This window comes from Lithobates pipiens, unplaced genomic scaffold, assembly GCF_037356315.1.
Source record: "Lithobates pipiens isolate NorthernLeopardFrog02 unplaced genomic scaffold, aLitPip1_a1.2 Scaffold_3, whole genome shotgun sequence".
NCBI lineage: Eukaryota > Metazoa > Chordata > Amphibia > Anura > Ranidae > Lithobates > Lithobates pipiens.
The window spans coordinates 231688039-231832217 of NW_027507790.1; the positions used below are offsets into that span (position 1 = coordinate 231688039).

The window sequence follows — 144179 nt, forward strand, 5'->3', positions numbered from 1 at the left end:
CTGCTGCGGCCGTGATCGTGGGACATCGAGTCCATTGGGATACCCGCGATCGTCTCTCAGAGAGGAAGAACATGAAATGCTGAAACAAGTCCCCGTTCTGCCCAGTGAAACTGACACTGATCACAGCTCCCTGTAATTGGGAGCATTGATCAGTGTCATGTCACACACAGCCCCTCCCCCCCACAGTTAGAATCACTCCATAGGACACACTTAACCCCTACAACGCCGACTAGTGGTTAATCCCATTCACTGCCAGTGACATTTACACAGTAATCAATGAAATTTTATAGCATTGATCACTGTATTAATGCCAGTGGTCCCAAAAACATGTCAAAATTGTCCGATGTGTCCGCCATATTGTTGCAGTCTTGATAAAAATCGCTGATCGCCGCCATTACTAGTAGACGCTATAACGTTTGTGCAAACCAATCAATAAACGCTTATCTTATTTTTATTTTTTTTTACCAAAAATATGTAGAAGAATACGTATCGGCCTAAACTGAAAAAAAAATGTTTTTATATATTTTTTGGGGGATATTTATTATAGCAAAAAGTAACAACTAATGCGTTTTTTTTCAAAATTTACGCTTATTTTTTGTTTATAGCGGAAAAAAATAAAAACCACAGAGGTGATCAAATACCACCAAAAGAAAGCTCTAATTGTGGGGGAAAAAATTACAGAAATTTTGTTTGGGAGCCACGTCGCATGACCGCGAAATTGTTAGTTAAAGCGACGCAGTGCCGAATCGCAAAAAGTGCTCTGGTCTTTGGGCAGCCAAATGGTCCGGGGCTTAAGCGGTTAACAAACAAAAAAGGAACAAAGAAGAGACGTTCATCATTAGGGTTAATATACACTTTAAACCCAATTCAGTAAGAACAGCTCTTAGATTCCTATCTTCACAGGCTGTCTTCTGATAAGTCCTGAGCCTTCTAGGACCAAATAACTGGCATAGCCGGGAGTTTTACTCATGCAGACTTTTATCTATTTTTCCAAATGTTGATAATAACCTTCGATTCAGCTACAGCAAAATATGTCTTCTAAAAGGTACTGCAATAAATCAGCGCTGTGCGGAAGCTTGGAGTGATTTCTCCACATTAGCGAATTATTACAAGCATTCTGTCATTTTGCGATCTTTGCAACTTTCAGCATATTGCATCCTCATCGCTCTCACTTACTTGGCAGTAATGGCTCTTCTTGATTTCTGTCGGTGAAGATATTGATGGCTCATGATGTGATGTCCCTGCTGGCACTGATGTGATCTCCCTGCTGGCACTGATACAAAGTTGTGAACTAGTAACAGAAATCAGAGCCAAGGCTGGCTGCCATCCAGCAGACGGACTCCCTGCTCTTACCCATTTACCAATGTTGAATGAATACATCAAGATATCATTTATGACACATTTGACTACAGATAAATAAAATTTTAAAGCTGAACTCTCGGCACAGAAACCCAGGAGAAGAGCTTCAGCCAGGAGAGCACTTTGAGGGGTGTATGGGGTGAACAGTCACTGGGGAGTTTTTTTTATGTTAGGGCAGGAAATACTTTAAGATAAAAAGCTGTAATGCCTCGTACACACGATCGGACTTCGCGACAACAAAACCGTGGAATTTTGTCCGAAGGGTGTCGGCTCAAACTTGTCTTGCATACACACAGTCACACAAATGTTGGCCAACAATTACCAACGTAGACTGGACGTGCTACATGTTTTTTCAGCTCTTTATCCTTTGGGCTCCTTCTGCTAATTTCGTGTTTGGTGAGTGTTGATTCGCACTTTTCTTTTCGCATTTTTCATTTAGCACTTTTCAGTTTGCGCTTTTCATTTTGTGCTTTTCAGTTCGTTTCTGAACGGCCGTTCATCAACCAGACATGTTGCAGAATCGGAGGAGATAACGTGTTATTTATTATTGGCGTTGGAGTTATTGCTTTGATATTATGTTTTCGGTTGAATAATGATTTGATTTTGGTATATTTTCTTTATTTTTGGATGCATAGAATGCACTTTTTGGTTAAAGCGGGGTTCCACCCTAAAGTGAAACTTCCGCTCATCGGAACCCTATGCAATCAATGCTATACAAATGCATTGATTCCTGTGTAAATGACACTGGCAGTGAAGGGGTTAACCAGGGGTTGGCAGTGTAGGGGTTAAGTGTTCCTAGGGGCGTGTTACTAACTGTTGGGGGCTGGGCTTTGTGTTAGTAAACACTGATCTCTGCTCCAATCACATGGAGCAGAGATCAGCATCACTTGTTGCTAGGCAGAACGGGGAGATGCTGTTTACAACGGCATTTCCCAGTTCAGCCGGCCGTGAGACGATTGCGAGTATCCCCGCTGCGATTGGGTCCATGGGATCCGCGACCAGACTCATGGGGGTTCCAACCGGCACGCGAGCGCGCCGCCTGCGGTGCGCTCGTGATGGCAGGGCGGCATTTAAAAATGGACGTGCCTGTACACCAATATGCCTGCCCGTGCCATTCTGCCGACATACATCGGCGTGCGCCGGTCGGGAACTGGTTAAGTTCTATTGGCAGATAGCATGTCTAATTTTTTGTTGTTGTTGTTGTTGTTGTTTTTAATGCACAATAAAAAAATTATGCAGAATAATACTTGGCTGTGTATTTTACTTCAAATGACAGTTTGGGAGTAGGCAGTTACATTTTAAAAAATACATTGTAAAATTGATAAGGGACACCAACATAGTTGTATCTTTTATCTTAAAAACTACGGGATAATGGTGTTGTGGTAACTTGCACACATAAAAAAACAAAAACATAATAATATTATTCTTAAAATCACTGGAAAAAAAAAAGCCTTTGAATTTTTTTTTGCCATAACATCATCAGTATCACAAGCAAAGCAGCTTCATTATTATCCCATTAAAGAAGAAGAGAATTGTGCGCTGCATTTCGAGAATTCATAATTTGCCTCGTCACAAATGTTATTTCTCCATTACAAATGATAGTTTAGAAGACCGACGCTTCTGCTTCCGAGCATGCGTGTTTGTACTTTGCAAAAAAAAGGAGATAATCGGAACTCATACCATCACTAAAACGATCAAAGTTGTCATGGTTTATATCCCCTATTATGTCTCTCCTCCGTTTACAGGAAGCTACTGCAGTAGCCAAAAATAGCATACAACAAAAAAAAAGGGGGGGGGGGTTACCTTTCAAGTACAGTCAAAGATTAACCATACCCGAAAAGAAAAAAAGACAGCTACTATGGCTGTAGTGGACAAATATAGGGTAATACTAGTTAATTCACTTTTTATTAGTTAGCAAAAACAGCCCACATAAGTATAAAATCACATTGCCCTATGACTAAAATACGACCCTGCTGGACTTCAGATAGTGACACACAAAGGAGTCCAACACATGCACCCCTAGTGCGTCCTACAACCAATGATCAAGATGCATTTAAACGAAAAGACTCACATATAAGACAAACAAAACGGACAAGGCGCCACTCAGATCACTCACACATTGAGCTCCTTTATGGAAGCGATCTTCCTTTTTACCAAAATTAATCTATACTATAACAGAGAGCTCACTGTGTGATTGGTTCCCCAGAATATCTAAAGAAAACCACTTATTTTCTATAGCGTGGTTGATGGAGCAACCAATTAAAGTGGTTGTAAACCCTTACAACACACTTTGACCTACAGGTAAGCCTAGATTAAGGCTTTCCTGTAGGTCCAAGAAATATCTCCTAAACCTACACGGTTTAGGAGATATTTGCCGAAAGACAGGCACCGCTGTCTACAGCGCATGTGCCGTAGACAGCGGTGCGCAGGCACACTGAGCGCAGCACCCGTCAACTGTGATATGCCGCGCGTGTCGGCTCCCATGCGCATGCGCAGGAGTGACATCATCGCGGCTTCGCCGAATGACAGCGGCGGAGCAGCGAGACCCACCGAGAAGATGGACGCTCCGGACTACAGGGGACAGCGGTGACTTCGCTGGCTCCTGTGTCAGGTAAGTGACACATAATGGACTACTATGTGATGCATAGTAGTCCATTATGCTTTACCTTTGCAGGGAATGAAAGAGGAAGTAAACCCATCAGAGTTTACTTCCTCTTTAATCAATGTTAGGTGTTATCAATGGACTATCACCACTTAAACAAGTCACTTTTCTCTCCATCAAATCTAATTTAAATCTTCTGAAGTTCTAATATTCCAAGAGATATGTTATTTCATCAAGTATTTTGTAAACAATATGGGACAAAAAAATGTCAAGTTCAAATACTGATGGGGAAGAGATCTTTTTCCATTGAAAAAAGGATTTTGTGGATGATTTTAAATCACAGATAGCTTCCGCGGATGTCTCATGTATTTAGATACAGGTCCTCAGTCCCATACAAAGTAGCAATCTGTAGAACCAGTGATTTTAAATAGTCTACCTTGTAGCCATCTCATCTCCCCCTTTTTTGGTGTTTGTACTTTGGACTTTTGTCCAACGGCCTTGTGTACACCTGATCGGAAAATCCAACAACAGACATTTGTCCGCGGAAAATTTTAAGACATGCTAGCCAACATTTCTTGGCAGAAAGTCTGACAACAAATGTCCGATGGAGCGTACACATGGTCGGAATTTCCCCCAACAGCCTGACATCCAACATTTCCCGTCGTAAAATCCGATCATGTGCACGGGGCTTAAGACCTTGGAAACATTTTAAAGCAGAACTCTTTTTGCATAGTTACGTTGGTCCAGTGCATAAAATATTGTAAAGGTGCAGACACTTCCAAACCGACACCCAATAAAACTTCATACAAACAAATTTCAAATACACAGATTGTGTGAAAAGAAGGTAATGGGTACTCTTACCCGAAGGTGTTGACCCACACACCATGGTGGTGAGTCACTCAGGCATGAAGTTATAATTGGCAGCAATCAAAAATATAAATAAAGGGTACTAGTGCGCTTCACCTTGCTAATAAATGTGTAAGGATGTTATAAGGGAAATTAATATAGGTGTGTGAAAGCAGCCTACAAAAAAATAGTGATCTCAGCACTAATAGTGGTACAATAAAAATGAATAGATTGCGGCGCTAACAGCAAAAACAACTAAATAAAAAATGATTCTTATCTAAAAAAATATATATAAAGTGCAAAAAGTGTAAATCACCTCACAAAGTGCAAAATGTGCAATATAGAGCAATACAATAAACTATCTACTATAATCATATTAAATGTGCTTGCATAACACAATCATGCAAAGATATATAATCCAAGAAAATGCTGAGAAAAATGTGCAAAAAATGTAAAAATCAAAAAATAATAATAAATAATGCTCATTAATTCCAGTTCATGCAATTGCTTCGTGAGCACAAATCAAAGTCCATGCACAAAAGTGACTTCCAAAATTTGTGCTAATCCAGTGACTGAATTCAGTGCCAAGCCAGTGCAACACCAGTTTCCCCCAGCCTCTCACCTCAATTGCTTGGTATAAAGACACAATATAAAAGCCAAAGCTAATCCATCCACATTCGTCCAGCAGCTAGTATCCACCTGTATATTTCTTTGCCAGGTTCTTCACATCTCACTCGTTAAGGTGTGCGGTACATAAAGTGTGGAACAAAAGGACAGGGGGGCTCTCATGTGTAGTATGAAAATATAACGTTTTAATAACGTAAATAGCAACTTACATTGAAGCAGAAAACACTTTGAAAAAGTCATGTGATCGTGACGCAACGCGTCAGGGAAGGAGCTGTGGTGTTGCACTCGTCACTTCCGGTCGCGGCCGAGACCGGAAGTTCGGATTGTACTACATTTACTCGCTGTTTTCTGCTTCAATGTAAGTTGCTATTTACGTTATTAAAACATTATATTTTCATACTACACATGAGAGCCCCCCTGTCCTTTTGTTCCACACTTTATGTACCGCACACCTTAACGAGTGAGATGTGAAGAACCTGGCAAAGAAATATACAGGTGGATACTAGCTGCTGGACGAATGTGGATGGATTAGCTTTGGCTTTTATATTGTGTCTTTATACCAAGCAATTGAGGTTAGAGGCTGGGGGAAACTAGTGGTGCACTGGCTTGGCACTGAATTCAGTCACTGGATTAGCACACATTTTGGAAGTCACTTTTGTGCATGGACTTTCATAGTTTCATAGTTTCATAGTTAGTAAGGTTGAATAAAGACACCAGTCCATCTAGTTCAACCTGAGTGTCTACAATTGTCCCTATCCCTGTACTTTACACACTCACATTGGTCCCTACCCACAATCCAAGGTCCCCATTCATATACTAGGGCCAATTTTGGACAGACGCCAATCAACCTACCTGCATGTCTTTGGTTTGTGGGAGGAAACCGGAGTACCCGGAGGAAACCCACGCAGGCACAGGGAGAACATGCAAACTCCAGGCAGGCAGTGTCGTGGTTGGGATTCGAACCAGCGACCCTTCTTACTGCTAGGTGAGAGTGCTAACCACTACACCACTGTGCCGCCCAACTTTGATTTGTGCTCACGAAGCAATTGCATGAACTGGAATTAATGAGCATTATTTATTATTATTTTTTGATTTTTACATTTTTTGCACATTTTTCTCAGCATTTTCTTGGATTATATATCTTTGCATGATTGTGTTATGCAAGCACATTTAATATGATTATAGTAGATAGTTTATTGTATTGCTCTATATTGCACATTTTGCACTTTGTGAGGTGATTTACACTTTTTGCACTTTATATATATTTTTTTAGATAAGAATCATTTTTTATTTAGTTGTTTTTGCTGTTAGCGCCGCAATCTATTAATTTTTATTTTAATTGGCAGCAATCGATCCTCCAGTAAGGGTGATGAAACGCCAAATGCACCAGACAGTAGTGATGGACAAACTTCCGACGGGACGTTTCGCGAACGCGGACCGCGAACGCGGCCGATAGTTCGCGAACCGTAACGTTCACGGCGGGCCCCATTGACTTAAATGGGAGGCGAACTTTGCAAACCTACAGGTCAAATTTGCAGCCACAAAATAATTAATAGCTGTGCAAACATAGTCCCACCACATGGCCAATGACATAACACATGTATGAGGTGAATCTGGGATCGACAACTACAAGCATTCTTTTTTTATATGTGAAATTGTTGTGACAATTCAGGACTGTGGAGGAGAGGGAAGGTCAGGGTAGGCAAAGAAGAGGGTGCAGGAGATGATCACCAGCAGCATGACATACAGCAATAACACCTGCACCGTGATAGAGTGATCTGACACCAGCACCGTGATAGAGAGCACTGACACCTGCACCGTAAGCAGCCCCAGGAGGAAGTCAGCATAGCACAGGGATGGTGGGAGCCCCTCATAATGAGCATAGCACAGGGATGGTGGGAGCCCCTCATAATGAGCAAAGCACAGGGATGGTGGGAGCCCCTCATAATATGCACAGCAGAGGTACAGCCCCAGGAGGAAGTCAGCACAGCACAGGGATGGTGGGAGCCCCTCATAATAAGCAGCCCCAGGAGGAAGTCAGCACAGCACAGGGATGGTGGGAGCCCCTCATAATAAGCAGCCCCAGGAGGATGTCAGCATAGCACAGGGATGGTGGGAGCCCCTCATAATAATCAGCCCCAGGAGGATGCCAGCATAGCACAGGGATGGTGGGAGCCCCTCAAAATATATGCACAGCAGAGGTACACCCCCAGGAGGAAGTCAGCACAGCACAGGGATGGTGGGAGCCCCTCATAATAAGCAGCCCCAGTAGAAATATGACACCGCTCAACCTCTTCAAACAGGAGGGTACGGGCATATAGTACGGTGTGCTTTTTTTGGACAAGGAAGTGAGCCAAATGAAGAAAGGAGGTCTGTGTGCTCGATTAAAAAAATTGTTTATAGACATATACATGGTCTACTGGTCACATGTGTTGAATTCCTCCGAGATCCATGCCTCATTCATTTTTAGAAATGTGAGGTAGTTAACACTGTCGTGAGCTAGGTGAGTACGCTTATCGGTCACGATCCCCCCTGCTGCGCTGAACGTCCTTTCGGACAGGACACTGGATGAGGGGCAAGCCAACAGTTCGATTGCAAATTGGGCAAGCTCTGGCCAGAGGTCAAGCCTGCCCACCCAGTAGTCCAGGGGTTCATCACTCCTCAGAGCATCCACATCGGCCGTTAACCCGATGTAGTCGGACACCTGACGGTCTAGGCGTTCCCTGATGCTGGATCCGGATGACACCTGTCGATGGGTCGGGTGAAAGAATGACCTCATATCTGAAGTCACCAACACATCTTCAAACCGGCCTCTTCTTGCAGGCGCTGTTGGATTGGTACCCGCAACTCCTTCTCTGGGAGTGGGAATTGCTCCTCTGCCAGCGCACACAAAAGCAGAATGCAGCATTTCTCGAAGCAAGGCCTGGAAGTGCTCCATTCTGACAGCCCTCTGTGACGGCGGTAACATTTCCACCATTTTGTGTTTGTACCTGGGGTCTAAGTATGTTGCCACCCAGTACTGGTCCTTGACCCTTATGCTTTTTATACGGGGGTCCCTATTAAAACACTGGAGCATGAAGGCCCCCATTTGCACTAAAGTGGAAGCGGTGTGGTGGCCTGGCTCCTGCTCATCATCCAGGATAATGTCGTCTTCTTCATTCTCCTCTCCCCATCCACGCACAACAGGGATCCCAGAAATGTTTAAAGCATGCTCTTCTTGCTCCTCCTCATCTGCCCCGGCACCATCCTCCTCTGACTCCTCTTCAGACTCCTATTGTTCACTTGTCTCAGATAGAGTAGCCCCCCCTGGGAATTCATCCAGCATTGCGACTTCCTCATCTTCCCGCTCCTGCTCCTCCACAGCTTGATCAATGACACGATGCAATGCACGCTCCATAAAGAAGGCATAAGGTACCATGTCACTGATGGCGCCATGGCTGTGACTGACCAGTTTGGTGATCTCCTCAAATGGCCGCAGAAGTCTGCATGCGTTGCGCATGAGCAGCCACTGGCGCGGTGAAAAAAACCCTAGCTCCCCAGAACCTGTTCTGCCGCAAAGTTCATACAGGTAGACGTCAACTGCACGTTTCTGCTGGAGCAGCCTATCAAGCATATAGAAGGTTGAGTTCCATTGCGTCGGGCAATCGCAAATAAGACGTCTGACCAGCAGATTGTGTCGCCGCTGAATGTCCGCAAGGCGAGCCATGGCCGTGTAAGATCTTCTGAAATGGGCCGAGAATTTCCTTGCCTGCCGCAAGATGTCCTGGACCCCAGGGTATTTGACAACAAATCGCTGCACGACCAAGTTTAAGACGTGTGCCATGCATGGCACGTGCGTGATTTTGCCCTGTTTCAATGCACCAAGCAGATTGGCACCGTTGTCACACACCACTTTACCAACTGTCAAATTGAGCGGTGTTAGCCACTGATCTGCCTGTGAACGCAAAGCTGAAAGGAGTGCCGGGCCGGTGTGGCTCTTGGCTTCCAGGCACAACAGACGCAGCACGGCATGGCAATGTCTCACCTGGCATGTCGAATAGGTTCTGGGGAGCTTGGGCGGCGCATCGGAAGGGACGCTAGCAGCGGAAAAGGAGGAGTCAGCCGAGGAGGAGAGGGAGGAGGATGGAGTAGGAGGAGGAGGAGAAGAAGAGCCAGGCCTGCATGCAATCCATGGCGGTAAAACCAAATCTACACGGGTGCCACGGGTTACATGCTTGATGACCGTCAGAAGGTTCACCCAGTGGGCAGTAAAAGTGATATACCTTCCCTGCCCGTGTTTGCTAGACCACGTGTCTGTGGTCAGATGCATCTTGGCACCGACACTGTGTGCCAGAGATACATTCACTTGCCGCTGAACATGGCCATATAGCTCTGGGATGCCCTTCTCTGAGAAATACTTCCTTCCTGGGACCTTCCATTGTGGTGTTCCAATGGCCACAAATTTTCGAAAGGCCTCAGAGTCCACCAGTTTATATAGCAGTAGTTGGCGGGCTATGAGTTCTGACAAGCCAGCCGTCAACTGTTGGGCAAGAGGGTTATCCGGCGTCATTATTTTTTTACGCTCGAACATTAGGCCCATGGAAGCCTGCCTTTTTTGCAGAAAAACGTGAGCTTGGCGTGATGGAAGGTGGAGTGGAGGACAATTGTGAGGAGAGAGGAGAAGGAGAAGTAGAAGACGAGGCTGGAAGGTGAGAGCCTGGAGTGTGGCTTTGTGTGTTCCGTTGCTCCCACTGGGCTCGGTGATGGCTACTCATGTGTCTTCTTAAGGCGGTCGTCCCTAGGTGAGTGTTGGGCTTACCGCGACTAATGCGTTGACTGCAAAGATTGCAGATGGCAACGCTATTGTCAGCAGCGTTAAAAAAAGCCCACAATGCGGAGCCATGTGCCGATGTCCTGGGAGCGCCAGATGTGACCGTACATGGTCGATAAATCGCTTCTGATACATTAGCAGTCTGCTTTGTCCCTCCTGTGCAATGTAAGTTATTCCTGCTTCTCCTCCCTATCTGCTGGTCCATATCTCCCTCTGAACTCCCCTCCTCTTCCTCTCTTGTGGGCACCCACGTGACATCACTAGACACGTCATCATCGATGTCACCTTCCCCACCGCTATAAGTAGAGATCTCGGAGTAGGCAGCAACCCCGGGGACCAACCTCCTCCTTGGGCTGATCTGGGTACTGTCGTCAGACTGCTGAGTAGCGGTTGTTGCTACCTCCTCTTCCTGATCCAATACCAAGAGTGGCTGCGCATCAGAAATGTCTTGATATGGATCGGAAAATAATTCCTGTGACTCAAGCGGAAGGTATGTGGTTGTGGTGGTGTTGTTGTTGGTGGTAGTGTCTTTGGGGGTGCACAAAGCAGAGAGTGCAGATCGAGAGGATGAGGAGGGTGCAGAAGAGTAAGGCTGAGTGAGCCACTCAACCAAGTCTGGTGCGTCCTTTAAAGTAATTGAACGCACCTTCTGCAACTTCCCACTTTGGCTCACGCCTGTTGCTCCTGCCCTACCCCTACCACCCCTGCGGAAGGGCCTGCCTCTTCCTCTGCCTGTCATTTTTTAAATGATCCTGTGACAAAACTCTCAGTCCCTATACTGATAAAGGACTGCTGCAGTATAGGGCAACAGTCAGACTCAGCAGTAGTAGTGCACCTCAACCCTATGTATTGAGGACCTATACCAGTCCTTAACGAATAGCAGACTGTACCTCACTCAACCCTATGTACTGTAGCACCCTAGACCTTACCAGTCCTTATAAGGACCTTTGTGGAACAAGTAGGTTGTGAATGATTAGCAGACTGTACGTCAGTCCCTATACTGATGAAGGACTGCTGCAGTATAGGGCAGCAGTCAGCAATAGTGCACCTCAACCCTATGTATTTGAATGATTAGCAGACTGTACGTCAGTCCCTATACTGATGAAGGACTGCTGCAGTATAGTGCAGCAGTCAGCAGTAGTGCACCTCAACCCTATGTATTGTGGACCTATACCAGTCCTTAAGGAATAGCAGACTGTACCTCACTCAACCCTATGTACTGTAGCACCCTAGACCTTACCAGTCCTTATAAGGACCTTTGTGGAACAAGTAGGTTGTGAATGATTAGCAGACTGCAGCAGAAGGGCAGCAGTCAAGTATAATATTCTTTCTATATTTGGAAGAAAGAATATTATACGTGTACAAGCCTATTACCATACCAGTCCTGAAAAGAACCTTTGTGGACCTAATAGTAACAGCTACTGATTAAACTGACTGTCCCTCACTGCCTCACACACAGCTTCCTGTCTGTCCCTATTTAAACTGACAAAACAGAGGCTGCTGGAACAATAACTTGAATAGCACTTTTGTGAACCTAATAGTAACAGCTAATGATTATTAAACTGACTGTCCCTGCAGCACACAGCGTCATGTCCCTTTCTCTACACTGACAAAAGACACTCAGGCTTCTGCAACAATCACTAGCACAGCACTGCCTCAAACCTATATCCTAAACTACACCTAACACCTATACCAGTCCTGAAAATAACTTCTGTCGACCAAATAGCTAGCGATTTGGGTCACTGCAATCTCTCCCTGCTCCACACAGCAACCTCTCCCTATAGTGACAGAAGAAAGAATGTAAAATGGCCGCCGGATCGGGTCTATTTATAAGTTAGGGGGAATGTCCAAGTGTCCATGTGCTGTAATGTCTCAATTGGCTGTCCTGTACCCCATGATGGATGTGTCATCATAGGTCAAAGTTCTTTTACACAGTAAACACAGAAGTCCGCCGGGCGAACAGCGGCAATAGTCCACCGATCGGGCGGACGGCGAACAGCCGAAATTTGCCGTGAAACGACCGCCGGGCGAACCGTTCGGCCATCCCTACCTACCATGATGATGTTCTATGTGACCAGGATGTCCAATGCAAGATGTCACCTGTGACTTGAACTCCAAGGGTCATACATACACCCACACCGAAGTTGGTGTATGGGGAAAAATAAAAGGAAAAAAAGCCTCCACATAGAGCAGGTCACTCTGGTAAACGTTTATTCAAAATAAAAAATATAAATAAAAGTGTTTGTAAAAGTACAAACCATCAATTAAGATGAGTACAAAAAACAAGACAGTTTAAAAAAAGCATGGTAGATCCGGCCAGCAGGCTATGTACCCGAAATGTGTCGCACAATCGTGCTTCAACTGGGGCTTCAACCAGAGTGACCTGCTCTATGTGGAGGCTTTTTTTCCTGTTTTATTTTTCCCCATATACCAACTTGGGGAAAAACTTGGGGAAATCCATCGGGAAAAATCTGATGGATTTTGTGGTCAGAATGTCCGACCGTGTGTACAAGGCATTGCGTTTGAGTTAGGACCTGTTAAAGCACGGGTCTCAAACTGGCGGCCCTCCAGCTGTTGTGGAACTACAAGTCCCATCATGCCTCTGCCTATAGGAATCATGCTTTTAACCATTAGCCTTGCAATGCCTCATGGGAATTGTTCTGCAACAGCTGGAGGGCCACCAGTTTGAGACCCCTGTGTTAAAGACTTACCATAGGAGACAGCAATTCTGCAAGTGCAGATGTGGCTTCTTGCTGGTACCTTTCCCTGCACAGCTGTTCCCTTATTGAAGTCTCAGTCTGCCAATTGAATTTGCAACTACCTAAGGGTATCCTGGGCCTCTTTTCCACAAAAATACAAAAAGGACTGTTAGGAGAAATTAAACCTCTTTTACATCCAAGAAGTGTCTGTTGCTCAATGACTTTCACCATCTTTGCACCCAATATGCCTCACAACTCACTACATATTAAATGTCAGCTATCTTTGGCCTTGGAGGTCCTCATTAGACGACAAGGCCAGAGACCTTGCTACAGTAAATACGTTCAATTTTCATTTAATTAGTACAGTTTTTGTCAAAAAAATAAATAAATAAATAAAAAAGACTACACATTACATAACTTCCTAAGTTGTATTCTGAAGAATTTTCATTTTTAATATGAGACTAGCATGTCAATTTTTTTTATTTTGATAGGTAAATTTAGTTGCCACACTGTAGTCAGTGTGTGGCCGTAATGTTGGTTAAAAGCATAGTTTGGCTCACTGTACTCAGTGAGCTGCAATGGTTTAGTCAGGCCTGATCTGTGTACTCTGCTGCTACCAGTCTGCCTAATAGCTCCCTATGTATCCAGGCAACTTGAGATTGCAAATGGCATCCTAAATATTGATTCTGCCCCGGCCTAATCCAGAGAGGTAGGCTCTGAAGGTGGGTTGCGTAACCTTATCCATTCTTGGAGCACACAGAGTTCTGTGTTTTGTCCCAGAGTGGAGTCCAGCCTGGGGGGGGGGTGGGACAATAAGGAGGCCTCAGGTGGGTGACCTGGGGGAGAAATGCTGAGACCCGGGTGCTTGGAAGAAGCTGACTTAGGGGAGCTGTCGTCCACAGATCTGTCTGGTGTCACTGGAGGGCATCACTTGGAAGACTGGAAGGAGCATTCCAACTGTATTTGTGCCTTGTGAGTACAGACAGATTTTGGGGACCTTGTGCTCTACTGTCTTTCCCCGAAAGTAAGACATCCCCTGAAAATAAGACCTACTTCTAGTTTTGCCTCTCGCTGTAATATAAGGCACCCCCCCTGATAATAAGGCACCCCCCTGATAATAAGGCATCCCCCCGATAATAAGGCCACCCCTGAATATAAGGCCCCTAAAGCTACCATAAGGTGTCTGACTCCTCTGGACCATAGCGGTGGGCGCTGCCACGCAGCTCACTGATTGGCCGCAGCACAGCCAGAGCTGTTCAGGCAGGTAGGTGCGAGGTCTCTTTAAATCAGTGTGATGCGGCCGGCTCTCTGGATGACGAGTGATGTCACCTGTCATCAGAAAGCCCGCCCTACCGCCAGCACAAGCTGCCACCTTCTGCCGCCTGCTGCTCGCTCTGCTCTGACGGAGTCTGGCTGACTCACAATTAGACAGTGAGTCGTGCTGGGCAGGAGTCGGGCACATTGTGTGGAATCTGGCCTCCCCAGACACACAGGGGTGACTGAGGTGGGGGGGGGGGGGGGTATCTGGTAAATGGTGGGGGATGTCTGGTAAAAGGGGGGATGTCTGGTGAAGATGGGGGGGGGAGAGACTAAATAATCCACTGGCACAGAGGTGGGTGGAGGGGGACTCACTTAAAATGGCACAGGGTGGATTTGAGGGAGGGGGGAATCAAAATGGCACAGGAGGATCAGAAGGGGGCGGAATCAAATGTGTACCCTATTCATCTTCATGGAAAAATAAGACATCCCCTGAAAATAAGACCTAGCACATCTTTGGGAGCAAAAATGAATATAAGACACTGTCTTATTTTCGGGGAAACGGGGTAGCTATCCCTCTGGTGCCTTATAGTCAGCTGTGGGTCTATTAAAGGGGCCACCGACTGGTGTCCTGAAGAGCTCTGTCAAGAAACTTTCTTACTTAAAGGGACTTTGCTCTACTACTACTACTACTAATTAAAGTGATACTAATGTCTTTTTGTTTTCTTCAAAAATAACAAACATGTTATACTTACCTGCTCTGTGTAGTAGTTTTGCACAGGGCAGGCCAGATCCTCCTCTTCTTGGGTCCCTCGCTCACACTCCTGGCCCCTCCTTCCTGTCAAGTGCCCCCACAGAAAGCAGCTTGCTATGGGGGCACCAGAGCCAACCCGCATCTCTGTGTTTCTATTCAGACATGGCACCGGGGTTCGGCCCGTCCCCGCTCTATCCTGATTGGCTAATTGATTTTGATTGACAGCAGCAGGACCCAATGGTGATTCTGCTGTTTCTCAGCCTATCAGGGAGGAGAGCCCTGGACAGCTGAGGCACTCGTGCAACATTGCTGGATTGAGATGGGGCTCAGGTGAGTATTAGGGGGACTGCTACACACTGAAGTTTTTTTTTTTTTTTTTGGTGCATAGAATGCATTAAGATGAAAAAACCTTCTGCCTCTACAACCACTTTAAGCTTAAAGTAAGAGTAATGCCCCGTACACATGGCCGAACCTTTCGACGCAAAATGTGTGATCGGATTGTGTTGTCGGAAATTCCGATCATGCGTGGGCTGCATCTGACTTTTTCCATCGGTATTTCTGACACACAAAGTTTGAGCCCAGGATCTAAAATTTTCCGACAACAAACTCCGATCGTTTAAATTCCAATCGTGTGTAGACAAATCCGACGCACAAAGTGCCACACATGCTCAGAATAAACTACGAGACTAAAGCTATTGGCTACTGGCCCATTTAAAGTCCCGTCGTACGCGTTCTACGTCACCTCGTTCTGAACGATCGGATTTTCTGACAACTTTGTGCGACCGTGTGTATGCAAGACAAATTTGGGCCAAAATCCGTCTGAAAAATAAGACAGATTTTGTCATCGGCATGTCCGACCGTGTGTACAGGGCATAAGTCCAACTGTCCATAATTCTTACTCTTGGAGTATACCACCCTCATCCCTATCCAAGTTCTCCAAAAATAAAAGTAAAAACAACATGCCCTAGACTGGTCTTTGGAGAAAGAATGAATGAGCCTGTTGACAAGTAATTCCTGCATCTCCTATGGGAGCAGAGCTACACTTGTATTTTGTTATGCAGCCCTTTTATAATAAGCTGGCAGGGAACATCCCAGAAAACAGAAATGCACCTTTTGTAGCAATGCACCACAATGCACGTCCATCCATCGGGAACGCGCACTGGGTGTCATTCAGAATGCAGTGACGCAGTGTTGCCACATGTGGTAATGCAACCGTTTATGTGCCTGTACCTGCTATGCAAACGTATGAACCCATCCTGGAATGTATGTCACACCAAAGAAGCACCCCTTTTAGGCCCCACCCATAATGGTAAACATTTATTCCTATACAAGGTAGCAGGTATTCGCAGCCTCATTCATTACAGCCTCCTTTCAGCCTCTCACACATAAAAATGGAGGTTACAAAACGAAATCATGGCACGGGATGCTGCAGTCCCACCCAGAGGCAGCTTCTGAATATATAACTCCTGCTCTCCAATATTTTGAATTGAGCGGGTACCCATTTTTCACAGGCTCCCGCTCCCCCCCTGCAGGCTCTTGGGACACATCACAGGTCCCAGGAGACTGGGGGACCATTCACGAGGCTAAGCGCAGGTTGCACAGTGCAGCTAGCAACTGTCTGTGAAGCCGTAAGGTTCACAGTCGGCTTCCCACAGTTAAGACTTTTACTTTACTTTTTATTTTTTCAATCTCTATAAAAGAGAATTTGTAGAGGTGGTTGGTAAACATTCAGCTCCCTCCAGATATTTTCTATGGGATTAAGGTCTGGAGACTGGCTAAGCCACTCCAGGACCTCAATGTGCTTCTTCTTGTGCCACTCCTTTGTTGCCTTGGCCATGTGTTTTGGGTCATTGTCATGATAGAATACCAATTAACGACCCATTTTCAATGCCCTGGCTGAGGGAAAGGAGTTTCTCACCCAAGATTTCACTGTACATGGCCCCATCCATCGTCCTTTTGATGCAGTGAAATTGTCCAGTCTCCTTAGCAAAAAAACACCCCCCCCCAAAGCATAATGTTCCCACTTCCATGTTTAACGGTAGGGATGGTGTTATTGGGGTCATAGGCAGCATTCCTCCTCCTCCAAACACGGAGAGTTGAGTTGATGCCAAAGACCTTGATTTTGGTCTCATTTGACCAAAACACTTTCACCCAGTTCTCCTCTGAATCATTCAGATGTTCATTAGCAAATGTCAGACGGGCCTGTACATGGGCTTTCTTTAGCAGGGGGACCTTGCTGACACTGGATGATTTCAGCCCTTCATGGAATAGTGTGTTACCAATTGTTTTATTGGTGACTATGGTCCCAGCTGCCTTGAGATCATTGACAATATTCTCCCATGTACAGTAGTTCTAGGCTGATTCCTCACCGTTCTCATGATCGTTGAAACTTTACGAGGTGAGATCTTGCATGGAGCCCCAGACCGAGGGAGATTGACAGGTTTTTGTGTTTCTTCCATTTGTGAATAATCGCACCAGCTGTTGTCACCCTCTCACCAAGGTGCTTCGTGATGGTCTTGTAGCTCAGTGGTCATCAACCCTGTCCTCAGGGCTCACTAACAGGCCAGGTTTGCAAGATAACTTAAATACATCACAGGTGATATCATCTGCTGCTCAGTGATTGCAGTATTCTAGTCTTCATCCCCCTAAGGTAATACATAAAACCTGGCCTGTTAGTGGGCCCTGAGGACAGGGTTGATGACCACTGTTGTAGCCATTCCAGCCTTGTGTAGGTCTACAATCTTGTCCCTGACATTCTTGGCCAGCTATTTGGTCTTGGCTAGGGATGAGCTCAGGCGTGTTCGCATGGAACACGTGCTGAGCCCACCAGGAAGCTGGCGCAGCACTGAGCTAATCACAGGCAGTTAGACATTGCCCCAATGTGCAGCTGCAGTGATCGGGCAATGTCTCACTGCCTCTGATTTAGCGCAGCGCTGTGCCACAATGTCGCAATCCAATAAAAATCGCAGATCTCCACTATTACAAGTAAAAAAAAAAATGCAATAAATCTTTCCCATAGTTTGCAGACGCTATAACTTTTGTGCAAACCAATCAATATATTATTGCGATTTTACCAAGAATATGTAGAAGAATGTATCTTGACCTAAACTGATGAGGAAATTTTGTTTTGTTTAAAACATTTTTGGGGATATTTATTATAGCAAAAAGTAAAAAATATCATTTCTTTTTCCAAAACTCTCACTTTTTTTTGTTTATAGCGCAAAAAATAAAAACCACAGAGGTGATCAAACACCACCAAATGAAAACTCTATTTGTGGGGAAAAAAGAGCGCACATTTTATTTGGGTACAATTAGCAGTGCCAAATTGTAAAAAGTCCTCTGGTCAGGAAGGGGGTAAAACCTTCTGGGGCTGAAGTGGTTAAAAAGCAAATCAATTTATAACTTTTTTGAAATGCATTTTTCTGGATATTTTTGTTGTCCTGTCTCTCACTGTTAAAATAAACCTACCATTAAAATGATATACTGATCATTTCGTTGTCAGTGGGCAAACGTACAAAATCAGCAGGGGGTCAAATACTTTTTCCCTTCGGGGTATCTGGCCCCAGGAAAAATGTTTGCTTTTACGTACACTTTAACTATTTGTTATACGGCACAATTTCAACATTTTAGCATTTTTGACACTATAACCTTTCACACATGCTGTCCAACCAGATCCGCCTGTCCGATTTTCAGGTTGGACCCGATCGGACGCTCCATTCACCTCTATGGAACGGCGAAGAATATCCCCCACTTTTTTTTTCTATTTTTTTTACATGAATATACCTACCCTAGGACATTGTGAGCTGCCATGATCCAGTCCTGAGAGGACGAGGAAAAGATAATTGTGTCTTAGTTACTAACAAGTTACAAAGTAGTTCCAAAGTAGCAGTCATAGAGTAACACAAAGTTCAGCTACAGATGATAAACCTACACACAGTGCACAGCACAGCATTCTACAGTCCAAGGACAGGACTTTTATTCATAGTCTACAGGCAGGAGATTTCTCAGCCAATCACAGGGAGCATGAGGGAAATCACCGTGCGCTGCATCCAATGAGCATTCAGCTTCCTCTGACAGCGGAGAGGAAGAAGGAAGTGCTGTGTACACAACACAGCTGAGCAAGAAGAATAACTGATCATCACAGTGCAGGTAATACTGAGAGATCACTGAGCTCTATAGAGGGGATGTGTCATGTATAGAGATCACTGAGATCTATAGAGAGGACGTGTCATGTATAGAGATCACTGAGATCTATAGAGAGGAATGTGTCATGTATAGAGATCACTGAGCTCTATAGAGGGAATGTGTCATGTATAGAGATCACTGAGATCTATAGAGAGGGATGTGTCATGTATAGAGATCACTGAGCTCTATAGAGGGAATGTGTCATGTATAGAGATCACTGAGCTCTATAGAGAGGGATGTGTCATGTATAGAGATCACTGAGATCTATAGAGAGGATGTGTCATGTATAGAGATCACTGAGATCTATAGAGAGGACGTGTCATGTATAGAGATCACTGAGATCTATAGAGAGGAATGTGTCATGTATAGAGATCACTGAGCTCTATAGAGGGAATGTGTCATGTATAGAGATCACTGAGCTCTATAGAGAGGGATGTGTCATGTATAGAGATCACTGAGATCTATAGAGAGGACGTGTCATGTATAGAGATCACTGAGATCTATAGAGAGGAATGTGTCATGTATAGAGATCACTGAGCTCTATAGAGGGAATGTGTCATGTATAGAGATCACTGAGCTCTATAGAGAGGGATGTGTCATGTATAGAGATCACTGAGATCTATAGAGAGGACGTGTCATGTATAGAGATCACTGAGATCTATAGAGAGGACGTGTCATGTATAGAGATCACTGAGATCTATAGAGAGGAATGTGTCATGTATAGAGATCACTGAGCTCTATAGAGGGAATGTGTCATGTATAGAGATCACTGAGATCTATAGAGAGGGATGTGTCATGTATAGAGATCACTGAGCTCTATAGAGGGGGATGTGTCATGTATAGAGATCACTGAGCTCTATAGAGAGGGATGTGTCATGTATAGAGATCACTGAGCTCTATAGAGGGGATGTGTCATGTATAGAGATCACTGAGCTCTATAGAGAGGGATGTGTCATGTATAGAGATCACTGAGCTCTATAGAGGGAATGTGTCATGTATAGAGATCACTGAGCTCTATAGAGAGGGATGTGTCATGTATACAGATCACTGAGATCTATAGAGAGGATGTGTCATGTATAGAGATCACTGAGATCTATAGAGAAGGATTTGTCATGTATAAAGATCACTGAGCTCTATAGAGAGGATGTGTCATATATAGAGATCACTGAGATCTATAGAGGAGGATGTGTCATGTATAGAGATCACTGAGCTCTATAGAGGAGGATGTGTCATGTATAGAGATCACTGAGCTCTATAGAGGAGGATGTGTCATGTATAGTGCCTTGAAAAAGTATTCATACCCCTTGAAATGTTCCAAATTTTGTCATATTACAACTAGGGATGCACCAAATTTCGGCCGCCAAAACATATTGGCCAAAAATGGTGTTTTCGGGGCGCATTGCGGAAAGAAAAATCTTGTTGATAATGTGGCCGAAAATGGGGGCAGGGCCTGGGTGGGCTCCCGCCCTCCCGCCCGCTGGTGCCACCCATTGCAATTCAGTTCACAGCCCCAGGACACACGGAGATGCCGCTCTGATCCGGGCACGGGTGAGGCTGCATTCAGTCACATATGATGAGCAATGGCAGGCTGTATGAGGGGAACGGGCAGGCTGCATCTGACGGACACTGGTGAGGCTGGATTGATCTCTTGTATCATGTCTGGGGCGGCACAGTGGTGTAGTGGTTAGCACTCTCGCCTAGCAGCAAAAAGGGTTGCTGGTTTGAATCCCAACCACAACACTATATGCCTGGAGTTTGCATGTTCTCCCTGTGCCTGCATGGGTTTCCTCCTGGTACTCCGGTTTCCTCCCACACTCCAAAGACATGCTGGTAGGCTTCTGTCCAAAAATTGGTCCTAGTATATGAATGGGGACCTTGGCTTGTGGGCTCCTTGAGGGTAGGGACCAATGTGAGTGTGCAGGGACCAATGTGAATGTACAGGGATTGGGACAATTGTAGACACTCACTCAGGTGTACCATGTCTGAAGTCTCTGACCATCTCCTATACTATGTCCGCAGTCTCTGACCTTCTCCTGTACTATGTCCGCAGTCTCTGACCATCTCCTGTACTATGTCCGCAGTCTCTGACCATCTCCTGTACTATGTCCGCAGTCTCTGACCTTCTCCTGTACTATGTCCGCAGTCTCTGACCGTCTCCTGTACTATGTCCGCAGTCTCTGACCGTCTCCTGTACTATGTCTGCAGTCTCTGACCATCTCCTGTACCATGTCTGCAGTCTCTGACTGTCTCCTGTACTATGTCTGCAGTCTCTGACTGTCTCCTGTACTATGTCTGCAGTCTCTGACCATCTCCTGTACCATGTCTGCAGTCTCTGACTGTCTCCTGTACTATGTCCGCAGTCTCTGACCATCTCCTTTGACCATCTCCTGTACTTTGTCTGCAGTCTCTGACCATCTCCTGTACTGTGTCTGCAGTCTCTGACCATCTCCTGTACTATGTCCGCAGTCTCTGACCGTCTCCTGTACTTTGTCTGCAGTCTCTGACCGTCTCCTGTACTATGTCCGCAGTCTCTGACCGTCTCCTGTACTTTGTCTGCAGTCTCTGACCATCTCCTGTACCATGTCTGCAGTCTCTGACTGTCTCCTGTACTATGTCCGCAGTCTCTGACCATCTCCTCTGACCATCTCCTGTACTTTGTCTGCAGTCTCTGACTGTCTCCTGTACTATGTCTGCAGTCTCTGACTGTCTCCTGTACTTTGTCTGCAGTCTCTGACCATCTCCTGTACTGTGTCTGCAGTCTCTGACCGTCTCCTGTACTTTGTCTGCAGTCTCTGACCATTTCCTGTATCAGATGGTTACAGACTGGGGACATGATATAAGAAATGGTTGGAGACTGAATTTCCTTGAGCTTTTCTCGCACCAACGGTGCCAATAATGGCCGACAATAAATTTATATTAATTTAAATTGATGATATTAATTAAAAAGTCAAATATAATACAATTGAATATAAAAATATAAAGATTTCTTAAAAACTGTTTATTTTCGGTTCTGTTTTCGGCATAGGGTATTTTTCATTTTCGGTATCGGTTTCGGCGCTAAAAAAATCCATTGGGTGCACCCCTATTTACAACTAAACATGTAAATGTATTTTATTGGGATTTTATGTGATAGACCAACACAAAGTGGGTTATTTACTAAAACTGGAGTGTGCAAAATCTGGTGCAGCTCTGCATAGAAACCAATCGGCTTCCAGGTTTTATTGTCAAAGTTTAACTGAACAAGCTTAAGTTAGAAGCTGATTGGCTATCATGCACAGCTGCACCAGATTCTGAGTGCACAAGTTTTAGTAAATCTAACCCAAAGTGTCACACCATTGTGAAGTGGACAGAAAAGAAATGATAAATGATTTTCAACATTTTTTACAAATAAATATGTGAAAAGTGTGGTGTGCATTTGTATTCAGCCCCCTTTACTCTAATACCCTTAACTAAAATCTAGTAGAAGCAATTTTGTCTTCAGAAGTCACATAATTAGTAAATGGAGCCCACCTTTGTGTAATTTAATCTCAGTATAAATATAGCTGTTCTGTGAAGCCCGCAAAGGTTTGTTAGAGAACCTTGGTGAATAAACAGCACCAGACAGGTCAGGGATAAAGTGGAGAAGTTTAAAGTAGGGTTATGTTTATAAAAAAATACCCCAAGCTTTGAACATCTCACAGAGCAATGTTCAATCCATCATCCAAAAATGGAAAGAGTATGGCACAACTACAACCTACCAAGACATGACCGTCCACCTAAACTGACAGGCCGGGCAAGGAGAGCATTAATCAGAGAAGCAGCCAAGAGGCCCATGGTGACTCTGGAGGAACTGCCGAGATGCACAGCTCAGGTGGGAGAATCTGTCCACAGGACAATTTATAGTTGTGTACTCCACAAATCTGGCCTTTATGGAAGAGTGGCAAGAAGAAAGCCATTGTTGAAGGAAAGGCATTAGAAGTCCCATTTGCAGTTTGCGAGAAGACATGTGGGGGACACAGAAAACATGTGGAAGAAGGTGCTCTGGTCAGATGAGACCAAATGGAACTTTTTGCTCTAAAAGCAAAATGCTATGTGTGGCGGAAAACTAACACTGCACATCACCCTGAACACACCATGAAACATGGTGGTGGCAGTATCATGTTATGGGGATGCTTATCTTCAGCAGGGACCGAGAAGCTGGTCAGAGTTGATGGGAAGATGGATGGAGCCAAATACAGGCAATCTTATGCCGCGTACACACGTAGCAGACTATCCAGCGGACTTAGTCTGGCGGACTTTCCGCCGGACTGTCTGCCAGACTTTCCAAACGAGCTACTTGCCTACACACGGCACTTTTTCAGCGGACTAATACGGCGTACTAAGTCTGTCTGATTATCCACCGTACTTTTGAAATGAACGGACTCGCCCACACACGCGGAGGAAAGTCAGTTAATTTTGAGCGCGTCTCCAGGTAGCCGAGGCCAGCGAAGGAGGCGTCGCTGGCCCGTCACCTGGTATGGACTTAAAGGGGAACCCCTACGCCGATAAATCGGCGTGGGGTCCCCCCCAGGTCCATATCAGACCCTTATCTGAGCACGCTACCCGGCCGGCCAGGAAAGGGGGTGGGGGCGAGCGAGCGTGCCCTGAACAGGGGGTGGTGCCTTGGGGAAGGGGGGGCCACCCCACCCCAAAGCACCTTGTCCCCATGTTGATGAGGACAAGGGCCTCTTCCCGACAACCCTGGCCGTTGGTTGTCAGGGGTCTGCGGGCGGGGGGCTTTAATAAGGGGGCCACCGGATACCGGCCCCCCACCCTATGTGAATGAGTATGGGGTACAATGTACCCCTACCCATTCACCTATGAAAAAAAGTAAAAAAAGCAGAACACACAAGGGTTAAAATAGTTTATTGGACAGCTCCGAGGGTCTTCTTCCGTCTTCGGGGGTCTTCTCGCCGGACTCCTCCGCTATCTTCTGCTCTTTTGCTAGCTCTTTCACTAGCGGAGGAGCCCAGCTTTCTTCTTCGCTGCCGCCCTCTTCTTCCGACTTCGGGGGGTCTTGTCCTCCTCTTCGGTTCTTCTTGCCGGGCCACCGCGCCTTCTTCTAGCTCTTTTACAAGCGGTCTTCTGTCACCGCTGCCGCTGTCACCGTCTCCTGTTCTTCTCTTCTTCTGTTCTTCTCTTCTGGAGATGTTGCCTCGTCGCTGCCTCTGGTCACAATGGCAGGGATGCGGCGTGCGGCGACTTATTTAGGGACATCACAGGATGATGTCCCCGCCCATTATGATGTCACAGTCCCAGCATCCTCTTTTCCACCGGATTGTTTGATCGTGTGTACGAGGCATTAGAAGAAAACCTGTTAGTGTCTGCAAAAAACTTGGGACTGGGGTGGAGGTCCACCTTCCAGCAGGACAACAATCCGAAAAATACAGCCAGGGCTACAATGGAATGGTTTAGATCAAAGCATATTCATGTGTTAGAATGGCCCAGTCAATGTCCAGACCTCAATCCAATTGAGAATCTGTGGCAAGACTTGAAAATTGCTGTTCAGAAGCTCTCCATCCAATCTGACAGAACTTGAGCTATTTTGCAAAGAAGAATAGGCAAAAATGTCACTCTCTAGATGTGCAAAGCTGGTAGAGACATCCCCAAAAAGACTTACAGCTGTAATTGCAGTGAAAGGGTGTTCTACAAAGTATTGACTCAGGGGGGCTGAATACAAATCCACGCCACACTTTTCACATATTTATTTGCAAAAAAATGTGGAGAACCATTTATCATTTCCTTTCCATGTCACAATTATGTGACACTTTGTGTTGGTCTATCACATAAAATCCCAATAAAATACATTTACGTTTTTGGGTTGTAACATGACAAAATGTGGAAAATTTCAAGGGTATGAATACTTTTTCAAGGCACTGTATACTGAGTATTGAGCTCTCTATATGTGTCCATATAAACTGCTGCCCATTGAAACTAACCAGGTCTAATTTTTCCAATAAGATAACAATCTGGTTACTATTGCCAGCAGTACAATTTCTGCTCTGGTCTCCGGTGTCTAGAGCAACCTGTGATTAGGCTTTACCGTAGAAAGGCAATTAAAAAAAAAAATACTTTGAATAGGGTGAATCTCCCTACTGGGGTCACAGGCAGCATTACAGACCTGACAGAGGTTCTAAACCTTCTCTAATCTATCTAAAGTAAATAAAAAGTTTTGCTTTTAGTTACTTTTTAACTCTTCTCAATGAAGCTTAGATTCCCAGGCCAATTTTAGCAAGGTTCGGTTAAGTGCATATTTTATTGATTATAACTATGATTATTTGCTTACAATTTTTTTCATCTGGTATATTACGATACAACAAAATACTGTGCACTGCCATTAGTGATAAAAAAAATTTATATATTTTATCGAAAAGCATCCAAAGCAGCCTAAGGCCCGGTTCACGGTGGTCCGACGTACGTTCTGACCTCAAGAGCACAAGTCACATGACGTAAAAATGAATGGTTCCCTATGAGAACCATCCTAACTGATCTGAGTTGTGTCGGTCTGACTTTGAAAAAGGTTCTTGCACTACTTTTGTCTGACTTGGGCACCATTTCAGCCCATTGATTTGAATGGGCTGATGGGCTGATTTGAATGTAAGCCAAGTGGGTTCATAGTCTTAACTGACCCGACTTGTGGCATGCAACTTATACTGAGAATCTTGAAAGGGAACCCCATGGCAAAATAAAAAAAACAAAAACAGTGTGGGGTCCCCTCCTCCCAAGCCCATACCAGACTTGTAGGTCTGGTAGGGATTTTGAGGGGAAACCCCATGCCAAAAAGAAAATAACCCGGTGTGGGGATCCCCCCCCCCAATCCATACCAGACCCTTATTCGAGCACGCAGCCCGGCAGGTCAGGAAAGGGGGGAACAAACGCCCCCCCTCTGGACCATACCAGGCCACATGCCCTCAACATGGGGGGGTGGGTGCTTTGGGGCAGTGGGGGGCTCTATCCCCCCAACCCAAAGCACCTTTTCCTCATGTTGATGGGGACAAGGGTCTCTTCCTGACAACCCTGGTTAGTGGTTGTGGGAGTCTGCGGGCAGGGGGCTTATCAGAATCTAGAAGTCCCCCTTTAAACTGGGGACCCCCAGATCCCGCCCACCCATGGGAATGAGTACCCCTACCCATTCACCCCTAAAAAAAAAAAAAAAAAAAAGCATTTTAAATAAAAACAAGAGACACAGTTTTTGACAGGTCCTTTATTAAAAGTGAAGAATGTCCCTATCATAGCTCCAATGTGTCTTCTCCCTCCAGGAGTGTTCTTCCTGCGGTCCTCTCCACCGCCTGGTGTCTTCTCCGCAGGTTCTTCACCGCCGACTGCTGTCCTCTCCGCAACCTACTGTCTTCTCTGCCGTGCTGTCACAAGGGGCGGGGGCTCACGGTGACGTCACCAGATGGCCACGCCCCATGGCTATATAAGAACTAGCAGACGTTTGAGAAGACACAACTGCAGGAGCCAGCATTGGAAAAGGATGGGGTCGGGGACAAGGAAGATAACAAGTGGAGGGGAAGACAGGAGGAATAAGACGTTGGAGCTACGATGGGGACATTCTTCACTTTTGATAAAGGATTTCTTAAAAACCGTCTCTTGTTTTTTATTTACACTTTTTTTTTTTTTTGGGTGAATGGGTAGGGGTACAATCACTCGTCCTTCACCTTTAAAGGACTGTTATGGATTCCGAGGGGGTCCCACACTAGTTTTTTTTTTTTTCTTTTTTTTAGATGTGGGGTTCCCCCCTAAAGATTCATACCAGACTCAAAGGGCCTGGTATGATCGGATCAAAGTCCGATTCCCATTCAATGAAGTCGTAGAGCCAAGTTGGAGCAGTGTGAACCCGGCCTACAGGGGGAAAGAAAACCCCTCTGCTGCTATTGGTGATACATACCGGTAATATAATAATCCTAATCAGCTGTCCTCCAATGTGACACTCAGCAACTGCCGGCACCCTACATGTGTTCCCACATCAGCAGCTATAAAATAAGAAATGGCGCGGCGCTGCTTGATAATCTATACATAAGCACACTACATGATTTGCAGTAAACAAAAAAACAAACAATACAAATCATAAAACAGTACAAGTAAAACTAAATATGTGACAATACAAATTAATGGTGCTAATATCCCTTCCTGCTTCACAGTTGGTTTCCAACTGTGCATGCACGAGTGGTGCTGCGCTTTGTGGACCTGTGTGTCTTCCAGAAGATTACGGGGAGAAGGAGGAGGAGGGGATGAATTACGTCATAGATCGCTGTGATCTAACTCAGAAGTGGGAGCTGGCACCTGTTTAAAACCAGGTCCCCTTTCCCCTCCCAAAAAAAAGTGCAAAATGTGGCAGATGCAAACAAGTGGAGCTTCTTCTTTTGGGTGAAGCTCCGCTTTAGGGGGGATTTGCTAAAGCTGAAGTGCAAAATCTGGTGAAGTTTCCAGGTTTTATTGCCAAAGCCTAACTGAACAAGCTGAAGTTCGAAGCTGATTAGGTACTAGTCACAGCTGCACCACATGCAGTGTGCACCAGTCTTAGCCCTTGTACACACGGTCGGAGAATCCGTCGGAATGTGTCCTATCGGACCGTGTTGTCGGATAATCTGACTGTGTGTGGTATGCATCGGACTGATTCCGTCGGAATATCCGTCGGACCCAATTTTCCAACATGTTCGAAATATTTTCCGACCAACTGGTTCGATCGGACATACTCCGATCATGTGTAGAGAATTTTGATCGGACCAAGTGCCACGCATGCTCAGATCAAATTCCTACATCAAAGCTGTTGGCTACTAGCCTGAACGTAGTCCCATCGTAACGAAATTATGTCATCACGTTCTGAATGATCGGATTTTTCGACAACTTAGTCCGACCGTGTGTATGCAACAGTTTCGGACAAGATCCGACAAACAAAATCCGACGGATTTGTTTGGCAGAATGTCCGACCGTGTGTACAGGGGCTTAGGGCTCTTACACAGAGGCGGTCCACCCGGCAGACTCTGCTTTGCTCAGTGGGGGAAGGGATCGATTCGTTGATCCCCCGCTGAGCCAGTGGATGTCAGGTCTGTGTCCACTCACTGTGCAGGGATGGATCTGTCAGAGCCCCGCTGTCCTCTATGGGGAGATCTGATGAAAACGGATCCACCTGTCCATTCTCATCTGATTCCATCCGATCGTTCAAACGGAGGTGAATGGAGTGTCTGGTCAGGTCCATCTGGAAAATCTGACAGGTGGATCTGATCGAAAAGCCTGTGTGAAAGGGGCTTTAGTAAATCACCCCCGCCCCCCCGTGCAGTGCTCTTAATTGAGACACGTACACACTATAGAGGGATATGCTTTGTTTAAATTTCATGTCTGAGATTTACAACCACTTTAAAGAGGGATTCCATCCAATTTTGCAAGTTGTTCTTAACCACCACTCATTTTTGGATAATTATTTATTTATTTTTATTTATGTTATGTGAAGTACTGAGTGTACTTCCTTCCTACCTCGGCCTCAGCCCACGGCGTCATTTCCTCCTTCCCCCTCACTGCCTTCTGGGACCTGTGTGTGTCCCAGAAGATGACAGGGCCATTCAGAATGCACTGCGCAAATCGCACATGCGCAGTAGGCTCCACTGCCAGTTTCCCTTAGTTACAATGGCTGCACCTGCACCCGAACCAATGGATGGATCGGCCGGGGGAGGGGGGGGGGCGACATTGTGGGCTCCCTGGACAGGTAAGTGTCCTTATTAAAAGTCAGCAGCTACAGTGTTTGTAGCGGCTGACTTTTAACCACTTCAATACCGGGCACTTAAACACCTTCCTGCCCAGACCAATTTTGAGCTTTCAGCGCTGTCGCACTTTGAATGACAATTGCGCGGTCATGCTACGCTGTACCCAAATGAAATTTTTATAATTTTTTTCCCCACAAATAGAGTTCTCTTTTGGTGGTATTTGATCACCTCTACAGTTTTCATTTTTTGCTAAACAAATACAAAAAATACCGAAAATTTTGAAAAAAAATGTTTTTTTTGTTTCAGTTTCAAAACTTTGTAAATAAGTACGTTTTCTCCTTCACTGATGGGCACTGATGGGGCTACACTGATGGGCACTGATAAGGCGGCACTGATGGACACGACTGAGGTGGCACCAATGAAGTGGCACTGATGAGGTGGCATTGATGGACACTGATATGTGGCACTGATATGTGGCACTGATAGGCGGCACTGATAGGTGGCACTGATGGGTGGCACTGATGGGCGACATGGGTTGGCACTGATAGATGGCACGGATTGGCATGGATGGGCGGCATGGATGGGTATGGATAGGTGGTTCATATGGGCATGGATAGGCGGCATAGATGGGCATGGATAGGTGGCACAGATGGGCACTGATAGGTGGCACGGGTGGGCACTGATAGGCGGCACAGGTGGGCACTGATAGGCAGCATTGTATTATATTATACTATACTAATGGATGCCAATCAGTGCCAAACAATAATGCATGCCAATCAGTGATGCCCATTGTGAGCACTGATTGGCATCCATTATGGGCACTGATTGGCATCCATTGTGTGCACTGACTGGCATCCCTGGGAGTCTAGGGAGGATTACCTTGTGCTGGGCATCCCTGGTGGTCTGGTGGCGTCCCTGGTGGTCCAGTGTGGGCATCCTCGGGGGGGGGGGGGGCTGGGCTGATAATTGATCAGCACAGACCCCCCCCCCCCCCCGTCAGAGGAGCAGCCGATCGCCTCTCCTCTACTTGCGTCTGAGAGACGCGAGTGAGGAAAAGCCGATCACTGGCTTTTCCTATTTACATTGTGATCAGCCGTGATTGGACACGGCTGATCACGTGGTAAATGTGGCACTGGAAGGGGGGAGTGATTCTGTACTTGCCTCCCTTCCTGGCAAACTCTCACCAGAGTGAGAGAGAGAGCTGTGCATGATGTCATAAGCCTAGGCTTTTTCCAGACAAGACACAGGAAGTGGGCTTTATAAGGGATTTACTGGCAGAAAAAAAATGTTTTACTATCCAAAGTTAAAACAACAACAAAGGCAGATTTAATAGATGGAAAGTTGAAAAAATGACTGAAGGTCCGCTTTAAGGTTCATGGGCATCATAAAATACATGCAGGATCCTACTGCTAGAAACCTCCGTCAGAAAATGAACACCTGTAATGGTCCATAAAGTGCTTCCGTTTATGCGGGATTACCCATGGAAATGCCAATAAAACATTCACATCCGTAAAATTCTTCTTCCCTATTCAAGTGAATGAGGACGATATGTAAGAGCCCCGTAATCGAATGCAATGCACGCAATTGCAGTGCATTAGTGTGGGGTTCAAGTGGTTAAAGCAGGCAAGTGAGGAGGTTATACAACGCCTCCGCACCACCTGGCAAATGCTTTTTCTTTATTTTTTTTATTATTCTATACTGTCCTGAGAGCTGCATTTGGTCTCCAGGCTCTCAGGTGCAGAATTCTGACTTAGACTGTAGTATTTAGTATAAAGAGTTGCTTTAGAATAGTTATAAGGTATTATTATGCAAAGTGCTCTTATCGCTGTACTAAAAAAAAAAAAAAAACTTGCCATGAAGCATTTAAATAGCATCCTGTTAAGTGAAAGTGCTTTTTCATTCCTTATGTCTTATGACAATTTGGCATGCTTTTTTTTTTTCCCAAGCAAAAAAATACCCCAAAAATACTGTATATATATATATATATATATATATATATATATATATATATATATATATGTATGTGTGTGTGTGTGTGTGTATATGTATATATAAAATAAAAAGATATAGTATTTGGGGGGGGGGGTTTCTTTGCTTGGAAATATTATAATTATATATATATATATATATATATATATATATATATATTTATATATTTAAATGCTAAAGTTCTCTGTTTTACAAACCTGAAAAAGTAGAAGATTATAAAGTAAATGGTCTGCTAAGAGAGAGAAGTGAAAAAACCAAAAGAATTACAAAATTAAAAAAGATATTGTGCACTTAAGAAGATTATGCATGGTTAGGCGGAACTTCGGCCAGTTATCGAAAAAAAAACAACAAAAAAAAACAAGTTGAAATTTGCATGTGAACTATCTTGCGTCCAAAACGTTTTGTGATCCTGATTAGCTTATCTTGTGATCCTGACACCCCTGACAGACAGAAGAGTTATGCCGCGTACACACAATCGGAATTTCGGCCAGCAAAAGACTGATGAGAGCTTTTCATCGGAAAATGCGATCGTGTGTATGCTCCATCGGAATTTAGCTGGCCAAATTCACGGCAGAACATTAAGGCCGCGTACACACGCGCGGACTGTTGGCCCAACTTTGTCCGTCCAACAGTTTGAGCGAACAGTCCGCTCAAACTTAGCATGGACGGACATGGCCACACACGACGGACGAACAGTTTGCTGAAACCGTGCGCGATGACGTGAACGGCACGTACGACGGGACGAAAAATACGACGTCCTATACACTGCAATGCAACCTTCCGACGTGGAAATCCTTTCTGAGCATGCGCGAGACTTAGTTGGCCGAACAAGCCTACACACGAGCGAACAGTCCGCTGAAACAAGGTTTCAGCGGACAGTTTTTCGGAATTTCCGTAAGACCTTGTTCGGCCAACTGTCCGCTGAAACTGTCCGCTGAAGCCCCACACACGAGCGGACTGTCCGCCCAAACACTGTTCAGCGGACAAGGTTGGGCGAACAGTCCGCGCGTGTGTACGCGGCCTAAGACATTTGAGAGCATGTTCTCAATTTTCCCAATGGAAAAGCTTTCTATCGGAAATTCCGATCGTGCGTATGCAATTCCGATGCGAGAAAACTCACGCATGCTAAGGTTCAACTACGAGATGGAAGCTATTGGCTACTGGCTATTGAACTTCCTTTTTCTAGTCCCGTTGTACGTCACCGGGTTCTTGGCGGTCGGAATTTGGTGTGACCGTGTGTAGGCAAGACAGTTTAAGTGGAATTCCGACAGGAAAACCATCAGAGCTTTTTCCGACGAGAATTCTGAACGCGTGTACGGGGCATTAGATCCCAGACCTCCCAGCAGTCCAAGACCTTCAGTTGGTCCAGGATACACCTCAACCTACTGATTTGACTGTGAAACACACTAATTGGGGCTCGTTATGTTCCTTGTTAGGCTGCATGTTAATGCACACAAAATCAAATTTCATGACCACGGTGCCATTCATTGTTAATGGCAACTCAAACACAGCAGACACCTGTTTTGCGCCAAAAAAAAGAAAAAAAAGGGTGTAAAGCTCAACGCTCAAAAAAGGTACTTTGCTGCGTCTGTGGTGCGTAGAGCAACCTATTGAAATGAGCGAGCCAGCTCATGTATGTAGCACAAGGCATTTTTGATTTATTTTTACACTATTTTAAATTTTTGAATTTTTTTGCACTGTTTATCACCGGCACTTTCACTGCATGTTTGGTTTATTTTTAATTTTTTTTTTCTCGCAAAGATGGAGAGTGCAGGAAATTGGGGACGACCCCGATCTCAGGGATAGGATCTCTGGTCTCTTGGTCTCTTTCCTCTCCCTAACCAGAGAGGTCTCTTTTTTTCGGGAGAGCTCCCCACCAAGTACTTGTAGGAATTGCTTCAACAGGTGCCTAAAGGCCCATACACACTATTTCCCTGTACACACAGTCGGACATTCCGACAACAAAATCCATCGGATTTTTTCAGATGGATTTTGTGCCAAACTTGTCTTGCATACACACGGTGCGTCAAAGTTGTCAGGAAATCCGATTGTTCTTAACGAGGTGACATACAACACATACGTCAGGACTATACAGGCCAGTAGCCAATAGCTGTGATCTCTTAATTTATTCTGAGCATGCGTGGCACTTTGTCCGTCGGAATTGTCTACACACGATCGGAATTTAAACGACCACATTTTGTTGTCGGAAAATTTTATACCCTGCTCTCAAACATTGTGTGTCGGAAATTCGGCAAAAGTCCGATGGAGCCCACACGCGATCCGATCGCACATTTTCCGTCGGAAATTCCGACCGTGTGTATAGGGCACATACGTTTTTCTGCTGAGTTTTTCCTTCAGATTTACCAAAACCATATAATAGGAGGTCAAACCTTAGGAGTTTCAATGTGTATGCAATCAGGCAGGTCCTTCACTACATGGTTTTGGTAAACCTGAAGGAAAAAATCAGCAGAAAATCTGATAGTGTGTGTGGAGCTTAAGGAGTGAGGTCCACCTGGCTAGGTTCACCATAGAGTGATTTTCCCCCAGAAAGAGCCTTTTGCCCTGGGGGGGGGTTCTGACACTGATGCCCTTTCTTATCAGAGTGTAACCTTGTGTGCTTTGATTTCACGGTTAATTTTTTATTTATTTTTTGCTCAGAAGTTTTTGACAAATACAGCAGAGCTCTGAAAAAAAAAAATTACACATATCCTCCAAACCTTGCATCCAATGGGGAAATTAGAGAATCCCAGTGTTAAAAGTATAGTACTAAAGTATAGCTAAAGACCGATACATTTTTTTATTTTTGTTTTTTTGTTTTGGGGTGGGCTAAAACCCCCATCCATATAATTATTATTTTTTTTTTCTGCTTGTGTCCCTTTTGGGAGATTTTCACTTCCTTTCTTAACCACTTCAGCCCGGAAGATTTGTCTGCTGAATGACCGGGCCATTTTTTGCAATTCGGCACTGCGTCGCTTTAACTGACAATTGTGCGGTCGTGCGATGCTGTATACAAACAAAATTTACGTCCTCCCCCCCCCCCCCCCCCCCACCACAAATAGATCTTTCTTTTGGTGGTATTTGATCATCTCTGTGGTTTTTATTTTTTGCGCTATAAAAAAAAAATGAGCGAAAAAAAAACACCAATATTTTGTACTTTTTGCTATAATAAATATCCCCATTTTGTTAAAAAAAAAAATAAAGCTATTTTTGTTTCTAATTTTAGGCCGATATGTATTCTTCTACATATTAATAAAAATCGCAATAAGCGTATATTGATTGGTTTGTGCAAATGTTATAGTGTCTACAAAATAGGCCAGTGATGGCGATGACATTTCCCATGATGCTCAACTACACTGCAGAGTGCATGAGCATCATGGGAAATGTAGTTCCAAAACATCTGGGGTGCCAAGGTTCACCATCACTGAAATAGGGGATAGATTTATGGCATTTTTCTTCTTATTATTATTATTTTTACTAGTAATGGTGGAGAAAAAAAAATAAAAAATAATATATATATATATATATATATATATATATATATATATATATATATATATATATATATATATATCTCTTGTGACTGCGACATTATGGCGGACACATCAGACACTTTTGACACATTTTTGGGACGATTGACAATTTTACAGCGATCAGTGCTGTAAAAATGCACTGATTACTGTATAAATGTCACTGGCAGGGAAGGGGTTAACACTAGGGGGCGATCAATGAGTTAACTGTGTTCCCTGACTGTGTGTTCTAACTGTAGGGGGAGGGGACTGACTATAGGAGATGACAGATTGTGGTTCCTAGTTATTAGGAACTCACGATCTGCTCCTCCTCTCATACATTTACACACACATGTCCCTGTTCTGCTGCTTGTGCCCGCGATCGCTCGTGGCCGGGGGTCAGATTGGGAGCTGATTAGCAGATCTTTTTCGGTCATGCCCCTTACACAGAACGGACCGGTTTCAGTACACACGAGGCGAATGTCGGGTGGTTTCTATTGCACCAGCAGATGCCACCCGACATTCGGCCCGTGTGTACTAGGCTTAAGTGTTTGTCCAACAAAGCGATCCTGCCATTAGGAAATCCTTGCACGCTAATCTATAACAAGTGTGACATTAGCTGACTAGTTTGTGAATTTATTCTTAAGAATGCAGATAATTTTTAACTATAATTAAAATTTACTTTTTTAAATGTATGGTGGTGGTTAATTTAGCATTCAGAAAAGCACACAGCCTCTCCTCCCATCCCTCATACCTGTGTCTGCATGCTGCTGAATGTTGCTTGTGGTGTGGGGCAGGTGACAAAGCTAAAGAAACAGAGCGGCCATGTTAGGGTGTTGTCACCTGTCTACAATAATGTCTGCCATGGCAGTGATTTAGAAAAGCTCCCCAGGTATTTTTTACACCAATGCAAAGTTCCCAAAAAAATAAAAAATGAATGTTGACCATTGCTTCAAAACATCCAATGCACCTCAAGAGATGCAAAATGAAAAGATATGGAACACCTCTAAATGAAAAAGCCTTCTGACATTATTTTTCTCCTTCTTTAATAGTGACGCAATGGCCCTAGCTGGTATTCAGGTGTTGGAGTTGGCAGGACTGGCCCCTGCACCCTTCTGTGGAATGATCCTCGCTGACTTTGGGGCCAAAGTGATCCGGGTGGATAAGGCCAAAAGCTCTGTTGCAAGCGACACTCTGGCACGTGGTAAAAGGTCTATAGCATTGGATCTCAAGAGCCCAGGAGGAGTCAGTGTGTTGAAGAAGTTGTGCAAACGTTCAGATGTCCTTATTGAACCATTCCGCCATGGTAAGTGATGATAAAATAAAGTATAACTGAATCTCAGTCAAGGGTCTCCACATCTGGCCAGCTACAAGATTTTACTTAGCCCTCTGCCAACTTACACAGTTACATAGTAGGTGAGGTTGAAAAAAGACACAAGTCCATCAAGTCCAACCTATGTGTGTGATTATTTGTCAGTATTACTTTGTATAGAGTAAAACCTAAAAAATACAGCGCTGTTCCTGTGTAAACTTAATGTGAAGTAATAAAACAATAATTACAAAAAATTATGAATTATAAACGCAGCAGCAGCTTTAACCGTGAGATACCCACAATTCAAATAATTATTCCCAAATAAGCTGCGCTATACTGATCCAATAAGTGCTATGTGAAGCAAATAAGTGAATAAATAAAGCATGAAATCAAAAATATTAACAAAGTGCAGACAGGAAAATGCATATACTAATGTTCAAATGTTAGTCCATCATCCCATCAACAAAAAATGTTTTGCTTGTAATCTCCAACGTGTTTTAAACACACCACACCGATATAGGAAAAGTGTCATCAGAGTTTGCAGGAAAAGAGAGGACTTCCACCACCAACACTACTGCCGCTTACCAGCTACACTGATCCCATCTCAGAGACCAGATATCGCCAAATCAAAAACGCTTCCTCCGAGTCAGGACTGCATGGAGGGTGTTTCCTCTTTAAGCGCTTGGTTCAAGTGGTTAGAAGAATCCTACGGCCACTCCGCTTATTCCAATGGTTAGCAAAATCCTACGGCCACACCGCTCATTGCCCAGCACATATAATAACGAAAGGAATCGCCATAGTATGCTATAGTCACGAAATTTAATATAATAAAAAAGATTGCACTTACATCAAGTAGAAAAAACTTTGCTTTGTAAAACAAACAAATTCGCCGGCCGGCTTAGTAACGCTGCCCGTCGCTTCCGGGTCCAGCGTAGATCGCGGTGACGTCAGTACGTCGCTCCTCCCTACGCCGTTTCGTTATAGGTAACGTCTTCCAGGGGCACAGGCGGCGTACTGACTCACCGCATTAAATAGCACTGTGTACAATTAACTCCGCCCCGCTCTGAGCTTCCATTGACCATGTCAGTTGAGGGCAAAATTCCCTATAATGTGGGCGGAAATGAGATCACTTCCGCCACATGGGATCAGCAGTAATGAGATCACTTCCGCCGCATGTGATCAGCTATATTGTAAACAACATCGGCCATATTAAATCTAAAAGTAACCATATTAGATCTGGGCAAAAATTACTTTATATTAAACCGAACGCCAGGCTATGCATTGACCTTGCGGTCAGCACATTCAAATCAATAGGCATATCGGAGCAAGGGAAAAGAATTAATTAATTTGAGACAAAAAAGATAATATATAAATTATCTAAAAAAATAAAAAGTAGAATTAAAATTATTTTAAAAGACAAAAATATATATCTAAAAAATATTATAAAAAAGGAAAAAAAGGGTTTAATTCCCTCACATTATTATTTCTACCTATAGGATTACCAGCCACTATTTTACACGTTTCTGAGGGGAACCTATAAAAAATATAGAAAATATATAAGGACCCCATTTAATTCAAATGGATCATATATGGTATGTCAGAAACCTTTCTTTTAAGATTGTTTATTGGTGGGCTATTTATGTAAATTGCCACCCCACAAATAATAATAACAAACATTAATCTGCCATCATAATAGTGGGGCTCTCTAAAGACACCTCAAGAGAAAATTCATTTTATTAGAAAAAATAGTAAAAATAGTAAAAAAATAAAAAAAATGGAAAAAAATAAATGGAGAGCAAAATTCACGTTACTTGGTCATAGAGAAACTCACAGTGGGTTCACAGCTTATCTCATCACCTGCCATCTAACTATTATCAATAAAAGCGTTAACATCCACTTCCACATTAAGGCCATAAGGAGTATAACAACGTACCCTATGTATCCAAGTCATTTCTAACTTGGATAATTCTCTTACCAGAGAGCTTCCCCTCCAATGAGCACTGTATTTATCTATTCCCAAGAACAACGTGTTAGCTGGGTTGCGATTATGATGAATAGCATAATGTTTTGACACTGAGTGAAATCTGAACCCTATTTTACTATTTTACTATTTACTATTTTTACTATTTTTTCTAATAAAATGAATTTTCTCTTGAGGTGTCTTTAGAGAGCCCCACTATTATGATGGCAGATTAATGTTTGTTATTATTATTTGTGGGGTGGCAATTTACATAAATAGCCCACCAATAAACAATCTTAAAAGAAAGGTTTCTGACATACCATATATGATCCATTTGAATTAAATGGGGTCCTTATATATTTTCTATATTTTTTATAGGTTCCCCTCAGAAACGTGTAAAATAGTGGCTGGTAATCCTATAGGTAGAAATAATAATGTAAGGGAATTAAACCCTTTTTTTCCTTTTTTATAATATTTTTTATATTTTTTAGATATATATTTTTGTCTTTTAAAATAATTTTAATTCTACTTTTTATTTTTTAGATAATTTATATATTATCTTTTTTGTCTCAAATTAATTAATTCTTTTCCCTTGCTCCGATATGCCTGTTGATTTGAATGTGCTGACCGCAAGGTCAATGCATATCCTGGCGTTCGGTTTGATATAAAGTAATTTTTGCCCAGATCTAATATGGTTACTTTTAGATTTAATATGGCCGATGTTGTTTACAATATAGCTGATCACATGCGGCGGAAGTGATCTCATTACTGCTGATCACATGTGGCGGAAGTGATCTCATTTCTGCCCACATTATAGGGAATTTTGCCCTCAACTGACATGGTCAATGGAAGCTCAGAGCGGGGCGGAGTTAATTGTACACAGTGCTATTTAATGCGGTGAGTCAGTACGCCGCCTGTGCCCCTGGAAGACGTTACCTATAACGAAACGGCGTAGGGAGGAGCGACGTACTGACGTCACCGCGATCTACGCTGGACCCGGAAGTGACGGGCAGCGTTACTAAGCCGGCCGGCGAATTTGTTTGTTTTACAAAGCAAAGTTTTTTCTACTTGATGTAAGTGCAATCTTTTTTATTATATTAAATTTTGTGACTATATCACACTATGGCGATTCCTTTCGTTATTATATGTGCTGGGCAATGAGCGGTGTGGCCGTAGGATTTTGCTAACCATTGGAATAAGCGGTGTGGCCGTAGGATTCTTCTAACCACTTGAACCAAGCGCTTAAAGAGGATACACCCTCCATGCAGTCCTGACTCGGAGGAAGCATTTTTGATTTGGCGATATCTGGTCTCTGAGATGGGATCAGTGTAGCTGGTAAGCGGCAGTAGTGTTGGTGGTGGAAGTCCTCTCTTTTCCTGCAAACTCTGATGACACTTTTCCTATATCGGTGTGGTGTGTTTAAAACACGTTGGAGATTACAAGCAAAACATTTTTTGTTGATGGGATGATGGACTAACATTTGAACATTAGTATATGCATTTTCCTGTCTTCACTTTGTTAATATTTTTGATTTCATGCTTTATTTATTCACTTATTTGCTTCACATAGCACTTATTGGATCAGTATAGCGCAGCTTATTTGGGAATAATTACTTTGTATATCCCTGTATGTTGCGGCCGTTCAGGTGCTTATCTAATAGTTGCTATCGATGCTCCCCACTGAGACCACTGCCTGTGGAAGGGAATTCCACATCCTTACCGCTCTTGTGCCCTGTACACATGATCGGACATTCCGACAACAAAATCCATGGATTTTTTTCCAACAGATGTTGGCTCAAATGTGTCTTGCATACACACGGTCACACAAAGTTGGTCGGCAATTGCAAACGTCAAGAACGCGGTGATGTACAACATGTATGACGAGCCGAGACAAATGAAGTTCAATAGCCAGTGCGGCTCTTCTGCTTGATTCCGAGCATGCGTGGAACTTTGTGCATCGGAATTATGTACACGGATTTTGATTTTGATCCAGATCTCAAATATTGTGTGATGGAAATTCCGATGGAAAATGTTGGATGGAGCCTATACACAGTCGGAATTTCCAACAAAAAGCTGGTCATACTAAACAAAGGGCTGGTCATACTAAACAAAATAGATTATGAAGAAGAGATGGCTAGGCTCCTCAATATACCAGACACATATAAAGTACGAAAGAAAAATCCAAAAGAAGAATACAGTAGGAAGCTGAACAACTATGTCAATAAGGGACTTACTAAAGGTATACTGAATAAAAAGGAAGCAAGGTATTTAGTACCTAACGCACCAAAAACCCCAGTAATATATTATGTCCCAAAGATTCACAAAAGTCAAACACATCCTCCGGGGAGACCCATTGTTAGTGGCATAGATTCTTTATTTTCAAGACTAGGCGCCTATATTGATGGATTCCTACAACCATTAGTAGTTGAAGGCAAGTCATATCTGAAAGACAGTAGGCAATTGTTGAAGGACATTCAGAACATCAACATTGAAGAGAAGGATATACTGGTAACAATTGATGTGAATTCCCTATACACGAATATCAAACAGAAGGATGGACTAAATGGAGTTGAGTGGGCCCTGCATAATAAGTCTAGACTCAAACAAGAACAGATTGAGTATATATTAGAAGGCCTGGATTTGGCAATGAGCCATAACCATTTCTGGTATAGAGGTAAACACTATGTGCAAACAAAAGGTGTAGCCATGGGGGCAAAATATGCACCCAGCGTGGCAAACCTGTTCTTGGATCATTGGGAAGCAGAACAGATTTACGGCATACCGAGGAGAAACCTTAAAATGTACAAAAGGTACATAGATGATATTATTATCATCTGGGGAGGCACACATTCAGAACTACAGTCTTTTTTAGAGGAAATTAACCACAATATATATGACATCACCTTTAGTGAGAGGAGAAGACAAAACTATAAAAGTCTCACAGAATGAAACTAGATGGATTTTTAATATGGAAACTCTACATCCCGCAGGAATGAATATCGATTTAGATCTTAACTGTTTTTTAACTAATTTTTAATGCCAAACTAACTTGATACCTTATACAGATCGAATGTAATACATTCAACAACAAGGCTTAGAATATATCCATATATTTTAATATTTTGATATTTTAATATTTTAATATTGTTATATTACATTCCCATTAAATCCATCTCTATTTTTACCCCTACTCTTGATCTTACCCACATAACCTGCAAAAAGGGTCGAATGTTATTCATCCAAGGTTCCCAAATAACATATAGTCCATCTTCTTTTTCCAATTCTCTCTAATTATAATTATTTCCTTGGCAAAACAGATAAGGATAAAGAACACAAAATCACTGAGATTTTGGACATTTTAACAACTTCACTATTATTATATAATTTTTCTCCCCCTTTACATTTTACATTTTACATGTGTCTTACTTAATTCCATATCCTCTTTTACCCATTATTTTCACAATAGTTTTATGTTTATCCCTATTCGGAATTTTTAATTACTCCCAGAAATTTTAGTATTTTAAACATAAGTAAAATAAACACTCCTTGTCTATAATTTCAATACTCATATCATTTCCTTTAGGAACTTCCAAAAATTCCCCATGTAGGGACAAATGTACACACATAACTTTAAGAAAAATGCCTTTTTAAAAATTCCTTTCTAAAAATCTCCTTTTTAAAAAAATGTTTGGAACAAATTTAAAAGATGTTTCACATTATTCTGTTATATTCACATTATATTTCTCATTTTTATTTATGAATGTTTTTATTCCATGTTCCGTTCTCAGTTCCTTACATCATGTTGTATTCAATATAGGGAATGTCAGTACTTTTTGAGTCAGATTCCCTCTATATATACAGGAGTAATGTCTTCAGGCATTATATATCTTTATATTTATATTTATATTAACATAGGTGCATTGAGTAATCACCTGCCTAGCCTAATACATTCAGTATTATACTAATAGAGGGCATTCCCTCAATCAAAATGGCCGCGGGATTCTCCGCGCATGCGCGGTGACACATTACACCCTATATATAGAAAAAGGTGTATGCAGATGGCCGCTCCAGAGGACGTCTTTGATGACGAAACGCGTAGGGCGTGGCCAGACAGCATACACCGCTAACTCATACGGCGAGACAGCCGAACGGGATCTTTCCTTCCTTTCCTTTTAAAGCATATACGAACGGATGTTTGTGAGTAATTTTTTGTCTATATAATAAATACAAATTTTTATAAAACATACTACACCATGGATATGCCTCTTACTCATTACATATAATCGAGCACGGCATACGAACGGAGGAACGAGGGTCTCCCAGAATCACAATAGAGGCAAGCCAGAGAGCAACACAGTGGCTGATACTGTGAAGGCTGATCCACCCCGGACGGGGTCATAACTCTGGTGAGAGCAATTGCATAAGTGGTCACAGAGCACCGGGAGCAACAGTTGAATCACCTTCCCTCTTTCCTTCACCTTCACTTATAGAGGATACCCCACTATTTTACCACTAATCCCCATAAGTGGATGTAATAGTAAGCAGTTTGGGTAATAATTAGTCCGTTGAGCTTGGATCACACTTTTGAAATAAACAAATGCAACAGATAATGCAAACGTAATTGTTCATCTGCTTCACATCTCTAAAGGTTATATATTATATAAGCAAGAGTACAAGAGATAAGGAGATGAGATGACAATCTGTTAAGAGTTCAATGACCTTCCATGTGCTACAGTACTTGTTGGCTGTTGTATAATCACTGTTTTATAAAAATTAGTTTCTCTAAAGGCTAGTGTTTTTTTTTTTTTTTGTTTTTTTTTGATTAGCTAATTAATCCTTTGGATAACCTCACAAAAAATAAGTACATAAAAAAAAAAAGGTAAGATAAAAGAATATAACTAGTACATGCATATATATATTATATATAAATATGTACTTATATTCTTTTATCTTACCTTTTTTTATGTACTTATTTTCTGTTAAGATATATATATATATATATATATATATACAGGGGTTGACAAATTGGCTTGGAATCTAGGAGCCAGCTAAAAAAGTTAGGAGCCAGGTCCGTGACGGCGATCTGGACCTGTCCCTGGCCTGACATGAAGATGAGTGAGGGGAAGATAGCCCCCAGCCCCCCACCTGTCTCCAAGTCATTGCCCATAGCTCTTAGAGGGACATTTTATTTTTATTTTTTCAAATTACGAATTTTTTTTAAATTGCATTTTAGTGTAAATATGAGATGTGAGGTCTCTCTGACCCCCCAGATCTCATATATAAGAGGACCTGTCATGCTTTTTTCTATTACAAGGGATTTTTACATTCCTTGTAATAGGAATGAAAGTGACACACTTTTTTTTTTAAAAAAGAACAGTGAAATAAATAAAAAAAGTTAAAATAAGAAAAACATTTTTTTTTTAAATGCGCCCTGTCTCGCCAAGCTTGCGTGCAGAAGCGAACGCATATATGAAAGCGGTGTTCAAACCACACATGTGAGGTATCGCTGCAATCGGTAGAGTAAGAGCAATAATTCTAGCCCCAGACCTCCTCTGTAACTCAAAACGTGCAACCTGTAGAATTTTTTAAATGTCGCCTATGGAGATTTTAAAGGGTAAAAGTTTGTCGCCATTCCATGAGCGGGCACAATTTTGAAGCGTGACATGTTGGGTATCGATTTACTCGGCGTAACATTATCTTTCACAATATAAAAAAAAAAAATTGGGCTAACTTTACTGTTGTCTTATTTTTTTTTTTATTTAATAAATTATTTTCCCCCCAAAAAAGTGCGCTTGTAAGTCCGCTGTGCAAATACGGTGTGACAGACAGTATTGCAACGACCACCATTTTACTCTCTAGGGTATTAGAATAAATAATAAAAAAAAAATTATATATAGACTGTAATGGAAATTTGTAGGTTCTGTATATAATTGTATTCTATTTTATATGTATTGCACAATGCCCTCACTGTGCACACAGCACTAATAATGTTTTCAGTACATGTTTTGCATTCTTTCGAGTTCTGATTAGAATAAGCCTGCCTATGTAACGCCCCTTGTTACCATAAACGTACAATTGTAATATTAATGTGATACCTACGTAATCATGTGTATAAAAGCCTTCAAATGCGTCATAATAAAGGAGAACGGTTATTTGGAAAGATGCTGAGCGTATCTTTTGTGTCTGTTCCCTACTGCAGTAGTTATTAATTTGGAACCACTAATCAATATGAGGATAGGAGTTGCCTATCATCAAAATATCCATTTCAGGTGGCGAGCCAGCCAGGAGGGGTTATCAGGTGACCCTGAGTATCCGAAACGAGGAGCTTGAGACGATCCGGGAATTTCTGATAATCAGCCGGCTGAGGTAAGCCTTTTGCTTACATTTGAGTTATCAGACTTCCTTGATCGGTAAGGCATTTTCGGGACAAAGGGTACCTATTTTACTCCCCTTAATCGAACTGTATTGATTAGTGGTTATATGTTATGTTGTCACTGTCTACTGTCCATCAGAGTGTTATAGAGAAAGAGAAGAATAGTGCTGTTCACAGAGTATAATGTAGTACATCTGCTACATAAAGTAGTTTAGAGGCAAGAGGGTATAGGCACATGTAGAGAAGACTGGCCAGTCATTATGGGCATTAAATTAAGTAAGGGAATGACGGGTAAGAGACCCTCAAAAATGCCCAGCGCAAGAGGAGCGCTATATATGAACCGAAGGTGCGGTTCCGCCTATACTGAGCCCCTAGATTAATGGTTAAAGTGGACAGGGATCCACAAAGGGTAACTGGGTTACCACCAAAGTCCACAGGGACTAAGAATCATGCAGAGTATACAGCTAGAGAAACAGCTATTTATGTGAGCAGGATGGATTAAGAGTGACATTAACACTAGACAGAAAGGGACTTTTTGATGTTAAGTTGTGGGATGAATTTGGGGTCAGGCACTACAACTAGTAAAGTCAAGAAACAGTAATGAGAGTTAAAACAGAATGCTTTGTATGTTGTCAGAGAGGGAGGATGGGATGAGCACTATGGCTGCCCGTCTGATCATAGAAGGTAGAGTAAGTGAAGTATGGAATTACAATACATTGGATGCAAAGGATATCAGAACAAAATAAAGAAAGCAGAAATGTAAGCAAGGAAGTATTAAAAAGCGTTAAAGGAAAGTGAGAGAATGATATGCATGTGTTGTGTGCAAATGGGAATAATGTAAGCGATTTTAGAGCGATACTTGTGTATGTTTGTGAATGCTGGAACCTTTAGTTCGCTCGCTTGTGTCATGTACGCAGATGTGACCCCCACCTTTGTGCTCTCCTCAAAGAATGTGGCTGACATGAGAGATTGGTGATAAGCTGGGAGGACACCATGCCAATTTCAGTTTTTTAGACAAAACATTTATAACAAAATGTGCCGGGTTAACGAGTCTAATGATAAACAATGTGATCACAATTATTTTTGAATCTGTTTTCCAAACATGGTAAAATCAAGGTTACATTTAACCATGTCTTACACTAATTGAATATCTTTTGATAGTGGAAACAGTGCATTTAAAAAAAAAAGAGAGAAATTGAGTAAAATTAAGTAATATGTCCCCCTTTAAGGACATTTATCTGTGCATATATATTAGTGTGTGATATTGAAATTATCATATGAGTATTAATTTCTAATATGAGTTTAACAATTTTATTAATAAATATAGATATATTGAAACTGGTTTAGACAACCTTTGGTTGGAAATGAAATCAAGGTTAATGGGGAAATTGGTAAAAATGGAATTAGTTTAGATTAAGATTAAGATTTTATATTTATTGAGTGGAAAGAGAAAAAATTAAGATGAGGTTGTTAATTTGAATACAGCTGCAATAATGTTTAACAAAGCCAAGATGGATGGGATACATAAGGAAGTTTTTCTACAGAAATGAAATCTTAAAGTCTGATAATAACTTGATGTGCCGTCCATGATGTGAGAGTAATAATAACATTTAAATATAACAGACCCATCACATCAAGTCCACACACCCTGTTAGGATAGCTGCTGCCTGCAGCCAGTTGGTTTATAGTTTTTGATGGCCGAGTGCTTTCTGGTCCGTCATACATATTGTTGGTCCTTTTGTTTTTATGTATTTTTATTTTTGAAATCCAACGCAGAATGTGTGGATTGTGAAATGATGTGCCCCTTTTCCTTGTAAGTGCAGTGGGTATAAGTAGAAAAATACTTAGGGTTTATGGACATCTCTGTATGACTGCAGGGTATTCTTATCATTTATTATAATATTGCTAGGAAAAAGTTGTCTTTTTGAAACATGAAACAGGAGTTTTTACACAAACAGCATGATAGGAAAAAGCTATTGTTATATTTATGCAAGCTGGACCCAGTAATGAAGGGTTCACCACGATATATCAGAGCTGTAACTTTATGGAAAGTTGCTATTAGACAAAGTTACAGATATTATTTTGGTTGAATATTTAATTTTTAATAGTCCGACATTCTCCACAGCAAATATATAGCTAAGTGTTTGTCTAATGAAAGGTTCAAAATATGAATTTGTTTTGTGTGTTTATGTAAAAATCTAACAATGAAAAATGAGTACATTTGGATCCAGCCACCTTATTGCCTCTATTGGAGGAGGCTGGAGACAAAGAAAAAGCACATGTGTTAAATTGATGACATAGGAATCAGCTGCTGTGAGCCCAGTGCAGGACACACTCCCTGGAGACCCGAGTATTTACTTTTTTGTATTGTTATTCCTGGTTTTATACTGAGGATGAAGTTTATCACCCAGAAGGATTCCCTGTATTCAGAGTCCTGGGATTCTTTTCCCCCATCTCAAGAAGCAGAGCTCCATGTTTTAGAAAAGCCTGTGAGCTATAAAACGAGCATATATTTATATAGATAGTCAAGATATAGAGAGCTTTTGGTTCCATTTGAAGGGCCAGAAGTTTGTTTTTACTTCGGCAGGTAAACCAACCAAGCATGCCAAGTTAATTTAATCGGCTGTTTTCAGCCTTCCAGGTTCTTGCTGAGGTAGCCATACTAACAGTAAAACTCACATATGGAAGCAGACCAGGCGACTCTAAGGATGCTGCATTTACAGCCCCGGACACTTGCTGGGTCTGTGCAACTCACAGATTCCACCATAGTTCTGGCCCAGTATAGCTGGGATTAATAATTCAACTTTAAGGACCCCAGAACGAGAAGCACAAGTGGTCCACAGAGGGCAACTTCTTACAAAACAAGACTTTGGAAAAGGTGATCATTTATGTTTGCCAGACACTCTTTTCCCTTCAGCTTGACACGTGGACCGTGTCATCAGTCACAAGTAGTTATGGCTGCCTTAGTAAATGAGCGTGGGATAGAGCCAGGGTTCTCCACAGTTGTTTTTATAACATACCACTTCTTGTTTTACCTGTTACCAAAGGTGTTACCAAAAGCTGAACATCCCTTCCAGAGATAGCAAAAAGATATATCCAGATGCCCAAGTCAGGATGTTACGAGTATGCATTTTGTTTGTATGGACATGTTTTATGGATGTCCAGTGGCAAATGCTACTGCAAAGGCCACAGTAAAAAAGTGTTATCAGAAGTAGTTTGTAAGTACAGAGTGCAGAATCTACAGAGAGTAACAGAGGAAATCATTTTTATAGGAGAGTCCTTACTAGAAGTTTTGAGGTTTTATTTTTACACCCCCTACTGTCTACAATGTAGTGGACAAAGTAGAGTAAGACACTAGAAAACTTTTGCCTGAATGTTTTATTATATTTTATCAAGCCCGTGAGGGGATATTGGACTCTCTCCCTTTGGGATTTGGGTTGGGAGTGTGTTGCTCACTTGCTTATATTTTGTCTCAGCAGCTGAAGTCCTCCATTCGGATCTCCCAGAGAATGTTGCTGATTTTTTAAGGTTTTTGACAAACTCATTTATGTGTTTTCTCCCCAATTCCAGATCCTAAAAGTTTGGAAGGATCTAAAACTAAAGCCAGGTGACATGTGGATTGTTAAGAGACATTTATATATAAGGAAATGTTTGGAGACTCAATACAGCATCTATTTCATGTACAGTTTTGCAAAACTTGAAGGGAAAGTCACCTGGATCCACACCAGACACTGCAAAAATGTCTAAATGAAAGAAATCTCTGTGTTTGATTTGTTTCCCTCTTGCGATAACAGTCTAGGGTATTTTTTGATTCAATTACTTTAATTGTAAGGGATATATATATTTGAAAAGTAGTTTAGCCATGTTGAAGTCATATTTGTCTTTTGTACCTCTTCCATTTTATGTAGAATTGTCTGTGTTTACATGTGCTGATAAGTCAGCATACCAGCAATTAAGCTAGAAGGCCATTCTGGCCACAGGAGTGTACAGCCAGTACTCTGTAAATATGTCTTATCAATCATTTGTTTTTCACAGTGAAATGTCATTTTGTAATGAAAAAAGCTGCTCAGCTATTATTTTCTCCACAATGGAGTTTTTGCCTCTTTGGCCAGGATTACCTCCACCTAAGCGTGTGGAGGTTCCAGGTTAAAGGTGATAGCAGGTATGGTTAGTGATCAAAATATTGATCAAAAGAGAGGAGACTGTAATGGAAATTTGTAGGTTCTGTATATAATTGTATTCTATTTTATATGTATTGCACAATGCCCTCACTGTGCACACAGCACTAATAATGTTTTCAGTACATGTTTTGCATTCTTTCGAGTTCTGATTAGAATAAGCCTGCCTATGTAACGCCCCTTGTTACCATAAACGTACAATTGTAATATTAATGTGATACCTACGTAATCATGTGTATAAAAGCCTTCAAATGCGTCATAATAAAGGAGAACGGTTATTTGGAAAGATGCTGAGCGTATCTTTTGTGTCTGTTCCCTACTGCAGTAGTTATTAATTTGGAACCACTAATCAATATGAGGATAGGAGTTGCCTATCATCAAAATATCCATTTCAATATATATATATATATATATATAATATATATATATATATATATATATATATATATATATATATATATATATATATATATATATATATATATATAATATATATATATATATATATATTATTTATTTATTTATTTATTTTGTTTAGGGGTTCTAAGTAAAGAGGTAAAGGGAAGGAGAAAGACTGGCAGGCAGGGCAGGCAATCCCATAAGCATTGTTGGTTGTAATTCCAACGGCCACCACAAGAGGGCGACAGATTCCAGAAGGAACCATAGGCTCACAGAAGGCCTCAAAGCCGGCGGCTCAATTACCGCGGCCGCCTGCGGCGCGGCCCGACACGATTGCGCCGGGGGGGGGTCCATGGAAACAGGATACCCCCAGCTATGCTACCCCAAGCGCCAGGTCGCTGATTCTAGTCGCAAATGCGACCTGGCGCCCGGGTTTTGTCGAGCACTGTATATATATATATATATATATATATATATATATATATATATATATATATACAATATATATTATATTTTTTTCTTTTATCTTAGCTTTTTATTTTCTGTTCAGAAGTTCATGAATGTTTATAATTTATTTTTTACATTTTTTTTAAGGGGTGTGGGGGGTGTGGGGACAGTGTCAGTGTGTTTATTTATTTAATTTTTTTGTATTATTTTTTATAATTATTTATTTAATTTTTTTAATTTATTGCAATTTTTTTATCAGCCCTGTTGGGGGGGGGGGGGGCTATGGTGAGATATCAGGGGTCTTAACAGACCTCTGACATATCCCATTTGAGACAGGGAAAGGGACTGGGGACAGAGATTCCCCAGTCCCTTTCTCTGTAGCCTCTGCTGCACTGATAATGAATGGAGAGAAGACAGCGGCTTCTCTCCATTCATTAACTGAGACATCGTAATCACAGGAGGTTACAATGTTTCAGTTATGTGAATGGACAGTGGTCACTGACTCTGTCCATTCTGAAAACGAAACAGCCGGGTCTAGCGGCCTCTACCTCCGCTCTCCATCCTGAGATACCGAGGGGGGGGGGGGGGCGGCAGCACGGAGGGGGAGAAGAGAGAGGGGGGCAGATGCATGGAGGGGGACACAGAGAAGAGAGAGGGGGACAGATGCACGGAGGGGGAGAAGAGAGAGGGGGGCAGATGCATGGAGGGGGACACAGAGAAGAGAGAGGGGGACAGATGCATGGAGGGGGAGAAGAGAGAGGGGGACAGATGCACGGAGGGGGAGAAGAGAGAGGGGGACAGATGCACGGAGGGGGAGAAGAGAGAGGGGGACAGATGCACGGAGGGGGAGAAGAGAGAGGGGGACAGATGCACGGAAGTGGAGAAGAGAGGGGGCGGCAGCACGGAGGGGGAAAAGAGGGGGGGAGAAGAGAGGGGGGCGGCACGGAGGAGGGCAGATGCACGGAGGGGGAGAAGAGAGGGGGGTGGCAGCACGGTGGAGAGCGGGAGACACGGAGCAGTGTGACGCATCAACGCCCTGCACGCACGTCAACGTATTTTTGTAGTCAACGTAATCGATTACGTTGACTCGTCGTGGCAGCTCTAGTGGCTAGCATTGAGCAGGGTTCAGATTCATGTATACTTCATGTATGACACACATACTCCAACTGCCCACTCTCAACCCCCATCTGCCCACAGCTGACACAGAAAACACAGCAAGCATATGCAACTACCTTCTATTTGCTAGAAAGCAAGAAATTGGCCAAATGTGTAGTAAACACGACACGGAAACCATGGACAGCCTGTGCAAAGGGGGCTTAGAATGGGCCCCCCATTCTACTGCATGTACAGTATTAGGAGCACGAGAGGAAGCACAGTTTTACATGATTGCTCGGGGCACTGAACAAACCTGTCTTGGTACTAGTGAGTTGGGTCCATATAGGCAATGTCCATGTCTTGGATTCAGTTTGTGGTCCCCGGTGTGTGTCGTCTCCCCAGCGGGACTCTACGGCAGTCCCTGACGAGCACTTGTCTCCGCCATTACTACTCCTTCTGTTCTCCTGTGATCTTAGCATACTTCCTATTTATATAACACAGGTGGGCCCACCAACATCAAAAACCCCAGGAACTAAGCCAAAAGTGCTTAACCTGTCCCCAGCCTGTACTGGCTGCTGGAAACCAACTCAATGCATTTCAACCTGCCTACAAGTTATCTATACCAAAAAAAGTAGACTTATTTTAGCTCTTCCGCTTTCCCTTTTTTGCCTGCAAATTCAAAAAAATAAAATAAAAATTAAAAACAATAAGCTAACAGTCTAACCAAAGCTTGGAAGACCTTAGCCAATCCAGCTTGGGTACAACTGGAAGATTTTCCTACTTTTGTGGGGCAGAATTGGAAAATCCCTTAAGGCCTGGTTCACACCTATGCATTTTTAGTGCTTTTTGCATTTTTGCAGATTTGCACTACAGAACGTCTTCCATAGGAAACCATGTTAAATGGACTTTAGTGAAAATCTGCAAAATACAAAAAGCACTGAACATGCATAGGTGTGAATCAAGCCTAAGAACTGGTTCACACCTATGCATTTTTTAATGTGTTTTCAGTTTTGCAGAAACAAACTATAGTCCATTTAACATGGTTTCCTATGGGTCATGTTCACATCTGGGATTTTATGGAAAGGACAAGGGACTTTATTTTTTTCTGGTTTTTGGTTTCATAGACTTCAATGGATCAAAAATGTGTATTGAAAAAACGCAAAATGCACCTGGAATATGCAAATTGCAACCTGCATAGGTGTGAACCAGGCCTAAAAGTGTAACAAAATATTGCAAGCTGGTTGAGTTTTTGGTAGAAACAAATGATGCATTTCATGGCATGGAATATGACTTTGGTGCCTTGTGTGCGAGTTATATCTTTTGGCTTGCACTGGCTAATGTTTCTCCTATGTTTGTCTGTACAAAAACTGTTTAAAAGCAAGAATTAAAAAAAAAGAAATGCATGATGCAGATCCTGCATATACTATTTCCCCATTCTCCTAGCAATTTCTTTATTGTGTGCTCGTACTAGTACAGTGCCTACACCAGTGGCGGCCCGTGCATTACGGGCGCCTCCCTCCCTATCCATGCGTCCGGCCCCCTCATCTACATCCAGAGACGCATGGATTTCAATAGGGGAAGTGTGTATTTTTGAAGCATGTGATTAGAGCCAGAAGCTCTAATAGGCTTCAGAAAAGGGTGGGCTCCAGGTGCAGAGCACTGCACCCAAAGCTCACCCAGTTGAGTGAAGATAGCGAATGAATATTTGTTTTTGCCACACTGATCCTCCTCCTGGCCAATCAGGAAGCGGGTCTGAGACTCGTCACCCGATTGGCTGAAAGGAAGAGTAAAGAAGAGACGTGCGGTAGAAGCTGCCATGATCTAGGAGAGGACACAAGAGCCTGACCCACAGCTCGTCACCCGTGACCCGCTGCCTGACCCACAGCTCGCCCCCCGTGACCCACTGCCTGACCCACAGCGCGCCGCCCGTGACCCGCTGCCTGACCCACAGCTCGCTGCCCATGACCCGCTGCCTGACTCACAGCTCGCCGCCCGTGACCCGCGGCCTGACTCACAGCTTGCCGCCCGTGACCCGCTGCCTGACCCACAGCTCGCCGCCCTTGACCCGCTGCCTGACCTACAGCTCGCCGCCCGTGACCCGCTGCCTGACCCACAGCTCGCCACCCTTGACCCACTGCCTGACCCACAGCTCGCCCCCCGTGACCCGCTGCCTGACCCACAGCTCGCCGCCCGTGAGCCGCTGCCTGACTCACAGCTCGCTACCCGTGACCCGCTGACTGACTCACAGCTCGCCGCCCGTGACCCGCTGCCTGACCCACAGCTCGCCGCCCTTGACCCGCTGCCTGACCTATAGCTCGCCGCCCGTGACCCGCTGCCTGACCCACAGCTCGCCACCCTTGACCCACTGCCTGACCCACAGCTCGCCCCCCGTGACCCGCTGCCTGACCCACAGCTCGCCGCCCGTGAGCCGCTGCCTGACTCACAGCTCGCTACCCGTGACCCGCTGACTGACCCACAACTCGCCGCCCGTGACCCACTGACAAGAAGACAAGAAGAGAAGTCATCCATAACATGTCCGTATACTGGCAGTTTACTCTGCATACTTGCACATTATGCTGACAGTTTACTGCCCATCCAGCTGGGTCCTGTAGAAGTCTTCTGAGTCGCAGGATTCTCTCCCCCATTCAGATAGGGTTGCCACATTTTCTTCTTCTTTTAAGGGTGAACGCTGTAAAGGGGAACTCTGATGTAAGGGTGTTTTTGCTCACCAAAGCTCCCACTTACTTTAGAGTTCCCAGCATTCCCCCTTAAATCTGTGATCACCCCAGTGTGAACCCAGATCCAAAGCTAATAAAGTGGAACTTCGCCCTCCCAATCAAATTGATTACTTTTAATCCTCCTGCTGCTAGCATTAGTAAATACCGTATTTTTCAGCTCCATAAGAGGAGGAAACCAAGAAAAAAATATTCTGAACCAAATGGTGTACTAAACTCGAGTGGTACCACCCTGTATATGTGTGCTCCACCAACAGAGCATTGTGGTTATTTGCTACATTATCTCTGTGTATATTCACTGCAACCGCATCTATTTGTACTATTTTTGAACTTTCTGTTTTTAACCACTTTCAGAGCACCCACCGTAGTTATACGTCGCTACTTTGACGTTAAATACCATCATTATGGGAGCTTTGGCCCAGTCAAAGTCCAGACCTAAATCCAATCGAGAATCTGTGGCAAGAAATTGCTGTTCACAGACGTTCTCCATCCAATCTGACAGAACTTGAGCTATTTTGCAAAGAAGAATGGCCAAAAATCTCACTCTGTAGACGCGCAAAGCTGGTAGAGACATCCACAAAAAGACTTACAGCTGTAATTGCAGTGAAAGGCGGTTCTATTGACTCAGGGGGGCGAAATACAAATGCACACCACACTTTTCACATCTTTATTTGTAAAAAAAATTGGAAAACCATTTATCATTTTCCTTCCACTTCACAATTATGTGTCACTTTGTGTTGGTCTATTACAAAAAAAAAAAAATACCCAACAAAATACATTTACGTTTTTTGGTTGTAACATGACAAAATGTGAAAATTTCAAGGGTTATGAATACTTTTTCAAGGCACTGTATATTGTGTGTGTGTTTTTTGTATTAACCACTTTAGCCCCGGAGGATTTTTACCCCCTTCCTTACCAGAGCATTTTTTGCGATTTGGCACTGTGTCACTTTAACTGACAATTGCGCGGTCGTGCGACATTGCACCCAAACAAAATTGACGTCCTTTTTTTCCCACAAATAGAGCTTTATTTTGGTGGTGTGTTACCTCTGTGGTTTTTATTTTTTCCGCTATAAACAAAAGAAGAGCGAAAATTTTGAAAAAAAACACGATATTTTTTACTTTTTGCTATGATAAATATCCCATTTAAAAAAAAATAATAATAATTTTTTTCCTCAGTTTAGGCCGATACATATTCTTCTACATATTTATTTTTTGGTAAGAAAAAATTGCAATAGTCATATATTGATTGGTTTGTGCAAAAGTTATAGCATCTACAAAATAGGGGATAGATTTATGGCATTTTTTTTTATATACTAGTAATGGCGGCGATTTGCGTTTTTTTTTTTTTTCGTGACTGCGACATTATGATGGACACATCGGACACTTTTGACACATTTTTGGGACCATTTACACAGCGATCGGTGCTATAAAATTGCACTGATTACTGTGTAAATGTGACTGGCAGGGAAGGGGTTAACACCAGGGGGTGCTGCAGGGCTTAGTATGTTCCCTATGGGAGTGATTCTAACTGTGGGGGGAGGGGACTCACAAGGGGAGGAGACCGATCGGTGTTCCTCTGTACTGGGAACACACCATAGGTCTCCTCTCCACTGACAGGACGTGGATCTGTGTGTTTACATACACAGATCCACGGACCTGCTGTGTTCCCGGGCAATCGCGGGTTGCCGATGGACATTGCGGCCGCCGGACACGCGCACCGGTTCCAGAGCGATGCCACGGGTGCACGCGAGCACCCCCTAGACGGCCAGGAATGAGAGGACGTCATAGGACGCCCACCCAGGATGGGAGATCCCATCTGTGGGCGTCATATGACTATACGCCGGTGCTGAAGTGGTTAAAATTAATAAAAAAAAAAAAAATGCTGCACAAATACCATGTGACGTAAAAAAATTGCAACAATCGCCATTTTATTCTCTAGGGTCTCTGTTAAAAATATATATAGTGTTTGGGGGTTCTGAGTAATTTTGTAGCAAAACAAAAAAATACTGATTTTTACTTGTTTACAAAGTGACAGAAAAGGCCTGGTCCGTAAATTGTTAAGAAAAAAAACAAAAAAAAACGTCCGAAGCTGGATTTTGAACACCTAATTTGGCTGTCGTCGTTTCTCTCCGATGTGACGTCTGTAAGGGATGAGGGTGATCCAGCTCTGCAGTGCCATAGAAATGAGGTAATAAATAGGTAAATGGGGTAATATAGCTACTAGAATTACCCTTGCTGCATTGTAACTGCCAGTCATGCATTATATAGCACAATGCGGGCCACATACCTGATGTCAGCAGGAAGGTAATACAAGGAGGGATATTTTTTATGTGTTATATTAAAGAACCCCAGGGGTCCCTATTTATACCTAAACAGCTCCCTTAACAAAATCCCCCAGAAGCTTCAGAGAAACTGCAACCTTCTCTGTGTGAAAACACGGCTTAACTAAATGCTTTTGTTCACACATAATCAACATACAAAGAACAACATAAAGATCCATGAAAGAGGAAAGAGTTCAGATAAAATAATTAATCATACAAAGAGGAAGCCAAGAATGCAACCAACAGTTACTAGTAAAAAGACCGAAGTATAGAGGAAAAGCGGAGAATAGCACCCGTGGATTCTATTGTCCATATACTCAGGAACATTCAGGTTTTATGATATTGTTGTATAGCAAAACATAAAGGCGATAAAAAAACACAAAAAAAAAAAACATATCATATTCACACGCTCTGGCACCAGCACTCCTGGCTCCTACCCCACCCCCACCCGCTGCTTGCTATGGGGGCACTCATGTACTTGCTCCCATGTCGATTGACACACAGAGCGGCTCTACGACCCCCCTGCTCACTGGCTCTGATTGACAGCAGCAGGAGCTGATGGCTCCCAGTGCTGCCTCTCTCTCTCCAATGAGGAGAGAGTGAGCAGAGAAAGACACTGCTCTCGTGCACATGACTGGATTAAGATTGGGCTTCGGTAAGTATAGGAGGGGCTGGGGGGGGGGGGGCCTGGCTGCTTGCAGAAGTTTTTACTTTCGCTTAATACACCGACTCTGTAGTGCCAACTGAGTGTTCAAACATTGCTGTTAAAACAGTTCTGCCCTCCGCTCTTTTGTTATTTACATTCTGAATGCTGCTGCCAGACTCATCCGCCTTACAAACCACCCAGAGGGCGTCTGCCACCCCTCTGTCCCAATCCCTCCACTGGCTTCTACTCACCCAACAAATAAAAATCTACAATAACTTACAAAGCCACAACTTGGCCTCCACCTACATCACTAACCTAGTGTAGCCAGGAGCTGTGTATATAGGTGTGTGTGTATAGCTAGATATATATCTATAATTCCTGCAATTGTGAGACACTGTGTGGCTTTGCTGTGAGGGAGCTGTTTCCCTCTAGTGCTGAGTTGGACACTGATCTATTTCCTCCTTGGTGCAGAGACAAGGTAGAGCAAAGCATCTTGGGACAAGTAGTCCAAATGAATGTGATTTGCCCTCTTACTGAATCATCGGGAAATACAACTACCATACACCTGACGTGGAAGAACAGATTGCTGGGAGGGTCTATAAGAGGAACTGATTGAGGCCTGGTGCGCTCTCATGGGACCCCGACTTGGATCTGAGTGCAGAGATTCTGTGTCTGTGTGCTGCAGCAGAGTCATGGGCTGCACCAGCAGAACCATCCAGCGGACATTCAGAGGGACATCTGCAGGCAGCACCCCTTTGCTGTATGTGTTGGCAGCCTGGAGGCCGCTCCTATTCCATCTATCCTGCGGTGACATCAGATCAGAGTGAGACGTAGCACAGTGCGGCAGAGGCTAGATGTCATCCCCTGAGCCACATTTCTGAGAGACAATCATCATCATCATCATCTTCTCCATCTTCTCTTGTTCCAGTGTGGTGAGCGGGCAATAGCCCATCCTTATAGACACTGTATGTAGACACCATTATCTCCTGCACAGTCTATTATCCTTAATGCCAAGTATCTAGACCAAACATCATAGACACTATACACAGACATCTCTAACTTCTATCATCCCACTGCTACTTGTAGTTCTACAGAAGGCAACATCTTTAAGTCAGTGATCACTGTGATTCCATTTGCAGTTTGTTTAACACAGGAAGATTTGCTTCTTTGTTTATCCACAATCAATTGATTCAAGTTGCTTTGCTCTGCCATTTAGAAACTCTTTGCATGCAATTGTTTTCAAGGGCTAGCTGAAGATAAACCGGATTGCCGCACAGTAATACAGGACTACATCTCGCCTCCTTACCCACTTCAGGGATTTGTTTCTACTGAGCCCATAGAGCTAAAATTCACCAAGAACTCTCTGAAAGAGCAGGTTGAATTTAATTACAGTTTTTTATTGCTAAAGGTTCTAACAGTATATTTACTATTTTTGCATCTATGTGCTGAGAAGCAGAAGAGAGGAGTTTGACACTAATAAGAGACATTCCTCTGCCCTCCTGTAACCTGTTCACATAGGCATTATGTGCCTTGCTGTGTACTGAGATTACAGTTCTTACTGTTAAATGTTTTATATTTGATATTGTAATTGCCATTTGATTATTGATAACGTTCCTATAAGGGATACCATTCTAAACTGTAAACTTGTGCTGACTGTCAAATTATCTCCAGTTCACTAAGTAAACAAGTCAATTGGTTTAATCAATTCTGATGTACCTATTTCATTGTTTTCATTGCAAAGAAGGAAAATGTATGAACCCAGGTTGTCAGAGGTGGCGGAGGACTTGCAAGGTCAGGGCAATCAGGGGGTACCAATTTAACCAGCTACCCTCACGAGGACAGCGCCACACTAGTCTCCAAATACCAACCAAATTGTTCTCTTCGTTCCTCCCAAGACCTCCTGTGCTCTAGTTCCCTCGTCGCCTAATGCCACGCTCTCCTCCAGGCCTCTCCCATCCTATGGAACTCCCTTTCCCAATCTGCCTGATTTATCTCCTACTCTGTTTGCCTTTAGACGATCCCTGAAAACCCTTCCTTTGACCGAAGCCTATTCTGCCTCCACCTAACTGTACTTTAATTTTCTCCATCAGCTCATCCCCCACTGTTATTACCTTTTTTGTATCATTTGACTCTCTCTTCTAGATTGCAAGTTCTATTGAGCAGTGCCCTCTGATTTCTTTTGTATTTAATTGTATTGCAACTATACTTTCTGCCCTCATGTTGTTGTGCAGCACTTTACTCTTGGCTCTATAAAAAATCCTGAATAATGGATATTGGGTCATACTGAGATATAAATCCTGAATAATAATAATAATAATCTGACAGGCTGCCCATGCATGGACTGAAATTTGGCCTGTTCCTGCTGAACCAGCCACATTTCGATCCATGTGTGGCTTTCTTAACTCCAGCAGCCGCTGCACATCATTAAAGTGGTTGTAAACCCTTACAAACCACTTTGACCTACATGTAAGCCTAGATTAAGGCGTACCTGTAGGGCCAAGAAATATCTCCTAAACCTACACGGTTTAGGAGATATTTACAAAAAGACAGGCACCGATGTCTACGGCCAATGCACCGTAGACAGCGGCGAGCAGGCGCACTGAGCATGCCGCTGCTAACATCGATATTCCGTTAGTGGCGGCTCCCGTGCGCATGCGCGGGAGTGACGTCATCACTGCTCTGGCGCTGTGAGTGGCCGGAAGAAGATGGATGCTCTGTGCTACAGGGGACAGCGGTGACATCGTTGGCTCCTGTGTCAGATAAGTGACACATAATGGGCTACTATGCAATGCATAGTAGCCCATTATGCTTTACCTTTGCAGGGAGACAAAGAGGAAGTAAACCAATCGTGGGTTTACTTCCTCTTTAATCTAGCCCAGCTTCCTGATAGTGACAGAAGTGACTATGCCCATACAATGACTGTTGGCACAACTGTCTCCATCAGGGAAGCAACACAGGAGCAATACTGGATGACATTCATCCTATAACAGGAAGTACCCTTGGTGGCAAGATCATCAAACATTCTTTTAATGAAAGCTGCAGACTTCCACCCAAAAAAAGAGCTCGCTTTCTTAGCCCTTGTACACACGGTCGGACATTCTGACAACCAAATCCGTTGGATTTTGTCCGACGGATTTTGTCCCAAACTGTTGCATACACACGGTCGGACAAAGTTGTCGGAAAATCCTATTGTACATAACGTGATGAGGTTATTTCGTTACGACGGGACTACGTTCAGGCTAGTAGCCAATAGCTTTGGTCTAGGAATTTGATCTGAGCATGCGTGGCACTTTGTCCGTCGGAGTAGGCTACACATGATCGGAGTATGTCCGATAGGAGCATTTTGTCGGAAGATTTTATAGACAAGTTGGAAAACTTGGTCCGTCGGATATTCCTATGGAAACAGTCCGATGCAGACCACACACAGTCGGATTATCCGAAAAAACGGTCCGATAGGACACATTCCATCGGAATCTCCGACCGTGTGTACAAGGGCTAACACATCCCCCCTCCCTTCTCAACACGATTTTTATTTTTTTGGGAAGTGGGTACCTTTTTTGACAGGTATTGCATTGGCTCTCTCTTTTTTTCAATCCTCTCCTAGTTAAGAATGATATGCAGCTGATGCCCCCACAGCCGGCAGCCTCCTGGGACATGTCACATGCCCCAGGAGGCTGCAGGACCAGTCTCACTGCACTGCCATGCCTTGGACATATGTAGTGGAGAGCCAGCTGTGAGACTTCAGGAAGTAATTCGGCTACCAAATCTGAGATGGCACAGCCATGGAGCCAAGGAGAAGATACAAGAAAGTAGCTCTCCTGCGCTTAGGTGTAATGCTATAGGAAAAGAAGTGTGTCTTAGACCTTATTGTCAAAGCCTAGGGTCTTGCTGCCCTCTCAGGACCATGGGTGTGCAAATAAACTAAAAATAAACAATAAAAACAAGAGAAGGGCACCCCGACCTAGTGCAATTCCATTCTAAACATTTATTTAAAGTTTAAAAAGTGACACACGTATACTCAAGCGCATGTGTACATGTGTGTCAAAGCAAAGTGAAGACAAATCTCCTCCAGGACTGCTGGAAGTCTCCAATGGTGCAAGGAGACTAGATGGCGTCAGTGGTGACTTGGCTGACGCGTTTATAGGGTGAATGACCCACCATGCATTTATATATGTATAGTCTTTGTCATTGTCTTTACTGCCCTCATTGGTAAGCCCTGCCCCTCATAAAACATTAGGGGTGTGCGTTTCTCCAGGATACAATCTCAGATTGATACTCATCCGATGTGAGAAGGTGACAGGAATGGCAATGAATATCACATGGCATACATTATTATTACGCAGTGCCGTATCACAAAAAGTGTTCTGGTCAGGAAGGGGGTAAATCCTTCTGGGCTGAAGTGGTTAACATGTTGGAGCCTAGTGGTTGGATTTAGGCTGCACACTTTGAAATTTTGAATTGCGGGCAGAAATAAATAAATGCCCATAACGACTCCTTATATGACATCATATACGCCTAGGCCAGAAACTAGTAAGGTAACTGAAGAAATGTAAAAATAAAAATAAAGTTTAACACAAGTAAATATAATATACTCTCCTATCTATTTACTAATGCTAACAGCATAAGGACTTAAAATAGTTAATGTTGCCTGAAAGGATTTATTTCCACTTAAATTATTATGTCGGTATTTGTGAGAAAAATAGTATGAAACTTTCCGGTGGATGTATTCTTTTGTAATGCAATCTTATCTGTCATTGTATACACAGGTGTGATGGAAAATCTGGGGCTCGGTCCAGATGTCCTAATGAAAGAAAATCCGCAGCTAATTTATGCACGGTTGACGGGATATGGGCAATCTGGAAAATTTGCCAGGTCAGCAGGTCATGATCTTAACTACCTCTCCCTCTCAGGTATGCAGCAACATTACAAATTCCATTTACACTTAAAGGGGAAATATTCCATTTTTTTTTTCTTTCTTTTTAGCAAGTTTGCAAGTTTTTTGAATTATTACTCTCGCTGTAACGTTTGCGGTGATACCTCACATGTGTGGTTTGAATGTCATTTGCATATGTGGGTGCGATTTGCTTTTGCTTCTGCAAGCAAGCATGCAGGGACAGGGGAGCTTTTACATTTATTTATTTATTTATTTTTATTTTTTTATTGTTAATATTACTTTTATTTTTCTAGTTTGAAGCTTTCTTTTTACATTTTTTTTATCACTTTTGTAAACATTATTATTATTATACAGGATTTATATAGCGCCGACAGTTTAAGCAGCGCTTTACAACGTTGGGGTAGACATTACAATACAATACAATTTAAGACAAATGGAATCAGAGGGCCCTGCTCGTTAGAGTTTACAATCTAGGAGACATCCCTTGTAATAGTAATAGTGCATGACAGGTACTCTTTACAGTGAGATTTGGAGTCTATAAGCCCTTGTACACCTGGTCGGACATTCCGACAACCAAATCCGTCGGATTTTGTCCGACGGATTTTGTCTGAAACTGTTGTATACACACAGTCAGACAAAGTTGTCAGAAAATTCGATCGTACTTAACGTGATGACATTATTTCGTTAGGACGGGACTACGTTCAGGCTAGTAGCCAATAGCTTTGGTTTAGGAATTTGATCTGAGCATGCATGGCACTTTGTCCAATCGGAATTCTCTACACATGATCGGACAAAATCCGATCGGTTCATGTTGTCGGAAAATTTTATAGACAAGTTGGAAAACTTGGTCCATCGGATACTCCAACGGAAACAGTCCGATGGAGCCCACACACAGTCGGATTATCTGACAACACGGCCCTATCGGACACCTTCCGTCGGAATGTCCGACCGTGTGTACAAGGGCTAAGTCCCCAGATCTCACCTCTTAGGCTGCTTTCACACTGCAGCGGGAGCAGCGTCGGCGGTAAAGTGCCGCTATTTTTAGCAGCGCTTTACCGTCGTTTTAGCGGCGGTGTGCGTGCGCTAGCGGGGTGGTTTTAACCCCCGCTAGCGGCCGAAAAGGGGTTAAACCCGCCCGCAAAGCGCCGCTGCAGCGGCGCTTTGCTGGCGGTATTGCCGCGGTGTCCCATTGATTTCAATGGGTAGGAGCGGTTTAGGAGCGGTGAATACACCGCTCCTTCACCGCTGCAAAGATGCGGCTAGCAGGACTTTTTTCACCGTCCTGCCAGCGCATCGCTCCAGTGTGAAAGCCCTCCGGCTTTCACACTGGAGTTAAAGGGGCCGGTTTTTTTCAGGCGTTACACAGGCGCTATTTTTAGCACTGTAACGCCTGAATACCGCCCCAGTGTGAAAGCAGCCTTAGGCTGGAAAGCCTGACCTGAAAACAAAAAACACTAAAAAAATCCTAGCTTCCCAGCCGAGGCGGCTGCATTTTTTTCAAATGCAGAGGCCAGGCATGACGTCATAACATCATGCCTGGCCTCCGAACGATCATAGAAACTCTGGGGACAATCTGGCCCGCCCTCGCTGGGGCAAGCTGGGAGAAGCACCGGGATGGGGGGGGGGGGGGGGGGTGGGGCGTCTATCTCCCACCGCCTATAAGAACGATCAAGCGGCTGAACATCTGCTATGACTACTATGACTGTTCTTACAGCGAAGGGAATCGCCGGCTCTAAAAGAGATCCGCTCAAATTCGATGATGTCATATGACGTTGAACGGGAGGGAAGCTGTTAAATTAGTCAGCAGAAAGTGCTGCTCCTAGCACGAAACATGTCAGAATTCTTGCTGGCTTTATTAATATGATTTAATATGATATTGATTGCTGAAATATGACTGTAGAGCCTTATCTTGTCTGAAGTGATGTCAAATATTACCCTCTTGCTCCGTGATTCTCTGCTACTTTGCTGCAAAAGCTTTCATCCCATATTGGACCACATTAAGGCTACTTTCACACTGGGGCATAGGGTTAAAATCATCCGCAAAGCGCCACTGCAGCGCCGCTTTGCCAGCTGTTCAGCCACACTGCCCCATTGATTTCAATGGGCAGGGGCGCTTTAGGAGGGGTGTATACATCACTCCTACAGTGCTGCAAAGATGCGGCTTGCAGGACTTTTTTTTACCGTCCTTCCAGCGCAGCGCTCCAGTATGTAAGCACACAGGCTTTCACATTGGAGCGAGAGGAGAGGCGCTATGCAGATGCTATTTCTAGCACTAAAGTGCTTGTAAAGAGCCTCAGTGTGAAAGCAGCCTAAACATCAAATCTTTTTTATTTATTTCTTCTTTTTGTTGCCAAGGGGCATTAAACCTATCTCTATGCAAAGCCATGGGGTTAATTTACTAAAATTGGAGAGTGCAAAATTTGGTGCAGCTGTGCATAGAAACCAATCAGCTTTCAGTTTTTTTTGTTTTTTTTGTCAAAGCTTATAGGCTCCATTCACACTTGTGCAACTCCAAAGCCGTGCGGTTTCCATTGTGACTTTTCAATGCAACTTTTGACACTACTTTGGATAGGTGTGACTTGGATGGGACTTTGGCTTTGCCTGTTGCACGATTGTTGCAGTGATAATATTAAGATGCAACTTTCATGCAACTTTTTGTGAGTTTTCATTGCAGCCTATGGCACTCAAGTCAATTGAAAGTCGCATCAAAGTAGCGCAGGGGCCTTTTTAAAGTCACTTCAAGTTGCATAGATTTGAACGGCTTAAAAAAGTTAAAATACATGGGCTGCAGCTTGTCATGCAACTTTATGTGTCCAAAGTCACATGACAAGTCGCACAAGTTTGAATGGAGCCAAATAATTCAAAAATATTACACTATGTGCCTTTTTGTGTTCCTTGTTTTTATTACATGTGTTGGCGAGCTCGGGCTGGTGTTGCTGGAAACTACAGGTTTTCAAGGCTGTGTGTCAGCCAGGCATTCTTAAGCCCCATACACACTATCAGATTTTCTGTAGATTTTTTTTTCCTTCAGATTTACTAAAACCATATACAATGAAGTCAAACCTTAGGAGTTTCCATGTGTATTTAATCAGGCAGGCCCTTGCACTACATGGTTTTGGTAAATCTGAAGACAAAAATCAGCAGAAAATCTGGTAGTGTGTTTGGGGCTTTCGATCTCTTTTAATTGAGAGATCCTACGGTTCTGAGTGCTGCACTTTGGGGACACCTGTCATGAACACTCAGGGGTTTATTTACTAAAACTGGAGCGTGTATAAAGTGCCTTGAAAAAGTATTCATACCCCTTGAAATTTTCCACATTTATCATGTTACAACCAAAACCGTAAATGCATTTTATTGACAGACTTGAAAATTGCTGTACAGACGCTCTCCATCCAATCTGACAGAGCTTGAGCTATTTTGCAAAGAAGGATGGGCAAAAATGTCCCTCTCTAGATGTGCAAAGCTGGTAGAAACATCCCAAAAAGACTTTCAGCTGTAATCGCAGTGAAAGGGGGTTCTACAAAGTATTGACTCCAAGGGGCGCCATACAAACCACACTTTTCACATATTTATTTGTAAAAAAAAAATTGAAAACCATTTATCATTTTCTTTCCACTTTACAATTATGTGCCAATTTGTGTTGGTCTATCAAATAAAATCCGCCCCTTTCACACTTGTGCGACCTTTCCTATGACTTTGGACATCAGAGTCGCATGTCAAATCGTACCCCATGATTCCCAATTACCGTATATACTCGAGTATAGGCCGACCCGAATATAAGCCGAGGCCCCCAATTTACCCCCAAAAAAACTGGCAAACTTATTGACTCGTGTATAAGCCGAGGGTGAGACATGCCTGTCCATCCCTGTGTGTGTGTCCGTCCATCCCTGTGTGTCCGTCCATCCCTGTGTGTCCGTCCATCCCTGTGTGTGTGTCCGTCCATCCCTGTGTGTGTGTCCGTCCATCCCTGTGTGTCCGTCCATCCATCCCTGTGTGTGTGTGTGTCCATCCATCCATCCATCCCTGTGTGTGTGTGTGTCCATCCATCCATCCATCCCTGTGTGTGTGTGTCTCCATCCATCCATCCATCCCTGTGTGTGTGTGTCTCCATCCATCCATCCCTGTGTGTGTGTGTCTCCATCCATCCATCCATCCCTGTATGTGTGTGTATCCATCCATCCCTGTGTGTGTGTGTCCATGTGTGTGTGTGTGTGTGTGTGTGTGTGTGTGTGTGTGTGTGTGTGTGTGTGTGTGTCCAGCCTACCTGTGTCCCGAGCCTGTGTCCCGTGCCTTGCCTCCTTGCCTCCGTCCCGTGCCTTGCCTCCTTGCCTCTGTCCCGTGCCGTGCCTTGCCTCCGTCCCGTGTCGTGCCTTGCCTCCGTCCCGTCCCGTGCCTTGCCTTGCCTCCGTCCCGTGCCTTGCCAGGATCGCCGCTCTTCGTCGGCGCCTCGGCGGACATTCTACCATTCAAACGCCGCGCCTCCGCCTCCGCCTTCGCCTGTGATAGGCGGAACACTGAATTTCCCAGCAGCCTGTGTTCCGCCTATCACGGACATCGTCTCATCCTCGTCCGTAGTACGAGGATGAGACGATGTCCGTGATAGGCGGAACACAGGCTGCTGGGAAATTCAGTGTTCCGCCTATCACAGGCGAAGGCGGAGGCGCGGCGTTTGAATGGTAGAATGTCCGCTGTCTGTCTGCTCGACACGCTGATCGAGCAGGCAGACAGCGATGACTCGAGTATAAGCCGAGGGGGGCACTTTCAGCCTCAAAAAAGAGGCTGAAAATCTCGGCTTATACTCGAGTATATACGGTATAACCATTCATATCTGTGTGACTTCAAGTTGCATCGGCTTCAAAATAGTCCCTGTTCTACTTTGGTCCGAGTTTGATGCGAGTTGAGGTCCATAGACCTCAAGTTTACACAGGCATTCCCTGACATTGCGGCAAAATCACGGCCGCAAAATACTGTGACTTTCAAGTTGCAGCAGTGTGAAAGAGGCCTGAAATACATTTACGTTTTTGGTTGGGGTATGAATACTTTTTCAAGGCACTGTAAAACAACCAGCAAAGGATACTTTTTGGGACTTTTTAAGTATGTGCTTAATAATAAAGTCAATAAACTATTAAAAATCTATGGGGTTGATTTACTAAAATGGGAGAGGGCAAAATCTGGTGCAATTCTGCATAGAAACCAATCAGCTTCCAGCTTTTTTTTTGTCAAAGCTTAATTGAACAAGCTGAAGTTAGAAGCTGATTGGCTACCAGGTACAGCTGCACCAGATTTTGCACTCTCCAGTTTTTTAGTAAATCAAGTCCCAATGTGTCGCAATGAATAAAGAAAGGTCAAAAGATTTGAGAACTTGCTCATGTGTGTAGAAGGAAAAGTAGATAAAAGGTCAAATGAAAGTGTACAATGTATGTGTATACTTAATACAGCGTGAAATCTTTAATATTACTATTAATTTTATGATATGAACTCATGCATTATGTACTCACTGACTTAGAAAAATCTATACTTCTAACATAGTTTGGAATAATTAAGTCGTTATTGCTTACTGTAACAGAATATTTGGAGCGTAGTAAGAGAATATTGGCATTTTTAAAGGAACTGCCTATTTTCATATAACTTGTATATTGATTGTCTCTGATTTATGAAAGGGCTATATTTAGTAGCTCTTTTCTTAAAGCGGAGTTCCACCCAAAAAAGGAAGTTATCAAGCATCCCCCCGCAGTGCCACATTTGCCACCTTTCAGGGGGGAACGGGTTCCTTTTCTTGATAGGTACCCATCCCCACTTCCGAGAGATCGCGCTGCAGTCCAATCACTTGGAAGTTCGGCCCCCCTCCCCCGTTGGGCCATTCAGAAAGCACTTCACGCATGCACAGTAGGGAAAAAGCTGTGAAGCTGAAAGGCTTCACTGCCGGGTCCCCTTACTACAAATGGCGGCAGCAGCACCTGAGAGCCAATGAAAACATTGGCTGGGGTTGCCGACATCTCTGGATTCCAGGACAGGTAAGTGTTCTAATATTAAAAGTCAGCAGCTGCAGTATTTGTAATTTTTTGATGGGGAGGGCGGAACTCCTCTTTAAGTTAGAATTTGATTGAAAGTACTGCTTTGTAATTTTTAGTTGGGAAGGGCGGAACTCCTCTTCAAGTTTGAATTTGAAAGTTCCGCTCTGTTGGCTTATGTACGTTTTTATTTATTTCCTCCTTTTATCTGCCACAAGATCAGTAGCTCCAAGTGTAATTTGATTGTTCCTACAGGAATTTTAATCGATAGTAGCTATGCCGCTCCAAACTTGCCTCTTTCCTTGTACTTCCAGCTCTCATCAGGTGCATGCCAAGGAGGTCATCCCTGCTCAGCTGTTGCGCTTGTCAAGTCAAAATGAACGGGTTGCGCTGTGATGCCGTCACAGGTGTAAAATCAGCTTTAATGTAATAAGTAGAGGATTCACAACATATAATCTTGCCTGTCTGCTTTCTGCTCCAAGGCTTTTCACCCATGAAGGGCCTAATCATAAAGACACGTCTCTCCATAATTGAGCCCTTTGTGGTGTGAAATACGTTGAGCAGGAGTATTAAAACAAGATCCTCTACTTATATTAAAGCCAGTTTTACATCAGTGATGGCATCACTGTGCAGCTTGTTCATTTCCCCTATTCCTACAGGAAGTTCAGAAGTCCCTTGGACTACTAAACATTGAAAGCAGGTAGGTAGTTTACTGAGAGGGAAGGTGAAGGTATCCTACATTAACATCAGTGGTTGACAGGGGCGGCCCATCCTATTAAGGGTGTATGGGGCACCGCCTCCCCCTATCCATGCATCTAGCCCTTTTCAGGCTGCCAGATGCATGGATTACAATGCGGGGTGGGTGTGTTTTTTGAAGCACCTTATTAGAGCCAGAGACTCTAATAGGCTTAAAAATAGGGTGGGCTTGGGACACAAAGAATGCGCCCAGAGCCCACCCAGGCGTGTTAGAACAGCGAAAAAATATTTTCTATTGTAACACTGATCCTCCTCAAGGAAAATCGGAAAGGGGGTTTGGATACCCATCACCCGATTGGCTGAAAGGACAAGCGATCCTATTGGATGTCTAGGATGAGAGGAGGAGCCACGATGGAGAGGACAGGACACAGAGCCGCTGCCCACCTAGATGGGGTAAGTGCCAGACAGACCAGCAAACAGTGGGGGGGGGTGGTGGCTGTTTGCCCCCCCCCCCCCCCCCCCCTACACACACACACACACAAAAAAACACCAGATGCCACTAGTGGTTGGCTTTCTTGCATTGCAGCTCAACATCCTGTGCTTGTAATCCAACGCGGCTTATGTTCCCTGTGAGTGTTTATGCTCTACTTATACCTATGTGAGTTATCTTCCACAATATAAAAGTAATGGAAGGGAACCAATAATGGCAGGTCTATTGGTTCCCTCCCACACAGACTCTAGTATACCTAAGGACAATAGTTGGGAGCTCTTTTCGAGTCATGGATTGATGGGAATGTACTGTGCAAAGTGATGTGTATTATACAGATGCTGTATAAATCTGGGATATAAATAAATCACGCAATCTAAGTTACATTTGCTAATCCGTTTCCTCATCTAAATTTTGTAGTTTTATGATTTTTTGCAATCTAGCCTTGAAAAAGAAATTAGCACTACTAGGAGTTGTACATTCTTATGCCCCTCTCCATGTATTCTGCAGTGAAGAGCTCTCTGTAGAGAAGAGGATATAGTCCCTTCCAGAATATATTGAACTACAGGTGTCTACCAATGTTATTAGGCTTAGGTTGTGCAGCTCAAGTCGGAGATACCGTGTTCATTTGAAAGAGCTTTTTCAACTACACAGTAGGACTTGATCTCGTGTGTATTCTTCACTGGGATCCAGGAGACATTAGTCACACCACAGCAGAGGTGTCTCTAAAGGGAATTTTTAACTGGGGCTACCAGGACTTTTAAGAAGTTTGCAGGAGATGGATTTCCAAACAAATGGAGTTGTCAGCTTTGAAAAGGAATAATCCTCTTTGATAATATTGCAATATGATTAAAATTGACATGTTACCGTCTATCAGTTGATCTGTCCTAATATTCTTATATCAGTTAATTTGTCTAAAATGCTATTTCCTACGTTTGTAGGTTTGTTGTCGAAACTAGGAAAGAAAAATGAGCCACCAACTTTCCCCCTCAATCTCCTGGCAGACTTTGCAGGCGGTAGCTACATGTGTGCACTGGGCATTGTTATGTCTCTATTTGAACGCACTAATTCAGGACAAGGACAAGTTATTGATTCAAGTATGGTAAGTATTCTTTTTTCTTGCTCTACGCTACGAAATATGTACTCGTAGTATTGTAGTCTAAGTCCTTGTACACGGTCGGACATTCTGATGGACAATGTCCGATAGGATCGTGTTGTCGGATAATCCGACAGTATGTGGGCTCCATCGGACTGTTTCCGTCGGAGTATCCGACGGACCAAGTTTTCCAGCTGGGCTATAAAATTTTCCGACAGCATGATCATGTGTAGAGAATTCCGATCGGACAAAGTGCCACGCATGCTCAGATCAAATTCCTAGACCAAAGCTATTGGCTACTAGCCTGAATGTAGTCCCGTCCTAACGAAATAACGTTGTCACATTAAGTGCGATCAGATTTTATGACAACTTTGTTCGACCATGTGTATGCAACAGTTTCGGACAAAATCCGTCGGACAAAATCCCACAGATTTGGTTGTCGGAATGTCCGACCGTGTGTACAAGAGCTAAGATCTTTTGTCTGTGTATTGTCAGTGTAGCGGATGACATTTTGGACAAAGTGTCATTCATGTGTAAATTTAGTTTTTTGCCTCAGAATGGTAATGGGGTTCTGAGGGTTAATTATGTAGGTTAACTTTGACATCAGTTTGGCTGGGCTGTGTTAGAGTTCTGCCTGGTAAACATAGCCATATGCATTATAATTTTAAACAGTTAGAGAGAGCAAAGAAGGGATTTTTACGGTGCTTATTGTTCAGAAATAAAAAAGGAAAAAGGAAATATAAAAGCAAATATTTTATTGCAACACAATTAAAAATGACACATAGCAGTGCATTGCATAGATGTCTACATATACAAAGTTACAAAGTGACTGGTCCACAGAAACTGACGGATTAAGGTGCTTGTGGTTGATTATCCCAACGTGTTTCGCAGTAGCTTCAATTAATTTTAGTGAGCACAGATAAAATATAATACCCATTTTTTATTTTTTGGGGTAAAATATGAAGGATGCAATATGAAGGATGATGTTACACCAAGTAAATAGATACCAAACATGTCGCGCTTTAAAATTGCACACACCCATGGAATGGCAACAAATTATAGTTACATTAAAATATCCATGTGTTTTTACAAATTACCATTTTAGAATTACTCAGGAGCACTAGTGCCAGAACTATTGTTTTCACCCTGAGAGCCACAGGGATACCTCACATATGCGGTGTGATCGCTGTTTACATATGCTTGTGAGACATACATGCATGTTCGCATTTGTGCGTGACAGGTCCTCTTTTTGGAGAAATACGGGATCTAACAGACCCTAGATCATGTAAGATTACTCTGTATTATCTTGCATACATTGTATCCAGTTTTGGGTCATGGTTATGCTGTTGCCAACATCTTGCTACCCCCACTGCTCTTTTTTTTTTCTAATGCCGCGTACACATGGTCAGGCTATCTGGCGGACTTAGTACGGTGGACCTAGTCCGGCGGACAACCCGCCGGACTTTGCAGAGGAGGTCCGCCGGACTTTGCGAACGAGCGGACCTGCTCACACACGACCAAACTTTTCCGGCAGACAAACCGCCGGACTATGGCGGGAGTCCGCCAGACTTTTGAAATGAACGGACTTGCCCACACACAGAGAAAAGTCAGTTCATTTTGAACGCAGCTCCAGGTAGACGGGACTAGCGCAGGAAGTCAATGTCGATGCCTCCATTGGCGAGATTGACACCTCGCTGGCCTCGTCACCTGGTATGGACTTAAAGGGGAAGCCCTACGCCGAAAAAATGGTGTGGGGGTCCCCCCAAAGTCCATATCAGACCTTTATCCGAGCACACAGCCCGGCTGGTCAGAAAAGGGGGCCCGGAGGCCCCCCACCCCAAAGCACCTTGTCCCCATGTTGATGAGGACAAGGGCCTCTTCCCGACAACCCTGGCCATTGGTTGTCGGGGTTTGCGGGCGGGGGGCTTATCGGAATCCGGGAGCCCCCTTTAATAAGGGGGCCCCAGATACCAGCCCCCCACCCTATGTGAATGAGTATAGGGGTACCATGTACCCCTAGCCATTCACCTGGTGAAAAAAAGTGTAGAGAAAAAAACACAAAACATGTTTTTAAAATTATTTATTGGACAGCTCTGGTGGTCTTCCGTCTTGGGGGGTCTTCTAGCCGGACTCCTCCGCTATCTTCTGCTAACTCTTTTACTAGTGGAGGAGCCCGGCTTTCTTCTTCGTCGTCGCCGACGCCGCCCAGGGGTCTTCTTACGACTTCGGGAGTCTTGTCCCGCTCTTCGGTTCTTCTTGCCGGGCCTCCGCTTTCTTATAGCTCTTTTACTAGCGGTGGCCCGGTCTTTTGTCACCGCCTTCTTCTCTTCTTTTGACTTGGGGGTCTTGTTCTTCTTGCCAGGCCTCCGCTTTCTTCTTCCAGCTCTTTTACTAGCGGTGGCCCAGTCTTCTGTCGCCGCCGCCTTCTCATCTTCTCTTCTTCTTCTTCCTTAAGATGTTGACTCGATGCTCTCTCTGGCCGCAATGACAAGGATGCGTGTGTCCCTAACATCAACATAAATAGGATCTTCACCCTAGAAAGAAAAAAAATTATAAAAAGACACCTATGTATCCAGGGACTCAGTGCTGTCCTCACCCGGGCTGGTTCTTTGCCAGCCTTCGGGTCAGCGGTGCCGACATATTTACAAAGGAAAGACAGCTGATTCCTTGCATCTACATAGCTAGCTTCTAGGGGTGCACCGAATGGGTTTTTTGGTGCCGAAACCGATATCGAAAATGAAAAATACACTAGGCCGAAAACCGAAACCGATACCGAAACAGCACCGATACCGAAAATGACTGTTTTTAAAAAATATTTTCATACAGCAGATGGTCAGAGACTGGGGACATATTACAAGAGATGGTCAGAGACTGCAGGCATGGTACAGGAGATGGTCAGAGACTGCAGACATGATACAAGAGCTGGTCAGAGACTGCAGACATGGTACAGGAGATGGTCAGAGACTGCAGACATGATACAAGAGCTGGTCAGAGACTGCAGACATGGTACAGGAGATGGTCAGAGACTGCAGACATGAGACAGGAGCTGGTCAGAGACTGGAGATATGGTACAGGAGCTGGTCAGAGACTGCAGGCATGGTACAGGAGATGGTCAGAGACTGCAGGCATGGTACAGGAGATCAAAGCAGCCTCACCAGTTCCCCCTCAGATGCAGCCTGTTTATATAGCATGGCTATATTCACACAAGTGGCCAGAGGTAGATAGTCTCAGAGGCAAACAAATGACTTTTGGATGCAGCAGCACTGTGGGCACAAAAAACTTGATTTAGCTGCGGACAAAACTCTGCAATGCTTGCCCTGGGCACACTCTTTCCCCCTTATGCAGTGTCTAAATGCAGCCTCACCCATGCCCGGATCTGTGCGGTGATCTCCGTGTGTCACGGAGCTGTGCATTGAATTTCCCAGGCGGCTGCAGTAACAATGTCCCGCCTCCTGTAATCACGTCACGCTGATTCAATGTCCCGCCATTGGATCAGTGTACCGTCTGTCACAGGAGGCGGGACATTGTTACTGCAGCCGCCTAGGCAATTCAATGCACAGCTCCGTGACACACGGAGATCACCGCACTGTCGGGCGGGAGGAAAGGAGGATGGAGGATGGAGGACAGAGGACTGGGGACGAGCCAGGAAAACACCCGTGCAATGGGCGGCACCAGGGGCGGAGCCCCGCACAGGCCCCGGCCCCATTATCGGCAAGATTTTCCTTTCGGCATTTTGCCGAAAACACAATTTTCGGCCGATATGTTTCGGCGGCCGAAATTTCGGTGCATCCCTACTAGCTTCCCACTGCACATGCGTGAGCTGTACTGCACTGCACTTTATGAATAGCCACACAGCCTCCTGGGACCTGTGACCATGTGCAGGTAAAAAGAGGGGGGAACCGTACTTCAGCTAAGATCACCTACGCAATCCAAGCAGAAATGGGAGCGGGCACTTATTAAAATGAGGTACTTGCTCCCTAAAAAATCATTTTTTGTGCCAAATGTCTTAGAGGAGGGGGAAAGGAGGACCTAAAGTGAAACTTCACCTTCAGGGTGAACTTACATTTTAATTCCAGTGGAGACATACCTTTGCAAGCACCAAAACTTTCTGCCCTTGAGCAGAACTAAAGTTTTAGTGACTTTTTACTTTAATCTGATCACATCTAGATTTAACAATTTAACAAAACAATTGTAAAAATACCGGTAGTATTGATTTTCTAAGAACTGAAAAAAACATTTGCCTTTAAAAATATTTGCTTGAAAAAAGGACAGATTAAAGGAAATCCTAATGATTTTAGTGTATATAATTGGGCAGAGAATCATAGGATAGTTGGGTTCTTAGATCCATCTTCCAGTGCAGCTCAGATCATTTGTACGCTGGTAAATTGCCTAAGCTGGCTAAAGTATACAGGAAGTTTGTGGCCTGATAATCCTTCCTATGTATTTAGTTCTAATTAGTATATATACAAAGTTAGATGTGCTTTTAATCAGCCTTCCAATCTTTCACTTCAAGGTATCATTTCTTCATATATTTTCCTGTAAAATAGTGTTTTAGATTTAGCATTAAAGCCCTCCAAGCAGAATAAAGCTGATCATCTATGGTAAAATCAAGCCACCCAGTAAAATCTTGGCTTAAAAAAAAGAACATCAGGGTAATTGATTATCTGTATGAGATGTAATGATTTAACTACGGAAGTGTATTTTTTGGTTTGCTGGTTCTGGGTGATCTCACATGTCCAAATTAACACTTTCAGGACTCCTGCCAGCTTTACATATTTCATTTTTTTTCTATCCTGTCCATGCCTCAGGATGATTGTGAAGCAAATTCCACATAATGATCCCTAATTTAACCATCGTTCATCCATTCTTTTTTTTTCTGTAGAGCCTTGAATTGCTACTGCTAATTTTAGGCTTCCCACATACTTCACATCATTATATGATAAGGAGCCATGTTGTCAGTTTGTGTTGCACTCTTGTGATGCAGATTGCAATCTCAGTGCTGTCATAGTCATGCCCACGCTTCCAAAACACCCACCACTGCTTTGAAAGTCATCTGTTCTGGGTCTGGTAAAAATTAAAGACTAGTACCATTTAATCGAACTTGAGATTTCAGAGCTGTATATTGTGTAATCAGTCACTGCAGATAAGCTAACTTAAAGCAAACCCATGGCCATAACCTACAAAAGAAATCAAAAGTAGACTGTGCACTGTGCAAGTGCAGTTGTGCTCATTTTACTTAGTAAATGTGGTAAAACTCCACTTTGTTAATAATATACACTCTGGTGCAAGGAAAATTATATAACTGTGATTGGTATCCCAGGGCTACAAACCAGAGTCCATGCCCCCTTGGTTTCTCTCCCCCGAACCTTCCTATATCCCTGCACAGATTAGTTAATCTCCGTCAGGCAATCCCAGGTCTTCTGGAACGAAGGGGTCATTGCAACAGTTCCTGTTGCAAATTTGTTTCAAGCATTCTACTGCACCCTGTCCACATCTGCCTGGGGGAAGCCCATCTTGGATCTCAAATCTCTAAATGTCTTAATTTGAGCTTAGAAATTCTGCATGGAATTCACAAGGTCTATCGTCCCTTTCTTTCACCAGGGGGACTTTTCGGCTTTTGTTGACATCAAGGATGTGAACATGCATGTCCTCAACTCTCCAGCGCATTGTTTCCTATACTTTCCAGAGTTTTTCTCCCACAAAAATATCAGATTCCAGCTGTCCAGTCTAGCAGTTGTCTGATTCTTTACTTTTGCATGAAAGTCCTGCGCTTGATGGTAACCTCCTTAGAGGCAGTCCAATTTGCTCAATTTCACTTCAGGCCTCAAAACACATTATTCTGTTGTCATGGGGCAAGTTAATCAAAATCTTGGACAGATGGAGGACCAACTTGTTCCTGGCTTAGTGGTCCTTTTTCTTGTCTTTTGCAGGATCCTCATGATGGATGGATTGGAGGCATCCTGAGCACTTCATCACTGCAGGGGACTTGGTTATTAGTCCAGAGTCAGTCAATGGCACAGTAGTAGTATACATCAACTGCCAAGGAGGAAACAACTCTCACTGCAGCAAAGCCAGTAGAGCACAACCTGTCCTGGGCAGAACTTCATATTCCAGCCTTATGTACATTCCAGGAGTGGACAGTTGTCAGGCAAACTTCCTTAGCTAGTAATGCCTGCACAGAAGGAAAGGCGAGGGATGGTTGGGAGTAGGGAGTAGCCCCCTACACCTAGGGGTGTTCCAGAACCTGTGTGGCAGATAGGGGATACAAGATATGGACCTCCTGGCCTCAAGGTTCAACAGCAAACTCAAAAGGTTTGTCTTCAGGTACAGGGATCCTCTTTCAGGATCAGAATGGCAGAAATGTGGCAGAATATGGCTTTCCTTGCCTGGAGATGGGGGGCATACCAGTGATCTTCAATGCTCTGCACTGACCCAGGTGGATGTGGTACACTGACCTGATAAGACTTCTGGTGGACAATGTAGACAGATTGTCAGGACAGATTGTCTCTATAGGACAACGTATTTTCTTCATGTAGCTCTTATCACTATAAAGATCAGGTTTATGCCCTTTCTATTATGTTTTAGAGACTGTTTGCCTCTCGCTCCTCCATAAAGTACAACGGGTCTTCTATGTAGCTTCCCCTGTGACACTGTGGTATCTGAATCTGGCTTTCTCTACGCTTCCAAAATCACTATTTGAACACATTAGAGACATTCCTCTCTCTACTATTACACATACTGTGGTATTCCTCGCCATGCCCTCTGAGCCAATTGTCTAAACTGGTGGCCTTATCCTAAAAGAAAGGGTTTCTGATTTTGCATAGGAACAAGGTAGTGTCAAGGCCCATGACTTGCATCTTGCCTAAAGTCATTTCTGCCTTTCACCTCAACCACTCAAATAGACCTATGCATGCTTGTTGGGCTTTTCTGCATCATGCAACTGTTTGTCAGATTTGAAAAGCTGCTACTTGGACGTCAATTCACATGTTCTCTTAAAGGGTTTGTAAAGGCAGAATGTTTATCATCTTGCTGTATATACATTAAGATAAAAAAAAAACTTCTGTGTGTAGCAGCCTCCCCACCACCCCCTAATACTTACCTGAGCCCCATCTCTATCCAGCGATGTCCATTAGTCCCTAGGCCGTCCGGGACTCTCCTCCTGATTGGCAGAGACACAGCAGCATTCCTTTGGCTCCCGTGACTGGCAATTAAAGTCAGTTAGCCAATCAGGAAAGAGAGGGGGCGAGGCCGAACGACAGCTACGTGTCTGAATTGACACACTGTGTTGCAGCTAAGCTTGGGTGCCCCTATAGCAAGCTGCTTGCTGTGGAGGCACTCGACAGGAGGGAGGGGCCAGGAGCACAGAAGAGGCACCCGAGAAGAGGAGGATTCGGGCTGCTCTGTGCAAATCCACTGCACAGAGGAGGCAAGTATAACATGTTTGTTATTATTATTTTTTTTTAAACAAGACTTTACATTCTTGAGAATAGACAAAGGTCAAGTGCACACTCACAAGTTAGTGTGTATATATATTTTCTTTTCACAACGTTACCCAAATTCACTATTTTATTAATTTATCTATTTTATCCACTGGGGTAGAAATATGGAAGTTGGATAAACATTGCCTACCTTCCTCACCTCTCCCTTTGTGTCCCTATTTTTATACTTATATTCATATTTATTTTAATTTTTCACTGTCTTTTTATCACACAAGGGTCGAATGTTATTCATTCATAATTCCCAATAAAAACAAATAATATAAAAAACATCCTCGTCCATTAATGACAGATATAAGCTAAGAACATTTCTCCATAATAACAACAATTATCTCCTTTTGAAGAATTAACACACTATAAAGGAGTCCATTATAAATATAAAGTTTCGCTAAAAAAATCTTTTTTTTTTCCCCCTCAAACAGCAATGATTTTTAAATTTACTAAAAATATCTTCCATCTATAAACTTGTTAATTCGTGGCATTTAATACTATACATTGTAATTTTAATATATTTACATTTTAATTTTATTTTAATTTTTATGTTTATTGTTATAAATTCTTGCACTATTTTTTATACTGTAACTAATTTCTAGAAACTTCCGCTTAAATAAATAGGCAATATCCCGGCACATCCTATAGCCTAATTTCAATATCCCTTATACTCTTCTATATGCATCCCTTGCACTTCTTTATAAAAGACTTTTTAATATCTAATTATAATTTTTAGATTTCCTTCCGTTTTATTCCCCTCCGCTTTTATCTATCTAAGTTTTTATTTATCTAAGTTTACCTGTGTTATCTGTATTTACCTGTGTTTTAGTTTTGTTTTCAATAATTAGTAGTGGTTTTACAGTCAAGTCCCAGATATATAGATTCTACATATACAGGAGTAATGTCCAACCCTTATTTCGGCAATAAATAATAGGCTCAACGCAGGCGCAGTAAAAAAATCCCCTGCATAGCCCTGCGTGATTCATATCTACGCGAAACAAGGGCATTCCCTCAATAAAAATGGCGGCGAGTTTCCGCGCATGCGTGTTGGCACATTACACCCTATATAAAGGAAAAGGTGCATGCAGATGGCCGCTCCAGATGACGTCTGAATGACGAAACGCAAAGGGCGTGGCCAGACAGCATAGACCTCTATCTCAGACGGCGAGGCAGCCCAGCGGGACTTTTTAAAAACCGAGCAGCATAAACAAACGAGATTGTATTGATTGCTTGTGAGTAATTTTAAGTTCATCTAAATAAAATTTACATTTATAAACGTACTACACCATGGATATGCCTCTTCCTTGTTGCATATAACGAGGCACGCTATACCAACGGAGGAACGAGGGACTCCCAGAACCACAGCAAGCCAGAAAGCAACACAGTGGCTTATACTGTGAAGGCTGATCCACCCCGGACGGGGCTATACCTCTGGTGAGAGCAATTACATAAGTGGTCACCGAGCACTGGGAGCAAAAGCTGAAGTCACCCCCTCCTCCTCCCCCCCCCCCTCCCACTTATAGAAGAATTTTCACCATTTTTTCACTGTTTTTTCACTATTTTTTATCATCAATTTTATAATCAATTTTTATCACATTTTTTCCGTTTTAATATTCATCATTAATTTTTATAACTTCCCAGGTTCTGTTCACCTCTGTTATTTATATTTTTATTCCATCTATTCACGGACTTTTTGCCACATGATATTTATTATGTGCACTAATGGACATATGATATGCTAAACAGATAATTGATTGGACATTTATTCTGTTATTTCATAATTGAATTTTGTGCATTCAAACACTGGCACATGTTTTCTCACTGGCACTTGCACTTTAATATTTGAATTTAAGGAATTGCATGTTCAAAAAGTTATCTATGGTTTATTGGTTTTTATGGTTTATTGATATTTATTGAATAGCATATATATAAGAATAATTACTACATATTTCTGTTAGGCATTACACGGAGAGTTTTTCACCATTATCTTTTTATTTTTATTTATTTTTTATTTTAATTACTTACCAGCACGCTGGAAAATCTATGCAAATTATATTTATTTATTTATTTTGAGTTTAAAATGGTATAGCGCCAAGTCTATTTTTCCTCCTATTTCATTTCATTGTTCCACCCATATTGGGTGGAAATTTAATAGAGGCCGCTCTTACCAGAACTATATCCAATTGCTCCATAGCGCGACCTTACCCCCTTCTTGCCCCTAAGACTTTACATTAACTTTAAGTTATACCACAGTAAACTAATACGGGACCAAAAACGACTGACGCGTTTCACACTAAATGTAGTGCTTACTCATAGCTTTTAATGGACTGGTCATACCAATAGACTTCCAGCCACCGTAATTACCACAGATCAATTGGTGTAGAACCCCCCTCCTTGTCCAGTGTGCCTGGGGCCATAAATACGTTTTCTTGGGGAAAATCAAAACTCGTACCTTAGCCACTAAGCCCCCATGTAGGCTTATAAGAAATGGTGGAATGAGGAAAATCATATTTATTAAAAGTGTAATATATTTATACTGCTGTGTTCCATTTAAGAACTTACTGAAAACTGAATAGTAAAAATTGTCTCTGCAATGTGTAAAGTTTTGTTTGATGTTATTTCTGTACGTGTTATGCTTTTTCTTGTGTGGGACTGAAAAGAAAGGACCATTTAGGCAACATAAGAGTATTATCTGTCATAGTTAGACAAGTACTATGCTGTAAATTTCCTTTAATGTATACTCATCTCTGAGGTAGGTACCCATCTCTAAAAGCCAAACAGATTGTGATGTGAAATCCAAGGTTTTCTCTGACAGAAGGGCAGATAGATCTGTTTCACTTCGAAGACTGTCATATCTTTTCATAAACCTGTCAACCTTTCACTAAAAGGCCTGTTATAATTGAAGGAAAAAATGTAGTCAAACGTCTCACGCCTGTCACAAGCCTTTCAGGTGGTAGAGACCTACTGTCTCCATTATAACAGGGCCTCTGACAGGCCAAAACTGCATAACACAGGCCATAAAAACATCTGAAGAGCCATTTTAATCAAGTGCTTGGCCTTTTATGTGTGCGCCTGATAAATAATTCACTAGTAGATGCTCTTGAGAAAAAGAAAATTATATAGTAAGGTTTATACTTGGGCCTTAGTTCAGAGGCAGAGGTATACCTTCGAAATGCTATACAGTGAGTTTCTCTTTGAAATCTAACAGATAACCCCCTTTTTCCGGGCAATAAAACCATAAGAGTGGCTATGACTGATCTGAAAAAAGTGAGATGTGAGGCTTGCGGCTGTGTTGGGGGCATCTAGAATGTGGTAATTACATGTCATGTTCTTCAGGTTAAAGGAGAATTCCAGCCTGAGCTCATTTGGCTGGGTTTCTCCTCTGGGTCACAGGAGTACAATTCGTTTTGCACTCCTGTGACCCATTTTCAGCAGAGAGCGGTCTGAAGTCCACTCTCTGCTGACTTCACCAGGATCATTCCAGACACCGCGTCATCCCGACGTCCGAAGTCTGGATCCACCAGGTGCCTGGACTGCCGCTCCCCACCCCTCCACAGCTCAGTACTCCAGTGAACGTGGAGGAGTAAAGGAGAAGATCTGTTGACTGACAGGCAGCAGCTCTCTGCTCGGGGAGGTGAGAGAACCGAGCCATTGGCGGTGTTCGTTGGCTCGGTTCTCAGTGAAGAGGCGGCGGGGGACAGATGCAGCATCGCACCGATGATGCATCCACCTAGGTAAGTATGAATGGGCAATAAAAAGAAAATCCATACTTCTCTTTTAACCACTTAAGGACCAAGTTTTTACCTTTAAAGAAGACCACCTGCTGTTGCTGAAAATACTGGGGTTATGGCAGCTAGCTGCTACCATAACAACGGTATTTAGTGTCAAAGTACCGACGTACAGCTATGGCGGTTTGCGGCAGGTGATTAAAGTGTTTAAAAGTATGGATGACCTGGTTTTCATCACATGAAAAACACAACTTTTTCATTGTATGTGATAACCAAACTTTTTGGATTAATGCATTCTTCACCAAGTACATCTGCCGAATTTGAGATTATTTTGATTGAAAAAGACAATTTCATTAAGAATTAAAGGGCTTGACAACCATATTTCCTTTTTTTCTAAATGCAGCACTACCCCTACAGGACCCGATGATTACTGGTTCCCCCCTATTTCTGCACAGGCGACATGCATCTCTCACTTGCACCCAGACACAAGAATTCAGTTCCTTGGCTCTGTTTTTGTTGTTTTTAATAGGGATAACAATTTGGATGTGGTAAAGGAATTTATGGGATGGCCAGCTTGAATTGAAGAATACCGATGAGGACAACTTCTTTCCTATTTACAAAGAGAAGATTCTGAACTGTTCTCCTTCCTGGACACACTCGGTCTTTAAGGATCAGTAGCAAAAGTCCCTTATGGGCTAGGAGCTCTTAGTCGCCTTTGGAAAATAGCACAGAAGGTTGCCAAACTGCATGCAGGAGTATCCCCTCTCCTATTGTAGAACTGTGCCCACTTACAAAAAATGAAGGGTCTATAATTTTTATCATAAGTGTATTTTAAATGATAGCAACAGAATATCAACCAATAATCCCCCAAAAAAGCACTTAAACAAATATAATTTAAGTTGCAGGCAGTATTTTTCATCCTATAAACATGGCGAGTCACGTTAATGCCTTAGCCCTTGTACACACGGTCGGAGATTCTGACAACCAAATCCATCGGAGTTATTCCGATGGATTAATTCCGGAAGAGGTCTGGAAGTGATGTTGCATACACATGGTCGGACCAAGTTGTCGGAAAATCCGACTGTACATAACGTGATGACGTTATTTCGTTACGACGGGACTATGTTCAGGCTAGTAGCCAATAACTTTGGTCTAGGAATTTGATCTGAGCATGTGTGGCACTTTGTCCGTCGGAGTAGGCTACATATGATCGGAGTATGTCCGATCGGAGCATTTTGTCGGAAAATTTTACCAGCAAGTTGGAAAAGTTGGTCCGTCGGATATTCCGACGGAAACAGTCCGATGCAGACCACACACAGTCGGAATATCCGACAAAACGGTCCGATAGGAAAGATTCAGACGGAATCTCCGACCGTGTGTACAAGGGCTAAGAGCTCAATTTTGGTCTTATCTGACAACAGCACTTTCTCATAATCCTTCTCTGAATCATTTGGCTGCTGACTATGACCCTAATAACACCGTCCCTACAGTCAAGCATGGAGGTGGAAACATTATGCTTTTGAGCTGTTTCTGTACTAAAAGTATAGGCCGTCTTTTCCGCATTGAGGGGCCATTTATTGTAAAATCATGGATGAGAACCTTCTTCCCACAGCCAGAACACTAAAGATGGGTCATGGATGGGTCTTTCCACATGACATTGACCCAAAACATACCACCAAAGCAGCAGAGAAGTTGCTCAAGAAGAAGTGCATTAAGGTCATGGAGTGGCCTAGCCAGTCACCAGACCTTAATCCTATAGAAAATGTATGGAGTGTGCTGAAAATTTGAGTTGCCAAGCGACAGCGAAGAAACCTTAAGGATTTAGAGAAGATCAGTAAAGAAGAGTGGACCAAAATCCCTCCTGAGATGTGTGCAGACCTGGTCACCAACTACAAGAAACATCTTATCTCTGTGCTTGCCAACAAGGGTTTTTCCACCAAGTACTAAGTCATGTTTTGCTTGGAGATCAAATACTTATTTTACTAACTGAACTGCAACTCGATTTATAAAATTTGTATTTTTGTTTCTGGATTTTTGGTTGCTATATTGTCTTTATCATTTAAAATACACCTATGATAAAAATTATAGACCCTTCATTTCTTTGTAAGTGGGAAAAATCTGTAGGGGATAAAATAATTATTTTCACCACTGTATGTTAGAACAACTAATGCTGTTCGACCATAATAAATTAAACAGTGCAAGGATACATGGGTTCAAGTGGGGAAGTTCTGACTCATGGTTGACATTTGCCAGTCAGCACCTTTTCCACATTTCTGCTCACATTTCTGGTCCGATGGCTTCAGCTTTAGGCTGGAAGTAGTAGGGAATCAGTGCCTCAGACCTAGAGAGGTCACGGATAAGTACTTGGGCTTGATTTTAAGCATTTATTACAAAAAGTTTTATTGGGGGAGAGAGGTGGGGGCATATTGACTTAACGTGTATGTAAAGGCAAAACCATTGGGGAGATTCACCTGTTCATTCTGGTGACTATGGACACCAAAATTGAGGGGAAATTCAACCATCTAAGAGCTGTTGCCAGAAAAAATGAAGGTTTTTTTAATGGGGACCCCCACCCAGTTGTACTTCTTTTCAGCCTCTGGATGTCTTCTGTTTTCCAAGTTAAATAACAGCCAGCACCGTTCAACCCACTTCCTTTGAGCTCAGGCCGTCGGGGACCTGCCCACAACCTGTTACTAAACAGTAAAGCAGCAGCACGGTGGTAAGCTCATCTCTGTGCCACACTGTTTTCTGCTCCTATCAGCATGGTCAAGTCAGCACATGAGCTGATTGTCTTCTTGTGCTGCTTCTCTTTCCCATTCTCTGAGTTATGCTATACAGGGACTGTAAGATGCTGATACCAGGTCACATTCAGGTACATGCACTACTGCACTTAAGAGAAGTATGGCCAAAGCTTTTTTGGCCATACTTCACTTGTAGGTGACAAGAGTGCACTTACTTTTTCTCTCCTGTGACCCAGAGTTGGCCAAGAATGGGCAGAGCCACTCCAGAAACTGTAAGGTTCCTGAGAATATTATTGGTATCCATCCAGATTCCTGATTGACAGCTGGCACTAGCTCTCAGCATGCAGCAGAGAGCTGCAGCCAGCTACATCCACCTGCTTTCCTGCCCAGCACTCCAGTGATTGCTGGAGGAGTGGAGTGGAGAGCTGTGACTGATAGGAGTTGGTTTACAAAAACTGGAGTGTGCAAAATCTGGTGCAGCTCCTGCATAGAAGCCAATCATCTTCCAGGTTGTCAAAGCTTAATTGAACAAGCAGAATTTATTATTATAATTGTTATTATTATAATACACGATTTATATAGCACCAACAGTTTACACAGCTCTTTACAATGTATAGGGGGACAACACAATTACAGTACAGTTCAATACAAAAGGTACAGGAGGGCCCTGCTCGTAGAGCTTGCATTCTAAAGGGAGGGGGTGGTACAAAAGGTAATAGAATTTAGAAGTTGATTGACTACCATGCACAGCTGCACCAGATTTTGCACTCCAGTTTTAGTAAATCAAACTCCTCTCTGCTCTGAGCAGACCAAGAACTGAGTGATCAGTGGTTATGTGATCTCTCATGCCGCGTACACACGGTCGAACTGTTTGACATACTTAGTCAGTTGAAACACATTTCAGCGGACAATCCGCTCGTGTGTGGGCTTCAGCGGACTTTTCCAGCGTGCAGTCTGGCGTACTAAGTATTTCGGATTTTCCAAAAATCTGTCCGTCGTACTTTGGTTTCAGCGGACAATACGGTCGTCAGTATGCTAGTTCGACGGACTAAGAATGGTGCATGCCCAGAAAGGATTTACACGGCGGAAGGGTGCTTTGCTGTGTCTTGGACTTCCTATTTCTAGTCCCGTCGTACGTGCTGTACACGTCATCGCGCAAGCTTTCGACGGACTGTTTGTGCATTCGTGTGTGGTCAAGTCCGTTCAGTGGAAAGTACGACGGATTGTCCGTCGGATTGTATGACGGACTAAGTACGTCAAACAGTTTGACCGTGTGTACGCGGCATCAGTCATAGCGCTGACCAGGGACAGCTGCAGCATCACACTGATGCTGCAGCATAGAGGGGAGTAAGTAGTGTTTTTTTTTTTTTGACAATCAAAAACTTCTCTTTAATAAAAAATAAATAAATGTAAGGAGGCAATATATACAGAACGCTCTGTAAATCCTGACTCATTGGTATACTGTATTGAATGTTTATTTGTAAAATAGAGATTTTGTATAAATTGTAACACAGAAAGATATAAAAGATTTGTTTTAAAGCTGGTTGTAAACCTCAGACATGAAATATGGACAAGCCATATCCCTCTATAGTGTGTACTTGTCTCAATTAACAGCACTAATGCCGCGTACACACGACCAGACTTTTTGACAGCAAAGGTCAGACGGAACGAGTCCATCAGACAATTCGATCGTGTGTGGGCTCCATCGGACCTTTGCTTGCCAAAAATCTGGCGGACTTTAGAAATAGAACATGCTTTAAATTTTTCCACCAGAACTCTGCCGGACTGAAAAATACGTTCGTGTGTATGCTAGTCCGACGGACAAAAACCGACACTAGGGCTGCTATTGGCTACTGGCTATGAACTTACTTTTTCTAGTCTGGTCGTACGTCATCGCGTTCGAATCCGTCAGACTTTGGTGTAATTGTGTGTGGCCAAGTCCGTTCATTCGGAAAGTCCGTCGGAACTCCGCCAAAAGTCTAGTCCCTCAAAGTCCGGCGGTGTGTACACACCATAAGTTTCATTTGTCTGCTGCCTCGTTCCTCTGCTATAAGCATAAGTCACTTCTGACAAGTTTTCCTGACACTGATAGAAAAAAGGTGACAGGGGAGAGACCTCCAGCAGATTGACATACTCAACTCTGTTCCTGTGCCTGTGTGAAGGGGGGGTTGGGTCTCATCCCTCCGCTCTCAGAGATCTCTTTACTGATCTCTGCAGATGGTCATTTTAACTGTCCCCCCCCCCCCCCCCCGCTTTCTTCTGATCTCTCAGGCAAGCTCATAAATTCTGCACTTTGAACAAATGTAAAGAAGAGAAGACTGCAGATAAACAGATACAACATACATAGGAAGATGTGTTTCTTCTCTGTGTATCACTTGAGGCCAGTCACTTTAGCCACTTTAGTGGGTGTATATATAAGGGTTTACAACCACTTTAAATATATTAATTTAACCACTAACCCCCCCAATAAAGGTTTAACCCCGTGATCACCCCCCGTCGCCAGTGTCACTAAGGCTGGGTTCACATTGCAGCGGTTTATGAGAACGAATGTGATTCGCACCGCACTGCAGTGCAAATCACATCCGATCTCTGTGCGATTCGAGTTCAGCCATACAGATAGTATGGCTGAATTCGCATCGCACCCACCGCACCCGCCGCAAATTCGCACGGGACCCTTTTTTTGGCCCGCAGCAGAATCGGATCGCATGGGTGTTCACACCATGCGATCCGAGTTTGCAGATCGCACTGCGATATGCGAACTGATCTGGGGGTGTCATTAACATTTCACTGACACTCCCAGCAGTTCGCATAGGGCAGTGTGAACTGCCGCCGGGAGGCATGCGATGCGGGAACCCGCCGCGGATTTGCGGCGTTTCCGCATCGCTCCAGTGTGAACCCAGCCTAATAAGCGATCGTTTTTCTGATCGCTGTATTAGTGTCACAGGTGACGCTAGTTAGGCAGGTAGGTATTTAGGTTCCCGCAGCTTTTATAGCGCCAGGGACCCCCATATACTACCGCATAAAGCCCCCTGATTGCCCCCTAGTTAACCCTTTCACCAGTGATCACCATATAACTGTTACAGGTGACGCTGGTTGGTTAGTTATTTTTTTATAGTTTCAGGGCACCCGCCATTTATTACCTAATAAAGGTTTAACCCCCTGATCACCCGGCGGGTGTCATTTGTGACTGTAATAACTGTTAGGGCAGTTAGGGTTAGCCCCCTTTAGTTCTAAGGTACCCCCCTAACCCCCCCAATAAAGGTTTAACCCCGTGATCACCCCCCGTCGCCAGTGTCACTAAGGCTGGGTTCACATTGCAGCGGTTTATGAGAACGGATGTGATTCGCACCGCACTGCAGTGCAAATCACATCCTATCTCTGTGCGATTCGAGTTCAGCCATACAGATAGTATGGCTGAATTCGTGTCGCACCCGCCGCAAACTCGCACGGGACCCTTTTTTTGGTCCGCAGCAGAATCGGATCGCATGGGTGTTCACACCATGCGATCCGAATTTGCAGATCGCACTGCGATATGCGAACTGATCTGGGGGTGTCATTAACATTTCACTGACACTCCCAGCAGTTCGCATAGGGCAGTGTGAACTGCCGCCGGGAGGCATGTGATGCGGGAACCCGCCGCGGATTCGTGGCGTTCCCACATCGCTCCAGTGTGAACCCAGCCTAATAAGCGATCGTTTTTCTGATCGCTGTATTAGTATCACAGGTGACGCTAGTTAGGCAGGTAGGTATTTAGGTTCGCCGCAGCTTTTTATAGCGCCAGGGACCCCCATATACTACCGCATAAAGCCCCCTGATTGCCCCCTAGTTAACCCTTTCACCAGTGATCACCATATAACTGTTACAGGTGACGCTGGTTGGTTAGTTATTTTTTTATAGTTTCAGGGCACCCGCCATTTATTACCTAGTCTCACTAGTGTACCCCTAAATTTAGGGGTGTCTACTTTCCAAAATGGGGTCATTTGGGGGGGGTTTGTGCCATCTTGGCATTTTATGGCCTTCAAAACTGTAACGCCCTTAGAAAGCCTGAAGGCGGTGCTTGGTTTTCGGGGCCCCGTACGCGGCTAGGCTCCCAAAAAGTCCCACATATGTGGTATCCCCGTACTCAGGAGAAGCAGCAGAATTTATTTTGGGGTGTCATTTCACATATGCCCATAGCATGTGTGAGCAATATATCATTTAGTGACAACTTTGTGTAAAAAAAAAAAAAAAATTTTTTTTTGTCATTATTCAATCGCTTGAGGCAAAAAAATAAAATATTCAATGGGCTCAACATGCCACTTATCAATTTCCTTAGGGGGTCTACTTTCCAAAATGGGGTCATTTGGGGGGGTTTTGTACTGCCCTGCCATTTTAGCACCTCAAGAAATGAGATAGGCAGTCGTAAACTAAGGCCGCGTACACACGCGGGGACTGTTCGCCCAACTTTGTCCGCTGAACAGTGTTTCGGCAAACAGTCCGCTCGTGTGTGGGCTTTCAGCGGACAGTTTCAGCAAACAGTCCGCTGAACAAGGTTTTTCGGAAATTCCGAAAAACTGTCCGCTGAAACTTTGTTTCAGCGAACAGTCCCCTCGTGTGTAGGCTTGTTCATCAAACTAAGTTCCGCGCATGCTCAGAAAGGATTTACACGCCGAAAGTTATAATGCAGTGTATAGGACGTCGTATTTTTCGTCCCGTCGTACGTGCCGTTCACGTCATCGCGCACGGTTTTGTGTGGCCATGTCCGTCCATGCTAATTTTGAGCGGACTGTTTGCTGAAACTGTTTGACGGACAAAGTTGGGCGAACAGTCCCCGCGTGTGTACGCGGCCTTTGACGGACAAAGTTGGGCGAACAGTCCCCGCGTGTGTACGCGGCCTAAAAGCTGCGTAATTTCCAGAAAACTTACCTTAGTTTGTAGATGTGACAACTTTTGCGCAAACCAATAAATATACAATTATTGACTTTTTTTTTACCAAAGACATGTGGCTGAATACATTTTGGCCTAAATGTATGACTAAAATTGAGTTTATTGGATTTTTCTAATAACAAAAAGTAGAAAATATCATTTTTTTTCAAAATTTGCGGTCTTTTTACGTTTATATCGCAAAAAATAAAAATCGCAGAGGCAATCAAATACCATCAAAAGAAAGCTCTATTTGTGGGAAGAAAAGGACGCAAATTTTGTTTGGGTACAACATTGCATGACCGCGCAATTACCAGTTAAAACAGCGCAGTGCCAAATTGTAAAAAGACCTCTGGTCATTTACCAGCAAAATGGTCCGGTCTGAAAGTGGTTAAAGATAAATAAAATTGACTTAAAACCATTATAGTTTTTCTTTGATAATTACTATCCCTTTTCTCGTTTAGGTAGAAGGTGCGGCCTACCTGGGGTCTTTTGTCTATAAGACACAGAATGTGGGTTTATGGAGCCAGCCAAGAGGCGAAAACTTGCTGGATGGTGGAGCTCCATTCTACAGCACCTATATAACCTCTGATGGGAAATACATGGCTGTAGGTGCAATCGAACCACAGTTTTATACAGAACTTCTTAAAGGTAAATTTATTGCAAGACACAAATGCAAATCAGGTCAGGAACCCGTTAAAGTGCATCCTTAACCTCAGTTTAGTATTTTTGTCGCTTTTTTTGCTGTCTCTGTCCTGTTGAGATTTGAAAAAGGGCTATCTCTCTAAACGTGAGGGAACATCATCTCCTAAGCTGGCCATACATTAGTAGAATTTCTTAGGAACATTCATATGAAAATTGTTATCAGAGCATTCTTAAAAAGTTTTTTCTTGCCATCATAGAGTCAACTAATTTAGTTTGAAAGCCTTAAAATTTTGTCCAGATCTGCTTTTTGAATGGAATCCCTGACGTATTTAATAGGTTTCATTACAATATGTTTGATTTTTCCTCGAATGAAAAAATACATTCACAGTTAGTATTGTGTTTGAGCAAAATGTTTCATCCTGCTCCTTCAAATTTTTTGTCATTATGGTCAAAAATGAACATGGGCTTGACCTCACTAACCATTAGAACAGGGATATGCAATTAGCGGACCTCCAGCTGTTGCAAAACTACAAGTCCCATCATGCCTCTGCCTCTGGGTGTCATGCTTGTGGCTGTCAGAGTCTTGCTATGCCTCATGGGAATTGTAGTTCTGCAACAGCTGGAGGTCCGCTAATTGCATATCCCTGCATTAGAAAATTGATCTTGTACATAACAAAAACTATCAGTGTACAACCAGTTTTCCATTGTTGACACTGGAACAATGGTCATCAGAGAGAAAAGATTTTCAATGAACCATCTGCACACTGCTATTCACCCTATTACCCCATACACACGGTCGGACATTCCGACCACAAAATTCGTCTTATTTTTTCCAATGGATTTTGGGCCAAACTTGTCTTGCATACACACAGTCGCACAAATTTGAAATTTGACAAATCTGATTGTTCGGAACGAGGTGACGTCAAACACGTACGTTGGGAGTATAAACGGGCTAGTAGCCAGTAGCTTTCATCTCTTAGTTTATTCTGATCATGTGTGGCACTTTGTCCATCAGAATTGTCTACACACGATCGGAATTTAAACGATCGGATTTTGTTTTCGGAAAATTTTAGATCCTGCTCTCAAACTTTGTGCGTGGAAAATCTAACGGAAAAAGTCCGATAGAGCCCACACATGATTGGATTTTCTGACAACATAATCCAATTGGACTTTTTCCATCAGAATTTCCAACCGTGTGTATGGGGCATAACTCTTTTATAGCAAACATTTCCTTAAAAACAGAACATTCTTCATTTACATATTTAGCAATGCATGTGCAACCTGGCCAAGTCCATCAAAGTGATCTGTCATGGCCAGTCCCTGCTCTACTTTGCACAATTCTAAATATTTACTTCCACAAAACATACTTTAGTGGACATATAGTGCCACTTTGGGGTAAGATGAGTTAGATGAGAGACACAGAACCTGATCTAGTCACTGACCCAAACTATACATTGTAACCTGATACAATGTCTCTGCACAAATCTAAAAAGCTTCCATACACTGTATGGCCAATTTTTTTTTGTGGACACCAGACCATCACACCTACTGTGTAAGCCTATTTGACATCAAAAATCATAGGCAGTAATATTAAGTTGATCATAGTTTGTGGCTATTGGCATCCTCAACTCTTCTTTGAAGGCTTTCTACGAGATTTTGGAGTTTGTCAACTGGAATTTGTGCCCATTTAACCAAAGGCACATTTGTGAGGCCAGATACTATTGTTGGATGAGAAGACCTGACTCATTCCACTTCATCCCAAAGGTATTCAGTAGGTTTGAGGCCAGGAATATCTCTACAACATACTCATCGAACCATGTATCTATGGCACAGTCACACTTGGGTAGAAAAGGGCTTTTCTCAAACTGTCCTCACAAGATTGGAAATGTGGTGTTGGTGGGGTGTATAAATACCATTGATCCTTTTGTTAATAAATAAATTAAATATATTTCAATCAAATGAGGTGCTTGAGGGGTGTGTCCCCATATCAAGGCTTAAGATTCTTAAGTAACCCTGTCCACATATTCATTGACTCTTGGGCTAAGTTCATACTCCAGCTGCATAGTAAGCTTTAGGAGTGTTAAAACAGTGGTTTAGCCGTCTGTTTTTGCTGTCCTCACCATACTCCTGGCCACCCATGTAAAAGATTCCAGTAAGTGCAAGTAAGTCAGAAGATAAAAGTTAGAAACCCTGCACACCAGAACCCAGACAGTATATAATGAGGTAAAGATGTGGCTTCAGCCTCGATTCCTCTTTGCTATGCTTCTCTAACATGTTTCGCCCTGCCTATGGGGCTTAATCGTAGAATGGGGTGAAACATGCCAGAAGAGCATAGCCCGGAGGAGCTTGGGCTAAAGCCATATCTTTACTTCTCTCTATATAGGGGATGGATTTTAGTGTGCAGTGTTTCCACCTTCTGTCTTCTCATCTGTTTCAGCTAGCCTGGAGGAACTTGTTTGAACACTGGCACCCAATCTGGACTGCAGGGGGAAGCTTTTTCTGTGCTCTGAGCAGCGCTCCCAAGTTGTAAGTAAGTATTTAACATTCTGCAAAGTAGAGGTGCCACACATTGACGCAGTTAACTAACTTGAATATTCATTGCAATATATATGAACCAAACAATTAGTTTCTTTGTAAGTATTTGCAGGAAATGTCTAATGCCACGTACATGCGATCGGAATTCTCGTCGGAAAAAGCTCTGATGGTTTTCCCATCAGAATTCCAACGGAATTCCGTTCAAACTGTCTTGCCTGCACACGGTCACACCAAATTCCAACCGCCAAGAACGCGGTGACGCACAACACGTACGACACGTACGATGGGACTAGAAAAAGGAAGTTCAATACCTAGTAGACAATAGCTTCCATCTCGTAGTTGAATCTGAGCATGCGTGAGTTTTTGCGTGTCGGAATTGCATACACACGATCGAAATTTCCATTGGGAAAATTGAGAACATGCTATCAAATTTTTGCTGGCAGGAATTTGGCCAGCTAAATTCCGATGGAGCATACACATGGTCGCATTTTCCGATGAAAAGCTCTCATCGGTCTTTTGCTGGCCGAAATTCCGATCGTGTGTACGCGGCATAACAGTGTTTGGCCTTGTGTAGAGGGTTAATTGAGCATCTTAAAGGTTCTAACTGGTCCCTGCTCTATCCAAAAGGGAAAAAACAAAGTTTTATTTTGTGATACACTTTATTACATGCATATCCAGGATGGGAACCAGCACCGAGGCAATTGATTTCTATTACCATCAGACCAAAAACTAGGCTGCGGATGATAGAATAAACACGTACATTGCAGCATTCTCTACAGAGCACAGAACAAAATTATACGGGAAATGTCATCTGGGTTACAGAAAATGACATTAGTATGACTCTTATGTATAATGCTTCTGTTCATTATAAAAATGAAGTCTTTGGGAATAAACATGGAGGTAAAATCCAATTTGCAGTCTATTGACAGCAAGACCAATATCAGTCAATCCCAGGTGTGTTAAATGATATTGCATGGCAGTCATTGCAGTCTCCGTGATTCATTCGCTATGAAAACACTTCAACGATCTCGGTCTTCCCATGCAATGACTATGACAGGTGAAATCAATGCAGTCCTAAGGAGTGATCTGTGGAAATTTGCCAATAAAATAACTTTGTCTTCTTCTTTCACAAACTCACTTTACTCATTTGCAAATATCCTTTCATTTAGTGAGTCACAGGACATGCTGCTAGATTAAATTATGTAAAACTGATGACTGAAATCTCATACAAGCTTTAATATGGAAATGTAATTCCAAAAATGAGTTTACAAAATGTCACGATCTAAAGCTTCCAGTAAAGTGGGACATTTAGGGCTTCTAGCTCATGGGACGGCTGAGCCAGATTCACTTAATTCTCAGCCTATTTCCCCTGCCCGGGCAGCCCGGGTGCAGTGTACAGCCTGTCGTTGACATGAATAAATATGAGCCACTGTACTCGTGTATATGGCAGTACTATAAACTTCCATACAGGATGCAGTGCATCCGGAAAGTATTAACAGCACTTCACTTTTTCCACATTTTGTTATGTTACAGCCTTATTCCAAAGTGGATTAAATTAATTATTTTTCTCAAAATTCTACAAACAATACCCCATGATGACAACATGAAAGAAGAAGTTTGTTTGAAATCTTTGCAAATTTATTAAAATTAAAAAACAAAATAAATTACATGTGCATAAGTATTCACAGCCTTTGCTCAATACTTTGTTGAAGCACCTTTGGCACCAATTACAGCCTCAAGTCTTTTTGAGTATGATGCTACAAGCTTGGCACACCTATTTTTGGGTAGTTTCTCCAATTCTTCTTTGCAGGACCTCTCAAGCTCCATCAAGTTGGATGGGGATGGGAGTGCACCGCTCCAAAGTGATCACCTTTCCTAAGAACAGCTGTCTCCGTGATCAGGCAGGGTGCTGGCTCTGTTTGTAACTGAGATAATGGAAAAATACAACGCTGGATAGCTGCACTCCAAAAAAGGTTGCCTTTATTAAAACAAATTATATCAAAGCATCACAGGGCAATACAAACTAACTGTACAGCTGCTTTCACACCAAATATGTTGCTTAGTCATAGTTCAGATTGGATGGGGAGCGTCGGTGCACAGCCATTTTCAGCTCTCTCCAGAGATGTTCAATTGGGTCCAAGTCTGGGCTCTGGCTGGGCCACTCAAGGACATTCACAGAGTTGTCCCATAGCCACTCCTTTGTTATCTTGGCTGTGTGCTTGGGGTCTTTGTCCTGTTGGAAGATGAACCTTCGCCCCAGTCGGAGCTCCAGAGCGCTCCGGAGCAGGTTTTCATCAAAGATGTCTCTGTACATTGCTGCATTCATCTTTCCCTCGATCCCGACTAGTCTCTTAGTTCCTGCCACTGCAAAACATCCCCACAGCATGATGGGGCCACCATTATGTTTCATTGTAGGGATGGTATTGGCCAGGTGATGTGCGGTGTTTGGTTTCCTCCAGATTTGATGCTTGCCATTCCAGCCAAAGAGTTCAATCTTTGTTTAATCAGATCAGAGAATTGTGTTTCTCATGGTCTGAGAGTCCTTCAGGTGCCTTTTGACAGACTCCAGGCAGGTTGTCATGTGCCTTTTACTGAGGAGTGGCTTCCGTCTGGCCACTCTACCATACGGGCCTGATTGGTGGAGTGCTGCAGAGATGTTTTTTCTTCTGGAAGGTTCTCCTTTCTCCACAAAGAAACATTGGAGCTCTGTCAGAGTGACCATCGGGTTCCTGGTCACCTCCCTGACTAACGCCCTTCTTCCCGATCACTAAGTTTGGCCGAGCGCCAGGCTCTGGGAAGAGTCCTGGTGGTTCCAAACTCCTTCCATTTATGGATGATGGAGGCCCCTGTGCTCACTGGGACCTTCAATGATGCAGACATTTTTCTGTACCATTCCCCAGATCTGTGTCTCAATACAGTCCTGTCTTAGAGATCTACAGAAAATTCCTTGGACTTTATGGCTTGGTTTGTGCTCTGACATGCACTGTTAACTGTGGGACCTTATATAGACAGGTGTGTGCCTTTCCAAATCATGGGCAATCAACTGAATTCACCACAGGTGGACTCCAATCAAGCTATAGAAACATATCAAGGATGATCAGTAGAAACAGGATTCACCTGAGCTCAATTTTAAAGGGGTTCTGCACTCATAATACAACATTTGCCCATTCTGTTGCCTCTAGTTAATATATCTCATAATGCCACCTGTTTTTTTTTTTTGATTCACCTACCTTTTGTAATCTTCAGTAGTTTATTTTAAACCCCTGCGGCGATGGGCGGTCTCTTGCGGGGATCAGCGTCATTTCCTGTTGAAGCCCGCACTGTCTCCTGGGATCTCGTTCGTGTAATCCCAGGAGACATTGCGGCTAATGCACCCGACATCTCGCGAGATTTCGGGTGCTACAGCCGACATCTCGCGTGATTTTGGTAATTACAGCCGAGATCTCGCGAGATCTCGGCTGTAATTACCGAAATCACGCGAGATGTCGGCTGTAGCACCCGAAATCTCGCGAGATGTCGGCTGTAGCACCCGAAATCTCGCGAGATGTCGGGTGCATTAGCCGCAATGTCTCCTGGGATTACACGAACGAGATCCCAGGAGACAGTGCGGGCTTCAACAGGAAATGACGCTGATCCCCGCAAGAGACCGCCCATCGCCGCAGGGGTTTAAAATAAACTACTGAAGATTACAAAAGGTAGGTGAATCAAAAAAAAAAAACAGGTGGCATTATGAGATATATTAACTAGAGGCAACAGAATGGGCAAATGTTGTATTATGAGTGCAGAACCCCTTTAAATGTTATGGCAAAGGCTGTGAATACTTCTGTACATGTGATTTATTTTTTTATATATAAATTTGCAAAGATTTAAAACAAACTTCTTTCACGTTGTCATTATTGGTAATTATTTGTAGAATTCTGAGTAAAATAATGAATTTAATACATTTTGGAATAAGACTGTAACATAATAAAATGTGGAAAAAGTGAAGCACTGTGAATACTTTCCATGATGCACTGTACAGTGTATGAAAAAAATAAATAAATAAAAAGGTACATTCTGCTCAACTACTCTATTCATAGAAGCCATAGTACAGCCTTCTATAACTGGAGGACAAGCAGGTGATTGATAGGTCTGCCCCCTCCATGCATGGATCCTGTCTCATTCATAGAAGCTGTAGTATGGCTTCTATGAATGGAGCAGCTGGGCAGAAGGAGCAGGTATAGATGGACATTCTTGATGAGAGCCTGTGACAGCTCCTTTGTTCAATTAACTTGCCACAGCTAATGGTTTCTGGGGTGGAGGGCAGTGGCGTCACTGAGGTTGGTGTCACCTGGTGCGGTAAAACATGGTGTCACCCTCCCACCCGCCAACTATAGTCACCCCTCAGTACAGATCCCCCTCAGGATAAACCACTCCCTCCATCAGTGCACACCTCCCTCAGGATAAACCGCCCCCTCCATCAGTGCAGACCCCCCTCAGGATAAACCGCCCCCTCCATCAGTGCAGACTCCCTTCAGGATAAACCACCCCCTCCGTCAGTGCAGACCCCCCTCAGGATAAACCGCCCCCTCCATCAGTGCACACCTCCCCCTCGGGATAAACCACCCCTCTACATCAGTGCAGACCCCCCTCATGATAAACCCCCCCCCAATAAGTGCAGACCCCGTCTCCGTATAACCCCCCAATAAGTGCAGACCCCTCTCCGGATAACCCCCCCAATAAGTGCAGATCCCCCTCAGGATAAACCCCCTCAATAAGTGCAGACCCTCTCAGGATAGCCCCACCCCCCAATAAGTGCAGACCCCTCTCAGGATAACCCCAATAAGTGCAGACCACCCCCCTGAATCAGTGCAGACCCCCCTCATGCGCCTTGGTGGACGGGCAGAGGAGGCTTCAGTGTGCAGCCACCTGGAGAATTGTTTGCTCAGACTGTCACTCTCCGGGCGGTATATGTATAGTGAAAGGAGGCAGCGGCACTGAGAGTGAGGAGTCTCACTCAGGCAGGGATAGCAAGCCCCCCCAAACCGTACCAGGCTGAATGCCCTCAACATGGGGGGTGGGTACTTTGGTGAAGGGGAGCGCACTGTAGCCCCCCCACCCAAAAGCACCTTGTCCCCATGTTGATGAGGAGAGGGACCTCTTCCCGACAGCCCTGGCCGTTGGTTGTTGGGGTCTGCGGGCGGGGGGCTTATCGCTATCTGGGAGCCCCCTTTAATAAGGGGGCCCCTAGATCCTGGCTCCCCACCCTATCTGAGTATGGGGTACATCGTACCCCTACCCATTCACCTGAGGGAAAAAAGGTGCCAATAAAAAACCACACTAGACAGGTTTTTAAAGTAATTTATTAGGCAGCTCCGGGGACTTCTTCCGACTTCGGGGGTCACTTCAGACTTCTCCGCTCTCTTCGGCCTCTTCTCTCAGTGTCCGGTTTTCCGTATTTCCGTATTTATCGATGTATAACACGCGCCTATCAATGCAGCCTTGTCAGTGTCCATCTGCAGCCTTGTCATGCAGCCTTGTCAGTGTCATTTGCAGCCTTGTCAGTGTCATTTGCAGCCTTGTCTTGCAGCCTTGTCAGTATCATTAGCAGCCTTGCCATTTAAAAATGGCAGCTCTCGGCCATTCTCGGCGGCTATGCCGATAAATATGGTGTGTGTGTGTGTATATATATCCCTAGAGAATAAAATGGTGGTTGTTGCAATATTTTATGTCACACTGTATTTGTGCAGCGGTCGTTCAAATGCAATTTTTTGGGGGAAAAAAAAATTACACTTTAATGAATAAAATAAAAAAAACTAACCAGTAAAGTTAGCCCAATTATTATTATTATTTTTTTTTTTTTGTATAATATGAAAGATTGTACGCCACGAGAATCGTGTGAGAATTGTGGTCTTTTTATTCTAAGCAAAAAAATTGTAATTCTCATTTTGGCCAGAATCGTGCAGCTCTAATCCTCATGCATTCTGAACCCTCAGTTTAAATTTGCTTAATACATTCCAGTGCATCAAAACAAAAGGTGTTCAATTTCTTAAAGTTTGTTTAATTTATGAAGCAGTCACAGTCTGAGTACAGAGGCCTGTCCCCTGCCAGCAACCTGCAGAGGGGGACCCTCGCTCTCTGGGAGGAAGCAGTGGTTACTTTTCACTTTTCAGAGGTCTAGCATGCCCTGTACTGAGTCAGACCTATAGCTCTGCAAGCCGAAAAAGCTCATATTCCCCACTGATTGGAGAGTTCTGGCTCTGACTCAGCAGACCTCTGAAAATAGATCACCACTTCCCCACAAGGGTTTCTCTCTTTAGCATGCTGACAGGGGACAGGCTTTTATATATAGGCTGTGGCTAAAAACATGTAACACCTTTTTGTTGTGATGCACTTGGGATGTGTTTAACTCATTGGATGTATGTTGGCAGAATGGCATGAACAGGCAGGTTTGTCCCTTTTAAATTTGCCGCCATGCTATTGCATGCATGCCGCCAGTTGGGACCTCCGTGAGTCTGATCGTGGGTCCCGCAGACTCAATCGCTGCGGGGATACCCGTGATTGTCTCACGGGAAGGAAGAACGGGGAGATGCTATTGTAAACAAGCATCTCCCCGTTCTGCCCAGTGACAGTGTCACTGACCTCTACTCCCTGTGATCGGAAGCAAAGATCAGTGACGTGTCACACACAGCCACGTCCCCCACAGTTAGAAACATTCCTCAGGGCACACTTAACCCCTCCCCGCCCCCTAGTGGTTAACCCCTTCACTGCCAGTGTCATTTACACAGGAATCAGTGCATTTGTATAACACCGATTGCTGTATAAATGACAATGGTCCCAAAAATGTGTCAAAAATGTCCGATGTGCCCGCCATAATGTCGCAGTCACGATAAAACAAAACATAAACAAAAAAAGAGCAACAATTTTGAAAAAAAAAACATTACTTTTCACATTTTGCTATAATAAATATCCCCCAAAAATATATAAAGAAACAATTTTTTTCCTCAGTTTAGGCCGATACATTTCACGATAAAAATCGCTGATCACCGCCATTACTAGTAAAAAAAATTTATTAATAAAAATGCAATAAAGCTATCCCCTATTTGTAAACGCTCTAACTTTTGGTGCAAACCAATCGATAAACATTTTTTTTTTTTTTTTTTTTTTACCAAGAATATGTAGAAGAATACGTATCGGCCTAAACTGAGGAACAAAAAACGTTTTTTTTATATATTTTTGGGGGATATTTATTATAGCAAAATGTAAAAAATAATGTGTTTCTTTTTTCAAAATAGTTTTTTGTTTATAACGCAAAAAATAAAAACCGCAAAGGTGATCAAATACCACCAAAAGAAAGCTCTACTTGTGGGGAAAAAAAGGGCATCCATTTTCTTTGGGAGCCATGTCATATGACCGCGCAGTTGCCAGTTAAAGCGACGCAGTGCCGAATCATAAAAAAGTGCTCTGGCCGTTGGCCTGCAAAATGGTTCTGGGCTTAAGTGGTTAAGGTCGCCTTTATGTGGCAAATTCAGGAAAAAAATCCACACCAAAGGGTATTTCATTTAATGACCCTTTAAATTTGCTGTAAAATGTTTGCCTTCCTGCCAACTTTCTGTATATTATTTTCTCTTTCCGTAAAATTGTCTCCTTCCTTTGTGCACAGACAAAGCAATTCTTGAATGCATGCAAGGTGTTCTTCGAAGGAGAGACGTCTTCTGTTATGTAAGATCGGAGGCCTTTCTTTCCTATATCTGTCAGCTCTCTTTCCATGAATGAACACTGATTATCACATATGAATGGGTCCAGGCTGTGCGCGGTGAATAGCGGCTGGATCTAGTCATTTAGGTATAATAAGAAACTTGTGGCAGTATGCTGCTATTTACATAGGCAGTGCGCTTAATATTGACCTCACGTGTTCCATCACATGTTGATCGCTGGAGATTTTCATTGAAAACCTATTTTAGTCATATTTGACAGCAGCATTACCTACCATATGAACAATATTTTCCAGTTAAACAGCCGTACGGTAAACATACTTAGTAAAACACTTATTATTTCCTTCAAGCTTCCCCTTACAAAAAATACATTCGCAGGATTTTTATGGAGCTTTCGTAGGGAAGCAGTGATCTCTTTGCAGATGTCCAATACGCCCCCTGCTGAATCTATTTAGCAGAAAGCACGAATTATGCTTTAGGGGGTGGAAATAGTACCCACAAACATATTTCGTTGGACTGCCCAAAGAAGGCAGCGTTATCGCCTCCTGCCAGCCGCTGCTCTACCTCCCTCTGAAATGTGATCAGCCCTGCCCCGCGACTAGTAATACAAATAGCAGACCGGACACGGGGCACTGACACTGCAGAATAATGCCCTGTACACACGCTCGGACATTCCGACCATAAAATCCATCACATTTTTGCCGACACTTGTGTCGCATACACACGGTCACACAAGGTTGTCGGACAATCTGACCGTCAAGAACGCGGTGATGTACAACACGTACGTCGGGACTATAAACGGGCCAGTAGCCAATAGCTTTCATCTCTTAGTTTATTCTGAGCATGCGTGGCGCTTTGTCCATTGGAATTGTCTACACACGATCGGAATTTATGCGATCGGGTTTTGTTGTCTGAAAATTTTAGATCCTGCTCTCAAAATATGTGCGTCGGAGAATCCGACAGAAAAAGTCCGATAGAGCCCACACACGATCGGATTTTCCGACAACATACATTTTTCCATCAGAATTTTCGACCGTGTGTACAGGGCATAAGAGACTTTGAAAGTTGTTTTCACCCACCATACACTTTGCAGCATAGATGAGCTGGTGTGGGTGAATCCCAGTAGTGTATATACGGTATATATTCCTTTTTTCTTTTGACGGGTAAATAAATGATTTCCTATGCGTGTTTCAGAGTTCTATTTAGTTGCTTTGCTGAAGTAGATTTGTCTGGATTTTCACTTGACAATATATCATGTCTGCTTGCTGCCTTTCCATGTGTATCTCAGGATCTCAGTCATGGGTGACATAAGCCGGGGATGTTGGACTGATAAGTGGATTGGTGCTGCAGCCTTGCAGACACTGAACCCGTCTCTGGCAAGGAAGGATTGTGTTCACCATTTATTGTTTCAGCATGTCTTTGAAAACTGATTCTGTCCTGAAAGTAATCCTGCGATTTGCAGAGCAAGCTAAAAAGTCACATTAACCACTTAAAGAGGAAGTAAACTTTCCCACTCTGATGCTGCTTTTCATTTAGTTCAGTATAATAAGTAATTATCAAACCATAGCCACTGTAATCCAGCCCAAATCGCATATTACTTACTGTTTAAAGAAACTTTAAAAACACTTGTTTCCAGGGGTTAGGCAGCGCCATCTTAAGTATTGTTTTCTGAGTCCACAGTGGAGTGTATTTCCGCCCTTACATTGAGCACTTCCTGTACTGTTAACCAAGCCTCCTTCTTGATCCAACGTTTCTATGGCAACCCTGCTTCCCTGTTCATAGCTGACTTGTTTTATTTCATAGTATTTACTTGTGTTTGCCGGTGTGAGTCCTATCGGCTTCAGCTGATAAGACTGCAGTAATGCTGTCCCATGCCTTGCTTTACACTGCATGGGATGTCACATGGTCAGATGGTGTGTAGGAGGAAGCTCAGAATGATTCTGCAGCCTCCTGGGAGTTCAGTACTGTGTGCCGTAGGAAGTCCTGATAACAGATAGATAAGCACATAGAGAGTGTGCCGTAAATCAGGGGAGATATGGGCATGCTCAGTGACACCATTCTAAAGAACAAAAAGGATTACAACAATACTAAGCAAGTAAGGAGATATCTACAAGCAGTGTTCATTGGGGGTTTTTTATGCTGATTTACATGGGACAAAGTTGTGGGGGAAGGTTTACAACCACTTTAAGGACGAGCCTCGTTTTGAGATTTTGGTGTTTACATGTTTTAAAACATTTTTTTTTTTTGCTAGAAAATTAATTGGAACCCGCAAACATTGTATATTGTTTTTTTTTTTAACACCCTAGAGCAGTGATGGCGAACCTTGGCACCCCAGATGTTTTGGAACTACATTTCCCATGATGCTCCAGAGCATCATGGGAAACGTAGTTCCAAAACATCTGGGGTGCCAAGGTTCACCATCACTGCCCTAGAGAATAAAATGACAGTCGTTGCAATACTGTTTTTCACACCGTATTTGCACAGTGGTCTTGGAAGCGCACTTTTTTGGATAAAAAAAATAAGACCGCAGTAAAATTAGCCCATTTTTTTTTATATTGTGAAATATAATGTTATGCCGAGTAAATTTATACCCAACATGTCACGCTTCAAAATTGTGCTCGCTCGTGGAATGACGACAAACTTTTACCCTTAAAAATCTCCATAGCCGACCCTTAAAAAATTGTACAGGTTGCATGTTTTTTTCTTACAGAGGAGGTTTAGGGCTAGAATTATTGCTCTCGCTCTACCGATCGTGGCGCTACCTCACATGTGGTTTGAACACCGTTTTCATATGCGGGCGCTACTCGCTTATGCGTTCACTTCTGCACGCGAGCTCGGTGGGACAGGGCGCATTTAAAAAAACTTTTTATTATTATTATTTATTTTACCTTTTATTTTTACACTGTTTAAAAAAAAAAAGTCACTTTTATTCCTATTACAAGAAATGTAGAAAAAAAATGACAGGTCTTCTTAAATATGAGATCTGGGGTGAAAACATCCTCCAATCTCATATTTAGACAAAAATGCAATAAATAAATAAATAAAAGTAATGTAATTTTTAAAAAAATCATTAAAAAAAATTGGCCCTTTAAGAGCTGTGCGTGGAAGTGACGTGTTGGCGTCGCTTCCGCCCAGCAATTGTATGGAGACGGGTGGGGGCCATCTTCCCCTCACTCGTCTCCAATGACAGCTACAGAAAGGACGCGATCACCTCCGCCGCTGCTGACAGCTCCGGTGAGCGGCGTAAGTCACCGGATCACGGCAGGAGAGGGGGCCCTCTCCCGCCACCGATAAGTGATCTCTGCTGCAGGGACCACTTTTATCTTGTAGCGGACTGCCCGCTGAAGAAGGGGATACTGGGGTTATGGCAGCTAGCTGCTGCCATAACAACGATGTCCTCCTTCAAACAGCCGCCGTAAAACTGCAGCGTGGGGTCCGTAAGTGGTTAACCCCTTATCTACCAAGGCACTATAAATCTATCTATAAAAGCCTGTCCAGTCCCATTATTGGGTCCCAGTGCCAGCTTTACAGAATAGGAGGGACAGTGAATGCCCCTTACCAAGCCTATGGGTAAAATCATCACACAGGCACTGCAGCCGTTGTCAGTGATCTCTTTTCTTCACTGAAGCCACCATTGGGACTCGGGCTGGGGCACCCTCAGAAGTAAGTATTCCTTTCACAGTGTAGATAGAATAGGCTTAGAATGGAATGGGAGTAGATGTACAGTGGTGACGGAAAGTATTCAGACCCCCATACATTTTTCACTCTCTGTTATATTGCAGCCATTTGCTAAAATCATTAAAGTTCTTTTTTTTTCCTCATTAATGTACACACAGCACCCCAAATTGACAGAAAAACACAGAATTGTTGACATTTTTGCAGATTTAGTAAAAGAAAAACTGAAATATCACATGGTCTTAAGTATTCAGACCCTTTGCTCAGTATTTAGTAGAAGCGCCCTTTTGATCTAATACAGCCATGAGTCTTCTTGGGAAAGATGCAACAAGTTTTTCACACCTGGATTTGGGGATCCTCTGCCATTCCTCCTTGCAGATCCTCTCCAGTTCTGTCAGGTTGGATGGTAAACGTTGGTGGACAGCCATTTTTAGGTCTCTCCAGAGATGCTCAATTGGGTTTAAGTCAGGGCTCTGGCAGGACCATTCAAGAACAGTCACAGAGTTGTTGTGAAGCCACTCCGTTATTTTAGCTTAGGGTCATTGTCTTGTTGGAAGGTAAACCTTCAGCCCATTCTGAGGTCCTGAGCACTCTGGAGAAGTTTTTTGTCCAAGATATCCCTGTACTTGGCCGCATTCATCTTTCCCTCGATTGCAACCAGTCGTCCTGTCCCTGCAGCTGCTAAACACCCCCACAGCATATATATAGTTGTTTGACTGAACTTTCACTTTAAAGTGGTAGTAAACTGATCAAAAGAAAAAAAAAACTTTTCATCCTGCAAGGCAATGTTATAATGTGCTAGTATGCACTGCATACTAGCACACTATGTGAACCTTACCTAAAAATTAAGCTTTCCAGCGCTGCGCAGTCACCGCTGACAGGGCTTCAATCTTCAACCGGTCTTCCTTCCGGGTTTGCTGGCTTCAGCGGTTTGAATGGGCGAGTCACGATTATGTCACTCCAGTGCATGCATGCGGGAGTCACAGGTCACGGCACAGAGCTCTGAAGGAATGGCACAAGTATGCCGTTGCTTCAGAGCGTATACACTGGTGACATCACCAGCTGCTACACAAGTAAATATCTCCTAAACAGTGCAGGTTTAGGAGATATTTACAGTACTTACAGATAAGCCTTATTATAGGCTTACCTATAGGTAAAAGATAAACAAAATGACTTGCCTAAGCAGGGCAATAACTTCACAGCAAGATGTGGACACCTTACAAGAAGACCTAAATAAAATAATGGGTTGGCCAACTACTTGGCAAAGGGAGTTTAATATTGAAAAATGTAAAGTAATGCATTTGGGTGCTAAAAATACGAAAGCAAGTTGCTTGCTGGGGGGAGAACCTCTGGGGGAATCTAGGATGGAAAAGGACCTGGGGGTCCTAGTAGATGACAAGCTCAGCAATGGCATGCAATGCCAAGCAGCTGCAAGCAAAGCCAACAGAATATTGGCATGCATTAAAAAGAGGATTAATTCCAGAGATAAAACGATAATTCTCCCGCTATACCAGACTCTGGTCTGGCCTCATCTTGACTATGCTGTCCAGTTCTGGGCACCAGTCCTCAGGAAGGATGTGCTGGAACTGGAGAGAGTTCAGGGAAGGGCTACAAATATAATAAAAAGAGACTGCAGGACCAAAGTTATGGAGAAAGACTACAAGCATTGAACTTGGGAGGGGATTCTTGAGAGGGGATATGACATCGATATACAAATACCGTACTGGTGACCCTAGCACAGGGACATTTTTTTTCAGTGGGAGGGAGTTTAAAAAGACAAACGGCCTTGCATTGAAATTGGAAGAGAAGCAGTTTAACCTTAAACGGTGTAGAGGGTTTTTTATTGTCAGAGTGATAAGGATGTGGAATTCTCTTCCACATGCAGTGGTACAAGCAGGGAACGTCGATAGTTTAATAAAAACGATTCGATGGGCATCTTAAAGAGCAAGTAAACTCTCCCAATATGATTCTTCTTTTCATTTAGTCCAGTATAATAAGTAATTATCAAACTATAGCCACTGTAATCCAGCCTAAATTGCAAATTACTTACTGTTTAAATAGACTTTAAAAAACTTGTTTCCAGGGATAAGACAGCGCTATCTTAAGTATTGTTTTCTGAGTCCATAGTGGAGTGTATTTCCGCCCTTACATTGAGTACTTCCTGTACTGTTAACCAAGCCTCCTTCTCAATCCAACGTTTATATGGCAACCCTGCTTCCCTGCTCATAGCTGACTTGTTTTATTTCACAGTATTTACTTGTGCTGATCTAGTGTTTGCCTGTGTGAGTCCTATCAGCTTCAGCTGATAAGACTGCAGTAATGCTGTCCCATGCCCTGCTTTACACTGTATGTGATGTCACATGGTCACATGGGGTGTAGGAGAAAGCTCTGAGTGATTATGCAGTGTGCCGTAAATCATTGGAGATATGGGCATGCTCAGTGACGTCATTCTAAAGAACAAAAAGGATTACAACAATACTATGCAAGTAGGGAGATATCTATAAGCAGTGTTCATTAGGGTTTTTTATGCTGATTTACAAAGTTGTGGGGGAGAGTTTACAACCACTTTAACGATCATACGATCAAACACATATACATACACACCACTGGTTGAACTGGATGGACTGGTGTCTTTTTTTTCAACCAGCTGCTAAAGGGCTTTCTGATGAAAGTGATCTAGGCGGCTCTAGAGATCACTTTTATGGGGCTCTGTAAGTGTGCCTTTGTAAGCTCTACTTGGATTTCTAATTGGTAAAAGCCATTACACAGGGCTTGCCGCTCCCCACCCATATGTGACAGTGCTGAGCTAGATACCAATACTGTCACATGATCATCCATAGCCAGATGTTGCAGGTATTATCTACATTGCCGCTATTATCAACACCGAACATGGGGAAAAGAGACTTTTTTCTTGCGTATATTTAGTGGTTTCCAGGAGTTCGGATTCAAGGACAGAGATGGGTGTTGTGTGTCTGAAGTAGGGCTGCAACTAACGATTATTTTTATAATCGATTAGTTGACCGATTGTGGTTTCAATTAATCGGTTACTAACCTTTAACAAAAAAAAAAAAAAGTAATTTTGCTGCGATTTGCATTTTTACATATTTTTTTGGCCAATTTGTTGTTGGGCAGATTAAAAAACACAAATTGTGTTTATTACATGCTTTTCTGCAGCTTCTCCATTGAAGTATATTGAACCAAAAAAACAAAATGGCACCATCTTGCATTAAAAAAAAAAAAAGTCCTTGTCTTTTCCAACTACGCAGCAGCTGAAAAAATCATGGATGTGAACATGTCCCATAGGAAACCATGTAAATGAACTGTGTTTCTGCAAAAAGCACCAAAAGTGACCCAGAGCTAACATAATGGGGTTAAAAAAACAAAAAATTAGTACAAAAAGAGCAAATAATCGCAACTGTAATGCCGCGTACACACGATCGGAATTCCAGCCAGAAAAACACAGGTGAGAGCTTTTCATGGGAAAATGCGACCGTGTGTATGCTCCATCGGAATTTAGCTGTCCGAATTTCCGCCAGCCAAAAATTGATAGCATGTTCTCAATTTGCCCGATGGAAAAAATTTTATCGGTAATTCCGATCGTGTGTATGCAATTCCGACACGCCAAAAATCACGCATGCTCAGATTCAACTACGAGACAGAAGCTGTTGGCTACCGACTATTGAACTTCCTTTTTCTAGTCACGTCGTACGTGTTGTACGTCACCTCGTTATAAACTATCGGAATTTGATGTGACCATGTGTAGGCAAGACAGCTTGAGCCGAATTCCGTCGGAATTCAGTCGGGAAAACCATCAGAGGGGTTCATTTTTTACTATGGGACAGTGAAAGTAATATTTCCAGTAGCGATTTGCTCTTTTTGTACTATAAAGGGCTCATTTTAGTTTTTTTTTAACCCCATTATGTTACTGGCCGATTACTCGATTATGAAAATAGTAATCGATTATTTTCATAATCGATTAGTTGTCGATTAATCGATTAGTTGTTTCAGCCCTAGTCTGAAGTTAGACTTTCTATGCAGGGCATTCGATTTCCAGGGGAGCTCTGAACAAAGCGATTAGCCATGGTTGCAAATAAGCAACAGTTGAGTTGTTTTGCCTGATTTCAATATCATCGCTGAGTGCAGAATGAAATGAAACGCTAGAAATACTATTTAGTTATACAATGGCGTGTGTGGCAATTATATTATTGTATCAATTTTCTATCAAAGGTGGAACTTTCATTCAAACCTACAAGTGCCCTTACCCAACCCTCCCCTAGAAAGCTTGACTATTAGATCCAACCTTCCTGTTGATTTTCAGTTGTTTTTGGTATGTTTCCGTGAAATCCAGATGTGATCTTTTATGAAACAACCCGACAATTATAGAGAAAATACGTGTCAAGGAAATTATCCGACGTCTTGAACTGACCTTTAGATTTTATGCTTCGTCTTTATCTATTTGGAACAGAATATGTATTAGTCTACTCTATAATACCCTTCCCACTGAGACAAAAGGCTTACCGTGTGACACAAAGCATGGTCTCCTTGCTCTATTTAATAGTTAAATTAAGCATGCTTTCAAGTTTTTTCTTGTGGATCTAAAAGCTTAAGATTCTTCTTCTAAAGTTCACAAATTCCTCTGCTTTATGAGATAGAAAATTGTTGGAAGAGGAGGAAAAAACCACATCCAGTTTATGATGTTTATACATTTTGGACTGGCTCAGTCAGTCCCTTTATAGTAGTTTAATGAGGCGGTAGTATTCATATATTCATTTGTAAACCACGTTGAACCAAGTCATGTATGCATGATATGTATAGTAAAATAATGTTAGGCCGCGTACACACGGGCGGACTGTTCGCCCAACTTTGTCCGCTGAACAGTGTTTGGGCGGACAGTCCGCTCGTGTGTGGGCTTTCAGCGGACAGTTTCAGCGGACAGTTTGACGAACAAGGTTTTTCGGAATTTCCGAAAAACTGTCCGCTGAAACCTTGTTTCAGCGAACAGTCCGCTCGTGTGTAGGCTTGTTCGTCAAACTAAGTTCCGCGCATGCTCAGAAAGGATTTACACGCCGAAAGTTATAATGCAGTGTATAGGACGTCGTATTTTTCGTCCCGTCGTACGTGCCGTTCACGTCATCGCGCACGGTTTCAGCAAACTGTTCGTCCGTCGTGTGTGGCCATGTCCGTTCATGCTAATTTTGAGCGGACTGTTTGCCGAAACTGTTTGACGGACAAAGTTGGGCGAACAGTCCCCGCGTGTGTACGCGGCCTAAGTGTTTTGTATTTGTGCCTATACTGTCCCATTCTTGCCTGATATAGGATTCTAACTGCTCAACAGTCCTGGGTCATCTTTGTTGTATTTTTCATTTCAAGATGTGCCTAATATTTTCAATAGGTGAAAGGTCTGGATTGCAGGCAGGCCAGTTAAGCACCCAGACGACTACGAACCCATGCTGTTGTCAGAGATGCAGTATACGACTTGGCATTGTCCTGCTGAAATATGTAAGGACTTCCCGGAAAAAAAACGTTGTTTGAATGGGAGCATATGCACTAACCTACAGGGCACTTTCACCCCCTCCCTGCCCATTCCATTTTTCAGCTTTAAGCGCTCTCACACTTCGATTGACAATTGCACGGTCATGCTACACTGTAACCATGTGCAATTTTTATCATTTTCTTCACACAAATAGAACTTTCTTTTGGTGGTATTTAATCACTGCTGGGAGTTTTATATATTAAAAAATAAAATTGAAAAATAAAAATTCTTTGTTTCTGTCAGTAAATTTTTGTAAATAAGTAATTTTTCTCCTTCACTGATGTGCACTGATGAGGCCGCACTTATGGGCACTGATTAGGTGACATTGATGAGGAGGCACTAATATTCTGCACTTATGGGCACTTATAGGTGGCACTGGTGAGCACTGATAGGCAACACTGGTGGGCATTGATAAGTGGCAGTGACAGGCACTGATAGCTACCACTGATGGGCACTATGGATGGGTGGCACTGATGGGCATTGGGTGGCACTGATAGGCGTAACTGATGGGCATTGGGTGGCACTGATAGGCGTAACTGATGGGCATTGATGGGCTTTACTGATGGGTATTGATGGGCAGCACTGATAGGCACTGAAAGCCAGCACTGACTGGCATCACTGGTGGGCACTGATTGCTGACACTGGTGGGCACTGGTTGCTGGCACTGGTGGCACTCTAAAGTAATCCGGACACTGATCATCAGTGCCCTGATTACATCTCTTGCTGTCCCCTGCGAAGGAGATGCCGCACTCTCAGTGTGAGGCAAGGAGCGCCAATTACCAGCACTTCCTTGTTTACAAGTGACCGGCTGTGATTGGAGACAGACGATCACATGATTCAAGAGACGCATCAGCGGCTCTTTACAGAGATTGGGTCTCGCTGTGTCCTCGCAACACTGCGCGACCGCGATCACAGCGCTGCTTGCCCCAGCGGGCACGCGAGAGCTTCCGATCGGGTACATGGTCATATGCCGTCCACCCAGAATGAGAGCTGCACCATCCCTCCGTCATTTGACGGTGGGCGGGCAGCAAGTGATTAAATAAGCTTTGGCCCAGATAAGACGGTGGCTTTTCTGGATCATGTTCAGATATGGCTTCTTCTTTGCACGATAGAGCTTTAACTTTAAGTCCATGCAGTGATGTCCATCACAGAATCATGCCTGTTTTTAATGCGGTGCCATATGAGGGCACAAAGATCACAGGCATCCAATATTGTATTGGCTTTGTTCCTTGCACACTGATTTCTCAAGATTCTTGTATTCCTTTGACTATATTTTGTACTATATTATGTACTATAGGTGATGATATATTTAGTCTTTGAAATTTTATGTGGAGGAACATTGTTCTGAAATTGTTCAACAATTTTTAGATGCAGCTTTTCACAGATTGGTGACCCTCTGCCAATCATTATTTCTAGACACTCTGACTCACTCAAGTTGCTCTTTCTATACTCATTTAGCTGCAAAATGACCTTCTAGTGCTTTCTTGTTGGTATCACTTATTTAGCCAGCTTTTTGTTGTCCTGTCCTAACTTTTTTGAGACGTGTTGCTGCCATCAATTTAAAAATGACCTTATATATTTTTTTTAACTCCCTTCCACTCGCCGTATAGTAAAATGATGACAGGTGGGATCCCCTCTCGTTCTGAGGCAATGTCGCCCCAGTGTCACTGCTCTTGTGTGCCCACAGGGGCATGACCCCAACTTTGTGGGCACAAAGTCAGGGTCATGAGGGCATGACTCTGTTCTCGGTAAAGAGCCGATTACACAGCTCCTTACCCATGTGATCGGCTGTGTCCAATCATAGCTGATCACATGTAAATGCGGAAGTGCTATTTATCCCCTCTCCCTGCCTCACACTGACAGAGTGTGAGGAGAGGAGAGCCGATCAGTGGCATCTTCTTGTAGGGGAGACTGTACAGGTAATTGGGGCACTGGTCATCAGTGCAGTACCAGTCAGTGCCCATCAGTGATGCCAGTCAGTGCTGCCTTTCAGTCCATGCTCATTAGTGCCGTCCATCAGTGCCCATCAGTGTCATCTATCAGTGCTCATAAGTGCCACTTATCAGTGCCCACCAGTGCCACTTATCAGTGCTGAATATCAGTGCCCATCGGTGCGGCATATTAGTGCCACATAATCATTGCCGCCTCATTAGTGCCCATCAGTGCCACCTCATCAGCGCACATCAGTGAAGGAGAAAAATTACTTATTTACAAAATTTACTGACAGAAACTAAGAAACTTTTTTTATTTTCTTAAACATTTTCTGTCTTTTTTTATTTTATTTTTTTGCAAAACAACAAAAAACAAAGCGGTGATTAAATACCACTAAAAGAAAGCTCTATTTGTGGGAAGCAAAATTAAAAAATGTCATTTGGGTACAGTGTTGCATGACCGCGCAATTGTAATTCAAATTCTCAAATTAAACATTTCATATGTTTTCTATTTTTTTGTGTGAATCAAGTATGGGTTTATGAGATTTGCAAATCATTGCATTCTGTTTTTATGTAGCTTTTCAAATAGAGAATACTTTAATAATCCCAAAGGGAAATTATTATGATACAATTACATTTAACAAAGACAATACACGATCACAATAATGAACAGAACAAGACACAATGACACAATAAAATTACCAATAACAGCAATTGGTACTAAATGATACAAATTAAAACTATACTTTAATAAACCATCTATACTATTCGAATACAACATAGAATTAATAACATAGATTGAAAAATAACAGAAAATAAAACTACCAAAATGCAAATAGTACACCACTTTCTCAATAATAATAACCGCTTGCATACCAGCTTTCGCAGTTATACTGTAGCAGGTTGGCTTGGCTGCGTGAATCACTGTAGGTGTATGTTGCACTCCTACACGGTTTCTTTGGGCGCACACACACTGATTGGCCAGCGGGGGAGCCAATCAGTAGGTTCGGCAGACTCTGCGTCCGCCTGCAATCATTACTCGCAAAGACAGAACAGGGATCTGCCAAAGTGGACAAGGCAGATCTCCGTTCTGACAGGGGATTGCACTGAGATCTTGTCTTTCTGCTATGCAGGAAGACGGATCTGTGTGTTGTTTCAGGCAGCCCATCCCCCACACAGTTAGTAGACACACCCAGGGAGCAATGTTAAAGCGGAGGTCCACCCTAAAGTGGACCTTCCGCTCATCGGAACCCTCCCCCCCTCCGGCGCCACAATTGGCACCTTTCAGGGGGGAGGGGGGTGCAGGTACCTGTACAGCACAGGTATCTGCACCCACTTCCGGGATAGCTCTCTGCGGAAAGGGGCGTACATTACGCCCCTTTCCGAAGGTCCCCCGCTGCCTGCTGGGAAACACACAGATCCCAGAGGCAGCGGGTCCATTCTTATTGCGCAGCGCGACTCGCGCATGCGCAGTAGGGAACCAGGAAATGAAGCCGAAAGGCTCCATTTCCTGATTCCCATACCCAAGATAGCGGCGGCAGCACCCGAGAGACGATCGAGAGATCGGTTTCGGGTGCCGACATCGCGGGCACGCTGGACAGGTAAGTGTCACTATTTTAAAAGTCAGCAGCTGCAGTATTTGTAGCTGCTGGCTTTTAAAAAAAAAAAAAATGCGGACTCCCGGCAGACTCCCGCTTTAACCCCTTCCCTGCCAGTGTCATTAGTACAATGTCAGTGCATATTTTTAGCACTGATAACTGTAATAATGTCACTGGTTCCCAAAAAAAGTATAAAAAAAAATGTCAGGTGACCGACCTGTCTGCTGCAATGTCACAGTCCCACTTAAAATCACACATCATCTCCATTACTAGTAAAAAATAATAAAAATATCGACCATTTTGTAGACACTATAACTTTTGCGCAAACCAACTAATATGCGCTTATTGTTTTGTTTTTTACCAAAAATATATAGCAGAATACAAATTGGCCTAAGGGCTCTTTCACACGGACGTGTCTGTGTACGGAGCCCGCTCTGCTCAGCGGGGGATCGGTTAGCACTTCCACCTGGCAACACTAGGGTCATCAGTTTGAATCCCAACCACAGCACTACTTGCCTGGGGTTTGCATGTTCTCCCTGTGCCTGCCTGGGTTTCCTTTGGGTACTCCGGTTTCCTCCCACACTCCAAAGACATGCAGTAGGGTTATTGGCTGCTGTCTAAATTGGCCCTAGTATGTGTATGTCTGAATGTGAGTTAGGGACCTTAGATTGTAAGCTCCTTGAGGGAAGGGACTGATATGTACAATGTATAGGTAAATCACTGCATAAATTGTTGCCACTATTCAGTATCTTGAAAAAGTATTCATATTCCTTAAAATTTTTCATTTTGTCATGTTACAACGAAAAACGTAAATGTATTTTATTGGAATTTTATGTGATAGATCAACACAAAGTGGTACATAATTGTGAAATGGAAGGAAATAATAAATGGTTTTCCAAATTCTTTACAAATATCTGAAAAGTGTGGTGTGCATTTGTATTCAGCCCCCTTTACTCTGATACCCCCTAACTAAAATCTAGTGGAACCAGTCGCCTTCAGAAGTCACCTAATTTGTTTGAAGAGTCCATCTGTGTGTAATTTAATCTCAATATAAATACAGCTGCTCTGTGAAGCCCTCAGAGGTTTGTTAGAGAACCTTGGTGAACAAACAGAATCATGAAGGCCAAGGAACACACCAGACAGGTCAGGGGAAGTTTAAAGCAGGGTTAGGTTATAAAAAAAATCCCAAGCTTTGAACATGTCACAGAGCAATGTTCAATTCATCTTCCAAAAATGGAAAGAGTATGGCACCTACTAAGACATGGCCGTCCACCTAAACTAACAGGCCGGGCAAGGAGAGCATTAATCAGAGAAGCAGCCAAGAGGTCCATGGTAACTCTGGAGGAGCTGCAGAGATCCACAGCTCAGGTGGAAGAATCTGTCCACAGGACAACTATTAGTTTTACACTCCACAAATCTGGCCTTTATGGAAGAGTGGTAAGAAGAAAGCCATTGTTGAAAGAAAACCATAAGAAGTCCCATTTGCAGTTTGCGAGAAGCCAGTTGGCCAAGGGCATAGAGAGGAGTGGGGGCCATTTTGCCCTCACTCGACTTTTTGAAAACGGCTGCATCGGATTGCTTCCGGGGCTTTACTGATGGCTCCGACACCTCTAAAAGTGATCCTGCGGCGATTGCACCCATAGGACCACTTTTATCTGGCACAGAATTGCCCATAGTAATAGTATAGTAGCTGCTGCCACAACACTGGTATTTAATGTCAAAGTAATGACATATTTTTACTATGGGCTAGTTGGCAATTGGTTATTTTGGATCATAATGATGAAATAATTCAGAGGAGCAGGATGGAATATTTTTATCGAATGAACACAACTCTAACTGTGAATGTGGTTTTCTTAGAAAAAAATTGTACATCCTGCTATCAGATATGTTTATTATGTGAATTAAATTCTAATGGTAAGTCGGAATGAAATAGTAAGGGCTTTCAAACAGTTAGATGACTCAATCATGACAAAGAATGTTCTGACCAATTTTTCTCTGAACATTTGAACGCATCTAAAACAGACCCCCCCCCCCCCCCCCTTGTGTTAAACATTTGGGAATCAAACCTAGTGGATTGTTTGGTAACCAAACCTAGCTGGCTACTGGTGATCAGTATTTATATGTTAGGGAGTACTTGATCTTTGATATCCTTTACCTGGGGGTACTTGGAGAAACCTAAAGGGCAACTAAAGTCCACAATACTTACCTCTGCTTCAACAGTCCAACGTCCTTATAGTCCCTCTTCCTGACTTCTTCTGGGTGCTGGGCTTCAGCCATCTTGATTGGCTGACATGGGATGACAAATACAGTGCATGCATGCGCAGGAGTTCATTCTTTTCGACACACTGCCCAGTGTACATCTTAGCCACTTAAGGACTGGAAGGATTTGCCCCCTTAATGACCAGGTCATTTTTTGCAACACGGCACTGCATTGCTTTAACTGACAATTGCTCGGTAGTGCGACACTGTACCCAAACAACATTTACATCCCTTTTTTTTTTTCCACAAATAGAGCTTTCTTTTGGTGGTATTTGATCACCTCTGCGTTTTTTTTTTCTGCGCTTTAAAAAAAAAAATGAAATTTAAAAAAAAAAAATATTTTTTGCTATAATAATTATCGCAAATTAAAAAATAAATAAATAAATAAAAACACATTTCTTCATCAGTTTAGGCTTATATATATCCTTCTACATATTTTTGGTGGGAAAAAAAATCGCAATAAGCCTATATTGATTGGTTTGTGTAAATGTTATAGCATCTACAAAATAGGGGATAGATTTATGGCGTTTTTATAAAAACGAATTTTAAACTAGTAATGGCGGCAATCAGCGATTTTTTTTTTTTTTTTCTTTTTTTTTTTTTTGCAGGACTACGACATTGCGGCGGACAGATTGGACACTTTCAATACTTTTTTGGGACCACTGACATATATACAACAATCAGAGCTAAAAATAGCTCTCTATGGAGCCGGTTCACATATCTCCGATGCGGCTCTGGTGCAAATTTACATAGGAGCCCTGTGTATTTTTGGTCCATTTCAGGTCCGAATTCAGCCCAAAATTCAGGCTGAAATCGAACATGAAACGGTGAACCAGGATGCATCGGACCCCTGCTGGGAGCTGCATCGTCATGCAATGTGAACCCAGCCAAGTTGAAAAACCTTGATCTACAGCCGGGTTTCTTAACCAGGGTTCTATGGAATCCTAGGGTTCCTCCAAGGGTTGTTAGGGGTTCCCTAGTCAGTGAGCAATTTCTGCCTCTCCCAGTTCCCAGATAAGTTCCCACTGACTCCATTATAGATTTGACCATCTGCAAGGGGGTAATTCTTCCCAATGACCACAAGTGTAAGGAGCATTCTTCCCAATGACCACAAGTGTAAGGAGCATTCTTCCCACTGACCATCACACTAATGTATCAGGAGATGTAGATATGGTTATTTTTAGCAGGGGTTCCCTGAGACCAGAAATATATTTCAAGGGTTCCTTTGGTTGGGATAAGCTGATCTACAGTATTATGTCGGTAAACCTGTATAATTGCAGTATTTAGCATGATGATGTATATCCTGTTCTCTGATTCCCTGCAGGTCTTGACCTTGACCCCTCTGACCTACCTGGTCAGATGAGCTACACTGAGTGGCCCAAACTGAAGAAGATATTTATTGGAAGATTCCTGGAAAAGACACAAGCACAGTGGTGTGAGGTGTTTGACGGCACCGATGCCTGCGTAACGCCCGTTCTGACCTTTGACAATGTAGCGGCACACCCACACAATAAAGAGCGAGGTTCTTTTGTCTGCAGCGATGAAGGAGAAGTGAGCCCAAGGCCGGCACCTGTCCTTTCCAGAACACCCGCTGTTCCTGCAATGGCCAGGGATCCTTTAGTTGGAGAGCACACCTATGAAGTACTCTTCGAAAATGGCTTTTCTGCTAAAGAAATTTCTGATCTTCAGGTTTCCGGAGCAATTGCCCTCAATAAGCCAAAATCCCAATTATAATTTTACTTATAGAACTGGAAATTAAGGATTAATTTAATTACATATAATTGCCACTACTTCAAAAATACTTGAAAGAAATAATATTTTTAAAAATGGATATATTTTTTAATAAAATAAAAACATTTTACATTTATGTTGTTCACACTGGCTATTACATGTGAATTATATTCACTTTAATTTATATGTAGTTCTTAGTGATTTGTAAAGTCTCATTTTTTTTTTTAAAACATGTTATACTTGCCTCCTCTATGCAGTGGATTTGCCAGAGCAGCCCAGATCCTCCTCTTCTCAGGTCCCTCTTTGCTGCTCCTGGCCCCTCCCTCCTATCGAGTGCCCTCATAGTCAGCAGCTTCCTATGGGGGGCACCCAGGCCCAGTCACAACTCTGTGTGTCCATTCAGACACCTAGCCCTGACACGGCCCTGCCCCCTCTCTCTGACTGAGTTTGATTAACAGCCACAGGAGCCAATGGCGCCACTGCTGTGTATCAGCCAATCAGGAGGAATGTCCCAGACGGCTTAGACGTTCGTGGACATCGCTGTAGAGAGATGGGGGCTCAGGTAAATAATTGGGGTGGCTGCTACACACAAGGTTTTTTTTCTTAATGCATTAAAGTGATTGTAAAGGCTTCTTTTCTTTTTTTTTTTTTTTTTTTAAATAACAAACATTTCATACCACCTCTGTGCAGTTGATTTTGCACAGAGCAGCCCTGGTCCTCCTCTTCTCAGGTCCCTCTTTGCTGCTCCTAGCCCCTCCCTCCTTTGAGTGCCCCTTAGCCAGCAGCTTGCTACAGGGGGCACCCATACCAAGTCAGAGCTCCATGTATCTATTCAGACACAACCTGGCCCTGCCCCCTCTGTCCCAGATTGGCTGACTGACTTTGATTGACAGCCGTGGGAGCCAATGGTGCAGCTGCTCTGTCTGAGCCAATCAGGAGGAGTGTCCTGGATGGCTGAGGGGATCGTGAAACAAAAAGAGGGGGGTTTGGGACTTTAAATGAGGTGTGTGGCATCACACAGCTCCATCCCTATCTATATGCAAGAAAAAGAGGGTTTGGGGCTTTAAATTATTAATTTAATTATTGATTAATTTTGATGCACCATTTTATTTTTAGATGGTTTTATTTCATCCACTCCCAAGCTACCCCACCATGCTGCTTTTCAAGTGATTCTTTACTATGGACAATTGTCCGATACCTCAATATGTCATCTCCAAGTTGCTATGAATGTTTTTATGAATATCTGGTCAATAATATTTTATTGTTATGCTTATTTACTATGTATGTACTCATATTGTCATGCCATGTTTTTTAATGAATAAAACATGTCTTGTCACATTTAGTCATCTTTTAGCCGTGCTAGATCTACCTCAATTAAAGTCCCAAATAGTGATGGCCGAACGGTTCGCCCGGCGGTCGTTTCGCGGCGAATTTCCGACTTTCGCCGTCCGCGGGTTCGAACGCCTTTTTCCGTCGTTCGCCCCGGCGGACTTACGTGTTTAATGTATACAAGAACTTTAACCTTTCGTGACACGTTTATCATGTGTTACAGGACAACCAATTGAGACATGACAGCTCATGGACACTTGGACATTCCCCCTAACCTATAAATACACCCGATCCGGTGGCCATTTTACATTCTTTCTTCTGTCACTGTAGGGAAAGGATCCTGTGTGGAGTAGGGACAGAGAAAACGCTAGCTATTTGGTACACAAAAGTTCTTTTCAGGACTGGTATAGGTGTTAGGTCAGCAGCCTGAGTTTCTTTTGTCAGTTTAGATAAAGGGACAGAGCGCTGTATGCTGCTATTTTAGGGACAGCTCAGCCAGATTAGTCTTTCTTCATCATCATCATCATCATCATCATTAGCTGTTACTATCAGGTCCACAAAAGAGCTGTTCCAGCTAATCGTTCCAGCCTACTCTTTTTTGCCAATTTGTATAGGGACAGGCAGGAAGCAGTGTGTCAGGCAGTGAGGATAATTTTAAAGACTTGCTGTTACTATTAGTTCCACAAAGGTTCTTTTCAGGACTGGTATCAGTGGTACGGTAATAGGCTTGTACACGTATAATATTCTTTCTTCCAAATATAGAAAGAATATTATACTTGACTGCTGCCCTTCTGCTGCAGTCTGCTAATCATTCACAACTCACTTGTTCCACAAAGCTCTTTATCAGGACTGGTAACTTGGTCTGTCTAGGGTGCTACGGTACATAGGCTTGGGTGCGGTACAGTCTGCTGTTCTGTAAGGACCGCTATCGGTCCACAATACATAGGGTTGCCGTGCACTACTGCTGACCGCTGCCCTATACTGCAGCAGTCCTTCAGCGGTATAGGGACTGACGCACAGTCTGCTAAACACTAATACACAACCTGCTTGGTCCACAAAAGTTCTTATAAGGACTGGTAACTTGGTATAGGGTGCTACGGTACATAGGCCTGAGTGCAGTACAGTCTGCTGTTCTGTAAGGACCGCTATCGGTCCACAATACATAGGGTTGCCGTGCACTACTGCTGACCGCTGCCCTATACTGCAGCAGTCCTTCATTGGTATAGGGACTGACGTACAGTCTGCTAATCACTAACACACAACCTGCTTGGTCCACAAAAGTTCTTATAAGGACTGGTAACTTGGTATAGGGTGCTACGGTACATAGGCCTGAGTGCAGTACAGTCTGCTGTTCTGTAAGGACCGCTATCGGTCCACAATACATAGGGTTGCCGTGCACTACTGCTGACCGCTGCCCTATACTGCAGCAGTCCTTCATTGGTATAGGGACTGACGTACAGTCTGCTAATCACTAACACACAACCTGCTTGGTCCACAAAAGTTCTTATAAGGACTGGTAACTTGGTATAGGGTGCTACGGTACATAGGCCTGAGTGCGTTACAGTCTGCTGTTCTGTAAGGACCGCTATCGGTCCACAATACATAGGGTTGCCGTGCACTACTGCTGACCGCTGCCCTATACTGCAGCAGTCCTTCAGCGGTATAGGGACTGACGCACAGTCTGCTAAACACTAACACACAACCTGCTTGGTCCACAAAAGTTTTTATAAGGACTGGTAACTTGGTATAGGGTGCTACGGTACATAGGCCTGAGTGCAGTACAGTCTGCTGTTCTGTAAGGACCGCTATCGGTCCACAATACATAGGGTTGCCGTGCACTACTGCTGACCGCTGCCCTATACTGCAGCAGTCCTTCATTGGTATAGGGACTGACGTACAGTCTGCTAATCACTAACACACAACCTGCTTGGTCCACAAAAGTTCTTATAAGGACTGGTAACTTGGTATAGGGTGCTACGGTACATAGGCCTGAGTGCGTTACAGTCTGCTGTTCTGTAAGGACCGCTATCGGTCCACAATACATAGGGTTGCCGTGCACTACTGCTGACCGCTGCCCTATACTGCAGCAGTCCTTCATTGGTATAGGGACTGACGTACAGTCTGCTAATCACTAACACACAACCTGCTTGTTCCACAAAAGTTCTTATAAGGACTGGTAACTTGGTATAGGGTGCTACGGTACATAGGCTTGAGTGCGGTACAGTCTGCTGTTCTGTAAGGACCGCTATCGGTCCACAATAGATAGGGTTGACGTGCACCACTGCTGACCGCTGCCCTATACTGCAGCAGTCCTTCAGCGGTATAGGGACTGACGTACAGTCTGCTAAACACTAATACACAACCTGCTTGGTCCACAAAAGTTCTTATAAGGACTGGTAACTTGGTATAGGGTGCTACGGTACATAGGCTTGAGTGCGGTACAGTCTGCTGTTCTGTAAGGACCGCTATCGGTCCACAATAGATAGGGTTGACGTGCACCACTGCTGACCGCTGCCCTATACTGCAGCAGTCCTTCAGCGGTATAGGGACTGACGTACAGTCTGCTAAACACTAATACACAACCTGCTTGGTCCACAAAAGTTCTTATAAGGACTGGTAACTTGGTATAGGGTGCTACGGTACATAGGCTTGAGTGCGGTACAGTCTGCTGTTCTGTAAGGACCGCTATCGGTCCACAATAGATAGGGTTGACGTGCACCACTGCTGACCGCTGCCCTATACTGCAGCAGTCCTTCAGCGGTATAGGGACTGACGTACAGTCTGCTAAACACTAATACACAACCTGCTTGGTCCACAAAAGTTCTTATAAGGACTGGTAACTTGGTATAGGGTGCTACGGTACATAGGCTTGAGTGCGGTACAGTCTGCTGTTCTGTAAGGACCGCTATCGGTCCACAATAGATAGGGTTGACGTGCACCACTGCTGACCGCTCACCTATACTGCAGCAGTCCTTCAGCGGTATAGGGACTAAGAGTTTTGTCACAGGGTCATTTAAAAAATGACATGCAGAGGAAGAGGCAGGCCCTTCCGCAGGGGTGGTAGGGGTAGGGCAGGAGCAACAGGCTTGAGCCAAAGTGGGAAGTTGCAGAAGGTGCGTTCAATTACTTTAAAGGATGCACCAGACTTGGTTGAGTGGCTCGCTCAGCCTTACTCTTCTGCACCCTCCTCATCCTCTCGATCTGCACCCTCTTCTTCACTCTCTGCTATGTGCACCCCCAAAGACACTACCACCAACAACACGACCACCACCACCACCACCACATACCTTCCGCTTGAGTCACTGGAATTATTTTCCGATCCATATCAAGAGGACATTTCTGATGCGCAGCCACTCTTGGTATTGGATCAGGAAGAGGAGGTAGCAACAAGCGCTACTCAGCAGTCTGACGCCAGTACCCAGATCAGCCCAAGGAGGAGGTTGGTCCCCGGTGTTGCTGCCTACTCTACTTATAGCGGTGGGGAAGGTGACGTTGATGATGACGTGTCTAGTGATGTCACGTGGGTGCCCACAAGAGAGGAAGAGGAGGGGAGTTCAGAGGGAGATATGGACCAGCAGATAGGGAGGAGAAGCAGCAATGACTTACATTGCACAGCAGGGACAAAGCAGACTGCAAATGTATCAGGAGCGAGTCATCGACCATGTACGGTCACATCTGGCGCTCCCAGGACACCGGCACATGGCTCCGCAGTGTGGGCTTTTTTTAACGTGTCCGCTGCTGACAATAGCGTTGCCATCTGCAATCTTTGCAGTCAACGCGTTAGTCGCGGTAAGCCCAATACTCACCTAGGGACGACCGCCTTAAGAAGGCACATGAGCAGCCATCACCGAGCCCAGTGGGAGCAACGGAACACACAAAGCCACACTGCAGGCTCTCACCGTCCAGCCTCGTCTTCTACTTCTCCTTCTCCTCTCTCCTCACAATTGTCCTCCACTCCACCTTCCATCACGCCAAGCTCACATTTTTCTGCAAAAAGGCAGGCTTCCGTGGGCCTAATGTTTGAGCGTAAAAAAATGATGACGCCGGATAACCCTCTTGCCCAACGGTTGGCGGCTGGCTTGTCAGAACTCATAGCCCGCCAACTACTGCCATATAAACTGGTGGACTCGGAGGCCTTTCGCAAATTTGTGGCCATTGGAACACCACAATGGAAGGTCCCAGGAAGGAAGTATTTCTCAGAGAAGGGCATCCCAGAGCTATATGGCCATGTTCAGCGGCAAGTGAATGTATCTCTGGCACACAGTGTCGGTGCCAAGATACATCTGACCACAGACACGTGGTCTAGCAAACACGGGCAGGGAAGGTATATCAGTTTTACTGCCCACTGGGTGAACCTTCTGACGGCCGTCAAGCATGTAACCCGTGGCACCCGTGTAGATTTGGTTTTACCGCCACGGATTGCATGCAGGCCTGACTCTTCTTCTCCTCCTCCTACTCCATCCTCCTCCCTCTCCTCCTCAGCTGCCTCCTCCTTTTCCGCTGCTAGCGTCTCTTCCACTGCACCGCCCAAGCTCCCCAGAACCTATTCCACATGCCAGGTGAGACGTTGCCATGCCGTGCTGCGTCTGTTGTGCCTGGAAGCAAAGAGCCACACTGGCCCGGCACTCCTTTCAGCTTTGCGTTCACAGGCAGATGAGTGGCTAACACCGCTCAATTTGACAGTTGGTAAAGTGGTGTGTGACAACGGTGCCAATCTGCTTAGCGCATTGAAACAGGGCAAAATCACGCACGTGCCGTGCATGGCACACGTCTTAAACTTGGTCGTGCAGCGATTCCTTGTCAAATACCCTGGGGTCCAGGACATCTTGCGGCAGGCAAGGAAAATCTCGGCCCATTTCAGAAGATCTTACACGGCCATGGCTCGCCTTGCTGACATTCAGCGGCGACACCATCTGCCGGTCAGACGTCTTATTTGCGATTGCCCGACGCGATGGAACTCAACCTTCTATATGCTTGATAGGCTGCTCCAGCAGAAACGTGCAGTTAACGTCTACCTGTATGAACTCTGCGAAAGAAACGGTTCTGGGGAGCTGGGTTTTTTTTCACCGCGCCAGTGGCTGCTCATGCGCGACACATGCAGACTTCTGCGGCCATTTGAGGAGATCACCAAACTGGTCAGTCGCAGCCATGGCGCCATCAGTGACATGGTACCTTATGCCTTCTTTCTGGAGCGTGCATTGCGTCGTGTCATTGATCAGGCTGTGGAGGAGCAGGAGCGGGAAGATGAGGAAGTCGCAATGCTGGATGAATTCCCAGGGGGGGCTACTCTATCTGAGACAAGTCAACAACAGGAGTCTGATGAGGAGTCAGAGGAGGATGGTGCCGGGGCGGATGAGCAGGAGCAAGAAGAGCATGCTTTAAACCTTTCTGGGATCCCTGTTGTGCGAGGATGGGGAGAGGAGAATGAAGAGGACGACATTATCCTGGATGATGAGCAGGAGCCAGGCCACCACACCGCTTCCACTTTAGTGCAAATGGGGGCCTTCATGCTCCAGTGTTTTAATAGGGACCCCCGTATAAAAAGCATGAGGGTCAAGGACCAGTACTGGGTGGCAACGTACTTAGACCCCCGGTACAAACACAAAATGGCGGAAATGTTACCGCCGTCGCAGAGGGCTGTCAGAATGCAGCACTTCCAGGCCTTGCTTCGAGAAATGCTGCATTCTGCTTTTGCGTGCGCTGGCAGAGGAGCAATTCCCACTCCCAGAGAAGGATTTGCGGGTACCAATCCAACAGCGCCTGCAAGAAGAGGCCGGTTTGAAGATGTGTTGGTGACTTCGGATATGAGGTCATTCTTTCAGCCGACCCATCGACAGGTGTCATCCGGATCCAGCATCAGGGAACGCCTAGACCGTCAGGTGTCCGACTACATTGGGTTAACGGCCGATGTGGACGCTCTGAGGAGTGATGAACCCCTAGACTACTGGGTGGGCAGGCTTGACCTCTGGCCAGAGCTTGCCCAATTTGCAATCGAACTGTTGGCTTGCCCCTCATCCAGTGTCCTGTCCGAAAGGACGTTCAGCGCAGCAGGGGGGATTGTGACCGATAAGCGTACTCGCCTAGCTCACCACAGTGTTAACTACCTCACATTTCTAAAAATGAATGAGGCATGGATCTCGGAGGAATTCAACACATGTGATCAGTAGACCATGTATATGTCTATAAACAATTTTTGGAATCAAGCACACAGACCTTCTTAATTCATTTGGCTCACTTCCCTGACCCAAAAAAGCACACCGTACTATATGCCCCTACCCTCCTCTTTGAAGAGGTTGAGCGGTGTCATATTTCTACTGGGGCTGCTTATTATGAGGGGTTCCCACCATCCCTGTGCTGTGCTGACTTCCTCCTGGGTGTTCTTATTATGAGGGGCTCCCACCATCCCTGTGCTGTGCTGACTTCCTCCTGGGGGTTCTTATTATGAGGGGATCACACCATCCCTGTGCTGTGCTGACTTCCTCCTGGGGCTGCTTACGGTGCTGCTGTCAGCGCTGTATGTCACGGAGCTGCTGTCAGCGCTGTATGTCACGGAGCTGCTGTCAGCGCTGTATGTCACGGAGCTGCTGTCAGCGCTGTATGTCACGGAGCTGCTGTCAGCGCTGTATGTCACGGAGCTGCTGTCAGCGCTGTATGTCACGGAGCTGCTGTCAGCGCTGTATGTCACGGAGCTGCTGTCAGCGCTGTATGTCACGGAGCTGCTGTCAGCGCTGTATGTCACGGAGCTGCTGTCAGCGCTGTATGTCACGGAGCTGCTGTCAGCGCTGTATGTCACGGTGCTGCTGTCAGCGCTGTATGTCACGGAGCTGCTGTCAGCGCTGTATGTCACGGAGCTGCTGTCAGTGCTGTATGTCACGGAGCTGCTGTCAGCGCTGTATGTCACGGAGCTGCTGTCAGCGCTGTATGTCACGGAGCTGCTGTCAGCGCTGTATGTCACGGTGCTGCTGTCAGCGCTGTATGTCACGGAGCTGCTGTCAGCGCTGTATGTCACGGAGCTGCTGTCAGCGCTGTATGTCACGGAGCTGCTGTCAGCGCTGTATGTCACGGAGCTGCTGTCAGCGCTGTATGTCACGGAGCTGCTGTCAGCGCTGTATGTCACGGTGCTGATGTCAGTGCTCTGTATTACGGTGCTGCTGTCAGTGCTCTGTATCTCCTGCACCCTCTTGTTTGCCTACCCTGGTCCCTGACCTTCCCTCTCCTCCATTGCCTTCATTAGCTCCATAGTCCTGAATTGTCAGAACAATTTCCCAAATAAAAAAAAAATGCTTGTAGTTATCGATCCCAAATTCACCTCATACATGTATTATGCTATTGTCCAGGTGGTGGGACTACGTGCTACCCCCTAATAATTACCCCGTGGCCGCAAATTCGACCTAAAGGTTTGCGAAATTCGCCTCCCATTGAAGTCAATGGAGCCCGCGGCGAACGGTCGTTTTCGCGAACGTTTGTGTCCGTTCGCGTTTCGCGTTCGCGAAACGTCCCGTCGGAAGTTCGTCCATCACTAGTCCCAAACCCTCTTTTCCTGAAGGGACTCAGGTAGGCAATTAGGGGGATGTTGGGGGACTGCTACACACACAGAAGTTTTTTTTATCTTACTGCATAGAATTTGGTAAGAAAAAAAACCTTCTGCCTTTACAACTCCTTTAAAGCAAATAAATCAAAGACCTTGGCAATTCAAACTGAGTAGATTATAAGTCCATAACCATAGTTTACTACATATGAACACAATCAGTAAATCTAGAGATGTAGACTGCTGAAAATATCTACAAATCTCAACTCTTCCTGTAATGCCGCATACACACCACCGTTTTTTCCATCAGAATAAACTGGCACTTTTTTCCGCTGAAACGGACTTGCCTACACACGATCACACCAAAGTCTGATCGTTTAGAACACCGTGACATACAACACGTACGAGGGGACTAGAAAAAGGAAGTTCAGTAGCCAATAGCTGCCCTTGCATCGTTTTTGGTCCATCGGGACAGCATACAGACAAACGGTTTTCCCGATAGGAATTGATTTTCTGCTGGAGAATCCGACCGTGTGCACACGGCATAAGGGTTGAAATAAGTCTACCTGTTTATCATTTAATGGAATTTGTTTTGCTATGCTACATAGCTTTATAGATTTTTTCAGGACCCTAAACACATTTGAAGGAAATGCAGTATATTCTATATGAAATGCATATGCTTGCATTTACAGCCAGCAACCTCCTCTTCAAATGTTTACATGTCTATTCTGAGCTGCTCTGTTGACGGAAGACTGTTAATTACAGAGCTTTAAAGTTAATCTGCTGGCAAAGATGTACATTGACTTGTGATGCCTCCAGTCTCCAGCTGGCTGTCGCTGCAGCACCTGCTACTTCTGAGCCTAATCCAGGAACATGTACAATGGGAATATTAACATTAGATCAAGAAAGGTTTCACAAGTCATGTGCTTTTCCTGCAGTCCAATTCATATATAGTTTTTTTTAGATCTCTTGCTAAAGACAATAGCAATCATTTCAGTAATTCCCGACTGGCAAAACAGGCCTTGGTTCCGAGTTGCTGAAACCCAGGCATTTCTCCACCCTGGTTCATCTCTTCTCTAGTTTTTCATCCTGAGAGGAAAAAGATTAATCAGCCTTGGCTGCTTCTCTCTAAGCTGATATCTAAGAACCCTACAACAGGATTTGAATAAAGTTTGTTCAATTTCGACTGCTTTGTTTTGCTTTGCTTTAGTCCTCAGGTCAAGTACATTCTGGACTTCTACTGATCTTCAGTTCTCTTAGAGGGCAGATTTCTATAATCCTGTCATTTGCAAAGTCTCATGGGTGAACTATCCCTTACTCATCCAATACCTTGATGGGGTGCTGCATCTAAGACTTGAGGAAGAGCAAAGACTCTTATCATGGGATTTACAACTTGCTTTGGACTTCCTTGCCAGCTCCAGTTCTCTTTTCATTCCAGTTGAGTAAAGACTCAGCAGAACCAGCATAACAAAGATATCATCCAGGATCAATCCTGGATGGGTCATGCTGGCTAGCCAACTGGCTTATAGGGCTTAAGACTTGGTTCCTATGGAAGCAGTGACAACACACTCAACCAGAAGCGTGTAGACTTTGTGGGCTCCTTGTAACCGTGTGTCAGGAATAATTTGTAGGGTGATGAAATGGTCATCCACTAAGACTGTGCTGGTTCACTGTGGTGTAAAACTTGCATCTTTACACTGTTAATTTTTACATTTTTGGCTTTAAGACTTTTGTTTTGGCATCCCACCCTTTATTGTGTGTGTTTTTTTTTTTTTCTAGTTCATTCTTGAACTACTGCGATTGAGTCAGTCAAGAAAAAAGAATATTTCCTATCTAATATTTACGGTAACTTTCCTTTTCTCATATACTTCATCAGGGGTGGCTCCAGTCATATGTTTTTTTTTTGTTTTTTTTTGGGGTGGGGGTGCTGTGAGTATAAGTGAGGGAGCTAATGCAGTTCAGTCAGTGAGCAGTATGTAGTGGTGGGGCAGTTCGTGAGCAGTATGCAGTGAGGACACATAGTGGGCAGTATGCATTGAGGACAGCCAGTGCACAGTACGCAGTAGAGGCAGCCAGTGAGCAGTACACAGTGGGTACAGCCAGTGAGCAGTACACAGTGGGGACAGCCAGTGGCCAGTATGCAGTGAGGACAGCCAATGCACAGTACACATTGGGGACATTCAGTTGGCAGTATGCTGTGAGGTCAGACAGTGGGCAGTATGCAGTTAGGGTGTTTCATCACATATGGCAACCCATCACAGTTGGCTACCCGCTGGACTGCACATGTGCAACGCTGAGTCCAAATTCAAGCCCCACCGTCCAAGTGGATATAGAGTTTGATATTATTTATGCTGAGCGAAGCGAGGCCATGCACAAAGCGCAGCGAGCGGCCCTCTGTTGGAACGCATATGGCGGCATCGCGCATTGTACACTCCAGCGGGTAGCAAAATGTGATGAATAGGGGGGGCGTGGCCAGCCGCGGAGCAGAATGGCAGCTTAGCCTGTAAGCTCCGCTCCAGAGCGAGGGGAATACCACCACAGACAAGCAACTGGAGTTTCCCTTCTCACCGCTCAGTGAGGGCAGACCTGCGGGATACAAGTGGGCATGCCAGGGAGGCGACACCCTCCTACACAACCGTGCAGCCTGACGGAGTTTTTCCGCCGCATGGAGCAGGGAGACAGCCAAGATGGCGCCGGCCATCTCCCACCGGTGAAAGACAGGCACAGCGGAATGGGGAGATCCCCACATCGCCCACAGGGCACTACTGACCGGCCGGGAGAGCAGGAGCCAGATGCCATGGACAGCCTCCCCCCTCCGGACCCCTCAGACTGCCACCAGGACAGAGGTAAGAGGCTTGCCTCATCCCCCTGCAACTCCCTTACGAAAATACATCAGGCTAAGAAGCATCATGGCAACACCTCAGACACAGATCCTCACAGCACAGCTCACATGTCCTCACTAGCAAATATGCCTGTCACTGACAACCCAGTCTCGGAAAGTATGCTGAAATCTATGCTCCTCACACTACAAAAAGACCTGCATAGAGAATTGCAGTTATCTCTATCACAAGTACATGACAGGCTTGACTGCTTAGAGGACAGGATGGATTCCACAGAGGAGCACATGTCTGACATGGGCAAAGCACACAATGAGCTTCTGGATGCCCATGAGCATCACTCAGAGGAAATTCATAAAATTAAGCTGAAAATGGCAGACCTCGAGGACAGGGCCAGAAGGAACAACATCAAATTCAGAGGGGTCTCTGAGGCAGTCCCACCCAATGAGCTGAATAAATACATACAACAGCTTTTCAGTACATTAATCCCTGATTTGTCTCCACAAGACTTGATAATAGACCGTGCACATAGAATTGCCAAACCAGATTACTTACCGGCAGACACACCAAGGGATGTGCTGGCCAGAATTCACTTTTTCCACATAAAGGATCAAATTCTTTATACGGCCAGAAACCTAAAAGCCTTACCAGCGCCTTATTCCAAAATAGCATTATTCGCTGATTTCTCCCCAGCTACCATGGAATTACGCAGAGCATTTAAGCCGGTCACCTCAGTTCTCCAGGAACACAAAATTACATATCGATGGGGTTACCCCACCAAACTTTTGGTGACCTACCAACACAAAATTGTCCCGATATTGTCTCCTAAAAATGGATATAAGAAGCTGACTAACTGAGGCCTGTTACCTATCCCCTCTTCTCAGCACAGGGTGAACAAACAAAATACTCCTCCAGCTCCGCCATCGCAACACTGAAGGAATGGCACAGATAAATCCTAACTCTCACATCAGGACAATATGTCCCCAGCTCAGTGATTCCCCCGCTAGGCGCACTATTTGAGTTTCACTCCTCTAGTTTATAGTGTGCCAACCACACTAGGTTTACATGTGTTATACCTAAACTGTTCGATCACCGAACGACTTGAACTTTGTACTGTATAATACTTATTATCAACCCTTGCCACCACTGGTACGTGATTTGTAGCAACTGCTATATATATTGCTAAATTCCGACAAATACATAACCAAGGGTGGTAGATTTCTAAATATACGAATCGTGGTCAATTGTCCACCACAACAACCAGCTGTGCAAATATAGTACTATTTTGTTGTTTTTTTTTTGTTTTTTTTTAGGCCTGGGCCTCGCTCAACTCCTGCATCCTACTCACAATTACATTAAAAGAAAGCGAAATGAGGGGAGAAGGGGAAAGGTGAGAAAAATACAGGGGGAATAGAAAGGGAAAAAAAGGGGGGGGGAAGATGCCAATCAATATCACATCTATTAATGCTAAGGGGCTTAACTCTCCCTTTAAGAGAAATATGCTATGGAAAGAAGCCGGTTCTTGTAACACGGATATTTTATGCGTCCAAGAGACGCATTTTGCCAAATCTAATCCACCAAAGTGCAAGCACAAAAAATTTGCCCATTACTTCTTCTCCCACAACAGTAAAAATAAATGTGGGGTAATGATAGCAATAAGCGCCACGATCCCAGTTATCCTTCACCATGTAGACACGGATGACGATGGTCGTTTCATAATCCTATCTGCCACCATTGATAACCACCCAATGATGCTGGTAACCGTATATACACCTAATACCAACCAAAAGTCCTTTTACAAAAAGCTGAACTCCAAACTGGAACCGTACCGAAATGGAGCCCTAATATTTTGCGGGGACTTTAATGATACCCCTGATCCTGCTTTAGACTCCACCAACCCAACTAGAAAGAGACCATCCGCACTTTCTTCATTTATAAATAAGGGAGATTTCTATGATCCCTGGAGATGTATGCATGATGTTGAGGGAGACTATACTTTTTACTCTCATACTGGAAGCTCTTACTCACGGATAGACCTCTTCCTTACTGATAAGCAAACCTTGCTGACAGTCTCGGAAACGCGTATTGGTCTCATCACTTGGTCAGACCACGCTCCAATTACGCTCAAAATATTCCCACAACATGACTCACCTAAGCGTTCCCCCTGGAGACTGAACTCATCCCTTTTAACTAATCCAAGATATGAGGGGAGGATCAAGTCTGAGATTGAGAGCTTCTTTGAGACCAACATTGGCTCTACTGATGATCAATCTATGATCTGGTTAGCTCATAAGGATTTTCTACGAGGTCTCCTCATTAAAATTGGGGCACAGAAACGAAAGAGACGAACAGTAGAAATGGACACAATGTTGCAACAACTTAAAACTTTAGAGGCCAATAAAAAACAATCACCTAGCCCCGCATCACTCATAGCGATAGGCAACCACAGACGCAAGCTAAGCGAACTCTTACATCATAAATTTGAACACTATATCAAATGATTAAAACTACACTCCTATGCTTTTAGCAATAAATCTAGTGCCTTCCTGGCAAAACAAATCAAGCAGCGACAGATAAAGGCAAAAATCCCATTCTTAGTAAACGCACGAGGGGTCAGGATGACCAACCCGTTGGACATAGCCAACACATTTGCGGCCTTTTACGATAAATTGTACAACCTGACTAACTCAGAAAACTCCGTCCCACCAAACCCAAGAGACATAGCGTCCTTTCTAGAATCCATCCATCTCCCGAGTCTGACCACATCTCAAATAGCCGACCTCTTGACCCCCTTCACAACAGGTGAAATTACCAGAATCATCCAAGCCCTCCCTATGCACAAAGCCCCGGGTCCAGATGTATTTTCTAACGAATACTATAAGCAATTCCAAACCATACTGTCACCTCACCTCTGCAAAACATTTAACCAATTTGCCACTACAGGGAAAATGCCCACAGAATGTCTTGAAGCACTGATAGTAACCCTTCCCAAACAGGGTAAATCGCATGACGCCCCAGAAAACTATAGACCCATCTCCCTACTGAATACAGACACTAAATTGTATGCAAAACTGCTTGCCCTTCGACTCTCCACAGTCATGCCACAATTGATACATATTGACCAGGTCGGTTTCATACCAAAAAGGCAAACATCGGATGGGACCCGTCGGTTCATAAACCTCATTCAGTGGGCAGAGTTTCACCGAATGCCTTCTCTGCTTCTCTCTTTGGATGCAGAGAAGGCATTCGATAGAGTACAATGGACATACCTGGAAGCGGTCATGCGTAAATTCGGCCTCTCAGGCACATTCCTGAACGCTATTCTTAGTCTTTACAAGACCCCAAGCGCAAAAGTGTGGACCTCAGGTGTGACATCCGACCCATTCACTATTTCCAATGGCACGCGACAGGGTTGCCCGCTGTCCCTCCCTTATTTTCGCTATGGTCATGGAACCCTTAGCCCAGAAAATTAGAATCGCTCCTCAAGTTAAAGGACTGGTCATAGGGTCCATTGAACACAAGATAGGTTTATACGAGGATGACGTAATAATATCCATTACAGACCCAATAAACTTCATACCAGCAGTCCAACATATTCTTGATGAATTCAGTGCAGTCTCATTATACAAAGTAAGCCATAGTAAGTCATTTATGTTAGCGATCGGCCTTGATAAACAAACCATACAACACATCTCTAACACTTCCTTATTCTCTTGGTCAAAAGACTCGTCCCTTTCGTACTTGGGAATTCGGCTGACAACGCCCAGTAAAAATATTCTACACATCAACTTTGCAGACCTCGTGGAAAAGCTTAAAAAATGTCCTCTGATCTATTGCACCCCTTTGTGTCCTGGGCCGGTAGAATTGCATTGACAAAAATGTTTCTACTCCCGCACATTTTATATTTATTTCGCACAATTTCGGTACCATTCCTCTCAACACAGCTCCAGTCACTTCAAGCTTTGCTCGCTTCTTTCATATGGCAACAAAAAAGACCCAGAATAAACAAACAAAACCTAATGACTCCTACGAAAATGGGGGGATTGGGAACAGTCTTTATTATAAAGCAGTCATGCTGGCCCAACTGAAACATTGGTGGGACTCGGAAACTCCCTACAACTGGTCCCAAATAGAAGCAACGGGATTGGACAAAGATTTAAAACGATATCCCTGTGCCTCACTACTTGCTCCCTTGCCCAAACACTCCCAAATGGACTCAATCATGGCCTCTCTAAGAGCATGGTCGGCCCTCCCACAAATCTCAAAAGGGATCCCACATGCTATACTACAACATATACCAATACAGGCTATCTCACTCATAATTCCGGATGTTCAATTGAACGCATGGACAGATGCAGGTATTCAAACTATAGGACACCTCTTTAATATGTCCAGCCTCTTATCATTTGAGCAGTTGAAATCCAAATTCGGTATCCCATCAAGAACCTTCTTCATATACCTCAGGATCAGATCTCTTCTCAACAAAGTAACTTGGACTAAACAGGACAGGATGTTATCACAGACACTGCAATTTTTCATTGTCAAAAATAACACCTCCAAGGCTATTTCATTCTTTTATGGCCTACTATCACGGGAAGCGGATGTTCTCAAATTCTACTATGGGATAAACTCTCCCCAACCGCTCCACCAACAAGACACTGGTATAAGGCACTGTCGTTGCCTGCAAAATTATCTCGCTGCACTTCGCACTGGGAGTCTCTACAAAAACTGTTCCAGCACTGGTACTACACCCCAAGCAGACTTGCCAAAATTTATCCCACCGCATCTAACCTTTGATGGAGGAATTGCGGATTACCAGGAACTCTTCTTCACATTTGGTGGGAATGCCCCTCCATCACGCATTATTGGGAACAAATAACAAAACTGCTTCAAGTAAGCAGCCCCGCGACAAGGAACCTATCTGCTCTGGATCTCCTCCTGGGACTGATGGTCCCCACGTGGCCCAGAAAAGCCCAAACCGTAGCCACCCATATACTCATAGCTGCAAGATTGGCACTTGCCAGAAATTGGAAGAAACCATCTCCTCCTACCATTCAGGAAGTGATCACAATTCAAAACGATAATTTTAAAATGGAATACAGCTTCGCCAAGGCCCACATGACTACAGGAAAATTTTAAAAAAACTGGGAGTCCTGGGTCAAGGATCCCAGAAGTATACAGCTGAAGTGACTCCTCGGTCACACAATACTCATGCTTCCTGTACCCCCTAATGTAACCCATTGAACCCCCTTGCATTAGCAGGATAGTATTTCAAATTACCTGCAAACAACTGTGCGGAAGCACTCAACATCGTGTTCTAAGTTTTATGTAATACACTATAATGTACTGTCGTCCCTAAAAACTGCAGTCATAGGGACCTATGTTTGTGGCTTTATTTTTATTTTTTTTATTTTATTTTTTTTCCTCTTTTCTTTCTGTTGTTTGTTATCTTTTTCCTACACCAACTTATCCTACACACTTGGGGAGGGGTTGTCTGCCGCCTCCAGACACAGTTAGTTCCCAGATGGGGTGTCTGGGGCAGCCTGACAACGTTCTCAGCCCCCCTCGTAGCATTTATAATGTGCTTCACTGTTGAAATTGTTCGCAACTGTTTGTATTCTGATAACAAGTACGTATCGGTAAACCGATTTTCAATCTACTGTCCTCAGATGTATGAGACTGTTCAATACTTATTGTTATTCTGTAAAACTACAATAAAAACCATTGAAATGAAAATGTGATGAATAGCCGAATGTGACGTGACAAGGGAAGTCAGTGGGTGGTATGCTGTGAGGGCAGCCAGTGAGTGGTATGCTGTGAGGAAATCCAGAGGGCCGTATCCTGTGGGGACAGCCAGTGGGCAGTATGCAGTGAGGGCAATATTTGGGAAATATGCTATGAGGACAGCCAGGGGGTAGTATGCTGTGAGGACAGCCAGTGAGCAGTACGCTGTGAGGGCAGTCAGTGGGCAGTACGCAGTGAGGACAGCCAGTGGGCAGTATGCGGTGTGGGCAGTAATGTTGTGAGGATAGTCAGTGAGCAGTATGCAGTGAGAGGTCAGGAAGAAGTTCTCCAGTTCTTTGTATACATTATAAGGGTTTGAAGCAGCACAGATGGTGCATGGATAGAAATCTTGCAGCGGAAAAGGTAAACCTCTCCCAACCAGCCACTTACCACATGGCTGGAAGTAGAAGACTCCCTAACTTCCCATTCAGGTGAGGTCGGGGGTCCCTGGGATCCTGCTGTCTGAGTCTTTTCTTCCCTATGAGAATTAAACAAAAGGTATACTCGCACACAGATATTTGAGTCCAGAAATAGGAATATGAAACATTGCTTAGAAGTGGTGTACAATCGTCTGTTTTGGAAGAGATCCAAGATGAAGACATGATTAAAATTCCCTTTTAAACAAACTGCAATACTTACCTTTTTTGGCCAAGTTTCACAGATGGAGACATCCCAAGTATCCCCTGGAGCCCCTATGTGGGTTACCCTAAAAAATGTTCTCTGGTGTCCCACACTACACTAGTGCTTCTGAGTCCAGATGTGTAAACAGCTGCCAATTGTCCTCTCCTTACATTCCACTGAATGAAGTTTGCCATTCATTCTAGTTTCAAACACATCTAGACAACAATGTCCTAAACTTCTTTTAATAAGACAAATTACCAAGACCAAAATGTTGTTTAAACCCTGTATCAACTAAATACCACCGTATCATTTTTCGAACAATGTTTCCTATGAACGCTCACTCTGTCCATGAACATGAAAGTATCCATTTAAAACTGTACAACAGTAAAGAAAAGCACATGGAGTAGCATGCAATTTAATAATCAGAATAGGAACACGTGACAAGTATTTACTTTTTTTAAGTACTTTCTTTATTCTTCTGTACTGATCCGGCTCCCTCATTTAAGGTTGGAGCAGCGTTTCCTCAATTGGTCTTTGGAGCGTCGTACCCTATTCTGATAAACCTGGCTATTATAAAGCCATCTCTCTTTGTCGCGTTATTTTGACCTTCACTGCACCAAAGGTCAAAATAAAGTGACAAGAGAGATGGATTTAGAATAGCCAGGTCAGCATACAGTAGTGCTGAAGTCCTTGGTTGCATCCAGAGACTGTTGCAGTTGATGTCATGCTTCTCTGACGTGGCTCCACAGTCCCCTACTGAGCGTAAAATGTTCTTAGCAGTAAGAAAACTATCCTTATGGCGGAGAGTCTTTGGGGTTCATTTACTATAGGCAAATCCACTGTGCACTTGGAAGTGCAGTTTCTGTAGATCCGAAGGCGACATGCAAGGAAAATAAAAAGCAGCATTTTAGCTTGCACATGATTGGATGATAAAATCAGCAGAGCTTCCCCCCATTTCAGATCAACCTCTAAAAAATACATTACTACATTTGACACACCTTCTATCACAGCAACCAACTCCAACATGAAGCAGACTTTTCCATTTCCCGCTCACCTAAACCTGTTAAAAAAATACAGTAGCCCTATACAAGTGTACTTTAGGAGTGCTAATTAACCGAATAAAAAATGTGCTAACCCATCTCTTTACCAATATGCATTCTTCATCTCTGCAGTTTCAAACAATTATTAATTTTGTTCTGGCTTTTAAATCAAACAGACTTCCAAATCTGCAGAGCACTCAAGCAGCTGCTGTAACTTTGCCATACTTAAAAGGAGAAAAAAAAAGAAATCCCTTTTTTTTATACGCCATTTCTTTTATCAAGAGCTTTGTGAATATTTTGTGCGGTTCACAGATCCTGCTTAACAGTTGGTAATGCAATGGCAGTCTAATAAGAACAAGCCAGCAAATAAAAGACGAGGAAGTATTTAGCTTCCAAAGAGATATTTGACAAGTGAAGAGTGAGAACAAGTGAGGAAGAGACTTATAAGATGAGTAACATGTGATTGTCTAAATCAAGATGGCATCTGGATGTAGGAGATGGCTTCCTATAGGGAATAATGATTTTATAATGGAATATTTACTGTTTTTTTTCTCGTTCAAAATTTTTTATTTTATGTTAAAATAAATTACATGTACAGAATATAAGACAAATTATGTGATACCAGAAATAAAAAGTAGACATATTGAAGTACGGATGATACAAAGCAAAGAAGAATTTCAAGATATTCTCGTGGGAATGACAATAAATGGCCTTTATATATTTTAGAATTTGAAAACATTCTTATAGCTGAGTTTTAAACATTTTAATCCCAAGAAAATATAAATATGTCTAAAAGAAAATATATGATTTTAAAGTTTTGATCATAACTTCTAAAGTATGTTTATAGTAAGTATGATATAGTAAGGGAAGAACATAAAAGGTATATAGGAGGGGAAGGGGAGGGAATAATTCTCCGGAGGAGGTTTTATATATCATCTAATGTTGTAATTCTATAAAAAATCTTAATCACCATAACAATAAAACTCGGTTGTCAATATTATCTGACGCATAATATTTAATCCAGGGTTTCCATATGATATCAAACTTTGTCATCTGGTTTTTATCTATAGCGTTCATTTTAGCATGGATGAAAGATTGATTCATTCTACGTTTGGTTTCTGCAATATTCACCACATCTGATTTCCACGCATTGGCCATAGTCTGCTTTGCGGCTATCAGGAGTGTTTTACTGTTTTTTTTTATATATTAGACATGTGAAGGGGATAAGCTGTTTGTAGTCCTAGCCATACAAGTTTCTACTTAATTATATACATCTTAACTGTCCATACAGTGCCTTGAAAAAGTATTCATACCCCTTGAAATTTTCCACGTTTTGTAATGTTACATCCATAAACGTAAATGTATTTTATTGGGATTTTATGTGATAGGCCAACGCAAAGTGGCACATTGTGAAATGGAAGGAGGAAAATAAATGGTTTTCACATTTTTTTACAAATAAATAACTGAAAAGTGTGGTGTGCATTTGTATTCAGCACTCTTTAACCACTTCCCCCCCCCAAGGCTGTCATATGACGTCCTGGACTTTCAGTGGGAATATCTGAATGATGCCTGTAGCCACAGGCATCATTCAGATATCCTTGTTTTCAGCCAGCGATTCTGTTCACCATAAGAACAATCATAGCAGCAGTTCTGCCGCTTGATCATTCATACAAGTGACAGGAAGGGGCATCCCCCCCCCCCCTCCTGCCACCATCCGGTGCTTCTCCAGGCTCTCCCGTGCCATCGGGGACCCGGAGAAAGAATTGTCCGGCGCTGGATGATGACGATAGAGATTTCCGGTGACCAGATGGTCACCAGTCATCTCTATGACCGTCGGAGGCCTGGGCGCGACGTTATGACGTCACGCCCAGGTTTCTGGAAGTAAACAAAGCCGCGATTGCGTCTGTCAGCATGGGATTGGTGAATTTTTTTTCACAATCTCATGCTTTCCAGCCTGGAGGAGAGATGTGGGGTCTTATTGACCCCATATCTCTCCATAAAGAGGACCTGTCATGAATGATTCCTATTACAAGGGATGTTTACATTCCTTGTAATAGGAATAAAAGTGATCAAAAAAAAAAAGTTGTAAAAAGAAAAAAAAGTTGTAAAAAGAAAAAAATAAAGTAAAATAAAAAATATTTTAAAACACCCCTACCCCCACTCAGAAGCGAACGCACACGCTAGTCCTGCTCACATATGTAAACAAGGGGGCCCCCAGATCTCGCCCCCCCCATCTAAATGGTTATCGGGTACATTGCACTCCTATCAGTTCACCAAAAAAAGTGTTAAAAAGTAAAAACCACAAGAGACAGTTTTTGACAATTCCTTTATTAACCACTTAAGGACCAAGCCTCTTTCTTAGATTTGTTGTTTACAAGTTAAAAATCTTTTTTTTTGCAAAAAAAATTACTTTGAACCCCCAAACATTATACTTTTTTTTCCTAACACCCTAGAAAATAAAATGGCAGTTGTTGCAATACTTTCTGTCACATCGTATTTGCTCAGCGGTCTTACAAGTGCACTTTTTTTGGAAAAAATACAATAGACAACAGTAAAGTTAGCCCATTTTGTTTTATACTGTGAAAGATAATGTTACACTGGGTAAATTGATACCTAACAAGTCACGCTTCAAAATTGCGCCCACTTGTGGAATGGCAACAAACTTTTACCCTTAAAAATCATCATAGGCAAAGTTTTAAAAATTCTACAGGTTGCATATTTTGAATTACACAGGAGGTCTAGAGCTAGAATTATTGCTCTCGCTCTACCGATCGCGGCGATACCTCACATGTGTGGTTTGAACATTGTTTTCATATGCAGAACGCTAATCACGTATGCTTTTGCTTCTGCATGCGAGCTTGTCAGGACGGGGGGGGGCATTTAACAAATCATTTTTCTTATTTTACATTTTATTTTTACACATTTTTTAAAAAAAAATGTGTCTCTTTTATTCCTTTTGCAAGTTATGTAAACATCTACTGTAATAGAAAAAAAGCATGACAGGACCTCTTAAATATGAGATCTGGGGTTAAAAAGACCGCAGATCTCATATTTAAACTAAAATACGATGAAAAAAATTATTTAAAAAAACACACTATCAGATTTTCTGCCGATTTTTGTCTTCAGATTTAATAAAACCATATAATATGAGGTCAAACCTTAGGAGTTTCAATGTGCATGCAATCAGGCAGCCCTTACACTACATGGTTTTGGTAAATCTGAAGACAAAAATCTGCAGAAAATCTGATAGTGTGTATGGGGCGGAAGTGACGTGTTTTTTTAATTGTTTTTATTGAATTTTTAGAAAAAGACAAACATTACATAACAATCAAAAATTTCAACATACAAAAAAATTTAAAACCTTCACATTACAAAAAAACACGATACATAACATTCCTAGAGTATATAGATCATAGAGCATTACCACCTTCTATTGATGGGCATTCTAATTCTAAAATTCCCCTTTCCTGCACTCAGATTTTTATGAAAAAAAGGGGGGGCAACACACACCCCATCTATATCTCCTACCATAGATCCAATCTTTTTTTCAGTGTAAACCTATAAAGTTGATAATTAGTTCAATTTTAATTTAAGGGGTGGTACTAGGGAGGATTACACAAGGGGTCTCCCTCTCGTTCCACCCTAAATCCATATTCTCCCTTCCCCTAAACAACTACCTACCTCCCTTACTTTCCCTTCCCTTGCCACTCCCCCTGGTGCTGTGAGAGAAAAAAAAACCCGCCCCAAATCCTTAAAACCAAGTGAACCTAAAGTGTTATTTAGTATTCTATTAAATTACATTTATGGAGGGGGGGGGGTCTGGAGATGGTCGCACATCCCATTTCCACCCTAAATTGTGCATATTTACTCCCTTGTCCCCCTTCCTCAATTCTATTTATATCCCCCTCCTTTTAAACCCCCCTCCCTCCATGTGAGGAGAAAGAGACAGAGAAAAAAAAACCAATCCCAAATATCTAAAGTGTTATTTAGTATTCAATGAAATTACATTCAAGGGTTGGGTCTGGAGATGGTTGCACTAAAGGTGCACATCCCAGTTCCACCCTAATTCGTGCTCATTTACCCCCTCCTACTTCCGCCCTGCATTGTTATGGAGACGGGTGGGGGTCACCTTCCCCTCATTCATCTCTATGCCCAGCAAGGGTGAAGATCTGATCGCCTCCACCGCTGCCAACGGCTCCGGAGGGCACCGGAGCATGGCGGGAGGGGGGGGCCCTTCTACCGCCACTGATAAAAGTGATCTCACAGTGAATCCGCCGCAGAGTCCACTTTTATCTAAAACCGGACCACTCACTGAAGAAGAGAATACCGGGGTTATGGCAGCTAGCTGCTGCCATAACAACTATATTCCTCTTTAAAGTATCAACGTATAACAATGGTTGGTGGTCCAGAAGTGGTTAAAAAGAAAAGCGTCCCACGATGTACATCCATCTTCAATCATGTCGCCCGACGGACTCAAAAAATAGAAAATACAAAAAAATCTCTGCCTCCATGAGAGGCCTCCTGACGACTGCTGTCTCTTCACTTTGACAGCTGTTATATAGGCAAGTGTGGGGCTACCTGGTGACGTAACCAAATGACCCCGCCCCTTCTGATGTCATGTGATGTCAGAGGGGGGCAGGATCATCCAGTTACGTCAGTGGGTGGCCCCACCCTTGCCTATATAACAGCTGTCAAAGCTGAGCAGAGCTTTTTTCGGTTTTTCGATTTTTCTTGTCCGTCAGGCAGCGTGACTGCAGATGGATGTGTATCGCGGGACACTTTTTTTTTGTTTTCTTTTTTAATAAAGGAATTTTCAAAAACTGACTCTTGTGGTTTTTACTTTTGGTGAATGGGGTGGGGTACGATGGGTACCCATTCACATGGCCCAGATACCAATAAGCCCCTGCTCGCAGACCCTGAAAACCACCGGCCAGGGTTGTCCGGAAGAGGCCCCTGTCCCATCAAATCACCCCCCCATGTTGATGCCATGTGGCCAGGTATGGTACAGGAGCGGGGGCCCTTGCTGATCCTCCCCTATCCTGACCCGCCAGGCTGCATGCTCGGCTAAGGGTCTGGTATGGATTTTGGGGGGAACACCATGCCATTTTTTTAAAAAATTTTGGCGTTGAGTTCCCCTTAAATTATATACTAGACCCAAAGGGCCTGCTATGGACTTGGGGGGAGCCCATGCAGTTTTTCCATTTTTTATTCAGCTATAGTCCCGGGATCAGGAAATACATTATAGCCGTGAGCAAGTTTAAATGACATTTTTTCCTTTAGAAATGTCATTATTGCTGCGGCATTTTCTACACATTGCACAGATGCAGGCAGGCAGACTAAGGGGACCCCCACACAAGATATTTAAAGGAATATTACATTTTTATTGTTTCACTTTAAGCATCATTAAAATCACTGCTCCTGAAAAAACAATCGTTTTAAAACCTTTTTTTTGCATTGATACATGTCTGCAAGGGCAGTGCACGGGTCCCTGTACACTTTTTATGGCAATAACTTTCATATACGCCTTTAAAATGATTTTTCATGTTCGTGTCCCATAGACTTTAATAATGTTTGCATGTTTGCTGGAACATTTTGCCTGTTCGAGGTGTTCTGGTGCAAACCGAATCGGGGGTGTTCGGCCCATCCCTATGCTAGATATATACATACTTACCCATGTTTAAAATATTGACAAGCTCCTGAAGAAGTGTTGTATCATGAAACATCTAGAGCTCGTATCTCCAAAATGCTATTCTGCTAAGGGATATTCCAAATGGTTGTTACATTTACCGACCCTGGCCCAGCATTTAGAGTTGGTTGCGATGACTATTGTTTGCAAAAGTCTGTATTCACTTTTTATATGCTTTTAAGATATTTTGTAAATGTTTTATAATAAAAATGTATTCTTTTTAATATATTGGTGCCTAAAAAGGCCATGATTTCTCTCTATGTATCCAATCTCAGTTAATAGGATGTGACATTTTTTACCACTGTCTATACACCCACAGTACCATCCTGTGATGATGTATTATTGCTAATTTTCCCTCCGAAACCAGCTTGACTACTTTATCCTATTTTTATTTTTTTCTTAGAATTCTTTTGTTCACACTTAGGGAGAGATTTAATAAAACTGGAGAGTGCAAAATCAAACAATGTTACCAGTGCTGGGCAGAGGCTAGCAGAGCTCTGCCCTGGTGTCAGCACTTCAGTTAGCATCTCAATTAATGTTGCATCCTCCGATGAAAAGTCTATTAAATCTATGCTTACTGGGATCTGTGGCTGGAGAATGTGGATAACTTCCTCTTTTCCTTAATCCTTAAGCTGCACTGCAGTTGGGGAGATGAGCCGGACATGCTTGGGGTAAAAGCGCTGGTATTAGTTCTCGGTCTGCTGAAATGGTTTGGAGGGCAGGAGCCGCTGTTTGGCAGAAGCACCCAAGCGGGGTGGCAAGTGGTCCATCACAGAAACCAATCATCTTCCAGTTTTTATTGTCAAAGCCTAATTGAACAAGCTGAAGTTAAAAGCTGATTGGCTACCATGCACTGCTGCACCAGATTTTGCACTCTTCAGTTTTAGTAAATCCCCCCCTCACCGTCTTCTTAATCCTACAGTGGTAGTATCCAGATCAGTGCAATCTTGGTAAAACCTTGGGAGCCGTACAAGGGCTCACTGTGGGGACAACCTGTAATGTTGCTCAGAGCTTATGCGTGGGGTGCTTACCTTTGCACTTGGTGCAATGCATTGAGTTAGGACCCTTTCACACAAGCGTTTGGATCCACCTGTCCAATTTTCAGGCAAACACGATCAGAAGCTCCATTCATGGAATAGTGGGTGTAAACAGACATGTGTCCGCTTAAACCGGCTACATCCACTCCAATCCACTAAAAACAGACAGATGGCAATTCCCCTTCTGTTTCCCTTCTGTCCAGTGGATCAGATTGAATGGCAGTTGGATGTAAACTGACAGGTGGTCAGCAGGTCCAGGGCAGTGGTCCATCACTATGGAACCAAGTCTGTGAAGACCCATTTTGGGGTATGCTTACCATGGCAGGCGAAGCCTGGACTTATATACAGTCCGGCATCAAGCATAAGTAAGATAGGGGTCAGCCTATATGTTTGACCATTACTGTATAAAAGCTATGTTTGGAATGTATTCACTTTACAGTACACATTTTTCAAAGTTGCCACTAAAATTCAATCAGAGCCAGGCACAATTTTAATGTTGATTGAACCCTGGGCAAACATTTTCTTGCCACCCACCCCAGGCAGTGATTGTGATTGGTTGGAAGAAGTTAAAGCATATCATTACTGCTCACTGATTAGTTTCTAGAGGTTACAGCATATCCTTTCTGCTTGCTGATTGGTTGCTAGAGGTTACTGCACATCATTACCACTCATCCATTGGTTGCTGGGGCTGGGGGGAGGAGAGTGTGATCAGTGGGAGTGGTGGTGGATGGGCGGGTGGAATGGGAGCAGTGGCAGTGCTGTGGAGGGATGGGATCAGTGGCAGTAGTGCTGGGGGGATGGGGTCAGTGGCAGTGGTGGTGGGGGGGTGGGATCAGTGGCAGTAGTGCTGGGGGGATGGGGTCAGTGGCAGTAGTGCTGGGGGGATGGGGTCAGTGGCAGTAGTGCTGGGGGGATGGGGTCAGTGGCAGTAGTGCTGGGGGGGTGGGGTCAGTGGCAGTAGTGGGTGGTATGGGATCAGTGGCAGTGCGGAGGGGGGTGGGATGAGTGAAGACAGTGCTGTTGGGGAAATGGGATAAGTGAAAGCGCTTGGTGGGGATGGATGTGAGGAACATGGGACTTTTCCCAGTCTTAATGTTTTTTTAACAATGTTACAAGCAAATGAGCAAATGGTCCTATCTGGAAGCACAGCAACGAGGGATTTTTCACTTAATTTTTCACCTTATCAGTAATTCAATTTGAGGCATTTCTAAAGATTAGTCCCTTTTGGCCTCTTAAATATACAATTTAACGTGTTTTTATATCTTTGACAAGAAAAAACTTGATCCCACCAAAAATCTTGTGAACTGATCATTTTTTGTGCTCTCTGCCTTTGCTGCACTTATATCAGTTATATTGTTTTCAGCTATTTGTTACGTAAAATACAAGAGAGGCAGGATTCCATAGTCCATAAATCTTCCCAAAATGCATACCTTGTAAAAGGAGACTGTGAATACTTACCTTTCCTGCTACTCATGCTGCCAAACAATGCTCTGCTACTGTGAAAATTGTCCTTCTAATGCCCCATACACAGAGTCAGAATTTCCGACAGAAAAAGTCAGATGGGAGCTTTTTATCGTATATTCCAACCGTGTGCATGCCCTGTCGAAAAATTCTGACAGGAAAAATATTTTTCAGACGGAAACAATTCCTATTGGGAAACCCGCTCATCTGTATGCTGTTCTGACGTACCAAAGACGACACATGCTCTGAAACAAGTAAGAGACGGAAGCTATTGGCTACTGGCTATTGAACTTCCTTTTTCTAGTCCCGTCGTACATGTTGTACGTCACCACATTCTTGATGGTCGGAATTTGGTGTGATCGTGTGTACACAAGAGAGCTTCAGCGGAATTCCGTCGGAAAAACCTTCAGAGTTTATTCCAGTGGGAAAACCAGTCATATGTACAGGGCATTGGTCACTGGTACCTCCTGTTGGCCTCCAATCATTACAGGAGTGATGTGGACCTGGGGGAATCAGTGAGAACTTTGGGGGACCCAGGAAATGGACAGCAGGCTTTAGAGGCAGGGTCATTTTAAGCTGGATTCACACTCATGCAATGTGCATGCCAACGCATTTTGTATTGCACATCAATGCAGGTAAAGTTCAACCTTTCTCTTTCATTATCTGATGCTTTTTTTCGTTGAATAACAAAAAAATACACAACCAAAGAGAAGAATCAACTTTCTTTTATGTACTTTTTCTCTCAAATAACAATAAAATACACACAAAAAAAACCCAATCTATTCTTGTGTACTGTCACATTTTTATGATTTTCACAGTTATTTTTTTCCTTTTTCTTTCTTTAAAAAAAAATAAAAAAATTAAACATTAACAATAACATTAACAATAAATAAATAAATAAAAAAATAACAATAAAATAAGCAAAAAAACAAATAAATAAAGCACCTTGTAAAGAAATCCACATGTTTTTTTTTTCCCCCCCAAGCAAACATCACTTAAAAGGTTAAAATGTCCTAATTAGAGGCTAATCTGGCCAAAATTTCAGTGAAATATTTTTTTTAGGAATGGCTCTGATCTTCACCAGCAGTAACAAGGGTTGGTTATTGGTACGTGAGATGAAATGACATGGGAGCTGTCAATCATTGAGCATCTGGCACACTAGTGTGTATTGTATTAGATTCATTCAAGTTCCCTGTGTTGTCAGATGGAAGAATCTGGCTGGCTCCAGAGGCATTTCACTAGCAGGTCATACAACATGTGACCCCAACGTGATGTGCAAGAATTCTGACTTCCCCTGGGCAGGAGGAACTGTGGCACGAGTAAACTCTGCATACCCATGTTTGAGGTCCTATACTGTAAGATTTGTTCCTTTTTCCACCTCAATATTCAA

At 43.5% G+C, this 144179-nt stretch overlaps 1 protein-coding gene across 2 annotated transcripts; it reads left to right on the forward strand.

Moving 5' to 3' along the window:
* Window positions 1-18949: 18949 nt before the first annotated feature.
* Window positions 18950-116808, forward strand: AMACR (alpha-methylacyl-CoA racemase). 2 transcript variants are annotated; one of them, XR_013263967.1, is made up of 7 exons: window positions 18950-19103; window positions 35409-35662; window positions 60590-60733; window positions 68853-69013; window positions 88330-88516; window positions 90948-91040; window positions 115060-115189. XR_013263967.1 is itself a non-coding variant. In XM_077462887.1 (6 exons), the coding sequence occupies exons 2-6, from the start codon at window positions 35416-35418 to the stop codon at window positions 115467-115469; spliced, it is 1149 nt and encodes a 382-aa protein (XP_077319013.1). In that variant the 5' UTR covers window positions 18950-19103; window positions 35409-35415; the 3' UTR covers window positions 115470-116808. The 2 variants fall into 2 exon arrangements, 1 of the variants encoding a protein (XP_077319013.1); XM_077462887.1 differs by lacking the exon at window positions 90948-91040 and having other exon boundaries at window positions 115060-116808.
* Window positions 116809-144179: the final 27371 nt, after the last annotated feature.

What these genes read in the sequence shown, in the direction of transcription:
- AMACR (XM_077462887.1), top strand. Translation starts at nt 35,416, where the DNA reads ATGGCCCTAGCTGGTATTCAGGTGTTGGAGTTGGCAGGACTGGCCCCT. An exon ending in AAGTTATTGATTCAAGTATG is followed by an intron (nt 69,014 to 88,329) that starts GTAAGTATTCTT and finishes TTTCTCGTTTAG; the next exon opens with GTAGAAGGTGCGGCCTACCT. An exon ending in TTATACAGAACTTCTTAAAG is followed by an intron (nt 88,517 to 115,059) that starts GTAAATTTATTG and finishes GATTCCCTGCAG; the next exon opens with GTCTTGACCTTGACCCCTCT.